Below are 144,179 nucleotides of genomic sequence, written 5' to 3'. Positions count from 1 at the left end.
TTTGATTGAAAGTATAGTACTGTAAATGCACTTTTTGACAAAACCTGCATCGGAACACTCTCCCCGATTCTGCATGGAACTGCCAAACGTTTGATATTCTCAAAAAGTATATAAGAGAATTACTCGTAAATATTTAAGGTTTTTTACCGGTTTTTCACATTACTTATAATCTAATTAGTGTCACTTGTCAAAAGAAAATGGTTAGTAATTATTCAAAGATACATAGTCAGGGTTGCCACCACGGACGGTTACAAGAGTGCTACACATGCCCAAATTTGCGTGCTACACAGCAATTTTTGGTGCTACAGTCAAAAGATGCGCAAAATCAGCATGAGCTCCCACAGGTTCCTATAATTTTAAGACAAGACTACCGATGACGATAATTTTAGCTGACGCACTTGACAATAGAGTTACCCTCTTTCAGGACTTGTAAGCTTCCCATATTTGAAATGGAGTAAAAAAAAGTTTGTTATTTTTCAGAGTTTAAAGTGAGTTATTTCATTATTTTCAGATAAAAGTATTCTAAATTTAAAACTCTTTTCTCACTTCTAAATTTAGTTTATTCTAAACTCAAAACTCTTTTCATCGTTCTTTAATAAAAGTATTCTAAATTCAAAGCTCTTTTTTTACGGTTTTGGTAACCATTGGTAAGAGTTACTCCTTTTTTACAGCCCAATACTACTAACCGCTGGATTCTTGCTATTTTAATTAGCTTTCGACTCAAGTCTTTTTCAATAATTAAATTAGAAATCGTGTATTTGCTCAACTGTCAAACTAAAGCAAGTGGCAAGTAGATTTAAAATACTTCTCTATTGAGTGATTTTTAACAGTCATATTCAGGTATTTGCCAATTATTTGTTAATTTAAATAATAACTATTTTATCTGGCTCATATTTAAAGATGGCGAAACTGATAGTTGTAAAGTAGTATATTGAATAAATTAACGTTAGTTATAATATAATTAACGCTAATTGACAGGAAAAAGGTAAAAAATAAATTACAACTGGATCCGTATACGTAGTCATAATCGTTATAGCCTCCAGTTGTTTACAAGAATAAACAATTATTGACAATGGCATTTTAGCTGACTCCTGACATCAGAGTTACCATCCACCAGGCTTGTCAGCTTTTCAAAAATTACATTAAGTAAAATATTTAGAAAAGCATATAGCATGTACATTATTGCTAGATTTATATAACAATTTTTGTACAAAAATTTTCTAAAATTAAAACAATGTACAAACAAAGTAATAACTTAAAGATATATTTTAAAAAGTCTATGAAATAACCTTATTGTTCATAAAATGTTTATCACATTATAATATGTAACAATCTAGCCTCAAAGGGATTTTAAACATATAAATACATGTAATAGACATTTAAAAATAAAAATTGAAGAGTCTCAACATGCACACAGCCGCTACCTGACCATCTCAATTACTATACAGAAACCGGTTCTCTTTGTATTACTCATTCTTTTTAAGTATAATCCTCTGTACCAGATATTTTGAAGAAACTGAATTAAAAGCATAAAATTAATATTACCCTTCTTCGTCGTCTTTAGTTTGATTTTCCAGTCATTTTTTCTAAATATATTCTCCTCTACAAGGGAAGGAAAAACTCTATTAAACTAGAAATGAATCAAAAAAAAATGTTGAACATTGTTGCCCCAGCCATTATTTAAGTAAATTTGGATTAGGAGTTCCTCCATGGTCCCGCACATGTAATTTCAAACAACCTGGAAACACAGTAGAAATGTTACATTCAGGTATTGGCGAAATGTTGTTTTTTCTAGGGGATGGCAATCCATCCTAAGGTGCTGCGAAATATTAAAATTTTATCTTTTAACGATGAACATCTAATAGTTTAAAACAGTTCCATAGGATAATCTTCGATTGGTCGTAAGTAAGAACACACAAAATCGGATGCAACATGTAATTATTTGTGAACTGCGGGGTGGACGATTCTTAATGGGTGTGGAAAAAAGGGTTTTTACTTTTGCCTCTCCATAATACTAATTCACCATTCTTGATTGTTTTCCTTTCAGCAAAATTAGACTTCTATACTTTTGTGTTATGTGTATCTATAAAGCTTCTGTTTTATATGGGTAGTCTGCATGGTTTCGGGCCCTCTTCTTTTGCACAGCGTCAATTACTAATCAAACAGTGCCTAAAGGTTCATCTGCAGGACATTCTGACTCTTTATTAAATTAACTTTTATTTCAGCTGAAATTAAGAAGTAAAATTGAAACTTAAAACGAACACAAGCTATTCTATACATGAGGGGGGCTTCCACTCCATCAACCCCTTTACTCGTCACACTAAAGTTTTATAGTGCTTCAAAAAAAGCTTCTTGCTCCAGTTGAACGGCCTCTGTTTTTAATTTTTCGTTCTTAAATAATTGGGACGAAAAGTCAAACATCAAATCAAAATTTTGAGACAGCCATTTTGATCAACGGTGTTGATAGTTCCGGAAATTATGTCTTTGGGTATGGCAACCCCCGTCCCCCATCCATCAGGACAAGGGTTTTAAGTTATGCTTTAGGGGCATATAAGATTTTCTATAGAAAATTTTGTCGTAGAAACTTCAAAAAGGGCTAATTCAATTGGAAATTAAGAGGACTAGTGCCTTTGTTATCAGTCGAAGGTGTTCGGAGGACAAATGCCTCCCCCCCCACCATGCCTATCATTTCCTAAAACACTTCTAATCAGGATTTTGAGATAGCCATTTTGTTCAATGTAGTTGAAAGTTCCAGAAACTATGTATTTGAGCATGACAAATTCCCCCATCCCTCGGGGCAAGGGTTGTAAGCTATGCCCTAGGAGAATATAAGGTTTTTGTAGAAAGCGTGGTCATATAAAGTTCGGAGGGGGCTCATTGGTAATATTAAGCTCTAGTGCCCTTTTTAAGATTCAAAGTGATTGGAGGACAGCTATACCCCCCCCTCCCACATACATACGTCATATTGTTCCAAAATGCATCTAATAGTAGCCCTCCAGCCCCCAGGGCAAGGGTTGTAAGTTATGCTCTGAAGGAGTATATAGTTTTTATAGAAAGCATGGCCATAGTTCGGAGGGTCCTCATTGGTAATCAAAAGCTCTAGTGCTCATTTTAAGAGTCAAAGTGAACGGACGGCAGCTCCCCCCCCCTCAGACACACGTCGTATTATCGCGAAATACATCTAATATAAAATTTAAAATAGCCATTTTATTAAAACTGTCTAAATATCATATAACAAGGCTCTTGAGGGTTAAAAAAAAACCAAAGCCTTGGGAGCAAGAGTTTTAAGCTATGCCCCGGGGGAATTTAAGGTTTTTATGTAAGGGATGGTTGTATTAACTTTAAAGGAGGCTCAATTGGTTGAAAATTGGAAGTTCCAGTGCCCTTTTAAGAGTCAAACGTGATGGAGAGCAGCAAGCCCCCCTCCAAATACCCCCCAACAAGTGTTGTCATTATAGGGATGTCCCCCCTAATTTAAGTATTTTTGAGGTCTCTTAGGGGCGAACTTTTTTACTTAGGGATATGGGGATTTTTAGGGATTTATATAATTCTTCTGGAGTTTTTAAGGAATTTCTATGTTTATTTCTAAATCTAGTGATTTTCAACAATATAGCGCATAGATTTAATATTCAATCGAATGAATCATAAGAAAGCTAACTAAAAATAAAAAAAAGTGAAAATAGCTGTCCATTACACCTCCCAATACGTGCCAAATTAACATTTATGCAAATATACCGCCTTTGAAACTTCTGATTTCTCACTATATCAGATATAGATCTCAGAGCGTTATAATTAAGAGGATAAGCGAACCTAGTGAATCGAAATTTGGAAATATGTTCTATGCTTCTTATTTCTCAACTACTTATTTGCTCAGGTCAATTTTTTTCTTCATATTTAAGGTTTTTTACTCTCTATAATCGGTTAGTTCCAAATTAGATTTTCTTCTGTTAAAACCTTTGAAAGTAAACTGGATATGAATACATCCTCTACATCTGCTAGCAGATCAGAAATAGAGCTATTAAAAAAAAAAAAAAAATGCAGGTATAAATTAAATACAATTTTCGGAACGAAAAAAAGAAATTATTGAAAAAGAAAATACGACTTAGTGCTTTTCACAATAGGATTCGTAATATAACTAGACAGGTTAAACGGATTATTGCTTGATGACTGAACTCGGTCGGGAGTAAGGGGGTGGGGTATCTCTTTTGGGAATTTCTTAGTGGTTTTAGTTTTTACTCTTAATATCTAATCAATACCCCAATAATTATCCAAATTCTCTTGTTTGTAATTGAAATGCGTAATAAGCGCGAATAACTTCCTATTCTATAGAGGTTTCAAGCTCTTATACGCACAAAATGTTGCATATACATTTTGTGCCAGAAGAAATATCATGGATGTTTGTTTCTTTCCAGGGATGATCGCATCGAGCCAATCAAACAGTTCGTGGTAACGAACTGTAGTAAGGAGTGACCCGGCTCAATAGTAAATGAAACTCTAAAAAACGGAATTTTGATGCTAAAAGATACATCAAAGAATCGAATTTTCAAGCTGAATCTAAATATATAGGTTTCAATTAATTTAGTCTTTGTCATCAAAAGTTACGAGCCTGAAAAAATTTGCCTTATTTTGGAAAATAGGGGGAAACATCCCTTAAAAGTCATAGAATCTTAACAAAATCACATCATCGTATTTGGGGTATCAGAGAACCCTACAGCGAAAATTTCAAGCTCCTATCCAAAAAAATGTGGAATTTCGTATTTTTGCCAGAAGACAAATCACGGGTGCGTGTTTATTTGTTTGTTGTTTTTTTTCCCTGGGGTCATCGTATTGACCAAGTGGTCCTAGAGTGTCGCAAGAGGGCTCATTCTTAGGGAAATGAAAAGTTTTATTGCCCTTTTTAAGTGATCAAAAAAATTGGAGGGCACCTAGGCCCCCTCCCACGCTCATTTTTTTCCAAAAGTCAACGGATTAAAATTTTGAGAAAGGCATTTTGTTTCGCATAGTCGAAAACTATAATAACTATGTCTTTGGAAATGACTTACTCCCCCACAATCCCTGGGGGAGGGGCCGCAAGTTACAAACTTTGACCAGTGTTTACATATAGGAATGGCTATTGGGAAGTGTACAGACGTTTTCAGGGGGATTTTTTTTGGTTTGGGGGGTGGGTTTGCTGGGAGGGGGCTATGTGGGAGGATCTTTCCTTGGAGGAATATGTCATGGGGGAAGAAAAGTTCAATGAAAAGGGCGCAGGATTTTCTAGCATTACTATAAAAAAAACAATGAAAAAATAAACATGAAAACGTTTTTTCAATTGAAAGTAAGGAATAGCATTGAAATTTAAAACGAACAGAGGTTATTACGCATATGAGGGGTTCTAAAAATACTTTAGCATAAAGAGCGAGGTATTTAAGAGGAGATTAATACCTCGCTCTTTATGCTAAAGTATTTTTAGTAATTTCAACTATTTATTCTACGGCCTTTTTGATTCAGGGGTCATTCTTAAAGAATTGGGACAAAACTTACGATTTAGTGTAAAGAGTGAGGTATTAACGAGGGTACAAACTCCCTCGTACACATAATAAAAATATAAGAATATAAAAGTTTGTTAAGTAAGTTAATTCTTAAGTTACGCATATTTTTTACTAATAAAAACATTCGTTAAAAATTAAAAGTACTAGTAGCTTTTTTAAGTAACCGAAAAATTAGAGGGGAGCTAGGCCTCCTTCCCCACCCCTTATTTCTCAAAATCGTCTCATCAAAACTAAGAGAAAGCCATTTAGCCAAAAAAAAAATTAATATACAAATTTCATTTCAATAATTTATGTGCGGAGAGCCAAAATCAAACATGCATTAATTCAAAAATTTTCAGAAATTAAATAAAATAAACTAGTTTTTTTAACTGAAAGTAAGGAGCGACATTAAAAATTAAAACGAACAGAAATTACTCCTTATATAAAATGGGTTGTCCCCTCCGCAATCCCTCGCTCTTTACGCTAAAGTTTGACTCTTTGCCACAATTCTACTTTTAAAAAAAATTAAAAGCTTTAGCGTAAAGAGCGAGGCGTTGAGGAGGGGACAACCCATTGTATAAACGGAGTAATTTCTGTTCGTTTTAAGTTTTAATGTCGCTCCTTACTTTCAGTTAAAAAAACTAGTTTTTTTTATTTAATTCTTATTAAACGGCCATTCGGTTTCAGGAGTCACTCTTAAAAAATTTGTATAAAAAGTCAAAACTTACGATTAATTAAAAATATACGTGTGCTAAAATATACGTATACTATATACTAAGCTATATACGTGCACTTTATACTAAACTATACTAAAGCATACGTAACATCTTCTGTCCATTTTAAGTTTTGATGTTGCTCCTTAATTTCAGTAAAAAAAAAACTTTTTTTTAAAATTTAATTTCTAATCGTTCTCAAATAATACCAGGAAATCCGGATCTGTCTTCTCCATGAAGAATTCCTTCCCCCATGGAAAAATTACACCGTGGAAAGAACTTTTCACGTAAAAATACCTGCCCCAGTGAAATTCTTCCAAGACAATTCCATTCTAGCTGAAAATTCCACCCAGAAACTTTCTTGCGGACGATCTTAGGTGAGAGATGTTTCTTGCGCACTTTCATTGAAAAAGACTAATTTCTAATAATTTTTAAAGTCATGCCGGTAATCCTCTCCGTGAAAAGTTTCCCAACAAAAAGCCAGCAAAAGAGTATTTTCCCGTTTTTTTTGTTTTTTTTTTTTGGGGGGGGGGGGTAAAAAAGATATTTTTAAAAACAAATCAAGAATGTAAAATTTATATCTACTCCCTTATGATCTATGGGTATATTTCTGGTCTACGCTGTTATTCGAAAAGTAAAGAATAGGATTAAACCCCAAAATGAGCAGCATTTATTCCATAGAAGAGGTAAATTGCCCTTCCTTATCCATACCTCCACCTCAAGGTCAAAGATACTTACAGTGTGCTCATTAGATCAGAAATTGAAATTTCTAGTCCATTTTTTAAGTTCAAAGGGATTGGAGACCAACCAGCTGCGTGGGGTTAATTAAATAAAAAAAACAAGTTTTTTTAACTGAAAGTAAGGAGCGACATTAAAACTTAAAACGCACAGAAATTACTTCGTATATGAAAGAGGCTGCTTCCTCATCAACGCCCCGCTCTTTACGCTAAAGTTTGACTCTTTCTCTCAATTCTTCTTTTTAAAACAGTAAAAAACTTTAGCGTAAAGAGCGGGGCGTTGATGAGGAAGCAGCCTCTTTCATATACGAAGTAATTTCTGTGCGTTTTAAGTTTTAATGTCGCTCCTTACTTTCAGTTAAAAAAACTTGTTTTTTTTATTTAATTTCTGAACGTTATTGAATCAAATGCATGTTTTGATTTTGGCTCTCCGCAGAGGAATAATCAAAACGAAATTTGCATATTTTTTTTTTTTTTTGGCTCAATGGCTTTCTCATAATTTTGATCGAATGATTTTGAGAAAAAAAGAGCGGGGGACGAAGCCTAGTTGCCCCCCGATTTTTTGGTTAATTAAAAAGGCAACTAGAACTTTTAATTTTTTACGAATCTTTTTATTGGTAAAAGATTTACGTAACTTATAAATTAGCTTACGTAAAGAACTTTTGTATTCTCATGTTTTTATTACATATGAGGGGATTCGCCCCATCGTCAGTACCTCGCTCTTTACACTAAAGCTTAAATTTTATCCCAATTCATTAAGAATGACCCCCTGAATCACAAAAGCCGTAGAATAAGTAGTTGAAATTACTGAAAATACTTTAGCGTAAAGAGCGAGGTATTAGAAGGAGGTGAGCCCCTCATAAGGGTAATAATTTCTGTTTGTTTTAAGTTTTATTGCTGTTCCTTACTTCCAGCTGAAAAAGCTTTTTCACTTTAATTTTTAATTGTTTTTTTTTTTAAATAATGCTAGTAAATCCTGCTCTCCCTTCATGGAAATTTTCTTCTCCCATTACAAATTCTCGAAGGAAAGTTCCCCCAGCATATCCCCCTCTTCTCAACCCCTCCCCCAAACCAAAAAAATCCTCCTGAAAACGCCTGTATACTTCCCAATAACCATTACTATATGTAAGCACAGGTCAAAGTTTGTAACTTGTTGCCCCTCCCACGGGGACTGTGGGGGAGTAAGTAGTCCCCAAAAACATAGTTATAAGGTTTTTCGACTACGCTGAATAAAATGAGTATCTCAGAATTTTGATCCGTTGACTTTGGGAAAATAATTAGCGTGGGAGGGGGCCTAGGTGCCCTCCAATTTTTTTGGTCACTTAAAAAGGGCACTAGAACTTTTCATTTCCGTTAGAATGAGCCCTCTTGCAACATTCTAGGACAACTGGGTCGATACGATCACCCCTGGGAAAAAAAAAAAAACAAAAAAAAAACAAATAAACACGCATCCGTGATCTGCCTTCTGGCAAAAATGCAAAATTCCACATTTTTGTAGATAGGAGCTCGAAACTTCTACAGCAGGGTTCTCCGATACGCTGAATCTGATGGTGTGATTTTCGTTAAGATTCTATGACTTTTAGGGGGCGTTTCCCCCTATTTTCTAAAATAACGCAAATTTTCTCAGGCTCGTAACTTTTGATGGGTAAGACTAAACTTGATGAAACTTATATATTTAAAACCAGCATTAAAATGCGATTCTTTTGATGTAGCTATTGGTATCAAAATTCCATTTTTTAGAGTTTTGGTTACTATTGAGCCGGGTCGCTCCTTACTACAGTTCGTTACCACGAACTGTTTGATATTTTCCGGGGGGGGGGGGGTTGTTTCCATTTTTTTTTCTGGGGAAGTGTATTTTCCGTAGGGAGTTATTTTTCGCGGGGTGTTTCTTCCAGGGGGGGGGGTAAACGTTGGCCACCAGTAAAGGACAAGGAAAGATAAAAAAAAACGCTAATATCTTTAGATACGTCAAACGATGCATGCTCAATGCCGATAAAAAGGAGAAAAGAACAGAAACATCAAACAATACGGAAAAACGGAATTGCAACTAATCAGGTGAAGAAGAGACAGGGAAAATCAGAACTGCTCGTCTATAAAACTAAAAGTAATTAAAATCTAACCTGCATTAAGCTGGACTTTTATTACCAGGATGGGGTTGGAGTAGCTTAAATACATTTGGTTTTCTTTTTTTGTGCGGGAGAAAGAGGGGGTCAGTTATTCTTGGAATTCGATTTTATTCTTTTGTTGTACAAATATAAATGAATAAATAAATCTTAAAATGAGTTCAGCTAACATTGAATAGGCAAATCAAGCTTAAAACAAACAAAAATATTTTACTATCGTAGAATAAATGAAACCCAAAACGAACAGCAACTAAATTAACAATCATAGCCAACAAACGTACAACATATACTAACATAAATGAATAAATAAACCTTAAAACGAGTAAAGTTTTAATTAAACATGCGAATCAAGATTGAAACGAACAAAAATCAATTCAAAGAAGAGTACGGGTACTGCTTCCTTCTCTAACTGTAAAAGTCTAAAACCTACTGCAACATTGGTGCTTTAGTGAAGATGGCGCTTTATTACAAACATTTTCTTACGTACTTATTACAAGATTGAAAATAAAAAATAAAATAAAAGTAAAATCAAATTTTGAACTGAATGGCTTTTCAGCAATTGACATCGTTATATATCAAATATTTAGCTTAACCTTATTTCTTCCCAAGATGGTTCACGACAAATTTAGTTTCACTAAAGAATTTAGCTACTGTCTCCTTTCCTAACTTTAAAAATCTAAAGCCTATCGCGTCCTTTGCGCTTTACTGAAAGCGAATTATCTTACAAATATTCTCTTTTCCAGTTATTACAGCATTGAAATGAAAATACATATTACATTATTCAAATTTTACTTATTCAATTTCATTTATTATAAAAAAAATTTTACTATTCAATTTTATTTGTTCAATTAGAATTAAACCTTTTGCCTCCTTATAGTATATTAAACGCTAAATGCATATTAAAGGCGTTCAATACAGTGTGGCAGTGAAATGTTTCTCCTTGTACTATAAAAATATAACATACAGATGCCCACTGGTACAGAAATTTTAGCCCACTGCACCACAGCACGTGTGGGCAGTTTTAGCGGATAACAAGCTGAACGTAATCGATAAAATCAGGTTCCAATCCAGGTTTTTAATATGTTGAAAAAATGTGTTCTGACTATAACTGAATTATGCAAAATCTTCATGGCATACAAATTTTCTAAAAGATAGTGGAAGTTCAGTCTTTTCACTTTTTTGTAGAGGTTCGTGTGTTATTAAATCTCAACTTGCAAAACTGGAAAATAATGATACGCGAAGGCTAGGTTTAGAGGTTTGATTATTATTATTGATATTTTTTTTCAAAACTCGTTAATTTTGATTTTTGATTTCCAAAGCCAGGAGGTATTCTTATTTACATTTGGATATCCTGTGCAATTGGTTGCAGACAAAAAAAAAACAACTGATTTTTGTGTTTTGTCTAACTTCTTGCCTAAAATTAAAGTGTCAAAGCGAGTTTACTAAAAACTTTAAATAGAATAATAGTTGGTAAATACTTTGAAATTTGTCCATTTGTATATTTGGTATGGACATAATCAGCTTTTTTGGTGGAAGTGCGCTTAGAAAGTGGTAAAGAATCTCACTGAAAGAGATATTGTGAGGAAAATTCTGAGTCTTTAGAAAATTCTTTTGCCACATACTTACCGGTAGGTTGAAGGAATGAATAAATAAGATTGTGCGCTATCCAAATTTTGCACCCTGATTCTTTTCAATTCTAGGCTGTTACAGAATATAATTACTGCTCCCCTAAACTTTGATTTACCAGTCACATTAATTACCTTTCTTTCCCTGTGTTGTTGAATGTGCAGTTTTCGGCTTATGGGTAATGTCTGAAATTTCCAGTGGTTTGATAAGGCTGAAATAGGTTGTGTGTATGGAAAACCTACATCGTTTACCGGAGAATCAAATGCCGTATCACCTATGAAGAGCGAAATAAATTAGATCGTGAAACTAAGCTAAACTCTTCTATACTTATATTATTCTGATAACTTATTGTTCTATTGTTCTATTTGGATATGTTATTATTGTTCTAGATGGATATGTTAGCAAAATAAATACTTTTGGAGGTTTTTGAGGGTCTAGAAACAGGTTTGAGCAGTAATATCAAGAAGATTAAGTTAAAAATGCAGGTGAATAAGTGGTGTTGAGTAAAGAGAAGATCGATCAAATGAACAGATTCACCTACCTAGATAGTTTAATACTAGATACTTATAATTAGTATGATACTAGACACTATAATTAGTATGATACTAGATATTATTAATTAGTAATACTGTTTGTGGATGTAGACGTAGTGAAAACATCCAAAAATAGAAAATTAAAGACCCTTGGCGGTTTTTCACACTTGGAAAATGTTTTAAAGAATAGGAGGAAAAGTTTGCAAACTATGATCAGAATATTGGAGGCTACAAGGCTGATAGTTGCCTAGTTTGTTCCCTAGTATATGCCCTTTGGAAGATAGAAGAGTATTTATTAGATGTTTTCCTGAGGATTTGTCTTGCAATTTTCTGAGGTACCCATCTGACTTACCGTATTTCAAATAGATAACTGTGCAAATAATGTGGTTCTATTGCGGTTTCTAGGGCTTTAATGAAAGGAGGGTAGACGTATAGGAAATGAGAACGAGGAATTTCACATTATCAAACATCGTCCTTTTCGTTAAATCATCTAGGGTAAAAGTAAAGCAGGGATTTAAAGCAAATAAAGTAAAGCAGGGATTTGAAGAAAAGCAAAGCAGGGATTTAAAGCAAATTGAAACTGCTTGGGAAGGTGTAAAAAGGGAAGCTATGAATACGTTGGAATGGAGGAGGAATGTGCACAGTTATTCTGTCCTCAGGCAACTTCGTGCTGTAGTGAGTTATAAATGGTAGAAATACCGGTAGTACTAGAATTATGTTATTCAAGAGAATAATTAGTCAGATTGGCTGTGATACTTGAAAGTACGACATATGCCACTTTTGTAACTTTTTGTGAGAGCCAAAAGACAGAAAAAACTTTGTCGGCTGTAGTTGTTCTGAAGGATGAGACCAATGGAAATAAATAAAAAATATTCTAGACCAACTTTTTATCCTATTTTCAGTGGTATATATTATATTCAACCATTCCGAGCGAATTCAAAATTATTCCATTTTATGCCGTATGTCTCCTTTTTCCTTGACAAAAAAAGGACACAAATGCCATGTCCCAATTAGCGCTTCATAGGATAATCTTCTTCTGTCATTATGAATAACAACAAAACCTGATAAAAAGAGACATATGTCGCTTAGAGGCTTATGTCTCTTTTTATCTTCGTTCTAGTACAAGATTGGACAATTATGACAGCACTGTTCAATTCCTCTTGCTTAGTTTTCAACACATACATAAAACACAAAACATTCTAGGCCTAGTACCACTAAAGCTTTTTACAAAGAAATTTGAGTGAAAATGATTATTCTCTCACGGGAAATCATAATTTTTGGCCTGATATAATTCAGCAATAATCACCAAAAAAATGTATTTAGTAAAGCAAATCACTATAGAAAACGATCGAAATTGTCATGACTATGGGAAAATCAACTTGGCAGAAGCAAAAATAAACTCATCAAACATTGCGTGCTAACGAACTACACCTAAGGAGTGCAATAAAAGACCAAAACTTTGAGAAAGACCAAAACTCTAAGATAAAATGCTTGACAGAAGTATGTCCATCAAATAGATGGAACTTATTATGATATTTTGAAGAAGGTAAAATTTACTCAATTTAAAGTCATCCACCAAGAGAAGCAACGGGTTTAAAAAAAAGTCATAATCTTTGAAAATGAAGAAAAACCCTCCTAAGTGCAAGGCATCTTTATGATTAACACACAATCTAATTCAAGTTGTCAAAGAAGCCTAATGCAGGGGTATCTACAAAACTTAAAATACTATCCAGAAGAGGATAGAAACAATCCTTCTATACAGAAGAGGGGAAAGGGTTTATGATTGTAAATATTGATTTATTCAGTCATTTTCATTTTTTTCTCATACCTTCTGTTTCTCTAGGAGCGAGTGTTTGCTACCTCAGATTTAACTGACCCTTGGATCAAACAGCTTATACTGAGAAATCAGTAAGAGAAGTAAGGTCTTATTAAAAGAAAATTTCGGGACAAGAAGCTTTTCTAAGAAAAACGAACGCCATATTAAACTTCAGATCAGAAGAAGTATAAATCTATAATAATTCAAGCTCAGGACGACCATAAATTACTACTAAAGAAAAAATTAAATCCAAATAGAACAGAAACCAACAGCAGAAAGACTGTAAACAGAACAACATTTCACACATGCATCCCAACCTATTACTGCCTAGTCTCACGCAGAACAAAATTGCCATGATACCTAAATTATTTTTTGTCAATAGGAAGGACACTAGTTGGAACGTTCCAGCCAGGATTTTGACACGGTTATTAACTAAGATCATTATGATATTAAATAAAAAAAAAGTTTTTTAACTGAAGGTAAGGAGTGACACTGAAACTTAAAACGAACAGAAATTAATCCGTATATGAAAGGGGCTGTTCCCTCCTCAACGCCCCACTCTTTACACTAAAGTTTCACTCTTTCTCTTAACTCTACTTTTTAAACCAGAAAAAATAACTTTAGCGTAAAGAGCGGGGCGTTGACGAGGGAACAGACCCTTTTATATACGGATTAATTTCTGTTCATTTTAAGTTTTAATGTCGCTCCTTACTTTCAGTTAAAAAAACTTGTTTTTATTTATCTAATTTCTGGACTTTTTTTGAATTAATACATATTTTGATTTTGGCTCTCCGCACATGAATAATTAAAACAAAATTTGCATACTATTTTTTTTGGCTAATTGTTTTGATTAAATGCTCATAGTTTTGATCGGAAGATTTTGAGAAAGAAGGAGAGGGGGAGGAAGCCCAGTTGCCCTCCAATTTTTTGGTTACTTAAAAAGGCAGCTAGAACTTTTAACTTTTTACGGGCGTTTTTATGAGTAAAAAATATACACAACTTACAAATCAGCTTACGTAATAAACTTCTATATTCGGATGTTTTTATTACATATATGAGGGGGTTCACCCTCTCGTCAATTCCTCGCTCTTTACACTAAAGCTTAAATTTTGCCCCAGTTCCTTAAGAATGACTCCTGAATCACAAAGGCCGTAGAATAAATAGTTAAAATTACTAAAAATACTATAGAGTAAAGACCAGGTATTAGGAGGAGGTGAACTCTGTATGCGTAATAATTTCTGTTCGTTTCAAGTTCTAATGCTGCTCCTTACTTTCAGTTGAAAAAAACTTTGTCATATTTATTTTTTCATTGTTTTTTTTTAATAGTACTAGAAAATCCTTCGCTTCCTTCATGGAAATTCTCTTCCCCCATGAAAAAGTCCCCCATTGAAAGATCCCCACCCACATATCCCCCTCCTCTCAACTCCTCCTCCCCCAACCAAAAAAATCCCTCTGAAAACGTCTGTACATTTCCCAGTAACCATTACTTTATGTAAACACCGGTCAAAGTATATAGCTTGCAGCCCTTCCCGCGGGGCTAGGGTTTAGTGGTAGTCGTGCTTAGGCTCCAAGCTTTTCTTTGCACACGCAGCGTTCTTTATAGAATATGATTCTATGAGACCGACCAAGTATGGCTTATGAATTCAGTGCAGAAATTGAAAGTTAAAAAATATGAATGAGGTAGGTAGGTATGCGTTTATTTCATCAAATAAAAATTACTAAAATTGCACTTACAATCAATAATATACTGCTCAATTTAGGGACCTAAAATGTCCCTGTTCAGCAGCAAACTACAACAAATAAATGATAACTATTCATTCAAAATCAAAGAAAAAAAAAAAAAAAAAAAAAAAAAAAAAAAAAAAAAAAAAAAAAAAAAAAAAGACGAAACACTATACAATCTCTAAACAGCCATCTCTCATCATAAAAAAAAGAAAAAAAAAGGATAAAAATCCCTTATACAATATAATTTATAATTTATTCAAAAAATAATTTTTTATTCTTACTTTAAATAACATAAGATTTTCAGAACACCTAACACTCTCTGGAATTGAGTTCCAAATAACAACACCTACATGTTTAATCATAAACCCAGATCGCGTTGTATGCCTGATTTCACTAGTCAGCTGATCAGAGCTCCTAGTAGAATAATCGTGGTAATTTGAATTATATCGATAAAAACTTCTAAAATATTGAGGAGACAATCCATTTAAAACCTGGTATACAAAAATTGAAATCTGTTGAGATTTGATAAAATCAATATTCAAGATATCTAAATCTCTAAAACTATCTCTAGTACTACCACACTCAAGATACTCACCCAAACTTCTAATTGCCTTATTCTGCATAATCTGGACCCTTTTTACATGACTAGAAAAATTGCTTGCATACAATGAACAACCATACACTAAATAAGGATGGACAATTGAATAATAAATTGCTTTCAGGACATGTAGAGGAAAAAAATCATGAAATCTTCTTAAAATACCAACTCCGCGAGCCAATTTTGAAGATAAAACTTTGCAATGATGAATCCAACTAAAATTTACATCAAAATAAAATCCTAGATATCTACATTGAAAAACCTGACTGATGGAAACACCTTGTAAAAGAATACTATGACAGTTATTTACAACTTAACCAATACGACTAAATATCATATAATTAGTCTTCTCAGTATTCACTGCAAGAAAACTATGCTTTGTGAACTGAGATAAATTCTCCAAAGCTACATTAGTTATCTCTATAAGATCTTCGACAGATTCCCCAATCACTGTAAGCGCTGTGTCATCTGCGAATGATGTAACTACGGCACCAGGAATGTAAAAACGCATTGTATCCACGTATTTAAGAAACAGTAAAGACCCTAATACCGAACCTTGGGGCACTCCACAATTCACATTGAAGGGTTTCCCTAACACATCATCTATCATAACTTTGATGGACCTACCATGCAAGTAAGACCTAAACCAATTCAAACACTTCTCACGGACTCCCAAACAAGCTAGCCTACTTAATAAAAGATTAAAATCAACGGTATCAAATGCTTTTTTAAAATCTATGAACACAGTAAGAGGGATAAGATTCCTTTCTAGGGCACTATTAACGCACTCCATTAGATGGTATGCCGCATGAACAGTTGAATGTTTAGTTCTGAAACCGAACTGTGACTCACATAATATTCCGAGCTTGTCTAAATATTCATACAGCTGTCGATGTACTATTTTCTCGTATATCTTTGAGAATAGTGGTAACAAGCTTATAGGTCGATAGTTCGTCATATCTTGCTTATTGCCTGATTTGAACAGTGGTAGGACCTTTGCTTGCTTAAGCGCTTCAGGGAATTGGCCGACTTCAAGTGACAGGTTAACGAGGTAGAGAAGACATGGTAGTAGATACACTGAAACTACTTTGAATGCTTTCAGATTCAAACCGTCAATACCAGCAGCATTTGACTTTAAATTCTTCACAATTTTTGTTAATTCTTCAATTGACGCTTTTTCAAATTGAAATTTATGATGCTCACCTCGATTATCTTCAAAGAGCGTGTCACTTTTCGCTGGGTCTCCGTGAGAAGTGTCTTCCCTGATTCTACTTCCAATACCAGAGAAGAATTTACCAAACTCGTCAGCAATCTGCTGCTTATCAGTTAATGTAACACCCTCGACAGTGATAGCATTTATGAGGCCATAATGTTTACCTGTGCCTTTAATCACGCCGTTAATGGTCTGCCAAGTGCCCCGCATATCACCTTTTTGTTCATTAAATTTTTCGATGTAATATTTTTTTTTTTTTGAACGTCTTAACTTATTCACTAAATTTCGTTGACGAATATATTCATTTTTACTTTCTTCAGATGAGTCATTTAAACTTTTAAAGAAGCAAGCGTTACGAGCATTTATAGCTTCAACAACTTCATCATCAATCCAGGGTTTTCGGGGGATATCTCGTTCTTTTTTCCTAGTAAGTTTCAAGGGACAAGCAGACTCAAATATCGGAGTAATTATCCCAAGAAAGTTGTCAAGGGCACGTGAGGGATACGGTTCTTCATACACTTTCTCCCACGATATTACACTTATTTGTTCACGGAACTCATGTAAATTTGCCGGCCGAAGATCTCTTATAAGTTTACGCCTAGACTTTTCGCAAGTCGGGATCCGTTGCTTTATCGTACATGAAACAGGAAGATGATCAGATTCCGGATGGATCATGATATCACAGTAAGAATCAGGTACTAAATTTGAAGGAAGAAGAACATTATCAATAAGAGTAGCAGAATGTTCAGTTATTCTAGAAGGAAGGCTATTCATAGGAAAGTAACCAAGCGATAACATCAAGTTAAAAAACTCAAAATTATAGCTATTCAAACATAACAAATCAAAATTAAAATCACCCATTATTATGCATTCATTTTTTACAGACAGAAGTTTACATAAATAATCATCAAATAAAACAAGGAACTCAACCGAGGGAGTGCTAGGTGGTTTATAAACCAAACAAATCACTATCTTTTTATTCTCAACAAATACAATTTCCACAGAAAAAATTTCCACCTTCCCTTCAATCCAAAGGCATAAGTCATCCCTTTCTTCAAATTTTATTCCATTTTTCAACAAAAAAGACAAACCTCCTTGTCTCATCCGATTTCTAACCTTCGAAATCATTTGGTAACCTGGAAAAATGTAAGACGAGAGACAGCTGTCCATAGATAAAAACGTTTCACAAATACCTAATACATCAATACTACTATTCATAGCAGACAAAAAATTTTCAATGTCCTCAGACGATGACGTAACATGACAATTCCATTCAGACACACGAAAACTCTTATTTTCTTTCCGTATTGGAAATTCAAATGATACATACTGACTTTTTCTTACTGGCTCAGGGCATTTTACAACACTATCTTGAGCAATTTTACACTCTAAAATTTCATTAACATCTAAAGCATTATTTTCTAATTCATCCAACCGATCCTTCTGGTGTAACGGCAAAACTAATTATCAAGAAATAAGAACAATATAAACTGTACTGATTCCTATTGGAAAAAAAAAAAAAAAAAAAAAAAAAAAAAAAAAAAATCTAAGCGACATCTTGCAACGACCATAGGCGACGGGGGAAAGCATCACTCGCAAGGCGTATATAAATTCGGCCTTGATCACACCACACTTGTTTATTACCGTATTTTTCACGTGCTAGGTTCAGAATATCACGTCTCTGCTTTGTTAAATTTTCTGATACAAATACACCAGTGCGCACTAGTTTCGACTTAAGCTTAAAAACTTTTTGGGCAATTTCTTTCGACCTGAATTTGACCAGAACCGGAGCTATGGCATCTTGACGAGTTGTAGAACTGTTTATTTTAAATCTTCTTACTTCCACAATATCACCATCAGACACTTCAGATATTTCCATTTTATTGCGAATCACACCCCCGATTACAGACTTTAAGTCACTACTTGGAGGCTGTTTGATACCATTGAAAAGAAGACTATCTAGCCTTAAGTCCTGATCATACATATCTAATTTCTGCTCTGCATTCTTAACTCTCTCCTCAAGAAATATTATTTGATTTCTTAGGAATTTCAGCTCGTTACTGAGGGCTAAGAATTTCGGTTCAAACTCAACAATCAAAGCTGAATAAACTTCACAAACGATAGTTGAACTCTGAGCTTTTATAGCATGCAAAGTGTCACTGGATAGAGACTGCCTACCAGCAGCAGTGGCCACTAGTTTTTCATCCAGCTTTTCGTCTATTTTTTTAGCAAGATTTTCCATCACACTTTGGATTTCCTGTTCTGTCGCGGAAATACGAGTAATAATAGCCGACGATCCCGCTATAGTTTGTTGCCACAGAATTGGAATTTGGGTTTTTAGCTTCTCTTTGCAAAGTTCTATATAAATGTTCGGTTGATGAATAAAATCATCAAATGCTCCCTTTACACCCTTGCTAGTAGATTTCATAGCTTCAGCCTTATTTGCTTCAAACTGCATAAGCTGTGACTCGAGAACAAACTGGGTGTCACGGGACCCGTAGCAAAAAACCAGATACTTAAAGACTTTTGACTTTGAGTTCGTAGTCTTTGGATTCAAAACCTCAATAATACGAACTGGCCAATCGGGGAATCCTCGAAACTTTGCTAGAGCCAGATCATGAATACTAAATTTAGCCATTATCTGTAGCTCAAATTTATCAAAAGTAGTTTACAGACCTGCTAATTGATTTCTTCACCGTACTCTTAAAAAATATCCAAATATCTAAGCATCCAAAATACTCGTGCCAAAAATCACACGTCACTAATTATCAGGCAATCGTTGCGCAATGAAATAACTATCCAAAAAGTTGAAAACTGGCCAAACAATAAAACTAGTTTAGATCTATATAGGTCAAAGACTGGATATAGGCTCAAGACTCAGCTTTTTTGTACAGATTTTTGCCTAAATTGAGACTATATATGTTTATGACAAGCTAAGTCCTTAAAGTCCTTAACGAATTCAAAATCAGGGGTCATCTTTCAGCTAAAGGTGTGTCTGTGTTAAAACAAACTAAAGTTGGGTGGTACAATGCATTTCATTTATCCATTCATGGATTGTAGCATAAAAGTCTAAAATAGAGCTTTTTTGAACTTTTTATTGTAGTATCCTAGTTTTTGTCACCAAACTATGTTTTCATAATTTAAGCGTACACATTTTATCCTTAAAAATATATTTTTTAATTACTATTTCCTGACTAAAAATGTATACATTTTAATCGACGATAAAATATTCTTTATATTTTCTATAATTTCTTCCCAAAAATTAGCCATAACAAGAAGTGAATAATAACAAAAAACAGATACCAGAGTCGGAAAGGATTAAGTTAAATCAAAATGTGCCCGATCACTTGCACGGCACCTATATTCCCCAGGATTTAACTTGAAGGCCTTGCCCTGAGGGCTATGGGGTTGTCATCCTCAAATAAATAATTTCTGGTCCTTTCAATTACGCTGAACAAAATGGCTATATAAAAATTTTGTTGGGTATGTTTGGGGAAATGGCGGGCGAAGAAAGGGAGTTAATTATCCCCAATCATTTTCGACTATTAAATAGGGCACTGGCCATTTCAATTACTAATTGAAAGAGCTGTTTTTAAAGTTTCCACGACAACAACTGACCATCTCAAAATTTGTATCAGAAGAATTTTGGTAAACTACGTGTTGTAGTTGGGGGTATCCAACCTCCGTTAACCCTTAATCTTAAAGTGTACGTTGTGTCCCAAGGGCCCAGCGTACAACTCTTGCCCTGACGGCTGTAGAAGGGTGCCATCTTTAAAAATAAATAATTTTTGGACCTTTCAATTACGTTGAACAAAATTTCACAATTTTTATTGGATGTGTTTGGGGAAATAGTGGGCGTGAGAGGAGAGTTAGTTGCCCGCCAATAACTTTCAACAATTAAAAAGGGAAGAGGCTTTTTCAATATTCAATCGAATGAGCTGTTTTCGAAGTTTCTACGACAACAAATGGTCGTCTCAAAATAAAAATCAGATGCATTTCGGGAAAGTACGAGGTCTGAAAGGGATACCCACCCTCCAGTCACTCTGAATCTTAAAAAGAGCACTGAAACTTCTGATTACAATTCCAATGTGCCCCCTCCAAAAGTTAAACGATTACTCCTTCTATATATACCTAATTCCATGGCGAAAATTAGAGCCCTTGCCCTGAGGGCTGTGGGGAGGGGTCTTCATCCTAAAAGACATAATTTCCAAACCTTTCAAATACGTTGAACAAAAGTTTATTGATTAGTTGCCCTCCAATCAATTTTGACTATTAAAAACGGCACTGGCTCTTTTAATTTCCAATCGAATGATATGTTTTCGTAGTTTCTCCGGCAACAAATAGCCATCTCAAAATTTTTATCTAAGGTATTTCCGGAAAAAGCGAGGCGTCTGTGGATGGGGTGGGTGCCAACTTTTTGATCACTTTGAATTCTAAAAAGGGCACTATAACTTCTGATTACCAATCCAATGAACCCCCTCCAAAGTGTTCCCCCTTTTTATACATATCTTACATGCCCTCGGGGCATAACTTACAACCCTTGCCGTCATGTCTCTGGGGGGAGGATTTACATCCTCAAAGACATAACCAGACCTCTCAATTTTGTTGAACAAAATGGCTAACTAAAAATTTGGATTGGATGGGTTCGAAGAAATGGTAGGCCTTGGAGGGGAATTAGTTGTCCTACAATTACTTTTGACTATTAAAAAGGGCACTAGCCCTTTTTTCCAAAAGAATGACTTCTTTTGAAGTTTCTAAGACAACTAATGGCCACCTCAAAATTTGTCTCAGATAAATTTCTGGAAAACATAAGGTGTGGGGACGGGATGTCCACCCTCTGATCACTATGAATCTTAAATAGGGCCCTACAAGTTTTGATTACCGATCCAGTGATCACACTCCGAAGTTTATACGATCACCCTATCTATATATACTTAATATGCCTCCAGGGCATAAGTTACAACCCTTGCCCTGAGGGCTGTAGGGGGTTGCCATCCTCAAAGACACTATTGTCGGCCCTTTAAACTGCGTTGAAAAAAATGTTTATTGCAAAATTTTGATTGGATGTGTTTGTGGAAATTTTGGACATGGGAGGGGGGGGGTAGTCGCCTTTCAACTTCTTTTGAATATTAAAAGAGCACTACTAGTCCTTTCAATTTCCAATCAGATGAACTCTTTTCGAAGTTTCTACGACAACAAATGACCATCTCAGAATTTCAATTGGATACTTTTCTCATTTTTTTTTGGGGGGGGTATCCACCCTCTGATCACTCTGATTCTGAAAAGCATCTTATTTTTAATCTAATGAGACCATTCCAAAGTTTCTACAGCTACCCTTTCTATACAAACTTTATATATCCCCAGGGCAAAACTTACAATCCTTGCTCTGAGGGCTGGGTGGATTCATCCTCTAAGATATAATTTCCGGACCTTTTAACTACGCTGAACAAAATGGCTATCTAAAATTTTGATTGGATGAGTTTGGGGAAATGGTGGGAGTAGGAGGGGCATTAGTTGCCCTCTAATCACTTCCAATTATTAAAAGGGGCACTATCCACTTCAATTTTCAATCTAATAAGCCCTTTTAGAAGTTTCTATGACAAAAAATTGCCATCTCAAAATTTGTATAGTTTGTCACCTCAAAAATTTGTATTGTGTATCACTCAGAATATTAACGAAGAAAATAGAACTTTTGATTACGGATACAATAATCCACCTTTGAGGTTTATATAATCACCCTTTCTGAATAAAGTTCAAATACCCACAGGGCACAACTTACAACCCTTTCCCTGAAGGCTGGGGGGATGTCTTCCTCAAAGACATAATTTTTGTATCTTTAAACATAATGAACAGAATGGCTATCTCAAAATTTTGATTGAATGGTTTGGGAAATGGTGGGTGTGGGAGGGGGTTAGTTGCCCTCCAATCACTTCTGACTATTAAAAAGGGTATTAGCCCTTTCAATTTCCAATCGAATGTGCCTTTTTTGAATTTTTTACGACAGCTCTTTCTATACGAAGTGCCCTGGTTCCTCCTAAAAAATACATTGTGCCCACATCGCTCGAATACGACATCTGATTATCAATCCAAGGAACTTCCTCCGAAGTTTATACGATCACCCTTTCTATATAAACCTTATATACCCCCCCGGTCATAACTTACTACCGTTGTCCTGAGGGCTGGGCGGTGTCATCCTCAAAGACATAATTTCCGAACCTTTCAACTACGTTGAACAAAATTGCTATCTCAAAATTTTGATTGGATGTATTTGGGAAAATGGTGGGCGTGGGAGTGGTGTTAGTTGCCCTCCAATCACATTCAACTTTCAAAACGGCGCTAGCCCTTTCAAATTCTAATCGAACGATTCCTTTTCGTAGTTTCTAGTATAACAAATGGCCATCTCAAAATTTCTATTAAATGCATTTGGGAAAAATGCAAGGGGGGAGGGTATCCAGCTTCCAATCACTCTGAATCTCAAGAAAGGCACTAAGCCTTCCGATTAACAATCCAATCAGCCCTTTCCGAAGTTTATACGATCATTCTTTCTATATAAACTTTATATGCCCACAGGCCACAACCTTCAACCCTTGTCCCGAGGGCTCTAGGGGGTTTGGCATCCTCAAAGACATAATTTCGGGATTTTTTAATTACGTTGAACAAAAGTTTGATTGAATGTATTTTGGGAAATGGTGGGTGTGGGAGGGGGTTAGTTGTCCTCCAATCACTTTCACCTATTAAAAAGGGCACTAGTCCTTTAGATTTCCAATCGAATGAGCCCTTTTTGAATTTTTAATGACAACGCCTTCGATAGGAAGTGCATGTAAGAAAAAAAATAAAATAATGGTACTTTGTGCTCACATCACTCTTTGACAACTTGGATACACTTACACTCTTTTTTATTTATTTAAATTGTTAGAAATTAGTAGTAACAGTAGAATCCCCAAAAGTTTCAACTTAATACTCCCAGTTGTTTTCGATCTATTGCCCAGGTGTCTTATTGGCAACCATTTAACAAAGTGGCTGTTGATTGATTTTTAGACCAACATTTAGTTTAAAAATATAATGGGCCAATTGCCTATACTCATGTTAATTTTTAGCCGTACTAATGTTAATTTTTGCCCTACTAGTGTTAATTTTTGCTCGTTTTGAGTTGACTCAGTTATTTATTATATGATTGAAATATAGAAAATACGTTTAAAATGTTGTAAGTGTAATAAAAATTATTAAGACTTTAAGGAATATATGTCAATATATGTAAATTAAGCTGTCAATCCACAGCCATTTTTTTTTTACAGTAAAGTGCAAGTTATGTTCTGGTCTTGAAAAGGTATGGGAGTTGTTAAAGACGTAGTTTACACACCTTTAACTACACCGAACAAAATGGCTATCTCAAAACTTTGATTAGACGTGTTTTGGGAATTGATGGTCGTGGGGGGGGGGCTTGTTGCCCTTCAATCACTTTTGAATAATGAAAAAGTTACTAGCTCTTTTAATTTCCAATCGAACCAACCATTTTTCGAAGTTTCTAAGACAGAAAATAACACTCTCAAAATTTCTATCAGATGCATTACGGAAAATACGATGTGGTGAGGGGGTATCCATCTTTCGATAATTCTAAGTTTAAAAAAAAATGTTTTCCTCATAGAAAAGAGTGAACCTCAAAGATTGGAGGGTTGCCATCATCAAAGACATAGTTTCTGGACATTTCATTTGCGTTGAACAAAATGACTATCTCAAAATTTTTATTGGATGTGATTTGGGAAATGGTGGGCGTGGGAGTGGGTTAGTTACCCTCAATTCAGTTTCAACTATCACTACCGATTACGCTGAATCTTTAAAAGCGCACTAGAACTTCCGATTACCAATCCAACAGGCCCCTCAAAAGGTTGTACGATCACTTTTTTCATATATACCTTACATGCCCCCAGAGCATAACTTAGAGCCCTTGCCCTAAGGGCTGTGGGGGGTTGCCATCCTCAAAGACATAATTTCCAGATCTTTCAGTTCTATTGAACAAAATAGCTATATCAAAATATTTATTGGCTGTGTTTGAGGAAATAGTGGGCGTGGGAGGGTGGTTAGTCTCCGTTGAATCATTTTTAACTATTAAAAAGGGCACTGGTTCTTTCAATTTCCAATCAAATGAACAGTTTTCAAAGTCTCTTCGATAACAAATGGCCATCTCAAAATTTTCATCACATGCATTTTGGGAAAGTACGAGGTTAGGGGGTGGGTATCCACCCTTTGATCACTTAGAATCTCTAAAAGGGCACTAGAACTTCTTGTTACCAATCCAATGAGCTCCCTCCGGAGTTTATACGATTACCCTTTCTATTAAGGGTTGTAAGCTTAACTTACAACCCTTGCCCTGATGGCTTTGAGGGGGGGGGGGGTGTTATTGTCAAAGACATAATATTCGGAACTTTTTATTATCTTGAACAAAATTGCTATCTAAAAATTTGGACTGGATGAGTTTCGGGAAATGGTGAGCGTGGGTGGGGGGGGGGGTTAGTTTCCATCCAATTACTTTTGACTATTAAATAGGGCACTAACCCATTCAATTTCCAACTGAATGAACTCTTTTTGAAGTTTTAAAGTTATTAAATGGCCATCTTAAAATTTCTATCAGATGCATTTCGGGAAAATATGAGGTGTGAGGGGTTGTCCACAGAAGGATCTATCTGAATCTTAAAAGGATACTAGAACTTTCGATTAACAATACAATGGTACCCCTCCGAAGCTTATGCGATCAGTTTTTCTATATAAATCATATATGTCCCCAAGGGATATCTGAGAACCATTGCCTTGAGGGCTGTAGGGGCGATGTCATCCCCAAAGACATAATTTACGCTGTACAAAATGGCTATCTCAAAATTTTGACTGGATATGCTTGAGGAAATGGCGGGCATGGGAGGGGGTTAATTGCCCTGCAATCACTTTCGACTGTTAAAGAGAACTACACCTTTCAATTTCCAATACAAATAAGCTGTTTACGAAGTTTTTACGACAACAATAATGTCCATATCAGAATTTCTGCTAGATATAATTCGGGAAAATACGAGGTGTAGGGGGTCTCCACCCACTGATCACTCTGAATCTTAAAAAGGGCACTAGAACATTTGATGTCCAACCCAATCAGGCCTTTCCGAGGTTTCTACGACCATCCTTTCTATACAAACTTTATATGCCTCTAGAGTATAGCTTACAACCGTTGCCCTGAGGGCTGTGAGGAGCTTTCATCCTTCAAGACATAATTTTCGGACCTTTTGACTACGATGAAGAAAATTGCTTTCTCAATTATTTTTGGATTCGCTTTGGGAAATGGAGAGAATAAGAGGGGGATTAGTTGCCCTCTAATCACTTTCGACTATTGAAAAGGGGCACTAGCCACTCCAATTCCCAATCTAACAAACCCTTAATCAATATTACTAGTAATTTAAAAAATTTTTGGAACTCCGCTGAAATGTAACTCAAAGACGAAAGTTATGGTTAATAATTAGAGAATTGTTGTAAACAAAGGTAAACATAATCGTAAGGCCTTGTGCGAATTATTTTATGTTTTTTTGTGATAATTGGGTTCTATATCTCTTTGGGTTTTATTCTTTGTTAAATAAGAAATATATTTCTTAAAGAACAAAGAATCAGATAGATCAATATTTAATCTCAAGGAGAAAGTGAGAAGTATTCTTTTTGGAAAGATGAATGCTCACTTAGATCGCATTCTGATGATGACAAAGATAAAGATTATACTGAAAGAGGACAAATAGGCCAATCTAAATGCCAAGAGACAGCGTGACGTCGATAAACTCAGCGACCGAGACACTCGTGCGAAATAATTCTCTCGGGGACTGAAAAATTTTTTCACTCTCTTTGAAAAAAGAAGTTGGGCCGATGATCAGCAAAAGGTAAGGCCAGATGAAAAATACACACAAAGATGCAGCCAGAGATGTGCTTGGTTACAAAAAGAAGCCAGATGAAAACTGGATCTCGCAAGAAACCTGGCAACTATTTGATGATTGCAATTTATCAACGTTCTTGTTTTTTTGTTTTGGTGAGTTGTATTTTGGGTGAAGCAACTGACTTTGGAGTAACAGTCGAACACAATCTTGTGTCTGACCTTGACTTTGCTTGTGACATGCCGCTTCTAGAACTCGAAAACCAGTGGCTCCAACAGCTCTCTGGCAGTGTGATCAATAAAGTAGAGCGAGTTAGACTGAAAATTAACATCAAACAACCAGATCCATGGCAACTTCCAGCTCCCCGCTTGAACTGATATGAAAAAAACGAAAATTGATAAAGCCCATGAAATAAATTGAAAGATAAGCTGAATACAAAGATGAAGTGTAAAAATAGACTAAGAGAAGTATAGGTGTGGTGAACACTGCCTTCAAAAGACTAAAACCAGCCTGGAGATAAAAAACAGCTCTCTTCCCTTAAAACTGTGACTTCTCAACTGAGTTGTAGCTACTGCACACACATGCAGAAGTGATTTACGCTTCATTTACTACTAATGTAGAAGCAATAAGGGGAAATATATAATAGATAGGTTCACTGGTTATAATAGAAATATTCAATTTAAAAAGAAAAATCAATCACAAGGAAAAGAAATGATGTAGGTTAAATAAAAATCAATCACAAAGCTGTTCTAGAATTCAGTCCATATTTTGATCGCCTTTGCTCATGTTTTATCCCGTAGTCTTGATGTGGAGCAATTCTCATTGAGCAATCTGGAAAAACGTCTTCTTCTTCTGCCTAAAAATAGAATATAAAAAATAGAAGGTTATATCTGAGGGTAAAACCTGATATTTCGTGGTTTTTGTCACAAAAACTGATGATCAGGCTAATTAGCAAAAAATAGTTATTTTTGCAATTAATAGACATTTAGTTTTAAATTTTTCAATAGAGATCCAATTCACTTGGTAAAAAAATCCTCAATATAATAGAATATTACTGTTGACGTGGAAATAGATCTATAAGGCTTTTTAGTATTGCTATACGACACTGTGTAAGCACCAATTACATATTATTTGTACATTGCTTTTGAATTAATTATACATATATCTACCGTGACCACTGCAATACCACTGCCAAAATAAAGAGCGAAGCAGGCCTTATTATTGTATTACTGTTTTTTCTAAGACAAACAACTTCGTATGTAAGGAATTGTTGTAGTAACATAGCAGGGGCCCTTTCAGCCTTTGCCCCTGCATTATTCCTATTATTAAAACTTTTTCCGAAAGACAAGTTTTTCATAGAAAAGTAAAGAGATCCATTAAGCCAAGAACGAGCAACAATAATATCAAATTATCTTCCAAGCGTAAAACTACATCAAACCACTATCAATAAATAAATGAAACTCAAAACAAACAGAAATTACAATAAATAGCCGAGTCAAACTTTAAGCGAGGAAAAATTAACATGAGTAGGAATGATAAACCCTATGCCTTCTCAAGACCAGAACACAATTTGCGCTTTACTGAAAAAACAAAGAAACAAATGACCGTGGATTCTTATTTAAATTGACATATGTTGACATTTCTTCGTTAAGGTTTTGATAATTTTTCAGTTATGACAGAAAAAAAATCCTCAAAGACATAATTTGTCATCCTCAAAGACATAATTTCCGGATCTTTTAACTACGTTCAACAAAATACCTACCTCAAAATTTTGATTGGATGCTTTTGAGGAAATGGTGGGCGTGGAAGAGAGGTTAGTTGCTCTCCAGTCGCTTTCGACTATTAAAAAGAGCACTAGCTCTTTCAGTTTACAATCAAATGAGCTCTTTTTGGAGTTTCTACAACAACAAATAGCCATCTCAAAATTTCTATCAGATGTACTTCTGGAGAATACGAGGTGGGGGGGGGGGGTTCCACCCTGTGACCACTCTGAATCTTAAAATGTGCAGTACAACATCAGATTTCTAACCAAATGAGCCCATTCCAGAGTTTTTACGATCACCATTCCCATGTATATATATATATATATATATCATGAAAAGAGAAATCACCAATGCAACAGCACAAACGCATAAAAAAAAAAAAAAAAAAAAAAAAAAAAAAAAAAAAAAAAAAAAAAAAGAAAAAAAGACAGAATATATATATATATATATATATATATATATATATATATATATATATATATATATATATATATATATATATATATATATATATATATATATATATATATATATATATATATATATATATGCATAATATATATATATATATATATATATATATATATATATATATATATATATATATATATATATATATATATATATATATATATATATATATTTCTTAATTGCCCAAGGTATAACTTATAACTCTTGCCTTGGGGGATTTGGGGGGGGGAGTTAGAATCGTCATCCTAAAAGACATAATTTCCGGAACTTTCAGCTACGTTGAACAAAATGGCTATCTCAAAATAATGTTTTGATGTGTTTGGGGAAATGGTGAGCGTGGGAGGGAGTTAGATGCCCTGAAATCACCTTATAGTTTTAAGAACAAATTTTGCCTCCTTCAACTTCTATAGTATGGTGAATCATTGCATTTGAATTTTACATTTTAATCACATCTATCCAAAGAATACCAAAACTGTTTTTTGAAGCTCTTAGTTTTTCTTTTTTTTAATTCATCTCTGCCTTAAATCTTTACTTTTATTTGTCAATCTAAATAAGAAAAAGGTTCCAATATTTGACGATTCACAAAATTCCACGTAAAAATACCAAACATAGTTGGTACTTTAGTCATTTGTAATATTGTTTTATCACCAAGTGTAACTCTAGGGCTGCTTCGGTCAGACATACAAGATACTACTAGCTAATTTACTCTCATATTATCCAGCTGAAACAATGTTTATGTGGATGATGTTATAGATTATATGATGACAATAAAATAAAACATACTGCTGCAGAATATACACATTTTTGTAATCGATTTGACCAACGCAGTTTGTTTTGGAAAAATTTGCTTGCAATTAAGGAGCTCAAGCTAGAAATGGTTTGATTTAGTCATTTGTTTCCTTTGGGAATGCTTGGGAGCATGGATTTTTCTTTCAAGAAATCCCCCCACGGGAAATACCCCCTGCGGAAATTTCCCCGTGAAAAACTCCCTGTAGGAAATTATCCCTCGCAGAAAATTTCCCCACGGATAATTTCCACACCCAAACTGAATAGTCAAAGAGAAAGTACAAAAAAGGTACCTCAACATGTTGATCAGATGTTCGAAGGGGTAAAAAAAGGATCAGATTTTCAACAGTTCTAGGACAGGGTTTTGTTGGTTTCCAATCACTGTCGACTAGAGAAAAAAGGATAAGAGCTCTCATTTTCCTATCGAATGGGCTTCCCCCGAAGTCTACTTTCATAATAACAGTGTAAACAAGAAATATTTCTAGAAATCAAGAGGGATTATATATCAATTTCTACCTTCACCGTCCCCAACACTTCCTTAGAGCCAATTCTGTATTTATATGAAGGCTTAATGAGAGTTAGGGTGTTTTGGGATTAAAACGTATCCTTTGTGGCACCTACCTTCTTCCCTAACTACACAGCAATCTGAGAACCCTACAGTAGAGGCTTAAAGCTCTCATCTTCAAACGTTTAGTTTTTTTTCTTCTTTTTTTTTTATAAGAAAAAAAGATCGCAGATGTTTGATCCCTCTCTAAGTACAAAAAAGGATCAGATAAAAAAAAATGGTTTTAGAAAAGGGGTTGCTTTGTCGTCAATCACTTGTGACTTAAAAAAAAGGACTAGAGCTCTTGATTCCCAATTGAATGAGCATTCTCCGAAGTTTCTACCACCATGGGTTTATAACGAAAAAGGGACAGCCTCTCTCCTATAAAGAATAAATTCTGCTCCTTTTGGGATTTAATATTACTCTTTACTTTCATGATAACAGCGTAAACTAGAAATATTTCCGGAAATCAAGACGAACTATAAATAAATTTTATATCCCCCCCCTCAGCCCCTTCCTTAGAACTAATTCTGTGTTATCTGAAGGATATCTGAAAATTAGGATGTTTTGGCAGTAACATTTACCCTTTGAGGCATCTGCCTATTATTCTAATTTAACGAACCTTGTGTTTCAGTTGTTGTTCGTAAAGGGTGTCGATACAAAGTCATGCTTTACCATAAAGAGCGAACTATATAAGAGGGGGCTTCCCCCACATCCCACCACTGAAAGTCCTCCCATAGAAAATTCACCTTCCCGAAAAATGTCTGTTTACTTCCCAATAACAAATGCTATGCGTAAGTAATAGGTAATAGGCTTTTCTTTTTTTAATTATACAACAATAACAAAGTTTTCAGTTAAATAAGAAAACTAAGTTTTCTTTTCAACCGAAAGTAAGGAACAGAACTAAAACTGCAAACAAACAAAAATTATTCTGCATATGAAAGGGGTTGTTTTCTCTTCGAAGCCTCACTCTTTAGACTATAGTTTGACTCTTTTTCACAACTCTACTTTTTAAAACAATGAAAACCTTAGCGTAAAGAGCAAGGCGTTGAGAAGGAACGGCCCCTTTTTCATACGTTTCAAGAACAAATTTTGCCTCCTTCAACTTCTATATTATGGTGAATCATTGCATTTGAATTTTACATTTTAATCACATCTATCCAAACAATACCAATACAGTTCTTTGAAGCTCTTAGTTTTTCTTTTTTTTATTTATCTCTGCCTTAAATCTTTACTTTTATTGGTCAATTTAAATAAGAAAAAGGTTCCAAGATTTGACGATTCACAAAATTCCACTTAAAAATACCAAACATAGTTGGTACTTTTGTCATTTGTAATATTGTTTTTACAATATTACACACACGGTTTTTATACACATTGTTGTTGTGTAATATTGTTTTTATACACACAGTTCAGTGTGTTAACTCGCATCTAGCATTCATTCAATGCAGTCGCATTTCGCTAGCTCTGATAATTAGTGACGTGTGATTTTTGGCACGAGTATTTTGGATGCTTGGATATTTGGATATTTTTTAACAGTACGGTGAAGAAATCAATTAGCAGGTCTGTAAACTACTTTTGATAAATTTGAGCTACAGATAATGGCTAAATTTAGCATTCATGATCTGGCTCTAGCAAAGTTTCGAGGATTCCCCGACTGGCCAGTTCGTATTATTGAGGTTTTGGATCCAAAGACTGCGAACTCAAAGTCAAAAGTCTTTAAGTATCTGGTTTTTTGCTACGGGTCACATGGCACCCAGTTTGTTCTCGAGTCACAGCTTATGCAGTTTGAAGCAAATAAGGCTGAAACTATGAAATCTACCAGCAAGGGTGTGAAGGGAGCATTTGATGATTTTATTCATCAACCGAACATTTATATAGACCTTTGCAAAGAGAAGCTAAAAACTCAAATTCCAATTCCTGGGCAACTAACTATAGCGGGATCGTCGGCTATTATTTCGCGCATCGAGTGTGATCAAGTGTGATGGAAAATCTTGCTAAAAAAAATAGACGAAAAGCTGGATGAAAAACTAGTGTCCACTGCTGCTGGTAGGCAGTCTCTATCCAGTGACACTTTGCATGCCATAAAAGCTCAGAGTTCAACTATCGTTAGCGAGGTTTATTCAGCATTGATTGTTGAGTTTGAACCGAAATTCCTAGCCTTCAGTAACGAGCTGAAATTTCTAAGAAATCAAATAATATTTCTTGAGGAGAGAGTTAAGAATGCAGAGTAGAAGCTAGATGTGTATGATCAGGACTTAAGGCTAGATAGTCTTCTTTTCAACGGTATCAAACAGCCCCCAAGTAGTGACTTAAAAAGTCTGTAATCGGGGGTGTGATTCGCAATAAAATGGTAATATCTGAAGTGTCTGATGGTGATATTGTGGAAGTGAGAAGATTTAAAATAAACAGTTCTACAACTCGTCAAGATGCCATAGCTCCGGTCCTAGTAAAAATTCAGGTCGAAAGAAATTGCCCAAAAAGTTTTTAAGCTTAAGTCGAAACTAGTGCGCACTGGTATATTTGTATCAGAAAATTTAACAAAGCAGAGACGTGACATTCTGAACCTAGCACGTGAAAAATACGGCAATAAACAAGTGTGGTCTGATCAAGGTCGAATTTATATACGCCTTGCGAGTGATGCTTTCCCCCGTCGCCTATGGTCGTTGCAAGATGTCGCTTAGATTGTTTTTGTTTTTTTGTTTTTTTCCAAAAGGAATCAGTACAGTTTATATTGTTCTTATCCCTTGATAATTAGTTTTGCCGTTACACTAGAAGGATCGGTTGGATGAATTAGAAAATAATGCTTTAGATGTTAATGAAATTCTAGAGTGTAAAATTGCTCAAGATAGTGTTGTAAAATGCCCTGAGCCAGTAAGAAAAAGTCAGTATGTATCATTTGAATTTCCAATACGGAAAGAAAATTAGAGTTTTCGTGTGTCTGAATGGAATTGCCATGTTACGTCATCGTCTGAGGATATTGAAAATATTTTGTCTGCTATGAATAGTAGTATTGATGTATTAGGTATTTGTGAAACGTTTTTATCTATGGATAGCTGTCTCTCGTCTTACATTTTTCCAGGTTACCAAGTGATTTCGAAGGTTAGAAATCGGATGAGACAAGGAGGTTTGTCTTTTTTGTTGAAAAATGGAATAAAATTTGAAGAAAGGGATGATTTATGCCTTTGGATTGAAGGAAAGGTGGAAGTTTTTTCTGTGGAAATTGTATTTGTTGAGAAAAAAAAGATAGTAATTTGTTTGGTTTATAAACCACCTAGCACTCCCTCGGTTGAGTTCCTTGATTTATTTGATGATTATTTATGTAAACTTCTGTCTGTAAAAAATGAATGCATAATCATGGGTGATTTTAATTTGATTTGTTTTGTTTGAATTGCTATAATTTTGAGTTTTTTAACTTGATGTTATCGCATGGTTATTTTCCAATGAATCGCCTTCCTTCTAGAATAACTGAACATTCTGCTACTCTTATTGATAATGTGTTTCTCCCTTCAAATTTAGTTCCTGATTCTTATTGTGATATCATGATCCATCCGGGATCTGATCATATTCCTGTTTCATGTACGATAAAGCAACGGAGCCCGACTTACGAAAAGTCTAGGCGTAAACTTATAAGAGATCTTCGGCCGGCAAATTTACATGAGTTCCGTGAAAAAATAAGTGTAATATTGTGGGAGAAAGTGTATGAAGAACCGTATCCCTCACGTGCCCTTGACAACTTTCTTGGGATAATTACTCCGATATTTGAGTCTGCTTGTCCCTTGAAACTTACTAGGAAAAAAGAACGAGATATCCCCCGAAAACCCTGGATTGATGATGAAGTTGTTGAAGCTATAAATGCTCGTAACACTTGCTTCTTTAAAAGTTTAAATGACTCATCTGAAGAAAGTAAAAATGAATATATTCGTCAACGAAATTTAGTAAATAAGTTAAGACGTTCTAAAAAAAAAAAAATATTACATCGAAAAATTTAATGAACAAAAAGGTGATATGCGGAACACTTGGCAGACCATTAACGGCGTGATTAAAGGCACAGGTAAACATTATGGCCTCATAAATGCTGTCACTGTCGAGGGTGTTACAGTGACTGATAAGCAGCAGATTGCTGACAAGTTTGGTAAATTCTTCTCTGGTATTGGAAGTAGAATCAGAGAAGACACTTCTCACGGAGACCCAGCGAAAAGTGACACGCTCTTTGAAGATAATTGAGGTGAACATCATAAATTTCAATTTGAAAAAGCGTCAATTGAAGAATTAACAAGTCAAATGCTGCTGGTATTGACGGTTTGAATCTGAAAGCATTCAAAGTAGTTTCAGTGTATCTACTACCATGTCTTCTCTACCTCGTTAACCTGTCACTTGAAGTCGGCCAATTCCCTGAAGCGCTTAAGCAAGCAAAGGTCCTACCACTGTTCAAATCAGGCAATAGGCAATATATGACGAACTATCGACCTATAAGCTTGTTACCACTATTCTCAAAGATATACGAGAAAATAGTACATCGACAGCTGTATTAATATTTAGACAAGCTCGGAATATTAATTGAGTCACAGTTCGGTTTCAGAACTAAACATTCAACTGTTCATGTGGCATACCATTAATAGTGCCCATAGAAAGGAATCTTATCCCTCTTACTGTGTTCATAGATTTTAAAAAAGCATTTGATACCGTTGATTTTAATCTTTTATTAAGTAGGCTAGCTTGTTTGGGAGTCCGTGAGAAGTGTTTGGATTGGTTTAGGTCTTACTTGCATGGTAGGTCCATCAAAGTTATGATAGATGATGTGGTAGGGAAACCCTTCAATGCGAATTGTGGAGTGCCCCAAGGGTCGGTATTAAGACCTTTACTGTTTCTTATATACGTGGATACATTGCGTTTTTACCTTCCTGGTGCCGTAGTTACATCATTCGCAGATGACACAGCGCTTACAGTGATTGGGGAATCTGTCGAAGATCTTATAGAGATAACTAATGTAGCTTTGGAGAATTTATCTCAGTTCACAAAGCATAGTTTTCTTGCAGTGAATACTGAGAAGACTAATTATATGATATTTAGTCGTATTGGTAAAGTTGTAAATAATTGTCATAGTATCCTTTTATAAGGTGTTTCCATTAGTCAAGTTTTTCAATGTAGATATCTAGGATTTTATTTTGATGTAAATTTTTGTTGGATTCATCATTGCAAAGTTTTATCTTCAAAATTTGGCTCACGGAGTTGGTATTTTAAGAAGATTTCATAATTTTTTTCCTCTACATGTCCTGAAAGCAATTTATTATTCAATTGTCCATCCTTATTTAGTGTATGGGTGTTCATTGTATGCAAGCAATTTTTCTAGTCATGTAAAAAGGGTCCAGATTATGCAGAATAAGGCAATTAGAAGTTTGGGTGAGTATCTTGCGTGTGGTAGTACTAGAGATTGTTTTAGAGATTTAGATATTTTGAATATTGATTTTATTAAATCTCAGCAGATTTTAATTTTTGTATACCAGGTTTTAAATGGATTGTCTCCTCAATATTTTAGAAGTTTTTATCGATATAATTCAAATTATCACGATTATTCTACTAGGAGCTCTGATCAGCTGACTAGTGAAATTAGGCATACAATGCGATCTGGGTTTATGATTAAACATGTAGGTGTTGTTATTTGGAACTCAATTCCAGAGAGTGTTAGGTGTTCTGAAAACCTTATGTTATTTAAAGTAAGAATAAAAAATTATTTTTTGAATAAATTATAAATTATATTGGTTAAAATTTTATCCTTTTTTTTGTTCTTTTTTTATGATGAGAGATGGCTGTTTAGAGATTGTATAGTGTTTCGTCGAATGTTTTTTTTTTGGCGTATTTCTTTGATTTTGAATGAATAGTTATCATTTATTTGTTGTAGTTTTGCTGCTGAACAGGGACATTTTAGGTCCCTAAATTGAGCAGCATATTATTGATTCTAAGTGCAATTTTAGTAATTTTTATTTAATGAAATAAACGCATACCTACCTACCTACCTACCTACCTACTCTTTGTCACAACTCTACTTTTTAAAACAATGAAAACCTTAGCGTAAAGAGCAAGGCGTTGAGAAGGGACAGCCCCTTTTGCATACGGGATAATTTCTGCTCGTTTTAAGTTTTAATGTTGCTCCTTACTTTCAGTAAAAAAACTCGTTTTTTTATTAAATTTACGAACGTTTTTCGACTAATACAGTTTCAAACTCGGCTCACCTTACATGAAAATTAAAGCAAGAACGGGTAGCCTCTCCTCATCAACTTGTTCTTTACGTTAAAGCTGTTAGCACTTTTAAAAAAGGTTTCCTACTCTAACTAAATGGGTGTCGTGTTTCGGTAAACGCTCTTGAAAATTTATTCCATACATCTTCTACCTTTTCAAATTTCAAACTCTCTAGTTTAGTATTCAACTGTTCCGGAACAGTATTCAACTATTTCTGAAAACCCTCTTCCGATCTTCTAGGACCATTATTTCAATACGATCCTCCATGGGAAAAACAAGAGCAAAAAAACAAATAAACACGCATCATTAATCTGTCATCTGCAAAAATAACAAAATTCCATATTTTTACAGATGGGAGCTTGAAACTTCTTTAGTAGGGTTCTCTGATACAATGAATCTGATCATGTGATTTTCATCAAGATTCTTTGAATTTTAGGGGGTATTCCCCCCTATTTCAGAAATCAGGTAAATATTGTCAGGCCCTTAACTTTCGATGGGTAACACTAAACCTCAAGAATCTTATCTATTTCAATCAAAGCAATAATATGATTTTTTGGATGCATCTATTGATATTAAAAATCAGTTTTTTAGAGTTTTGATTACTATTTTAATCTTTAAGTTGAAAGTACTTAGTTTTCTAAATTTTAATTTAGGATTGTTAATAAGACCATGCCGGAAAATCTGGCTCCCTCAAGGTGGCTTCAGGCAACATTCCCCATCCCCACTTTGCACCCACCGACACTCTTTCATAATTAATGATTGGAAATAAGAAAAAGCTTATTATCAAACAGTTCGTGGTAACGAACTGTAGTAAGGAGCGACCCGGCTCAATAGTAACCAAAACTCTAAAAAATGGAATTTTGATACCAATAGCTACATCAAAAGAATTGCATTTTAATGCTGGTTTTAAATATATAAGTTTCATCAAGTTTAGTCTTACCCATCAAAAGTTACGAGCCTGAGAAAATTTGCGGTATTTTTGAAAATAGGGGGAAACACCCCCTAAAAGTCATAGAATCTTAACGAAAATCACACCATCAGATTCAGCGTATCAGAGAACCCTACTGTAGAAGTTTCGAGCTCCTATCTACAAAAATGTGGAATTTTGCATTTTTTGCCAGAAGGCAGATCACGGATGCGTGTTTATTTTTTATTATTTTTTTTTCCCCAGGGGTGATCGTATCGACCCAGTTGTCCTAGAATGTTACATAAGGACTCATTCTAACGGAAATGAAAAGTTCTAGTGCCCTTTTTAAGTGACCAAAAAATTGGAGGGCACCTAGGCCCCCTCCCACGCTAATTAGTTTCCCAAAGTCAACGGATCAAAATTCTGAGATAGCCATTTTATTCAGCGTAGTCGAAAAACCTTATAACTATGTCTTTGGGGACGACTTACTCCCCCACAGTCCCCGTGGGAGGGGCAACAAGTTACAAACTTTGACCTGTGCTTACATATAGTAATGGTTATTGGGAAGTATACAGGCGTTCTCAGGAGGATTTTTTTGGTTGGGGGAGGGGTTGAGAAGAGGGGGATATGCTGGGGGAACTTTCCATCGAGAATTTGTCATGGGAGAAGAAAATTTCTAAAGTTTCTTACGTAAGTTAATTCTTAAGTTACACATATTTTTTACTAATAAAAACGTTCGTTAAAAATTAAAAGTTCTAGTAGCCTTTTTAAGTAACCGAAAAATTGGAGGGCAGCTAGGCCTCCTTCCCCACCCCTTATTTCTCAAAATCGTCTGATCAAAACTAAGAGAAAGCCATTTAGCAAAAAAAAAATTAATATACAAATTTCATTTCAATAATTTATGTGCGGAGAGCCAAAATCAAAAATATATGTAGTCAATTTAATAAATAAAAAATTATTAAGATTTCAACGAATGAATATGAGCATATGTATATTAAACTAACAATGCACATTCATTTTTTTTCAGTAGATTGCAAATTATGTTCTTGCCTTGAGAATTCATAGGGGCTGTGAGCCCTATTTATGTTAATTTCTTTTCATTTTGGTTTCGAATAAGTTATTTGTTGTAGATTCTGTCCGTTTTGAGTATGGTTTATTTGTTGATTCTGATTTATGGTAGTTTTACGCTTGTAGATTTTTTAATTTTGGCTCATTTTAGGTTTAATGGAGCTCTTCACTTTCCTTGAAAAACATGTTTTGTTAAAAAAAAATTAAAATTAATTTTCAGTAATAAAACTGAAATATATTGGGAGAAAAACATTTTCTTTTGATCTTTTTTTTATTGAAGAAACAATATGACCGATGCTTATTTAAGCAAATAGTACAAATAGTACTATTTAAGCTAATAGTACAAATAGTACAGCAAATCTTAGTACACGAATTTACAAAAAAAAGAAAAGGAAAAAAAATATGGTGCCGTCTTCAAGAAAAAAGTTATGCATGCACACATATACACGGTTGCTCGTTTAAAGACATATGTGCGTAAGTGTGTGTCTATGTGTTTTAATTAGGTGGTTTTTCCCTTGGGGCTAGAAAGAGGAAGGTATTTGGTTGTTATTTTTTTTTTTTGGGGGGGGGGGGGTAATTGAGAGGTAAGATTTTGTCTGAGAGTAGAAGCACTGATCATGTTGCCTGTATTCCCAAAATGTAAACACTGTGGTTGGCGGTGTGGCGTCCAGGAATAGACATTCAAATATTTGAGATATATGTTTTTATTCGTTGATAAACCCACTGAACTTGAAACTTAAAAACTTAAACTAATGATACATCGCCCAAACTGTCTGAAAGTGGAAATTTCTGTTTCTGATTAAATTGAACGGTGTTCGCCTGGTAAAGCCTTCGAAAGGGCGGTCTCTCAAGATGTTCTGTCTACCTGCTAGGAAATTGCAGAAACAAAACTCGGGGAATAATTATCAACTGAGCAATTTGGTCCCTTTGGGAGTTATCTGTGTACGCATTCACTATGATTAAAAAGTTCGCCGACCAAGTAAAAATTGGAGTGTCTTTATCAGTGATGGTTTTTAGGAAGTCATATTCTATTGGAATTTTACAATCTTTACTATAATCTCTGTCTCTGCTTTTCTGTTTAATTTGTCTGATTTTGGCAGTTATTCAAAATCGAGTTCTACCTGAAATGTTTCTATGATTATTGTTTTCATAATATGGCATCTTAGTAATATATCATTGCGTCTACTATTTTACAATATTTATATTATCATTACGCACTATGAAAGTAAAAGAACTAGTCAATAATCAACCCATTAGCGTTGACTTGAGTGGCATCAATTCCTAAAAGTTTAGAGGGGGGAGGGTCATAAAATATAATTCGCCATTTCTAGAGGGGTAAAGTTATCGTTTTTTTATTTTTTCAATGAAAATACAAAAAAAAAAAAATTTTCAATGAAAACACACCAAGTATTTTCAAAATCTAGGGGGTAAGAGCGAAAAATTCAGGCCCCCTACTTTAATTGTCGCTACTAATTGAATTGATAACAATCATTTCGTAGCTCATTCCTATGGAAGAGCTTGTTTAAGAAGCTTGAGAGGGATTTTAGGAGGGTTATAGAGGGCTTATTTGATTTTAAGATGATCGTTCGAGTACCCTCTTACAAGGTAAAATATAATTTACAAACAAGTGGCACCTTCCTGTGCCCTTTTTTCTTAACATACCCTCACAACCCGATCAAAACTTTTAAGTGTCGGTTAAAAACTTCCCGATGTGTTTTCTCTTGGGTAATTAATTTATTCGCATTAATTGATCTTTATGGTTAAAATTACGTATTTTCTCAAAATAAATGCTTAAGCTCCATAATTTTAAGTTTGTTTTTCAGTGTATTTCGGAAGATAGAAAATTAAGACTCCCCGATCCCCCAACCAAGATTTTTTCCCCATCTAGAATTCGAAAAATACCTTTTTTGGTATTTTAGTGAAGATAAGTGAAAAAAATTACCCCCTTAGATTATGAGAAATGTATTTTTCCCCAGCCCTAATTTCGGTGAATTCAATGAACTGTGTTCTGCATGTTCAATACGTTCCATCTTTCAGGGGGCCTTTCAAGTTAGGAGGTTCTTAATAAAATAAAATAATGCGATGAATATAATATGAATTAATTGAAATAACCATCAATAATACAATGAAACTGTAGCATTTCCTCTGATAAGCCAGAACTCCTTGGCTAAAATTTATTCCAATAGACTATTAAGCTAGAGAATAATTGGTTTTTATAAAAAACAATTTTCTGGCAAAAGTAAAGGGCGGAGTTGAAAATTGAGACGAACGAAAATTACTCCTTCGGAGTTTATGCAACATACATCTGAAAAACTGTTTTGAACAGACTCGTAATATTTTCCTGTAATTTTTAGAATTCTGGAAACTAGAACATTATTGAAACTATGCAGGCGTGAGTTTTTTAGAGAATTTTTTCATTTCATGGTCGGTAAAATACGATTGAGAGCCTTATGAATAAGTATTTTACTTTCTGTAGGCCACATAAAGATTTTCATCCTCCTATTTCTGTTTTGTTGCGCTTCACGTTGTCAGAACAGCGGTAGTTATCAGTATAAATCTAAAGAATGCATTAATATATAAAGTATTAATATAAATTAATATAAATATAATTAATGTAATAATATACAATATATAAAATATAAAATGCAATATAAATAAAATATAATAAAAAATAAAAATCTATATATAAAAAATAAAAGTCTAAATAATAAAAAGTAAAATATGATATGAATATGAAAATAATAAAATATAATTAGTATAAATTATTAATATAAAGAAATATAAAGAAATTAATGTAAAGAAATGCTACAAATCAGTGTAGTTGAAACAGTTTTTTAAATATATTTTGCACAAAACGCTAAGCCATAATTGTAAATTGATTATAATAATTGTATTTTGACAAAATTTGAATATTCAATTTTCAATGAACATTGAACATTCAATGGTCTGTTGAATAAGTCCTTAACAATAGAGTCACAGCAGAATTTTGGGTGGATAGAAAAAAGGGGTGTTATCATGGTTGCAGTGATTAAGAACGTACCGCAGCCAAAAAAAAAAAAAAACATTTTAGAAGTTTGAAAACAAAGTGGCTTGGAAAACAAAAAATGGCCATCTATAGCTGATCCTGGAATAGTAACTATTATCTCGACTAGTTTTCATAGAAAAAGTTTGTTGTGAAAACAAATTTGCGGGAATATCTAAAAAAAAAGACTGAAACCTCTCAAACGCATCTTCGGATCGACATCAAAAATGTATCTTTGGAATTGCCACCGACAAAAATCTCATACAGGAAACTTACAGTCCCCTGGCTAGGACAACAAGGAAAAATACTTTTTTTACCTGGCAAGCACGAATGTTTACTTTTTTTCTTACTTTCATCACTGCTGAAGAAGGACAACGTAGAGGGCTGTTTAAGGGTTTGATTGAAAGTATAGTACTGTAAATGCACTTTTTGACAAAAACTGCATCGGAACACTCTCCCCGATTCTGCATGGAACTGCCAAACGTTTGATATTCTCAAAAAGTATATAAGAGAATTACTCGTAAATATTTAAGGTTTTTTACCGGTTTTTCACATTACTTATAATCTAATTAGTGTCACTTGTCAAAAGAAAATGGTTAGTAATTATTCAAAGATACATAGTCAGGGTTGCCACCACGGACGGTTACAAGAGTGCTACACATGCCCAAATTTGCGTGCTACACAGCAATTTTTGGTGCTACAGTCAAAAGATGCGCAAAATCAGCATGAGCTCCCACAGGTTCCTATAATTTTAAGACAAGACTACTGATGACGATAATTTTAGCTGACGCACTTGACAATAGAGTTACCCTCTTTCAGGACTTGTAAGCTTCCCATATTTGAAATGGAGTAAAAAAAGTTTGTTATGTTTCAGAGTTTAAAGTGAGTTATTTCATTATTTTCAGATAAAAGTATTCTAAATTTAAAACTCTTTTCTCACTTCTAAATTTAGTTTATTCTAAACTCAAAACTCTTTTCATCGTTCTTTAATAAAAGTATTCTAAATTCAAAGCTCTTTTTTTACGGTTTTGGTAACCATTGGTAAGAGTTACTCCTTTTTTACAGCCCAATACTACTAACCGCTGGATTCTTGCTATTTTAATTAGCTTTCGACTCAAGTCTTTTTCAATAATTAAATTAGAAATCGTGTATTTGCTCAACTGTCAAACTAAAGCAAGTGGCAAGTAGATTTAAAATACTTCTCTATTGAGTGATTTTTAACAGTCATATTCAGGTATTTGCCAATTATTTGTTAATTTAAACAATAACTATTTTTATCTGGCTCATATATTAAGATGGCGAAACTGATAGTTGTAAAGTAGTATATTGAATAAATTAGCACATGTTAGTTACAATGTAATTAACGCTAATTGACAGGAAGAAGGTAAAAAATTAATTACGACTGGATCCGTATACGTAGTCATAATCGTTATAGTCTCCAGTTGTTTACAAGACAAAACACTTATTGACAATGGCATTTTAGCTGACTCCTGACATCAGAGTTACCATCCACCAGGCTTGTCAGCTTTTCAAAAATTACATTAAGAAGAATAATTATAGGAAAATATATTATATACATTATTGCTAGATTTATATTACAATTTTTGTACAAAAATCTTCTAAATTTAAAACAATGTACGAACAAAGTAATAACTTAAAGATATATTTTAAAAAGTCTATGAAATACCCTTATTATTCATAAAATGTTTATCACATTATAATATGTAACAATCCAGCCTCAAAAGGATTTTAAACATGTAATAGACATTTAAAAATAAAAATTGAAGAGTCTCAACATGCACACAGCCGCTACCTGACCATCTCAATTACTATACAGAAACCGGTTCTCTTTGTATTACTCATTCTTTTTAAGTATAATCCTCTGTACCAGATATTTTGAAGAAACTGAATTAAAAGCATAAAATTAATATTACCCTTCTTCGTCGTCTTTAGTTTGATTTTCCAGTCATTTTTTCTAAATATATTCTCCTCTACAAGGGAAGGAAAAACTCTATTAAACTAGAAATGAATCAAAAAAAAATGTTGAACATTGTTGCCCCAGCCATTATTTAAGTAAATTTGGCTCTTTGACTCTTTGCCACAATTCTACTTTTTAAAACAATTAAAAGCTTTAGCGTAAAGAGCGAGGCGTTAAGGAGGGGACAACCCATTTTATATACGGAGTAATTTCTGTTCGTTTTAAGTTTTAATGTCGCTCCTTACTTTCAGTTAAAAAACTAGTTTTTTTTTATTTAATTCTTATTAAACGGCCATTCGGTTTCAGGAGTCACTCTTAAAAAATTTGTATAAAAAGTCAAAACTTACGATTAATTAAAATATACGTGTGCTAAAATATACGTATACTATATACTAAGCTATATACGTGCACTTTATACTAAACTATACTAAAGCATACGTAACATCTTCTGTCCATTTTAAGTTTTGATGTTGCTCCTTAATTTCAGTAAAAAAACCTTTTTTTTTAAATTTAATTTCTAATCATTCTCAAATAATACCAGGAAATCCGGATCTGTCTTCTCCATGAAGAATTCCTTCCCCCATGGAAAAATTACACCGTGGAAAGAACTTTTCACGTAAAAATACCTGCCCCAGTGAAATTCTTCCAAGACAATTCCATTCTAGCTGAAAATTCCACCCAGAAACTTTCTTGCGGACGATCTTAGGTGAGAGATGTTTCTTGCGCACTTTCATTTGAAAAAGACTAATTTCTAATAATTTTTAAAGTCATGCCGGTAATCCTCTCCGTGAAAAGTTTCCCAACAAAAAGCCAGCAAAAGAGTATTTTCCTGTATTTTTTTTTTTTGGGGGGGGGGGTAAAAAAGATATTTTTAAAAACAAATCAAGAATGTAAATTTATATCTACTCCCTTATGATCTATGGGTATATTTCTGGTCTACGCTGTTATTCGAAAAGTAAAGAATAGGATTAAACCCCAAAATGAGCAGCATTTATTCATAGAAGAGGTAAATTGCCCTTCCTTATCCATACCTCCACCTCAAGGTCAAAGATACTTACAGTGTGCTCATTAGATCAGAAATTGAAATTTCTAGTCCATTTTTTAAGTTCAAAGGGATTGGAGACCAACCAGCTGCGTGGGGTTAATATTTTCCGGGGGGGGGGGGGTTGTTTCCATGTTTTTTTTTCTGGGGAAGTGTATTTTCCGTAGGGAGTTATTTTTCGCGGGATGTTTCTTCCAGGGGGGGGGGGGGTAAACGTTGGCCACCAGTAAAGGACAAGGAAAGATAAAAAAAAACCGCTAATATCTTTAGATACGTCAAACGATGCATGGTCAATGCCGATAAAAAGGAGAAAAGAACAGAAACATCAAACAATACGGAAAAAGGGAATTGCAACTAATCAGGTGAAGAAGAGACAGGGAAAATCAGAACTGCTCGTCTATAAAACTAAAAGTAATTAAAATCTAACCTGCATTAAGCTGGACTTTTATTACCAGGATGGGGTTGGAGTAGCTTAAATACATTTGGTTTTCTTTTTTTGTGCGGGAGAAAGAGGGGGTCAGTTATTCTTGGAATTCGATTTTATTCTTTTGTTGTACAAATATAAATGAATAGATAAATCTCAAAATGAGTTCAGCTAACATTGAATAGGCAAATCAAGCTTAAAACAAACAAAAATATTTTACTATCGTAGAATAAATGAAACCCAAAACGAACAGCAACTAAATTAACAATCATAGCCAACAAATGTACAACATATACTAACATAAATGAATAAATAAACCTTAAAACGAGTAAAGTTTTAATTAAACATGCGAATCAAGATTGAAACGAACAAAAATCAATTCAAAGAAGAGTACGGGTACTGCTTCCTTCTCTAACTGTAAAAGTCTAAAACCTACTGCAACATTGGTGCTTTAGTGAAGATGGCGCTTTATTACAAACATTTTCTTACGTACTTATTACAAGATTGAAAATAAAAAATAAAATAAAAGTAAAATCAAATTTTGAACTGAATTGCTTTTCAGCAATTGACATCGTTATATATCAAATATTTAGCTTAACCTTATTTCTTCCCAAGATGGTTCACGACAAATTTAGTTTCACTAAAGAATTTAGCTACTGTCTCCTTTCCTAACTTTAAAAATCTAAAGCCTATCGCGTCCTTTGCGCTTTACTGAAAGCGAATTATATTACAAATATTCTCTTTTCCAGTTATTACAGCATTGAAATGAATATACATATTACATTATTCAAATTTTACTTATTCAATTTCATTTATTATAAAAAGAATTTTACTATTCAATTTTATTTGTTCAATTAGAATTAAACCTTTTGCCTCCTTATAGTATATTAAACGCTAAATGCATATTAAAGGCGTTCAATACATTGTGGCAGTGAAATGTTTCTCCTTGTACTATAAAAATATAACATACAGATGCCCACTGGTACAGAAATTTTAGCCCACTGCACCACAGCGCGTGTGGGCAGTTTTAGCGGATAACAAGCTGAACGTAATCGATAAAATCAGGTTCCAATCCAGGTTTTTAATATGTTGAAAAAATATGTTCTGACTATAACTGAATTATGCAAAATCTTCATGGCATACAAATTTTCTAAAAGATAGTGGAAGTTCAGTCTTTTCACTTTTTTGTAGAGGTTCGTGTGTTATTAAATCTCAACTTGCAAAACTGGAAAATAATGATACGCGAAGGCTAGGTTTAGAGGTTTGATTATTATTATTGATATTTTTTTTCAAAACTCGTTAATTTTGATTTTTGATTTCCAAAGCCAGGAGGTATTCTTATTTACATTTGGATATCCTGTGCAATTGGTTGCAGACAAAAAAAAAAACAACCGATTTTTGTGTTTTGTCTAACTTCTTGCCTAAAATTAAAGTGTCAAAGCGAGTTTACTAAAAACTTTAAATAGAATAATAGTTGGTAAATACTTTGAAATTTGTCCATTTGTATATTTGGTATGGACATAATCAGCTTTTTTGGTGGAAGGGCGCTTAGAAAGTGGTAAAGAATCTCACTGAAAGAGATATTGCGAGGAAAATTCTGAGTCTTTAGAAAATTCTTTTGCCACATACTTACCGGTAGGTTTAAGGAATGAATAAATAAGATTGTGCGCTATCCAAATTTTGCACCCTGATTCTTTTCAATTCTAGGCTGTTACAGAATATAATTACTGCTCCCCTAAACTTTGATTTACCAGTCACATTAATTACCTTTCTTTCCCTGTGTTGTTGAATCTGCGGTTTTCGGCTTATGGGTAATGTCTGAAATTTCCAGTGGTTTGATAAGGCTGACATAGGTTGTGTGTATGGAAAACCTACATCGTTTACCGGAGAATCAAATGCCGTATCACCTATGAAGAGCGAAATAAATTAGATCGTGAAACTAAGCTAAACTCTTCTATACTTATATTATTCTGATAACTTATTGTTCTATTGTTCTATATGGATATGTTATTATTGTTCTAGATGGATATGTTAGCAAAATAAATACTTTTGGAGGTTTTTGAGGGTCTAGAAACAGGTTTGAGCAGTAATATCAAGAAGATTAAGTTAAAAATGCAGGTGAATAAGTGGTGTTGAGTAAAGAGAAGATCGATCAAATGAACAGATTCACCTACCTAGATAGTTTAATACTAGATACTTATAATTAGTATGATACTAGACACTATAATTAGTATGATACTAGATATTATTAATTAGTAATACTGTTTGTGGATGTAGATGTAGTGAAAACATCCAAAAATAGAAAATTAAAGACCCTTGGCGGTTTTTCACACTTGGAAAATGTTTTAAAGAATAGGAGGAAAAGTTTGCAAACTATGATCAGAATATTGGAGGCTACAAGGCTGATAGTTGCCTAGTTTGTTCCCTAGTATATGCCCTTTGGAAGATAGAAGAGTATTTATTAGATGTTTTCCTGAGGATTTGTCTTGCAATTTTCTGAGGTACCCATCTGACTTACCGTATTTCAAATAGATAACTGTGCAAATAATGTGGTTCTATTGCGGTTTCTAGGGCTTTAATGAAAGGAGGGTAGACGTATAGGAAATGAGAACGAGGAATTTCACATTATCAAACATCGTCCTTTTCGTTAAATCATCTAGGGTAAAAGTAAAGCAGGGATTTAAAGCAAATAAAGTAAAGCAGGGATTTGAAGAAAAGCAAAGCAGGGATTTAAAGCAAATTGAAACTGCTTGGGAAGGTGTAAAAAGGGAAGCTATGAATACGTTGGAATGGAGGAGGAATGTGCACAGTTATTCTGTCCTCAGGCAACTTCGTGCTGTAAAGAGTTATAAATGGTAGAAATACCGGTAGTACTAGAATTATGTTATTCAAGAGAATAATTAGTCAGATTGGCTGTGATACTTGAAAGTACGACATATGCCACTTTTGTAACTTTTTGTGAGAGCCAAAAGACAGAAAAAAATTTGTCGGCTGTAGTTGCTCTGAAGGATGAGACCAATGGAAATAAATAAATATATTCTAGACGAACTTTTTATCCTATTTTCAGTGGTATATATTATATTCAACCATTCCGAGCGAATTCAAAATTATTCCATTTTATGCCGTATGTCTCCTTTTTCCTTGACAAAAAAGGACACAAATGCCATGTCCCAATAAGCGCTTCATAGGATAATCTTCTTCTGTCATTATGAATAACAACAAAACCTGATAAAAAGAGACATATGTCGCTTAGAGGCTTATGTCTCTTTTTATCTTCGTTCTAGTACAAGATTGGACAATTATGACAGCACTGTTCAATTCCTCTTGCTTAGTTTTCAACATACATAAAACACAAAACATTCTAGGCCTAGTACCACTAAAGCTTTTTACAAAGAAATTTGAGTGAAAATGATTATTCTCTCACGGGAAATCATAATTTTTGGCCTGATATAATTCAGCAATAATCACCAAAAAAAATGTATTTAGAAAAGCAAATCACTATAGAAAACGATCGAAATTGTCATGACTATGGGAAAATCAACTTGGCAGAAGCAAAAATAAACTCATCAAACATTGCGTGCTAACGAACTACAACTAAGGAGTGAAATAATAGACCAAAATCCTGAAATAAAAGGCTTGACAGAAGTATTTCCAAAAAATTGATGGAACTTATTATGATAATTAGAAAAAGGTTTGAAAAGATTTGCCCAATTTAAAGTCATCCACCAAGAGAAGCAACGGGTTTGAAAAAACGCATAATCTTTGAAAATGAAGAAAAACCCTCCTAAGTGCAAGGATCTTTATGATGAACACACAGTCTAATTCAATTCGTCAAAGGAGCCTAATGCAGGTTTTTTTACAAAGCTTAAAATACTATCCAGAAGATGATAGAAACAACCCTTCTATACAGAAGAGGGGAAAGGGCTTATGATTGTAAATACTGATTTATTCGGTCATTTTCATTTTCTTTCTCATACCTTCTGTTTCTCTAGGAGCGAGTGTTTGCTACCTCAGATTTAACTGACAATGGGCCAAACAGCTTGTCATGAGAAAGCAGTAAGAGATTAAGACTCAAGACGACCAAAAATTACAATTAAAGAAAAAATTAAATCCAAATAGAACAGAAATCATCAGCAGAAAGATTTCACATATGCATCCCAACCTACTACCTATTGATATTATGTATCAGTTGCCATGATACCTAAATTATTTTTTGTCAGTAGAAAGGACACTAGTTGGAACGTTCCAGCCAGGATTTTGACACGGTTATTAACTAAGATCCTTGTGAAATTAAATGAAAAAACAAGTTTTTTAACTGAAAGTAAGGAGCGACACTAAAACTTAAAACGAACAGAAATTAATCCGTATACGAAAGGGGCTGTTCCCTCCTCAACGCCCCACTCTTTACACTAAAGATTGACTCTTTCTCTCAACTCTAATTTTTAAAACAGAAAAAATAATTTTAGCGTAAAGAGCGGGGCGTTGACGAGGGAACAGCCCCTTTCATATACGGATTAGTTTCTGTTCGTTTTAAGTTTTAATGTCGCTCCTTACTTTCAGTTAAAAAAATTTGTTTTTTCTAATTTCTGGACGTTCTTGGATTAATACATATTTTGATTTTGGCTCTCCGCACATGAATAATTAAAACAAAATTTGCATATTAATTTTTTTTTGGCTAAATGTTTTGATTAAATGGTCATAGTTGTTAATATGTTGTTTTGGTTAAATGTTCATAGTTTTGATCAGACGATTTTGAGAAAAAAGGAGTGGGGGAGGAAGCCCAGTTGCCCTCAAATTTTTTTGTTACTTAAAAAGGCAACTAGAACTTTAAATTTTTTACGAACGTTTTTATGAGTAAAAATATACGCAACTTACAAATTAGCTTACGTAACGAACTTCTGTATTCGTATATTTTTATTACGTATATGAAGGGGTTCACCCCCTCGTCAATACCTCCATCTTTACACTAAAGCTTAAATTTTGCCCCAATTTCTTAAGAATGACCCCTGAATCACAAAAACCGTAGAATAAATAGTTAAAATTCCTAAAAACACTTTAGCGTAAAGAGGGAGGTATTAGGAGGAGGTGAACTCTGTATGCGTAATAATTTCTGTTCGTTTCAAGTTCTAATGCTGCTCCTTACCTTCAGTTGAAAAAACTTTTTCCTATCTATTTTTTCATTGTTTTTTTTTTAAATAATGCTAGAAAATCATTCGCTTCCTTCATGGAAATTCTCTTCCCCGTGAAAAATTCCTCGTTGGAAAAATGCCCCCACGTATCCCCCTCCCCTCAACCCTTCCTCCCCCAGCAAAAAAAACCCTGAAAACGTCTGTACATTTCCCAATAACCATTACTTTATGTAAACACCGGTCAAAGAAGGAAATAGCTTGCAGCCCCTCCCACGAGGACTGCGGGGGAATAAGTCGTCCCCAAAGACATAGTTATTAAGTTCTTCGACTATGTTCAATAAAATGGCTATCTCAGAATTTTGATTCGGCAGCCTTGGGAAAGAATGAGCGTGGGAGGGGGCCTAGGTGACCTCCAATTTTTTGGTCACTTAAAAAGGGCACTAGAACTTTTAATTTCCGTTAGAATGAGCCCATTTGCAGCATTCTATGACTATTGGGTCGATACGATCACCCCTGAGAAAAAAAAACAACAACAAACAAACAAGCAAACACGCATTTGCCAGATAGGGACTTGGAACTTCTATAGTAGGGTTTTCTGATACGCTGAATGTGATAGTGTGGTTTCGTTAATATTGCATGACTTTTAGGGGTTGTTTCCCCCTATTTTCCTAAATAAAGCAAATTTTCTCAGGCTCGTAGCTTTTGATGAATAAGACTAAACTTGGCGAAACTTATACAATCAAAATCAGTATTAAAATATGATTCTTTTAATGCAACTATTGGTATCAAAATTCCGTTTTTTAGAGTTTAGGTTACTATTGAGTCGGGTCACTCCTTACTACAGTTTGTTACTACGAGCTGCTTGACTTAGTGTAACCGTACTATTTGCTGCGTAATATTACACCAAAAAGATTAATTGTAGAGATAACAGGGCACCTGCAGATATTATTTCTAGCTTGTTTTATACTCCATCTAAGATTGAAGACAAATTTTACACTAGAAGCTAATAACTCTCATTATTTAGTTCACACCCTAATACCGTCATATTCACAAAGTCTTAGCGATAAAAACCAATCGCACTTCCTTCTGGGTATAAATTCGTAGCAGTTCTCTCTACAAAGGCCAAGAGAACTATATATTTAATATATATAGAAAATAAAACAAACATTTAATATGAAAAATTAAATAACCATTTAAATAAGAATTTATTCCCCATCCCCCTGTGGACGTCCATTTATTGAAATTCTGAAAAACTTTAAACTGCTTCTTTTTTTATGAAGTAATGAATGAACTCAGATGAGCGTAAGGTGTTACTGATTGCCGGCGGAGAAGCAACTATCAAACTGAAGGGACTATTCATTAACAACCGAAAATCGAACTGTAATTTTTTACATTGCATTTTGAAATATCTCTTTCTTGTTTATAAAATTTAATCACATCAAACAGTTAGTGGTAACGAACTGTAGTAAGGAGCGACCCGGCTCAATAGTAAACGAAACTCTAAAAAACAGAATTTTGATACAGAAAGATACATCAAAAGAATTGGATTTTTATGCTGATTTTAAATATATAAGTTTCATCAAATTTAGTCTTTGTCATCAAAAGTTACGAGCCTGAGAAAATTTGCCTTATTTTGGAAAATAGGGGGAAACACCCCCTAAAAGTCATAATCTAGTCATAGTCAGAATCTTACCAAAAATTTCACCATCGGATTCAGCGTATCAGAGAACGCTACTGTAAAAGTTTCAAGCTCTTATCTACAAAAATGTGGAACTTCGTATTTTTTGCCAGAACACCGATCTCGGGTGCGTGTTTATTTGTTTTTTGTTTTTTCCCCCAGGGGTCATCGTATCGACCACATGGTCCTAGAATGTCGCAAGAGGGCTCATTCTAACGGAAGTGAAAATTCTAGTGCCCTTTTTAAGTGACCGAAAAATTCGAGGGCACCTAGGCCCCCTCCCACGCTCATTTTTTCCCAAAGTCAACGCATCAAAATTTTGAGTTAGCCATTTTGTTCAACATAGTTGAAAACCATAATAACTATGTCTTTGGTATGACTTACTCCCCACAGTCCCTGGGGGGAGGGGCTGCAAGTTACAAACTTTGACCAGTGTTTACATACAATAATGGTTATTCGGAAGTGTACAGACGTTTTTCAGGGGGAATATTTTGTTTTGTGGAAGGGGGGGGGGCTACGTAGGAGGATAGTTTTATTATTTCATCATGAATACAAATCTAATGTCAATATTGATGTGGAAAGTTATCTGTTAACATTGTTAAAGTAAAAGTGAAGTTTTTTTATTTCGAAAGATTTGATTTGGAAAGAGCTGTTTTGCTCAGCTTGAGAGTGTGTTATTTAGACAGCTTAGAATAGTGTATTACTTAGAATATATTTATTATTAATAGACCTACCTAGTCCCTTAGACTTATTTTGAGTATTTGAAAAACTTCTACTGCCGTTGCTGGGGTCAAATGATGACGAAGAATCAAAAGAAACGTATGTATTTTGAATGGGTGTGCCGGTAAGAAGGTCTTGGGACATAAATTTGTTATTTTGTAGGCTTCGTCTCTCAGCTTTACTGCTTTCAAAGGCGATTGGTGGAGTTATCATTCCTGAAACAGCGCCAATGTTTATACTAGACGAGCCAGAGATGCCAAGCACCGACCTGCAAGGAAAAAGATACATTTAATAAGATATAAACTTATCCGTAGTATTTTTTCCTTGTCCTAACACTCAGTGTTAGGACAAAACAAGTTTACTCTTAAACAGTTTAAAAGTCAATCTGCTATCAGGTAGATTAATTTTATCCCTTCCAGTAAAAGCTTTTAAACGCTTGTATTTTAATTAATCTATCTAGTTAAAACAAATTGTTCAGATACCTTATTTTCAATGAGCTGCCCGGATCTTCCCGCACTTGATTTTGCCAAAATTGTAAAAAAAAGTGGCTTTTTTAATCTGAGGATCCATAAATAATTAACATAATATTTTTTACAAATCGTATAAGAAACTTCTTCTGCAAATAGGGTGTTGAAGCATATATGTGATTTTATTGTGTCAATTACTAACAGATCGTACTGTTAAAGGCATTCTATAACTAATTTTGATTTTCAAAAAGTGAAGGCGCTAAATAGACCCTTTTTCTCTAAGCATTACTATGCAAAATTTATGCTTCAATTTAAAAATTCAAGTTTCAGTAAAACTCTCCACGTAATTAGGGTAATCCTGGGTAATCCTAAGAAAAATGAAGAAAACAACAACAGGTTTTCTCAAATGAATGTAACTTTAAAACTTCATTCATTCAAATGAATGGACTTTAAAACTTTTAATATAAACAAGGGTCTCTTCTGTCTAAACATTCGTTATGCTAAAGTTTGACTTTTTTTTCCCAGTAATTTAAGTTCTACGACATTTAACGTATCCCAATAAATGTGGATCTGATTACTATTGAGACAGCATTGGCTGTTTAACCGTTTAAAGAACAATTGAGTGCCATAGAGTATTATGAATTTTAAAACTGCGAGGATTTGAAAGTCTAACTTAATTGTTATACCTCAATAGTTCTAACCTTGGTTGCACCGATTCTGCAACTGCAATTACTCAATAAAATAGAACAGCAGGGATTTTCACTGCTGTGGGATTTCTTTTTATTTTTAACAGGAGAATCTGAGTTTTGTATTTAATTTTGTTTTAGCCTTTACCTCAGATTATAAGACAAAATCCTAGATAAGAAAAAAAAAGTAGAAAAACACAACAAATAATAAAACAAATCAAAGAAACGATAAAAAACAAACAGAAAGAAACAAAAAACACACACAGATGCGACATTCCTTATTTCTCAAATTGTGGCTTGGAGCTTTTTTGGGTATAAAATGGTATTATTACGGTATCTAAGGTATTTATGGTATAATTGTAAGGTGGGTAAACTTTATATTAACAGATTTAATATGTTTTTGTTAGTAGCTATAAACATCAGAGTCTATCTGCATGAATTTTATTTTTCAGGGTTTTCAGGTATATTAATAGGATTCAACTTTTGATTACACCTCAAAACTACAAATTTGTTGAAGCTTAATGATTTTATTAACAATTTATTTAACGATTTTATTTATTGCTAAATTAATTAATAAAAATATTCTTAATAGCTGTGGTAGGATTCATTTCTGGTTACACTAATAAGAATACAAATTAAAAACAAAGTATGATAATAAGATTAACAGCCTATGCCTTATAGTAAAGATGCATGAGACTTACCCTTCCCATGTTGGATTTGCACCGGAGAATCTTTTATTTTCTTCATATCGATCACACGTCGAAACTAAAATAATACAAATTGTGTAATATTTATTGTACTGTACCAAATCATATTTCTAATTATTTATATGTTACACAGAGAGACATAAAACTTTTCGATGTAATAACTTTTTTCGGTAATTGGTTTTACCCTGGCTTAATTTGAGTCCACTTCACTTCTCCAAAGGAAGATTTTACTATTTAACCCTTGTAGCTGATAATAAAAAAAGGAAATATTTTTTTAAAAATGTTTGGCTTCTTAGATATGGACCAGTCATGTTTTATCGTGGACCCCTTTATTGCAGACACATTTTTATTTATTTATCATAAGTATTACCCGTTTTTCGGTGGCCTTTAAATTAATTTACTAACTATTGGTCTTAATTTTATTGAAAAAATTCTAAATTAAATAATCCTCCATGTCTGTGATTTTGTGGTTACCGATTCAAAGGGTGAAGATTTATTTTCGTATTGGTCGAGGATTTTGGCTTATGAAATTATTTTATCATTAATGTATCATTGCGTATTGTTGATAACGCTTTTTCTTCAGTTTTTATCTTCAGTTCTTTGGATTTTTTCGACGTACAAGCTCTCTTTCAAAAAACAAGCCTTAAATGGCTATCAGGTGTTGTACTGAAAGTCCCCATCTTTGAAAACAAAACTGGAAAAATTGATGAATATCAAAGAAATGTAGAAGAAATAACAAAGAATATCGTATAAAAATCACTCCCATTTAGTATTTTTCAATCACAGAATTTGTTTTCTATCGATTGAACTATTTAAACAAAAATCAAACAAAGACTGTTCGTTTCTATTGTTTCTATAAATCGAAAGGACTCGGGAGAAATGTTTTAGCAGAAATACATAGATGACTGCGTTACAAAAGATTTCAGTTCCATGTTCAGTGATAAAAAAAAGTGTTAAATGGCTACTTTGACTGTTATTTGTTTTTAACAACCAACCTCAGCGTAGCAGTTTTTTAAAGTCAACGTACCCGGTGTGTCAGATCAGCTACAGACCGTTATAGGCTTACCAGCTACGTTTAAAAATAGCCAATATTTCTGAAGTAATTTCTTAAGGACTGGAAGATCTTCAACGAAAGAAAATAAATGAAAAATAACCACAATTAAAAAATTCAAATAAAACATTATTCGTAATGTAGAAAACAGGTTCCCACAACTTTAAAAGTTACTGGTTATTTCTTTGTTACTTCTTTTTGTATCAGAAATTAAAACTTTTGATAACCACAAAATCACTCCTTAGTTCCCTCCTTAGGGGGGAACAATAATTTTCACAGACCCTATCCATCACATAACCTCTTTTTCAATTAGATATATCAGGTTTTTGACACATGTCTCAAATAGCAACCGTGTAGTTTGAAAAAATGCAGGCCTTTCAGAACTGCAATTAACGTTTTGAAATTGATGAAAAAAAGTAAAGGGAAATAATACAGCAATGGACTTTACACTCCCTACTGGTGGTGTTGAACTTCATTTCTTGGGCTTTCAGCCAGGAAGTGCGATGGAGGGCCGGGGGCCAACCATCCTGTGCTTTCGCACACCCTTCCTGTTTACCTTCCCTAGATTTCTCCCGATACCCATTAAGAGCTAGGTTGACTTTGGCTTCAGCTTCCAGAGTCACGCCACTAATCCTTGTCCCAAACTAAATAATTGGGTACACTAATATTCAAACCCTCGCCCTCTCGGACAAGGGATCCGAAGTCCAGAACGCCAATCCACTCGGCTAGGACAGCTTTCTGATTGTCTTTGATTGAATTAAAAAAAAACAAAAACTGAGGGCTTGCAAAGAAGGAAAATTAGAAGTACCAAAATTCCAAAAGAACCACATACAGCTTTTTATTAAAAGAGCAGAAAAGAAGGTCATTCTAGTCCATTTTAAAAACCTGTAGAGGTCCTTTTGTCAGTTTTCTTACTTAACCACTAACGAAAATGAAAAAATATTCTACAATGTCAGTAAGAGGAAAGAGTATTAGTATGCTCCTGCAAGACCGCAAAAGTATGTTTAATTGTTTATTTGAAAGTTCTCAGCCCTTTCAACATGTTTTGTAAATTCTTCTTTGTAAGGTCAATGTAAAGTGTCTTGTGGTATAAAAATGGTTCTTTTCGGTACAGCAAAAAGCACCATTTTTGAGTTGAAAAGCTTGAAAGTCAAAAAAGCACCATTATAGTTTGTATGGGCAGATACCTGAAATTGCTATGCTTAAGAAACAAAGGCAATAAATTCTGCAATGAACTCCGTCTTTATCATTAAATTTTCTACTCGCAAACAGAACCACAAGGCAAATTCAACAGCGAGATGTTCTACAGGATGATGCAGTCCACCTTATCTCGCTGTAAATGCGATTTAAGGGAATTTATGGTAAGGTAATAAATCCAAAGCAATTATTTATTTCCGTTTTGCAAATATGTTGTTATAACGCTAAAAATCAATCCACATAGTGCCAAAAAGCAAAGTTTTGGCACCATTTCTAGAGTAGAAAAGAAGGAGAGCATAGAAATGGAGCTATTTTTATATCCATGGTTGACAATCCTTAGCCGACCGTTTATAACTCCCTATTTATCTTTTCAAGTCCCCTTATTAATTGAAGACACAAAGGACATTCAGAAAAATGGCAAATTAAATGTCGACCTCGTTAATAAATTCTACTTATGCTAGAGTTCAAAGGTAAATATTTAGAATTAAAAAAAAGTTGTGTTTTAACAACTTGGGTTCCCATTCGCCTACCCCATAAAAGCATGCATAAATTAGTGACTGATAATGTGTAAAACTTAAAAAAATGAAATAAAATTAGTACCTTTTCGGAAATCCGACCTAGCTAGAGCTTTTTCCAGTACTATAGTTGAAAAGTATAATTTACAGATTTCACGTCCAGCGAAAGGCTATTGAGAATTTTGTAAATAAGTGCTTTATTTTCTGCAAGCTACTTGAAATTTTTTCTGCTCCAAATCCTATTTTTTGTGTTGTATTTGTATTTTAATAAAGCCATAGTTTTGTAAAATCCTACAAATAGAGGAAAGTTTGATGATGCTTTTATTTAAATAGGCTTGCAAAAACTGGAAAGCAATAAATAAGTTCGTCTCGAATTTCTTCTTTACTTCTACCAGTAAATTGTTTTTATTTTTTATTTTTTATTTTTGCCTCAAAGACCTAGGGAGAATAGTGACAAATAAGTACGTTATATATTGCTTTCCTTCACCTTCAACCAAAAGGTGAGATATCTTCCAGACACATACAGCAGTCATGACCAAGATCAGAAAAAAAAAGGCATGAGCCGGCTCCAATTATTAGTGGTAATTTCCCTACAATATGGTAATTTTCCCATAGAAACAGAGAGAATAGTAGCAAAAAAAGAGCGTTACAGTATTGCTTTCCTCCACCTTCAACTAACTGGCGAGAGTTCTTCCAGACACATACAACAGTCATGACGAAGATCATTAAAAACAGGTCAAAGCGAGCTCCAATTATTAGTGGTAATTTCACTACAATATGGTATTTTTCTCATAGAAACAGATAGAATAGTAACAAAAGAAAACGCCACAGTATTGCTTTCCTACACCTCCAGCCCAAGGACAAGATTGCTTCTGGACACATACAATAGTCATTACGAAGATCAGTAAAAACAGGCCAGATTTGGTTTCACTTTTTTGCGGTGATTTCCCTACAATGTGGTAATTTTCCCATAGAAAAAGAGCGAATAGCAGCAGAAAAAGATACGTTACAGTATTGCTTGCCTCCACCTTCAACCAACGGGCGAGAATGCCTATTTAATTTCCCCTTAGAAACAGAGAGAATATTAATAAAACAAACGCTTATGTATTGCTTTCCTCCACCTTTAACCAACGGGAGAGAGCGCTTCCAAATACATACAACAGTCATGATGAAGATCAGTAAAAACAGGCCAGAGCCGGCTCCAGTTATTATTGGTAAATTCCCCATAATGTGGTAATTTTCCCACAGACACAGTGAGAATAGTAAAAAAAAGTTACAGTATTGCTTTCCTCCACCTTCAACCAACGGGCGAGAGTGCTTCCAGACATATACAACAGTCATGACGAAGATCAATAAAACAGGCCAGAGTTGGCTTCAATTATTAGTGGTAATGTCCCTACAATGTGGAAATTTTTTCATAGAAACAGAGAGAATAGTAACAAGAAAAAAGTTACAGTATTGCTTTCCTCCACCTTCAGTCAACGGGCGAGAGTGCTTCCAGACACACACAACAGTCATGATGAAGATCAGTAAAAACAGGCCAGAGCCGGCTCCAATTATTAGTGGTAATTTTCCTTCGTTAACATCAACGAGGTCATCATTTTTATCAATTTGAATTGGTGATTCTTCTGCCTGTAATATATCCAATAAATAAATCAAAATGTTTTATTGATCAAGTAAAGAAACTCTGTCCTTCTATTCAATTATTAAACGTGTAACCTATGGTAAAAAGTAATTTTCAAAGCACCTAGGACATCACACAATTCTGGGAAACTAATGCTGCCATAAAATGTTTTTGGAATATCAAGAAAAGAGGCATAAGTTTCCTGTGTGATTCTTTAACTGGCCTTTCAAGCTAAAATCTTAAATTCCAATAAGCCAGAAAAGATCTGTTTACTACAGTATTTCAAGAAAAAAAAATATCCTAAATCTAGTTGGTTCTTTTTTTATGACGTAAAATAGTATGTATATCATTTGATGTATGGTACATTTGCCAGAAAGAGAAAAACTCCTACGCAGACAATGATCATAATTTACATATTCCTACCATCTAAAATCATTTAGTTGCATCTATATATATTGTGGGTAAGCATTTTGTTCATGTAGATAAGATATTTTTGCTCAATCACATAAGATGTTGCAATATTTTTTTAGTTCCTCTTCGGACATTACTTAGAGGCTTCCTGTTTTTTCTGCTTCCCCTCCAAATCTTGCTTTGATGTTTCATTTTACTAACCTAATACTATCTAAAATTACAAGTCTATAAAGTCGTCTTTATTATTTTTACGTGTGCTTACATCACCATCTATATTCCGTGGTCTTAAGGTGCAGCAGTTTTTGAGAGCAGTTGAGGTGGACTAACAGTGTTCTGCATGTGCCTCAGGCACCAGGTAAAAGCGCTGAGGGAGGCTGATTCAAGTGCCGCACTAACCCAAAATGTTTTTCTTACGGAACTGAACAGATTATTACGGTATATTTAGGGATGCTTCAGAGATTATGCAAGATATTTCTTCATAACTTGTTCACAAAGAAGACTTCAGATATTTTATAATAACTGTAGGACTCTAAAACTAGCGTTTCGCTAAGAAAATAAAAATACCCCTTCCCTCATCCAGTAAATGATAATGAAATAAATTAGATGTTCGATTAGGACAGAAAAGACAACAGAAAAAAAAACAGCAACAAATTTACAAAGCTCTTAGTAAGTCTTCACTGTCCATGATATCAATTAAAAAACAATTTTTTTTATTTCAACAGAAAGTAAGGGGTGACATTAAAACTTAAAACGAACAGAAATTATTCTGTATATGAAAGGGGTTTTCCCATACCCAACACCCACTCTTTACGCTAAAGTTTGACTCTTCCTCACAGCTCTATTTTTCAAAACAATAAAAAACTTTAGTATAAAGAGCTGGGCGTTGAGGAGGGGATAACTCCTTTCAAATTCGGGATAATTTCTGTTTGTTTTGAGTTTTAATGTCGCTCCTTACTTTCCGTTTAAAAAAACCTGTTTTTATTTAATTTAAATTTTTTTAAATATGTATGTTTTGATTTTGGCTCACCGCACATGAATAATTAAAAAAATTTTTGTATATTATTTTTTTGGCTAAATGTTTTTCAGACAGTTTTAATGGAACGACTTGATAAAAAGGGGTGGGGGAGGAAGCCTAGTTGCCCTCTTATTTTTAGCTACTTTAAAAGGCAACTAGAACTTTTTATTTTTTTACGAACGTTTTTATTAGTAATAAATACACGTAAGTTACGAATTAACTTACGTAACGAACTTCTATTTTTTCTATTACGGATATGAGGGGGTTCACCCCTTCGGCAATACCTCGTTCTTTACACTAAAGCTTAAATTTTGTCCCTATTCTTTAAGAATGACCCCTTAATCACAAAGCGTAATACTTTAGTGTAACGAGCAAGGTATTGAGGAGGAGACGAACCCCTTATATACGTAATAATCTCTGTTCATTTTAAAGTTTAATGCTACTGCTTACTTCCAGTTGAAAAAAACTTTTATTCTTTATTTTCTTTTTTTTTTTAAATAATGGTAGAAAATCCTGTGAACCCTTCATGGAACTAATAATCCCTAATGATAAATTCATCCATGGGAAGATACTCCCACGTAACCCATACCCCCGAACCCCCCCCCCCAATGCAAAAAAGTCCCCCTGAAATCGTCTCCAAACTTCCCAATTACCATTAAAATATGTAAACAATGGTCAAAGTTTGTAACTTGCAGCCCCTCCCCTGGGGACATTGGGGGATAAAATCATCCCCAAAGACATAGTTATTAGGTTTTCTCAACTATGTTGAACAAAATGGCTATCTCAAAATTCTGATCCGGTGACTTTGGGAAAAAATTTGGCTTGGGCAAAGGGTGATGTGCCCTTTATTTTTTTGGTCCCTTTAAAAGGGCACTAGAACTTATATTTTTTTTAGAATGAGCATTATCACGACATTCCAGGACCAATGGGTCAATTCAATCCCCCTGGGGGAAAAACAAATAAACACACATCAGTGATCTGTCTTCTGGCAAAAAATTCTTCTATACACCAAATCTGATGGTGTAATTTTCGTTAAGATTCTATGACTTTTAGAGGGTGTTACTCCCTGTTTTCTAAAATAAGGCAAATTTTCTAATGCTCGTAACTTTTTATGGGTATGACTAAACTTGATGAAACTTATATATTTAAAATCAGCATTTAAATGTCATGATTTTGATGTGACTATTGGTATCAAAATTCCGTTTTTTAGTGTTTCGGTTACTGTTTAGCCGGGTCACTCCTTACTACAGTTCGTTACCACGAACTGTTTGACGACTGTAAAAGTAATTTTGGTAAGTTAAAAGCATTTGGTGTTCTTGAAGCATTGCAAGGCCAGTACATGGAAATAATGGAACCCCTTAGAAACTTGGTGAGTGCATTATTTTTAGCCCTTAGTCCTGCAAAAGGATATGCAGCCCCTTCAAAAAACAAGAAAACATAGATGTCAATCAATTCCCTTTTCAACACCTTTTTCTTCTTGTTCCACTTTCTATGGCTTTTTTAAATTTTATTGTGAGCAAACGAAAGAAAGTAAATAGCTAAAAAGGGAAAATCTATGGACTCTCTCAGTTAGCTATGGCTAAGTTTTGCAAAGATGTTACATTTTCTTAGTAAAAATAAGCAGCCTAGGATCTGGCTTTTGGCAAATATATACTCAAGTAAAGTGAACAGAGAAATAGTTTTATCTTGTTAGAACTACGAATACAACATATTTACTTTTTGTTGCATTTATTTTCTAAGCAGTGTCACATATCAACCGCTATTTATTTCTCATTTGGGATCTTGGTTCAAGACCACAATGTTGTCTCAAGTATAGCTGCACCTTTGATCAATAGCTTATGCCGTGTGATTTATGGAACACAGATTAATTACAAATTAAAGAAATATACCATTTGATTCATAACAGCATATTTATGGGATCAAACAGATAATCTGGACGAAATTGGTATCCCAAATTTTATCAGACAACTTGGGGGGGAGAGGTTCAGGAGGGAGGTGGGCTACCTGTCCAGTAATCTTTTTGTTAGCTTAAAAAGGACACTAGAGCAGTTAATTTCCGTTTGAATAAGCCGCATGCCGATTTTCTAAGACCATTGGCTCGACACTATTCCCACTATATACGTAATTACGTATTTACGTAATTACGTAATTGACATCCCCTTTTTTCAGAGACTATGATAGGTCATATCATCGTTAAAAACATATTTATTGGGCTTTTGAACTACTTTTATTAAATTTTTATAACCTTAAACAGTTAAGTTGTGACAAAGAGTCAAACTTTAGCGTAAAGAGTGAGGTGTTGTTCCTTTTAATTTTTAATGTCGCTCCTTACAGTTGCACAAATTGTTTTTTTATTTAATACAATAGAAAAATAAAAGTGAAAAGTTCAGTTTTTCCACTGTAATATTTATTGTTGGAGTCAAAGAGACTTTAAATTAAGATAGTGGCCTTACTTGTGGAATATACGGGTAATCTGAAAGGCTCATTCCATGGTTCTTTCTGTCGTAAAAGTATTAAAAAAAACTTTTTTGCATTCGTTTTTGAAAACTAAATCCTATATTCTTGATGAGGAGCAATATAGCTTCTCCTAATCATTCAAATGCAGAGGTTGTTCAAAGGTAAACAAAAAGTACTACAAAGGAAAATCTATTTTATTTCTTCCTCTTAGTGAGTTCTGAATTTCTGCTTCCTAATTTCGTGCGGAACTTCTTACATGCTTGAAAAAAAAAATTCTCAAGAAATTCTCACAAATTCTCACTTTTTCTCTTCTAAGAAAAAGGGGGATACAGCACGAGTATTTCTTATTCAAAGAATTAAGGTTTACTCTTTTTTGTCCTCTTCTACTTGTGAAAGATGATTCAAGTCAAATTTAATCAGGACTGCAAACAAACAGGAAAGTTAATCAAAAGAGCTTTCTCAACAAGTTTGTATTCAAACATAATTCAAAAGCAAGAATTGAGAGTTACAATAGTAGTTTTTCTTGTGACTGGACACATTATTTTACTTAATATCTTCTGAAAACCTTTTGTTGAAGGAAGTTGCGAAATTGTTAACAATTTAATCGATTTTTTTACTGCAAACATACAGGAAGGTTAATCAAGAGAGTTTTCTCAACTGGTTTGTATTTAAACATAATTGAAAAGCAAGAACTGAGAGTGACAAAGAGAGTTTTTCTGGTGACTGGACACATTATTTTGCTTAATATCTTCTGAAAACTGTTTCTTGAAGGAAGATAGGAGCTTGTTCGCAATTTCATTGATTTTACCCTTTGTGTCGTATATTATTTTTTAACCTTTTTTTTAAAGGAAAGTTGATCAAAAATAATTTCTCAGCAACTTTGTATTAGACAATAAATAAGAAGCAAGAATTAAAAGTAACCAAGAGAGTTTTCTGGTGAATGGACACATTATTTTACTTGATATCTTTTCTGAAAACCTTTTTTTGAAGGAATATGGGAACTTGTTAAAAGTTTAATAGATTTTAGCCTTTACATCTTGTCTAATAGTTTTTTGTTTTTTTAAAAGGAAAGATAATCAAAAGAGTTTTCTCAACAATTCGTATTTAAACGGAATTCAAAAGCAGGAACTATGAATAACCAAGGGGGTTTTTCTAATGACTGAACACATTGTTTGTGTTAATATCTTCTGAAAACCGTTTGTTAAGAATAAGTCACGATTTAATTGATTTTCATCCTTTGTGTGCTGCCTGTCGTTTTTCAAACAGTTCGTGGTAACAAACTGTAGCAAGGAACGAACCGGCTCAATTGTAACCGAAACTCTATAACGGAATTTTGATACCACTAGTTGCATCAAAAGAATTGCATTTTATGCTGATTTTAAATATGTAAGTTTCATCAAGTTTTGTCATACCCATCAAAAGTTACAAGGCTGGGAAAATTTGCCTTATTTTAGAAAATAGGGGGAATCACCCCCTAAAAGTCATAGAATCTTAACAAAAATCACATCATCAAATTCAGCATATTAGAGAACCATACTGCAGAAGTTCCAAGCTCCTATCTACAATAATGTGGAATTTAGATATTTTGCCAGATCACGGATGCATGTTAAATTTTTTTTCCAGGGATGATCGTATTGACTCAGTGATCCTAGAATGTCGTGAGAGGGCTTATTTTAATGCAAATTAAAAGTTCTAGTGCCCTTTTTAAGTTACCAAAATATTGGAGGGCACCTGGGCCCCCTTCCACGCGCATTCCCCCCTCCAAAGTCATCCGATCATAATTTTGAGATAGCCATTCTGTCTAGTTTAGTCAAAACCTTATAATTATGATTTTGGGGACAAACTTAATCCCCCATAGTCTCCAGGGGAGGGGCTGCAAGTTACAAATTGAAGGGGCCGCAGGATTCTCTAGCATTATTTTGAAAAAACAATGAGAAAATAAATGTTTTTTTTTCAACTGGAAGTAATGAGCAGCATTAAAACTTAAAACGAACACAAAATATAACGCATATAAGGGGACTTATCTCCTCCAAAATACCCCTCTTTTTACGCTAAAGTATTTTTAGTAATTTCAACTATTTATTCTACGGCCTTTGTGATTCAGGGGTCATTCTTGAATATTTGGGATAAAATTCAAGCTTTAATGTAAAAAGCGAGGTATTGACGAGGGGACAAACCCCCTCATATACTTAATAAAAATACACAAATATAGAAGTTTGTTACGTAAGTTAATTCATAAGGTACGTATGTTTATTACTCACAAAAATGTTCGTAGACAAATAAACAGATCTAGTTGCATTTTTAAGTCACCAAAATTTGGAGGGCAACTAGGCCTACTCCCCACCCCTTTTAATTATCAAAATCGTCTGATGAAAACAAGAGAAAGCCATTTAGCAAAAAAAAATTAATATGCAAATTTTGTTTTTGATTATTAAGATGCGGCGAGCCAAAATCAAAACATGTATTAATGCAAAAACGTTCAAAATTAAATAAAAAGCAATTTTTCTTACCTGCAAGTAAGGAGCGACATTAAAACTTAAAACGAACAGAAATTATTCCATATATGAAATGGGTTGTCCCCTCCTCAACACCTCGCTCTCTACGATAAAGCTTTTATTGTTTGAAAAAGTAGGGCTGTAACAAAGAGTCAAACTTTAGCGTAAAGAGCGAGGCTTTGAGGAGGGGAAAACCCCCTTTAAACACAGAATAAATAAATAAAACAAGTTTTTTTGGACGAAATCAGAACTTAAAACCAACAGAAGTTATTCCGTATATTAAAGGGATTCTCCCCTTCGCAACGCCTCGCTCTTTACACTAAAGATTGACCCTTTGTCACAACTCTACTTTTTAAATAATGAGAAAACTTTAGCATAAAGAGCGAGGCGTTGAGAAGGGGACAACCCCTTTCATGCGCGGAATAAATGAAAAAAAACAAGTTTTTTCAACTGTCACAAACTAGAATCAATATAAATCAGCCATTGAAACGACATTGTCTTGACCCATTCTCAATCAAATTTTACATGTACTCAGATTTAACTTTCACTAATTTGAGCCAATCAGATTTCTTATTGAAATTTCTGGATGGCCGAGTAACTCTTATAAAAAATTCTGATTGGCTCAAATTAACACTAGTTAAAACTTAGAATTTGTAAAATTTCATTGTAAATTTGTCTTTATCTGGAAGGAGGGAAATATAGATCAATATCTTGAAACTGCCAAGCGTGAAAAGTTTGACTCTTTCTCATAACTCTACTTTCTAGAACAATAAAAAACTTTAGCGAAGCGTCGAGGAGGGGAGAACCCCTTTCATATCCGTAATTATTTCTGTACGATTTAAGTTTTTGCGTCGCTCCTTACTTTCAGTTGAAAAAACTTGTTTTTTTTATTTAATTTCTGAAGGTTTTTGAATTAACGCATGTTTTCATTTTGGCTCACCGTACATGAATAATTAAAACAAAATTTACAGATTATTTTTTTTTGGCTAAATGGCTTTTTCACAGTCTTGATCGGGCAATTAAACTACATCAGCAACACCTAAATATATTCATGTATATGATTGATTTGTTGCAAAACCACGTGAATCAGCTTAAGCTCAAACTAGACGACGTAGAATAGGAAGGAGTGTTGATTCCCTGTTGATTAATGGTGTAAATAGTGACGAAGACCACACTGCCTTTCCATATCAAACTTAAACAACTTGGAATCCACAGGGAATTTTTTTAAGACAGTGGAATTCAGTTCAGTGGATATTTCGGCCCTATGCCCAAGGGCTGTCTTCAGTACAACACCAGAAAAAGAATATATATATATATATATATATATATATATATATATATATATATATATATATATATATATATATATATATATATATATATATATATATATATATATATATATATATATATATATATATATATATATATATATGTGTGTGTGTGTGTGTATTTATATATAAGAACTTCCATCAACATGTGAAGATTCAAACTAAAAATGTTTCTAATAAACTTTTTAAAACAGCCTTAGTATCCTTACTTCAACGAAGTTCAACCAGGACAGATTAATAAAATGATGTGAGACGATAAATTCATTCAAACCAAACAGAACAACGATTTAATACAAGTTTTAAAAGCTTGTATTTATCTAATATCTAATAACTCCTAATAATATCTAATAGTTCTAATAACTCCTTTGACTCTGCTCTAATCTGGCATTGTATTTAATAATCCCTCCCAAACAATTCTTTTTGAAAAATCTTCTCTCATTAGTAATGATTTGGGGATAAATATGTGGTTGGGGGATCAATCAAAATTAGTCTCAAAATAAATAATAATATTTATTTAAATAGGGACTTGGAAGAGTATTCACTAAATTCTGTTCACTAATAGAAGAGTGCAAGTCTTACAAAATAAAGCTACTAGAACAATCGGTAGGTATATCCAGGATTTACATGACACCAGTGCTTGTTTTAGGTCCCAGTGCTTGAAGTTTCTTAATATAAGTCATATAAGAGAATACCAAGCTGCAGTAATTGTGTTTCAGTGCATGAATTGTGCTTCTAAGAGGTTTTACCAGATTAATAGTGACCTGCATAATTATGGAATTAGGCAAACTGATAATATAATTGTTGATTTGCTTTGTGGTGAGAGGTCTTTATTTTAAATTAAACACAAAGGCCCATCTGTATGGAATGAACAACCATCGAGTATTAGGGCGGCGGAACATGTACCTCAGTTTAAAAACAATTTAAAAGATTATTTTCGAAGGAAAATGTTGAATATTATTAGGGCTGGCTGGTTGGGTAAGGGTGGAATATGAGCTGAAGAGATAAGGGTGGGATGGAAAGGGTGGGTAGATGCTAAGGTGGAGTTGGGAGGGCAGGGTTGGGATAGGCGGAGTTAAGTATTGAAGAGTGATGGAAAATGGATTTGTTATTATTACTTTTATTTTATATATTTTTTTTATCTTTTATAAGTTTTGATTCATTTATTTCTCTATTTTTCATATATATATATATATATATATATATATATATATATATATATATATATATATATATATATATATATATATATATATATATATATATATATATATATATATATATATATATATATGTTTATTCTATATATATATATATATATATATATATATATATATATATATTTTTATTATTTATATTATTATATATATATATATATATATATATATATATATTATTTATATATATATATATATATATATATATATATATATATATATATATATATATATATATATATATATATATATATATATATATATATATATATATATATATATATATATATATATATATATATATATATATATATATATATATATATATATATATATATATATATATATATATATATATATAGGGGTAGTTTGTTTATTCTCTGTTTATTTATTATATAGCTTTAATAAAATAATTGAGGTTTTATTGAATAATTAAGTTAATAGGTAAGTAGTTACGTTCTCGCAACCGCAAACCCTCGTAGGTTTTCTCCAGCGAGAAAGTGTTATTTAATTTATCTATTTGCTGGTGAATATGGAAAAATAAGCTTATGAACTTAAAGAATTTTGCGACAAGGACTTAATGTATCCAGAAACGGCGAAGGGGAATTGCTACTAAAGCATTTCATTATTTTAAAGCAATCTAGCGGAATAACTTTCATCATCGAAGGATGTGTTAACAGTCTGTATAACAAACTTAGCAGTGACACCAGTGACATCAAAGCAAATACATGACTTCATTATATATTAAATAATTTTTTTTAAATGAAAGTAAGGAGCGACAATAACGCTTAAAACGAACAGATATTACTCCATATATGAAAGGGAATTTTCCTCCTCAACGCCTCGCTCTTTACGCTAAAGTTTGACTCTTTCTCTTAACTCTACTTCTTAAAACAGTAAAAACTTTAGCTTAAAGAGCGGGGCGTTGAGGAAGAAAAGCCCCTTTCATATACGGAGTAATTTCTGTTCGTCTTAAGTTTTAATGTCGCTCTTTACTTTCATTAAAAAAACTTGTTTTTTTTAATTTAATTTCTGGGCGTTTTTTAATTAATGCATGTTTTGATCTTGGCTTTCCGCAAATAAATAATTATAACGAAATTTGCATATTAATTTTTTTTGGCTAAATGGCTTTCTCATAGTTTTAATCGGAAGATTTTGAGAAAAAAGGAGAGAGGGAGGAAGCCTAGTTGCCCTCCAATTTTTTGATTACTTAAAAAGGCAACTAGAGGTTTTAATTTTTTTACGAACATTTTCATTAGTAAAAAATATACGTAATTCACGAATTAAATTACGTAACGAACTCCCATATTCTATGTTTTTATTGCGTATATGAGGGGGTTTGTCCCCTCGTCGATACCTCGCTCTTTACACTAAAGCTTAAATTCTGTCCCAATTCCTTAAGAATGACCCTTGAATAACAAAGGCCGTAGAAAAAATAGTTATTAATTATTAATTATTAATTATTAAAATACTTTAGCGTGAAGAGCGAGGTATTACGAGGAGGTAAACCCCTCATATGCGCAATAATTTCTGCTCGTTTTAAGTTTTAATGCTACTCCTCACTTTCAGTAGAAAAAACTTTTCATATTTAATTTTTCGTTTTTTTTTAAATAATGCTAAAAAATCCTGCGCCCCCTTCATTGAAAGTCTCTTGTCCCATGAAAGGTTTTTCCATGGAAAGATCCTCCCACTTAACCCCCCACCCCAACTCTCCCCCCAAGCCAATAAAATCTCCCTGAAAACGTCCGTACACTTCCCAGACACAGGTCAAAGTTTGTAACTTGCAACCCCTCCCACGGAGACTGCGGGGGATTAAGTCGTCCCCAAAGACATATTTATTAGTTTTTCGACTATGGTGAACAAAATGGCTATATCAGAATTTTGATCCAGTGACTTTGGGGAAAAAAAGAGCGTGGGAGGGGGCCTAGGTGCCCTCCAATTTTTTCGGTCATTGAAAAGGGCACTAGAACTTTTAATTTCCGTTAGAATGAGCCCTCTCGCAACATTCTAGGACCACTGGGTCGATACGATCACCCCTGGGAAAAATTAACAACAAAATTTGTCTTCAGACAGAAACAAAAAGACAAAGACAAAGACAAAAAGATTTGTCTTCTGGCAAAAAAAAAAATGCAAAATTCCACTTTTTTGTAGATAGGAGCTTGCAACTTCTACAATAAGGTTCTCTGATACGCTGAATCTGATGGTGTAATTTTCGTTAAGATTGTATGACTTTTTGGGGGTGTTTTCCTCTATTTTCTAAAATGAGGCAAATTTACTCAGGCTCGTGACTTTTGATAGGTAAAACTAATCTTGATAAAGGTTATATATTTAATATCAGCATTAAAATGCGATTTGGGGGTGTTTTCCCCTATTTTCTAAAATGAGGAAAATTTCCTCAGGCTCGTAACTTTTGATAGGTAAGACTAATCTTGATGAAAGTTATATATTTAATATCAGCATTAAAATGCGATTTTTTTATGTAAACATTGGTATCAAAATTCCATTTTTAGAGTTTCGGTTACTATTGAGCCGGGTCGCTCCTTACTACAGTTCGTTACCACGAACTGTTTGATATAAAGGTTAACAGTAGTCAGATATAAAAACAATATTAGCTGATACAGGGAAATTTCTTGTTTTTTTCTCCCTGCTTCATATATTTTATTTCAGAGGTTTCAGTTTGCCTGTTAGTCGTTTTTACTTCTTTAGGGGCTCAGGGGTTCTGTTATTTGTCTTATTTTCTGACTTCTGCCCTGATTTAGGCAGTTTTGTTGTAAAGTCACTTAATTATGATTTCTTACTGGCTTTTTTCATTATATTGGAGATGCAGCAGTTGAGTATTTAATCTGAAACGTCTAGAGCAGGGGATGCTGCTTCACCTATAAGTAGTGACAGCATAATGAGCCTAACCGTCCAGTACCCTCTTCGAACCCCAGTTCCGTCAATTTTCAAAAACTTCTTCAATAAGCAGGTGTAACTAATTTTCTTCAAGAACCAGGTGTTAATTACGCAATAGGCAGGGGCTTCTAGAACAAACACGTGTTAATTACTTTAAAACCTAAGGGTGCTGGGTAAAACCTTCAGGAGCTCACCAAATCAAGATGCAAATATATTATATCCTTTTTCTTACAGTCAATTACTTAAAAACCTAAAGACTTAAGGGAAAAACCTTCAGGGCCCACTAGTGAGGAACCTTGAAACTCCAGATCCTGGCGACAATTTCTGACGGTGGCTCCTACCAAGCAATTCAACTGGGTTTCTAGCAACAATCCCCAACGGGGCCCTAGCACCGATTCCGCCGGGGCCCTTGCAAGTTATTCCACCCAAAGGTGCTTTTCATGCAATGGGGTTTGTTTACATTTGGTTGTTACGTAATAGGACTGGCTTAGGTCCGATAGTTAAGCGGGGAATCCTCTATTGTAACTGAAAGGGCACAAGTGTTACGTAACAACGGTGTATATGGGAGATGTCACAAATCTATTGTGACTCGATTGATTTATTGAGAATAGCTAATCTTACGTGACTTGGTAGATTTTTGTGGGAATAACATAACGGCAGTGCACACGGGGGATATTACATAATGACGATGAACACATGGGCAGTTACTGAGCACATGGGTAGTTAATTAATACTTAAATTTTTTTTTCAGAGATACATTTTTCTTCAGGATTTCATTTTCTTTCAAAGGGTTTTTTCTTTGGGATTTCATTTTATTTCAAGGTGTTTTTTTCTGTCAAGCCGTTTATTCAGACATCCTTTATAATCTAAGTATTTTATTTCCGCATTAGGACTCTAAAGGGATTTCCCCTGAATGAAATGGCGCATAAGACAAGCGGACTATTAAAAGCCTTTCTAACAATATTATTGGAGGAATACTTTCTACGTGATAACCTGTTCCACGCAAAGGGAATTCCTTGGTAGCTTTCTAGAACCATTAAAGGATTAGCATGTTTCCGATCCTTTCCAAAACTATTGATCCCCGTACTATTGATTTTCGTACTATTAAATGCACCTGCCTGTTGCAGTGTTAGCAATTTATAAAAGTGACCTAGACAAGTTAAGTTAACAATTGAATCAGTGAGATGTTCATTAGCACTGGCTTTAGATATTACATTGATTAAATGATTACGTATTGAAGATTCGTACTGGAACAAGAAATCTAAACTATAAGGGCTTTTGTACATACAAATTTTATTAGTAAAAAAGCATTATAAAATAATAAATTAACAGAAAAAAGAGTTAAAACTAAAAAAAAAGCAAAATGCGAAAAAAGCTGATAAAGGATAAAATATAAACAAAAGGAACCATGAATCACTGAAAGGCAAGACATCCACTTCGTGATGGTTTTTTTTTATTAGATGTATATTTGAGCAATATTAGAGGTATTTCGGAGAGCTCTTAATGAAAATGTATCATTTCTACTACTTCATTAGACACTCATACAAGAAAAAGAGATACATTTTGGTATTCGGTTATTTCTGAAAGGTTTTACTGACAAGGCCACGTTTCTTTGAGCCAAGACTATACATATTTCACGCCACCGTGACAATATCTGGCTGGCCCAGCCCCTGGCAACCAATTCCAAAGGGAAGTGTTGCTATTAGAGGTAAATTTAATCCATATTAAGAGTTATATCTGAGAGGTCTTAATGAAAATGTAGCGTTTCTTTGAGCCAAGACTATGAATTTTCACGTTACCTAGAAATTACGTGGCTGCCCCATCCTCCAGCAACCAATCCCAGAGGGGAATCTTGCTATTAGAGATTATTTAAACATTATTTGTGGTTATTTCTGGGGAGACTTAAAGAAAATGCCACGTTTCTTTGAATCAAGACTATGCATTTTCACACCACCGTAGCAACATATGGCTGGCCCAGCCCCTAGTAATCGATTCCAGGGGGGAGGGTGGTTATTAAAAATAAAAGTAAACCTTAATAAGTGTTATTTCTGAGAGCTCTCGATGAAAATATCTCATTTCTTTGACTCTCTGTTAAATTTTAGTCCATCCCACCGCCAAAATATTCTTTTAACACCTCTCACCTTAACTTAAGCTGTAGAACATGTTAGTTTTAGCAGTTTCAGTCACCGTATCACACTATGAACTGAAGACAGCACCCTCTGATACCCTTAATCCTTCCAAAGTTATTTGTTTCAGATATTTTCATGACAAAAATATGATTTAAATCCAACTCTTCGTGTTTTGCAAGCCAACCTCAATGTGACACACCCTCTCAATTCACGTTACAATGCCTCACTCTGAATGGCCCTCTGGCATCCCCCCATCATTCTTAGGGTATGTTCCAGCCATGTTTTTGTTAAATAACATGGATCCAATAGATAGGTTCATGTTTTCCATGCCACCCACAAAGTCGTAAACCGATTCACACCACCTCTGCCAGACCGAAGACCAAGAATGGCACTCTAGAGCCTTGGACCCCGGTCACACCGTTTCTATAAGCAATTCTGCTCGTTTCCACCCCAGTTTAACTGATTCAACTTCCAATCATGTCCGCTCTAATCACAACTGCAAATGTATCTCGGGTTCTGCCAGTTCAGGTTTCTCCACTTCTGTTTCCAATTCCAAAGGTCTGATTCTACCAATTCTGCTCCAAATTCTGCCAATACCATGATTTTGTATGCGGCTCTCTCCGTGGTAATCTATGGCTGGTCTTCGACGATAGAGACTTTATTATGCACTTTTGATCAGTATCAGTTTTACGTTGGTAGGATAAACATTCTTATCTTACTTTGAAAATGAAATATTCAAAAAAAAATTGTCCACATGATAAAGCTATCGTTGCATTAAATGCCAAAAATGAGAAATAGTTGGACCATGAGACAAGTCTTAATGGGGATCTTATTGTAAATTTATGTGTTTGCTGTCATGATAGCGATGCATTGAATCCCATTGAAGAACCAAAAAATTCAACATTACTGATTGTGGATTTGCGAAAGTAACATTTCCAAAGATGATAATACTTAAAGTGAATGCAAGTCTAAAAATTTTAGTTGCTGACGAGGGTAAACTTCTTGCTAATATATCTTGTAACACGTTACCCGTTGATATATCTTATCATCATCTTTCTGATATTTGCATTCAAAAGAATACAAGATGAAGACAAGCATACCATTGTAACAGTATCACAAGATATATCTTATTCATGTGCCGAAAATGTGACCTGTGTAAAAATAATGTCGTAATAGACTCTTAAACCGCAAGTAAAATAAAAAGAGCAATGGCAGACATTATCAGCAAGATGAATTGGTGAAAACGAACCCCAGGCAAACGTTACTAGTACCATCATGGAAAAGCTGAAGAAGAACTATTTCGAGAAAGTGTGTGTTTATGATCAAGTTATCGTGGCATTGAATGCTCGAAAAGAGAAATATTTAAACTTGAAAAAAGCATCAATCCGGATCTTATTGGAAATTCAAAGCTTGCATTTTCATGACAGTGAGGCGTTAAACTCCTTTGGAATACCAAAAAATCAAACATTACTGATAATGGAAGTGCAAGAAGTGCAGAAAATGCAAGTCTAAAAATTTTATTTTATGACGAAGGCCAACTTATTGTTGCTGTCACTGGTAACACATTAGCCGTTGGTAGATCCTCTCACCATCTTTCAGGCACTACCATTCAAAAGAAGACAAAAAGGAGACAAGCCTACTACAGCACTAACTCCATAATGTATATCGTATCCAGGTGCCAAATCTCCAACCTCTGTAAAATTAATTTCTTATAGACGATTACACCGGAAGTAGAATAAGAAGTGCATTGACAGGCAATATTACCAAGGACAATAAAGATGAATCGATGAAAAAGAAATCATCGGCAAATGTTACTATTACCATTATGGGTGTACCATCAGATACAAACCTTGAACCCGATAATATCACTGAGGAAATGTATGGCAAGATTGTTAAAAGTTATGCATGACCTCAAAATAGAATATGTGACATCTCAAGGGAAAAAAACAATGATGTATTTTACTAGATTTAAAGGAATAATTTCAAAAAATAATTTTTATGATGACATTCCACATACCATTATTTCGATAAAAATGCTTCATTACATTACTTTGTTATGTTCGCTTTATTCTTAGAGTATGCTAACAACTCTAAGAAAAGAAAATTCAGAGACAAAGGCACCACTTTTGTGCTCATAAAGTGTCTACAAGACTCTGAGATAGGTTAGCCAGTTTTCTTTTTCTACCAAAGTCAGAGAAAGATGACCTAGATTTTTTCCAAAACCGAAACACACAAAGATAAAGACCCACACATACACATACACATATACACACGCACATAAACACACATATGCACACACAAACAAATAAATACACAGGAACACACACAAACACACACCCACGCACAAACACACACATACAAACACAAACACACACACAGAAACTGGTCACATGCTATAACGTCACTCAATTTTTAGCCCAAAAGGGCTCTTGGGTAATCTTTAATCAATAGTCAAGGTTAGATTCAATTAAGCCTTCGCCGCTTTTTCAGTCTTTTTTTATAGATCGAGAAGAAGTTTAGGTCCTCGGATATCTGATGCATGTTTTTATAAGGTATCTTCTCAGGCACCCACTGAGCGAAGTACCGAAATTCATTTTTGGGTTCGACTTGATTGCATGTATTTCTCACAACTGAAGTCTTTTAAGTTGAATAATGAAATGTGTTTATCACATTTTGCTATTAAGAGCTTATCCGTTGGGAAGTTTTTCTTAACTTAAACAGCTGAAACACACAAAAAATGCATACTTCTCGATCCTATTCGGCTTTTTCTGTTTCGTAATCACTTTCATTGCATGGCCTTATTACTTTATCATAAAAGCCGTTTCGGTTTATAAAATCTAATGTTCCACACCATTATTTTTATTATACTTAAACATATTGTATTTAAGATTCAATTTATTATTGAACACTTCACGATATTCTTCCTCAAAGAATAGGAATGATCATTCAAAAATGACACCACAAGAGGAATGTTTAATGCAATATATTCTTGAGTGAATTACAACGATCATTATGATAACTGTTGGAAAAAATCAATGTTGACACACTGACTTTATTTTAAATACAAAAGGTGCCAATCGTAAGATCTGTCATGTGACGTGTCGTTGGCCTTCAAAACTTGTTTTTTCAGAATTAAAAAAGCCCCCCCCCCCAGAACAAAAAAAGTCACGGGAGATTACGTCATCTTGACATGAGTATATTGGACCATGATTAATTCTATTTTTTTACAACTAGGAGCTTGAAAGATCTATAAAACCACATGTCATTGACCTTCAACACATGTTTAAATGGATTATAAAGGTCCCTCGGAACCAAAACAAATCCCAAATGTTTACATTATCATTACTTGTAAATACTGGAACATTTAAAATAACCCCGGATGCCTGCAGATAACATTCAGCTTCCTCTGGTATTTTCTTAGAGCCAGAAACACAAGATTGTGAATTACAACCCAACTCTTGTTATGTATGCCACTGTAGTTATAGATGGCAGCATGACTGGGTAGGTAAGGTTACATTAAGTTAACTGCTTTAAGTTCAGTTCGTTTAATTTAGGTTAGCGTGGCCTGCCACGCTAACCTAACCTCAACAAACCTAACTTAAAAGTAGTTAAAATAATGTAACTTAACCTATCTAGTTATAGAACTATTAACAACCTCGCAATACATTATATCAGTGATATTATTGGGTTCATGAACGGCATCTGGTGTTAAACCCATGAGGGTACTATTAACTTTCACTGGTGTTTTTTTCTCAATTCATTTTTATGTTCCTTCTTCATATTGCCTGTCAATGTCCTCTGTATTTCACTCCCGGTTTCATCGTGTATTACAATATTTTTTTTTTACATAGGTTGCAGTTTACGCACCCGGAGGAGATATGGATTATTAGGTTGGTGCTGCGGTAGGCTTGTCTTCTTCTTTCACCGGTTAACTATTTTTAATCAATTCATCTTTATTGCCCTTATTGATATTCCCTATCAATGCCCTTCTTACTTTGTTTAATTTTTCATCGTTCATTAAGAAATCCTTTTTACATAGGTTGCCATTTTTGGTGCCTGGATAAGATATGCATTATGAAGTTGGTGCTGTAATAGGCTTGTCTTCTTTTTATCTTCTTTTTGAATGGTAATGCCTTAAAAATGGTGAAAGGATCTATCAACGGGTAATTTATTACTAGCAACAGCAAGAGGTTAGCCTTCAACATCAACTAAAACTTTAGACTTGCTTTTCTTTTGAACACTATCTCTCTGAAAAATATTACTGCCACATATCCACAACCAGTAACGTTAAATTTTCTTGTTATTCCAAAGGAATTGAACACTTCACTGTCATGAAAACATAAGCATACACTTCCAATACGATCCGCATTAATGCTTGTTTCATACTTCAGATATTTCTCTTTTTGAGTATTTCATGCTACGATAACACGTACTTTCTTGAAATATTACATCCTCCCCTTTTCTACGATGATATTAGTAACGTTTGCGTGGGCTTTGTACTTTTTTTGTTTTATTTGCGGTTTCACTGTCTATTACGATATTATTTTTATATAGGTCGCAGTTTCGGTGCCTCGATGAGATATTGCTTATGATATTGTGATAACAGTATCCTTGTCTTCTTTTTGTATTCTTTTCATTGCTAATACCAGAAAAATGGCGATAGGATCTATCAGTGGTTCACGGGTTAACATACATTTTATCAAGAAGTTTACCCTCGTCATCAATTAAAAGTTTTAAGCTTGTATTCTCTTTGAGCACTATCATCTATGGAGATCCTTCTCTCGCGCATTCACCATTAGTATTGTTGAATTTTTTCCGGTATTTCAAAGGAATTTAACACCTCACTGTCATGACAACTCACAAATACATTTTCAATAAGATCCCCATTAATGCTTGTTTCATAGTTCAAATTTTTCTCATTGTCAGCATTCAACGTAACGATTGCTTTATCATATGCATAAATTTTCTTGGAATATTTCATCTTCACCCTTTAAAATAAGATGTGAATGTTTATCCTTCCCATTTGAAACTGATGCTGGTCGAAGACATACAATTAAGTAAATATTGTCGATGATCAGCCGTAGATTACCATGCAGGCAGCTGCATACAAATCTTGGAATAGGTATAACTTGGAGCATAGCTTGGACAGAAGTGGGGAATCAGAAATAGCGCAACCAAAGGCAGATTTGGAGTTGGGATCGGAGCGGATATAATAGGAACTTGAATCAGTTTAACCGGGGTGGAGGCAAGCAGAATCGGATTCGGAAACATTGTAACGAGAGGTCAGAAGCCCTGGGAGCAGAATTGTTTATCACTGTATTAATGAGGGGGTGCCAGAGGACCGCTCATAGTATGGCGAGGGGGTGTTAATTGATATGGTGCATCACGTTTGACTTGGCTTATACAAGCTTCACCCAATGGATTTAATGAATGATTTTTAACAAAAAAGTGTCTGGAAAATGCCAAAGAAAATATATGAGGAATGATCAGGGGCACCAGAGGGCCACTAATAGTTTGATAAGGTGGTATGAATTGACTTGGTGTATGACGAATGGCTGGGCTGTAAAAAATGAGGATGATAGAGGGTGACAGAGGACCAGTCATAGTATGGCAAGGTGATGTGAATTGAAATAGTGTATCACGATGAGGTTGGCCTGCAAAAACACAAAATATTGGATTTAAATCATATTTCTCTCATGAAAATATCTAACACGCCTTTGGAAAGATGAAGAATGCCAAAGGGTGCCATATACCATCCATTGTGTGACACGGTGACGTTAATTGCTCCGAATTACTCGTTCTTCAGCTTTAAGTTAAGGTGGGAAGTTTTATAAGAACTTTTTGGCGATGGGAGGGACTGAAATTTAACACCCAGTCAAAAACGAGGTATTTTCATTAAGATCTCTCAGAAATAACTAAACATTATATCTCTAAACACTATATCACTATATCTCTAAACATTAATATAGTTTAAATTTATCTTTAATAACAACCCTATCCACTAGGATCACTTGCTAGGGTGGGCTAGCCACACATTGTAACGGTGGCGTCACTATGCACAGTTTTGGCTCAGAAAAATATAGTATTTCCTTAAAACCTTTCAGAAATAATTCTTAATTTGATTTAAACTTTACTCCTCCGGAATTGCCGGAGGAGTAATGCCCCTACCCTCTGGAATTGCTTGCTAGAGAGTGGGTCAGCCACATATTGTCACGGTTGCGTAAATATGCATAGTCTTGGCTCAAAGAAACATGGAATTTCATTAACACCTTCTAGGAACAGATCATATTTCTTTTAAATTTATCTCTAATAACACGCTACCACTCTTTGATTGGTTGCTAGAGGGTGGGCCAGTCACTTATTGTGACGTTGGCGTGAATATACATAGCCTCGGCTAAAAAAGTGGCATTTTCATTAAGGCCTTTCTAAAATAACCTTAATATGGATTAAATACATTTCTGATAACAACCCACCCCTCTGGGACTGGTTGCTAGGGGTTGGGCCAGTCACATATTTTCACGGTCGTGTAAAATATGCATAGTCTTGGCTCAAAGAAATGTGGCATTTTCATTAAAACCTCTCAGAAATAGCGGTATAAGAAAATGTATATCTTTTTTTGCAGGTGCCTCTTATAGAGGAATAGAAACGACGCATTTTCATTGAGACCTCACAGAAATACCACATAATATGGCTTAAATTTATTCCTAATAACAGCCCTCCAGCCCCTGGAATTGGTTGCTATGTCCACCAGCCTTTCTCTAATTCATGGTTCTTTTTACTTATATTTTTAACCTTTTTCCATGTATTTTTTTCGTTTGTTGAGTTTTAGCTCCTTTTTCTGTGATTTAATGATTTTATTACGTTTTTTATTAATAAAATTTTTTAAGTACAAAAACCAAGGACGAATCTTCAATACATAATTATTTCCGCAATGAAATATCTAAAGCAAATGCTTTATCACATATCACTGATTCAATAGTTAACTCAACCTCTCTAGGTCACTTTTGAGAATTAACATTGCTGTAACAGGCATGTGCATCTAACGAGAAAAATTCAATGGTATTAGCATGATCTTGCACTCTAATATGGAAAAAGTTAAAAACATTTTAATCCTTCTAGAAAGCGGGCAGGTAATTCCCCTGGGTGGAATAGGTTGTTACGTATTAAATATTCCTCGAATAATATAGTTAGAAAGGCTTTCATGGTCCACTTCTCTAATGCTCCATTCAATTTGCGGGGAACCCCTTTCGAGTCCTAATGTGAACCAAAATCCGTTTGATTATTAAGGATCCATGAAAAAATGGCTTGAGAGAAAAAACGCCATGAAAGAAAACAAAATCCCGAAGAAAAAACGAAGAAAGAAAATAAAATCCTCAAGAAAAAGGAAATCCTGAAAAAATATTTTTAAGTATTATCTGACTACCCATGTTTTCATCCTTATTATGTAAAATCCCCGGTTGCACTGCCGTTAAGGTATTCTCAATAAATGTACCAAGTCACGCAGGATTACGTATCCCTAATAAATCTATCACTTCACGCTTGATTGCGTCACATCCACAGGACCTCAATGGAAGTACCCCCGTGTAATTTGGTTGCTATAGTCCCTACACAGTTAGGTTTTATATGTAATTAACTCATGCTTTGCTTGAAAAATCCTCCCTATTACGTAATTAAGACCTGCAACTTCCTTTTATGAAACTTCCTTTTTTATTTAAAAAATTCCTTTTATGTAATTAACTCCTGTATATTGAAGAAAATTAATAACACCAGCTTCTTGGAGAAGCTTATAAAAAAGTTGTTTAAAAAAAAGAAGTTGTCAGGGACTGGGATTCCAAGGGAGTACAGGGCGGCTAAACTAATTATTCTGTTACTACTTTTAGGTGAAACAGCATCCCCTGCTCTATATGTTTCAGATTAAGTTGAAGATTTGATTGGAGGTGTTAACGAAAATGATGGGCATGGAGGAGGCGTTCTGCTTGCCCTCAAGTCACTTTGACTCTTATTCTGTCGACAAATTCTGTCCTTCACTATTGACACCCAAAAAGAACTAGAACTTCCAATTTTCAACCAAATGAAACTCTTCTAAAGTTAAACAACCATCCCTTCCATAACAACCTCAAATGTCCTGCGAAATAGCTTAAAAACCTCGCCTCCAGGTCCTGTCGGTTTGTATCAACCCCAAAAGCCTTGCTTTATGATCTTTAGATTATTTTGAATAAACGACTGTCTACTTTTTTCGATGCATTTTAAGAAAATACAACGCGTTTGGGGGGGGGGGAGATAGCTGCCCTCAGATCACTTTGACTCTTAAAAGGGGCACTAGAAATTCCGATTACCAATCCAATGAGTCCCCTCCGAAGCACATGTTACCACGCGCTCCATAAGAACCTTATATGCCCCCGGAGAATAACTTACAACCCTTGTCCTGAAAGCTGTTGGGCCGGGAATGTCTTCCTCAAAGATATAATTTCCGGACCCTTCGACACAATAAAAAATTTACTATAACCAAATTTTTAATGGATGTATATGGGGAAATAATGAGACTGGGGGGGGGGCTCAAATCACTTTTGATTCTTAACCTCCAATTTCAAATCAAATGAGCCCCATCTGAACTATATACGACCACCTATAAATAAAAATCTTGTAAGTCCCTAGGACATGAATTACAACCCTATCCCCAGGTCACTGGGGGAGGTGGGTAAACCACAGAGGCATTGTTATATGTTTTTGGCCTGTTTTGAGCAAAATCACCAGCTCACAACTTTAATCAGATTCATTTGGTGAAGATGATTAGTGGGAGAGGGGGCAAGCTAGCTGCCCTCCACCACTTATGTTTCTTAAAAGGGAACTCGAATTTCCAATTTTCAACCAAATGAGCCTCCTCTAAAGATAAAAACAACCATCCTTTCCATAAAAACCTGAAATACCCCGGGACATATTTTATAACCCTTTCCACCAGAATCTGGGGGTTTGTTTAAACTCCAAAAGCCTCGTTATATAATATTAAGACTATTTTATATAAAATGGCTATATCAAAATTTCTATTAGAAGCATTTCGGGACAATACGACGTGTATGGTGGGAGGGGGTAGCTGTCCTCCGATCACTTTGAATCTTAAAAGGGCACTAGAGCTTCTAATTACCAATACAATGAGACCCCTCTAAAGTTTATATGACCAAGCTTTCTGTAAAAACCTTAAATGCCGCCAGGGTATAACTTACATTCCATGTCCTGAGGGCTGGGGGGATTTGTCATCCTAAAAGATATAATTTACGGACCTTCCAATGAGTTGAACAAAGTCACAATCTCAAAATTGTATTGGTAGTGTTTGGGAAAATGATGGGTGTGTGGGGGGGGCTTTTGCCCTCCAATCACTTTCTACTAATAAAAAGGACACTATTCATATCAATTGCCAATCGAATGAACCATCCTTTTTGAAGTTTCTACCACAATACTTTCTGTAAGAACCTTATATGCACCAAGGGCATAACTTACAACTATTGTCCTGAGGGCTGTCATCTTCAAAGACATAGTTTCCAGACTTTTCAACTACTTTGATTGAAAGTGTTTGGAGAAATCATGGGTGAGGGGCTGGGGTATTCGCCCTCCGATTACTTTTGACTGTCAAAAGGGGTACTAGCCCTCTCAGATTCCATCCAAATCAGCCCTCTTTGAAGTTTCAACAACAACGCTTTCTATAGAAACGTAATATTCCCCCAGGGCATAACTTACAATCTTCACCCTGAGGGCTTTGGGGGAAGAACGCTTATCTCCTCAAAGACATAATTTATGGAGCTTCCAACTACGTCGGACAAAATAGCTATTTCAAAATTTTGATTGGATGTGTTTGGGGAAAGAGGGGGGTTAATTGCCCTCCAATTACTTTCGACTTGTAAAATCGGCACTAGACTTTCAATTTTCAGTCGGATGCACCCTTTTTGAAAGTTCTATGACAACTCCTTTGATACAAAGTGCCCTGCTGTAAGACCAAAAAAAAAAATCTAATTCATTGTGCCAACATTGTTCTTTACCTAGGCATCGTTATTGCGATGCCTATGACATATGATGCCTTTTCAACAGATTCAATAAACTTTACAATGCCTCAGACCTAAAACGTCAGGGTTCTTCAAACTGACATTTCTGAGGTATGGTTTATGTGTTTTCATCGGTTTTGTTCAATTAAATTTAATTTTGTTCAGTTTTTCTTCTCTATATTAAAAAAAAAAATTGTCTACAAAGTCTTGAGGCAACTTCTTTTTTCCTAATAAAAGTTGAGTGTTAGTATATTTTTTCACTTAATTTTAAGAAAATTTGCTTTGTGTTTACTCACTTTTAATACGTGTTCCTTTTTTAAATCAAATTTTAATATAGCTTGTCTTTGTTCACGGAGTTCTGATGCATACAATTTTTCGCTAGCTGAATTTTAGTATAACTTATTTTTCTTCACTCAATTTTAGTACAATCTGTGCTTGCTCAATGAGTTTCAACATAGGTTATGTTGATGATTCTTTGTGTTCATTTGCTATTGTTTTTTTTTCTTTTTTTTGTTAATACAATAAGTCTTTTTATTTGTAATTTTTCACTAATTTTTTACTAATTTTTTTCACTAGCAATTTTTTTGAAGCTCATTTTCATTTACCAGGTTTTAGCATAATATAGGCCTACTTTGTTTTTATAAATTTGAATATACCGTTAGCTTTTAACAAAATTTTAATTAACTTCTGTTTGTTTGCTAAGCTAGACATTTCGCAGTTAGGTTCTAAGCCGGCTTAAGTGTTCGTATAGACCCGAAAGGATGTGTTAGTTCCCGCTATCCACTGGCTCTTGGACCATTACTTTTCCCGAGGCCAAAACAATCAAAGATTTAAAGAATATAAAAATTGCATATTTTGGAATGTTACAACGTTGAAAAAACAACTGTCATAATGACATCTTGACTGACGAATTCTGAAACTTATAACAGTACTTATTAAGAATTTCAGGAACTCATATCTCAGGGCTTGAAAAACATGAAATTAGGAGGTACAGAATTTATTTACTCAAACTGGAAGGATAGGGTACATAAACAGGGAGTAGGGCTCAAACAGTAAATTGTACGCAGCGTCTGGGTCTTTCCCACTGTCTAGGGATATAATGAGAGAAATGTTGAGATGGTTAAGAAACGTTCTGTGGTTAAAGGATGATAGATTGCCCAGGATCATCCTTGTCGGGTAACTGTCTAGGGCCTAGGGCAAAACGAAAGGCAGATTGCCCACGAATGGGGTGAGAAGCTGTTATATGGAAAGATTTAGGAGAAATGGTAACTTATCAAAGAGGGTATAAAGAGAGAGGCTTTTGAATAGATCGGGATTGAGGAGGAACGTGTGCGGCTGTGTTGGCTTCAGGCGGCTCGGTGCCGCAGTGAGTGGTTAGTTGCAGTAACAATAGTTTCTTGTAGTTTCAATAGTAGTTGTTTTGACCCAATAAGCTTTGGTGCTACTTTTTTTACTCACAAAATTTTAATATCATTTGCTTTTGTTCATGAGTTTGATGCAATCAGTACTCTTACCTTTATTTTTCTGATGAGATTGATGATGCACAAAATGAACAAACGACCCAAAATATGAGTATCTATTGCCGAAAATACATACCGATGGCTCTACTCGAAGTGAAAACTCTGTTGATCTGAAGAATTTATTTTTATAGGAGGAATTTGTACCTTTTTAGTTATGGTCGTATGATATAGCCTGCAGACCTATATACCACCTTTTCAAAAATAAGTTTACTACCCTAATCAAAGATTTTATATCAGTGAACTGTTAAGTTAGGACAATTCAGGCCAATAGCAACCAAAACACTACAAGAAAAATGTTGATGATAATTAATGGACCAAAAGAGTTGAATGCTTATTCTGATTCAAAATACATATAATTTATTTAGTTTAATATTACCATCAAATGCAACAAACTTAAAAAAAATTGCTTAGATTTTAGAAAAATGGATAAAAAAAACACCTAAAAGTTAAGTAATGCTAATAAAAATCACACTTTTAGATGTTTCACTTTTTTTCACCATTTGACTTTTGGTTTTAAGTCTTAAACTTGATTAAATAAAAAAAATAAGTTTTTTTAAACTGAAAGTAAGGTGCGACATTAAAACTTAAAACGAACAGAAATTACTCTGTATATGAAAGTGGCTTTTCCTCCTCAACGCCCCGCTCTTTACGCTAAATTTGGAATCTTTATCTTAACTTTACTTTTTAAAACAGTAAAAAAAAAAAAAAAATTAGCGTAAAGATCTGTCTTCTGGCAAAAAATGCGAAATTCAACATTTTTGTAGATAGCAGCTTGAAACTTCCACAATAAAGTTCTCTGATACGCTGAATCTGATGGTGTGATTTTCGTTAAGATTGTATGAATTTTAGGGGGAGGGGTTTCCCCCAATTTCTAAAATGAGGCAAATTTTCTCAGGCTCGTAACTATCGATGAGTAATACTAATCTTGATGAAACTTATACATTTAAAATCAACATTCAAGTACGATTCTTTTGATGTAACTATTGGTATCAAAATTCCGTTTTTTAGAGTTTCGGTTACTATTGAGCTGGGTCACATCTTACTACAGTTCGTTACCACGAACTGTTTGATTGCTTGAATACAGAACCAGTTGCATTGGATCGAGCGTTATTTTCAATGCACTATAAAACTTAGGTGTAAAGAGCCAGGGGTTGATGAGGAGACAGTTGCCCTCATATTAGGAATTATTTATGTTTGTTTTGATCTTTAATGTCGGTTCCTATTTTCAGAAAAAACTATTTTTTAAAGTTAATTTTAGACAAAGATTGAATGTAGAATAATATTTAAATTGGCTCGCAAAACCATAACACCATCTAATTTCTTAAGTGCCAAACTTGGACTCTTTCTTCTAGATTGATATTCTTATTCTTCTAGTCATATAAACACGATTCCCATTGTTTCTACATTTTTTTTGATGACAATAAAATGCAAAATAACACAGAAAAACCAAAATAGTAAGTATCTATTATAAGAGGACTTACCGGTAGTTCCACTTCGAGTGCAATCTCTGTTGATTTGTTGTAAACATAAATATAATATTTTCCACTAGTTAGTTCTGATAAATTTTTTAAAAGCTCACTTTTGATCAAATCAACATCCGCTCGAAATTGAATTTTAGTTGAATTAACTGGCAAGAACGAGTCTATTAGGGACATGATGAATATGAATTCCAATCTTCTGCAAGAGTTTTAAAAAAGGTGAATTTTTCAAGTAAACCTATAGTAAACGATAGAAGAAGATGATTTGTTAATAAAATAAATGTGATTTCCCTATCACTTTGGCTGATGAGGTGGTTAAGAGGTATATTTTTATTACACAAACTAAAAAACAGAACAAAAAAACACAAACACCAAAAAATAGAAAAGAGCGGGGTCCTCAGGACATAGTCAAAATGGCTAAGTAAGGTAAGCCTAGCCCAGATGTTTTGAAGTTGTGGATACGAGGGCCACTCTTGGAGTAAATAATAGAACCAGGCAACTGAATTCCAGTGTTTTACGGCTACTCCCCCCTTTCCCTAGCTCCGCTACTAAAGTAGTAAGTTATAAGCTACCATCAAGAAGGCAGCTAACGCTACTAGCAAAGTGAGAATGGGTATTGGCCATAATCACTAGCTAACAGCCGTAGCCCAGATATTCTGAAGTTGTTAATACGAAGGCCACTCTTTGAGTAAATAATAGAATGAGGCAACTTAATTAGGCAACTGTATTTTATTATTACTCCCCCTTTCACTAGCTTTGCTGCTTGCGTAATAAATTTTAACCTACCATTAAGAAGGCAGCTAGCGCTACAAGCAAAGTGAGAATGGCTATTGGCTATAATTATTAGCTAGCAGCTGTAGCGTAAAAATATAGGGAAAAACTTGGATTTGGCACTATTCCCAGTAATTACTACCAAGTCTTGACATAAATTTGAACTAACTTTCTCTATCAGACTGGGCACTTGGGTCGGAGTAAGAGCATACTTACCTGGTTGTAACCAAGGTTACAATTTGTAACCTGGTTAAGAATCTTTTTAAATGTATAGATGATAGAAATTAGTTTTCAAACAGTTCGTGTTAACGCACTGTAAGTAAGGAGCGACCCGGTTCAATAGTAACCGAAACGCTAGAAAACGAACTTTTGATACCAACAGATATTTTAAAAGAATCGGCGTTATACTTTCAAAATCTTACCCTTCGGAGGTTACGAGCATGAGACAATTTGCCTGATTTTTGAAAGAGGGGGGGGGAGCCCCTAAAAGTCATTGAAAATCACGTCATCAGATTCAGCGTATCTGATAATCCTACTATAGAAATTTCAAGTGTCTATCTGAAAAAAAGTAAATTTTGAATTTTCTGCTAGGAGAAAGATCATAGATACGTATTTATTTGTTTGTTTTTTGTTCGATTTTTTCCCAAGGGGAGATCGTATTGACCCAATGATTCAAGAATATCATAAGAGCGCTCATTCGAACGAAAATTAAAAGTTGTAGTACCATTTTTAAGTGATCAAAACTCTGAGGGCAATTTGGCCCCCTCTCATGCCCCTTTTTCCTCAAAATCGTTCAATCAAAATTTTGATTCAATTCGTTCAATCGTCAATCAAAATAAAAAATAGGGAAGTATGCATAAATTTTTCGTACGGGGGATTTTCTGCTAGTGGGACTTTCCTCGGTGATAATTTTCCATAAGGAGGAAAGTTTTCAGGGGTGAATTTTCCTGGAGAAATTTTACACTGGGGCAATTTGTTAGAATTACTATACGAAATTCTTCTTATGCCTTGCTTTCTCTTTTCCGTCTCATTTTTACGCGTGGAGATATTGAGGATAATTTTCCGGGGTAAATTTTCACCAGGGTTGAATTGTCTAGAGAATAAATTCTTGGGGAAGAGGGAATTTTCCGTGGAGGAGTAGCCATATTTCCAGACACTATTTAAAAAACTAGTAAAAATTAAATAAAAAAAGCTTTTTGACCAAAAGTAAGAAGCAGCATTAAAACTTGAAACGAACAGAAATTATTTTTCTATATGAGGAGTTTACATCCCCACAACACCTCACTCTTTACACTGAAGTCTGAATTCTGTCCCAGTCTGTGAAAAAGGACTCCTGAAACGCTATGTTCGCTTAATTAGAACAATAAGAAGCTTCCTCAAAATAGTACTAAAAACCTTTAGCGTAAAGAGCTAAGTGTTGTGGAGGAGTAACCCCCTCAGATTGGTAATTATTTTTGATCGCTTTAAGTTTTAAGGCCACTTCTTACTTTCAGTTGCAAAACCTTTTTTTTTATTATTTAATCTCTCCATAGATAAAGTCAAAGAAAAGATTAGCGCTTTCTATTATTGCCAAAGAACAGCTAAAATAAAGCCGGGAGTTCAATACTTGTAAATATAAACCAAATCGTAATTCTTATAACATCTACAACCCTGGCTAGGAAATACAGTAAAATGATTGACAGTATTACATAAGTAAGAACTTACCATATTGTCTTAAAAGTCAAAGAGTAAGATGTATTGAAATTTAGCAAAACCACTCTTACATCCTGTGTTCCAAACCAAGATATTTGGCAAACCAAAGTATCTTAGCGAGCTTTTTTGGAAGTTGAAATCCCTGCGATCCTTATGTTGTAATACGAAGCTCTTAATTTCCCTTTGGCTTTCATATTTTCACGACTTCCACATAAAACAATACTTAAAGAAAGCTCGAGATGTCCCCCTTCCCTAAAAGAACGAGGACTGTTGAACTTGCTGAAGAAAACTAGTTATCCTCTTCAAAAGACTGATCCAAAATTGATTTTGACACCCAAACCCCACAGACAACGGACATTGACAGCTGTTTAAAGATTAAATATTGTATTTTCTAATATATAACACCTTTTTGATCTGAGGGAAATAAGTTTCAGTTCAGTTCAGTTTATTAACATCAAAATAAATGGACAACAATAACTCTCTACCCCTACAAGGCTCCATGGCCCGTTATATAGGGATTAAAACAAAAACAAATTCCACATAAAGAGTCTCTTCTTAAAAAAACAAGAAATCCAATTAAATAATTATGTGTTATTTTTACTTACCACTTCGTCCTCGAAATTCAAATCCAAGTCCACACCATATCCCACCAACACAATATCATAACAATTAAAATTAAATGAATAATTATTTAATTAAAAATAATTATTTAATTAAATTAATAATTGTTACGTGGTATGATACAGTGTATTGAAAGGGGATTTCGAAATTTAAAAACTAGTTTTCTTAAGATTTATAGAGCTTTTGATCTAGGGTAGCCTAATGAAAATTCATAAGTACTTTATTGGAAGCCCTCAACTCTTTAATCGAACAATTTTATTGTACTTTTGAAAATACTTGAGGTTTTGAAAATATTGATTTTCTTAACATCCGTAACACCTTTTTATCTCAGATAATAAGAATTTCCAATTTTTTTTTATCAGAAATTGTCAAGTTCTTCTTAGAACGATTTCATTACTACTAGAACCATCTTTCTCTGGATGACCCAACACCTTCTGGCTACCATGACGAATGAAAATTGTCTCTTCTAAAGGATCAAAAATAATTAGATTTTAAAAATTATTTGAGAAAAAGGCGGATTCCTGGAAATAAATTTTTAACTGTTGCTTTAATCGGGGGAAGGTGAAAAATTCCGCTGACTTTTCAAATCTTTAGTGTAATTGTGAAGTAATTTTAATTTTAATTTTAAATGCTCTTTAATCAACTAGGGCTTATTATTGTAGGAAAGTTTTTGGCAAACTTAATAGTTTGCTTAGTTGAAGATATAGGGCTCCCTATAGTTGGTCCCAATAGTTAAAGATAGTGCTTCCTTTTCTTCTACTTATCCTTCTATGTTATGATGTTAACTTATCCTTCTATGTTATTATCCTTCTATGTTCTATGTTACTTATCCTTCTATGTTATTCTACAGTTATGATGAAACTGTGTTTCTGTGTATTTTTACATCATATGCTATCTTTGGGTTATTAAATTAAAAATTAAAATTAACAAAAAAATTATGCTTATGAGGGGGGCTCTCCTTCCGAATCCTTCGTGATTTATGCTAAACTCATAAATTTCTTTGAAAATGCTGAAGTATAACAGTAAAACAGTTCGTAATAAACGAACTATAGTAAGGAACGACCCGGCTCAATAGTAACCAAAACTCTAAAAAATTTGAATTTTAATTTCAATAGTTACATCAAAAGAAATGTGCTTTAATGCTGATCTTAAATATATAAGTTTCATCAATTTTAGTTATACACACCAAAACTTACGAGCCTGAGAAAATTTTGATTAACAAGCTTTTAACTTTTATCTGATATTAAATAAAAAAAAACAAGTTTTTTTTTAACTGAAAGTAAGGAGCGATATTAAAACTTAAACGAACAGAAATTACTCTGTATATGAAAGGGATCGTTCCATCCTCAACATCCCACTCTTTACGCTAAAGTTTTACTCTTTCTCTCAACTCTACTTTTTAAAACAGTAAAAAACTTTAGCGTAAAGAGCGGGGCGTTAAGGGGGGGGACAATCCCTTTCATATACGGAGTAATTTCTGTTCGTTTTAAGTTTTAATATCGCTCCTTACTTTCAGTTAAAAAAACTTGTTTTTTTTAAATTTAATTTTGGAACGTTTTTGAATTAATGCATGTTTTGATTTTGGCTTTCCACAAAAGAATAATTAAAACGAAATTTGCATATTGATTTATTTTTATGGCTAAATGGCTTCCTCATAGTTTTGATCGGACGATTTTGAGAAAATAGGAGGGGGGATTAGGTCTAGTTGCCCTCAAATTTTTTGGTTATTTAAAAGGCAACTAGAACTGTTAATTTTTTACGAACGTTTTTATTAGTGAAATTATACATAACTTACGAATTAACTTACGTAACAAAATTCTATTCCCCTCGGGGAATAGATACGCTGAACCTGATGGTGTGATTTTCTTTAAGATTCTATGACTTTTAAGGGGCGTTTCCCCCTATTTTCTAAAATAAGGCAAATTTTCTCAGGCTTGTAACTTTTGATTGGTAAGTCTAAACTTAATGAAACTTATATATATAAAATTAGCATTAAAATGCGATTCTTTTGATCTAGATGTTGTTATAAAAATTCCGTTTTTTTTGGAGTTTCAGTTACTATTGAGCCGGATCGCTCCTTAATACAGTTCGTTACCACGAACTGTTTGATAGTGATAAAAGTGATGAATTAGTCTTATTCAAAAAGACGGTATTTCAGATCGAGATGAAGTCTTAAGGAACTGCAGTATTTTGTCAGATTAAAAAGTCGTGCCTCTATTAAAGTAAGCGATTAATACGCTTACTGTGGTGTATCGGATGAACAGGTCAGCTCTATTTTTAAATCAAACAGTTTGTGGTAACAAACTGCAAGTAAAAAAAGACTCGACCCAGTAGTATCCGAAACTCTAAAAAAAAAGATTTTGATAACAGTAGATACAGCAAGAGAATTGGCCTTTTATGCTGATTACTCCGTATATGATAGGGGCTTTTCCTCCTCGACACCCCGCTCTTTATGCTAAAATTTTGTTGTTTTAAAAAGTAGAGTTGCGAGAAAGAATCAAACTTTAGCGCAAGGAGCGGGGTGTCGAGGAGGAAACGCCCCTTTCATATACAGAGTAATTTCTGTTCGTTTTAAGTTTTAATGTTGCTCCTTACTTTCATTTCAAAAAACTTGTTTTTTTATTTAGTTTCTGAAAGCTTTTGAATTAATGCATGTCTGATTTTGGCTCTCCGTACATAAATTATTCAAATGAAATTTGCATATTAATTCTTTTTTTTGGCTAAATGGCTTTCTCTTAGTTTTGATCAGACGATTTTGAGAAATAAGGAGTGGGGAAGGAGGCCTAGTTTCCCTCCAATTTTTCGGTTACTTAAAAAGGCAACTAGATCTTTTAATTTTTAACGAACGTTTTTATTAGTAAAAAATATACGTAACTTAAGAATTAACTTACGTAACAAACTTTTCTATTATTATAATTTGATTATATATATGAGGGGGTTGGTCCCCTCGTTAATACCTCGCTCTTCACACTAAATCTTGTTTTGTTCCAATTCTTTAAGAATGACCCCTGAATCAGAAAGGCCGTAGAATAAATAGTTGTAATTACTTAAAATGTTTTTAGCATAAAGAGCGAAGTATTTATCTCCTCCTAAATACCTCGCTCTTTATGCTAAAGTATTTTTAGAACCCCTCGTATGCGTAATAATCTCTGTTCGTTTTAATGCTTCTCCTTACTTTCAATTGAAAAAAACTTTTTCATGTTTATATTTTCATTGTTTTTTTTTATAGTAATGCTAGAAAATCCTGCGCCCTTTTCATTGAATTTCTCTTCCCCCATGAAATATTCTTCCAAGAAAAGATCCTCCTATATAGCCCCCTCCCCTGAACTCCACACCCAAACCAAAAAAATCCCCCTGATAACGTTGGTACACTTCCCAGTAACCGTTACTGTATGTAAACATTGGTCAAAGTTTGTAACTTGCAGCCCCTCCCCCAGGGACTGTGGGGAGTAAGTCATCCCCAAAGACATAGTAATTATGGTTTTCGACTATGCGGAACAAAATAGCTATCTCAGAATTTTGATCCATTGACTTGGAAAAAAATGAGCGTGGGAGGGGGCCTAGGTACCCTCCAATTTTTTTGGTCACTTAAAAAGGCCACTAGAACTTTTCATTTCCGTTAGAATGAGCCCTCTTGCAACACTCTAGGAAAACTTGGTCGATACGATGATCCCTGGGGAAAAAAAAACAACAAATAAACAAACAAAGAAATGAACACGCACCCGTGATTTGTCTTATGGCAAAAAATACGAAATTCCACATTTTTCTAGATTGGACCTTGAAATTATTTCTAGAGGGTTATGTGATACGCTGAATGCGATGGTGTGATTTTCGTTAAGATCCTATGACTTTTAGGGGGACCCCCTATTTTCCAAAATAAGGCAAATTTTCTTCGGCTCGTAACTTTTGATGCCAAAGACTAAATTCGATGAAACTTATATATTTAAAATCAGCATAAAAATCCAATTCTTTTGATATATCTTTTAGCAGATACCGTTTTTTAGAGTTTCGTTTACTATTGAGCCGGGTCGCTTACTTCAAACAGTTCGTTACCACGAACTGTTTGAAATGTTAATACCGTTGCCCATTTCGATTTAAAAAAAAAAATAATAAAAAATATTCTTACTTTTCCATAATTAAGCTAGTCACTATTGAAGACAAATAGGGCACTGATCTAGGGCAGTAGTGATTTTTCCTACTTAGATTCTGCTTCTGCTCGACACTAATAGTTTTTTCCTATTTAAAAAAGGCGTTGCCCTTTCTGTCGGCATTTTACGCCACATTTCACTTTTACTTTAAGAAAGGGAATATCTCCAGGGAAATAAAACAAGCTTTAAGGTAATGAACACTGTGGTTATGATTGAGTCGTTTATTGATTACGGAGACATTTTTATTGGTTACAGGGAAGAAGCTTTTAGTTCACATTCTAGTACTACTGCTACTACTACTACTACTACTACTACTACTACTACTACTACTACTACTACTACTACTACTACTACTACTACTACTACTACTACTACTACTACTACTACTACTACTACTACTACTACTACTACTACTACTACTACTACTACTACTACTACTACTACTACTACTACTACTACTACTACTACTACTACTACTACTACTACTACTACTACTACTACTACTACTACTACTACTACTACTACTACTACTACTACTACTACTACTACTACTACTACTACTACTACTACTACTACTACTACTACTACTACTACTACTACTACTACTACTACTACTACTACTACTACTACTACTACTACTACTACTACTACTACTACTACTACTACTACTACTACTACTACTACTACTACTACTACTACTACTACTACTACTACTACTACTACTACTACTACTACTACTACTACTACTACTACTACTACTACTACTACTACTACTACTACTACTACTACTACTACTACTACTACTACTACTACTACTACTACTACTACTACTACTACTACTACTACTACTACTACTACTACTACTACTACTACTACTACTACTACTACTACTACTACTACTACTACTACTACTACTACTACTACTACTACTACTACTACTACTACTACTACTACTACTACTACTACTACTACTACTACTACTACTACTACTACTACTACTACTACTACTACTACTACTACTACTACTACTACTACTACTACTACTACTACTACTACTACTACTACTACTACTACTACTACTACTACTACTACTACTACTACTACTACTACTACTACTACTACTACTACTACTACTACTACTACTACTACTACTACTACTACTACTACTACTACTACTACTACTACTACTACTACTACTACTACTACTACTACTACTACTACTACTACTACTACTACTACTACTACTACTACTACTACTACTACTACTACTACTACTACTACTACTACTACTACTACTACTACTACTACTACTACTACTACTACTACTACTACTACTACTACTACTACTACTACTACTACTACTACTACTACTACTACTACTACTACTACTACTACTACTACTACTACTACTACTACTACTACTACTACTACTACTACTACTACTACTACTACTACTACTACTACTACTACTACTACTACTACTACTACTACTACTACTACTACTACTACTACTACTACTACTACTACTACTACTACTACTACTACTACTACTACTACTACTACTACTACTACTACTACTACTACTACTACTACTACTACTACTACTACTACTACTACTACTACTACTACTACTACTACTACTACTACTACTACTACTACTACTACTACTACTACTACTACTACTACTACTACTACTACTACTACTACTACTACTACTACTACTACTACTACTACTACTACTACTACTACTACTACTACTATACTACTACTACTACTACTACTACTACTACTACTACTACTACTACTACTACTACTACTACTACTACTACTACTACTACTACTACTACTACTACTACTACTACTACTACTACTACTACTACTACTACTACTACTACTACTACTACTACTCTACTACTACTACTACTACTACTACTACTACTACTACTACTACTACTACTACTACTACTACTACTACTACTACTACTACTACTACTACTACTACTACTACTACTACTACTACTACTACTACTACTACTACTACTACTACTACTACTACTACTACTACTACTACTACTACTACTACTACTACTACTACTACTACTACTACTACTACTACTACTACTACTACTACTACTACTACTACTACTACTACTACTACTACTACTACTACTACTACTACTACTACTACTACTACTACTACTACTACTACTACTACTACTACTACTACTACTACTACTACTACTACTACTACTACTACTACTACTACTACTACTACTACTACTACTACTACTACTACTACTACTACTACTACTACTACTACTACTACTACTACTACTACTACTACTACTACTACTACTACTACTACTACTACTACTACTACTACTACTACTACTACTACTACTACTACTACTACTACTACTACTACTACTACTACTACTACTACTACTACTACTACTACTACTACTACTACTACTACTACTACTACTACTACTACTACTACTACTACTACTACTACTACTACTACTACTACTACTACTACTACTACTACTACTACTTCTATCCACTACTAATACTAACAACTCACTGCAGAACCAAGCTGCAATAGACCAAGACAGATACACACACTTCTCCGTCCCCATCCATTAAAAACCTCCCTTATTACGCCGTTCCAAGAAGTGCCATTAAATCTTTCCTTACGAGATATTTCCACCGCATTCGGGAACAACCCACTTTTCTTTTGGCCTTTGTTGTTCTATCCGATGCTGACAATTAATAATTATTAAATATCGTTTTCTAGTTTTCAATAGAACACTAACTCTAGGTCAAATGGGTCAACTTTCATCGGGGCAAATAAAGACCCTTAATATATATAATCTACAGGTTTTATGCCTCATTTTAATTCTCATTATTCAAAAATAAAGTCTTATGATTGTATTGGTTTGATATATTTTTTTTTCTTGTTTAGTCTACGTTTTGCTATCTGTACTATTTGCTATCCATATTTCTATGGAAGCTTCGAAATCTTCTATTTTTTTCTTTGTGAAAGATACAAAAATATTTAAGTTTTAAGAAGAGGTAATATAAGCCAATCAAATACTTAATAGTTACAAGAAGCAATCAGATAAGCTCTGACTGTATTCTCTCGATTTTAGAATCTAAAGCCATTTTTTTCCTTTCTAGTCCCTATTATAGGCAGCAACAGAAATTTGTAATGAAGGAAAATATCATATTTCATAGCAATTCAAGGGCACCAGCAGATAATTTTCCAGGGGGGGGGGGCAGACACCAAAATAGATGTGGTGGTTGAGTGACACCAAATATATTTCAAGATTTTTTTATTATTACTATTTAAGAATTAACGACGCTTCTTGACTACTATGGTCCCTGCGTCGGCCCTGCAGTGCATTCCTGCAGCGTGATTCGATCTCTGGGTCCCGTATCAAGATTTTTTTTTCGCAAGAATAGGTTTATTTTTAAATACTTTTAGGAAAAAAACTCTCAAATATAAAGAGCAATTAAATTGCACGCATTATGAGACAAAACCCAGTAAATTTTGAACGACAAGGGTTCCTGGGAAAGGGATAAATTTATTTAATCAATAATATTTTAATTATTATGCATTTAATCTTAAAAGAAAATCAAACTCAAACCATAATTATAGAAAGATGTAAAATGTACTTCTTTCATGAAAGGATAATTCTACCCCTCGACCTTAAATCCAAAATTACGCCCCCTGAAAATAGTGAAAGAAAAGTAAAATTTAAGCTTAACTATCCAGCTATCAAATTAACCCTCTTTCTTGTTATTTTCCTATTCAACTAAATAAAATGAACTGGTTCAGAAAAAATTTCATCACAAGAGAACCTTATCAAATAGTTTATGATAAAAAACTGGAAATAAAAAGCGACTTGGGTCAATATTCACCAAAACGAAAAATGGAATTCTCATAATATTTGCTACACCGGCACTATTGGTTTTTTATGCTGATCCTAATTTTTTTCAGTTTATTGTTACGCACCCAACACCAAAAATCTGAGATATTTGCCTGATTTTTGAAAAAAAGGGAACACCCCCAAAAAATCAAGCGATCTTAGGGTTAATCCTTTTATTAGATGTATCATATCAGAGAACCCTACCGCAGAGGTTTCAATCTCCAATCTTCAATAAAAGGAATTTGTTTTTTTTTTCAGTAGAAACATCGTCGATGCACATTTATTTGTTCTGTTTTTTTCCCCAGAGGTGATTATATCAAACCGAAGGCCTAACATCCTTAGGTGGGAGCTTATTCAAAAGTAAATTTAAAGCTCTTTTTGAAGCGACCATATAGATTGGGCCAGGAGAAAGTCTTGTTTTCTGCCATTTTAGGGCACCAAACTACAAATTTACCCCAAAAAGAACGAATTTGAAGTCAATTTAAAATTCTGAAAAGCTAATTATTTTAAAAGTATCAATAATATAGTTTGAGTCTCCCAGTTGCAACAGATGTATGCCACTGGATTCAACCACTGGTGGCAGTACTGGATTCAACCTAGTTGATTCTCCTTATTTGTTATGAAATTAGGCTATTGGTTACTAATAATTACATATCAGCTAATTGCGTATCAGCTATAATGGGGGGGAGTCATTGCTTAGGTGTGGTAGGGTAGATTCTTAAGAAAGAACATTTTGAAGGGCAAACTGCTAGCTCGTCATGAGACATCAGATAAAAGTTGAAAGAGGTAGGGGGGAGTAGAAATTAACTAAAATGTTCCGCTATGCAAAAACATTTTTACATTCTCATATCTACCACCACAGAAGTGGAATAGGCTAGGCAGGCCATCATCAGCACCAACAAGAAATTTCTTTGGGATGGCAAATATTGCTAGGAACTTTTTTCAGCAATTTTGAATGGTAATATTTTTCTTCTTCTAATTATATGAAATACTTCAATGTACTTTAAAAAATGAACGTAATGTATTTGTCGATAAGAAAATACTATTGTAGAGGTAAGATGGCTTCAGTTATGTAGAAGATCAAAAGTCTCACAGAATTTCCATCCATACAAACAAAAATACTCCTTTTCATACAACCGAAATGCTTCAGTAGTAATATTAACAAGGAGTTTTTTTTTTTACCAAAATTACTATTCATCGCCATTTTTTTAAATATATTAAAATTTTATCCAAAACTTAAATTACAAATTTAAACGTAGGGTGATACTAATCAACGCACAATTATCGATTTACACATTTTGAAAGCAATTAACCAGGGATTTTAGGGACCGGTACCTCAAATTATATCTTGGTTAGGCCTGGGTATGATTTGGAAAACGATCAGAAATTAACTAGAAATAGGAGCTTTTCTGCAGAAAGCAAGGAACAAATTTTAAACCTATTTGAACAGATTATTTTTTTATATGAAGGGGGTGGTCTCTATCTTAGCTCCTTACTCTTTACTGTGAAGTTTGGCTTTTGTCCAAATTTATTTAGAAAATTTTCAATTTGATAAAAAAAGATTTTTCAATCCACTAATAAAGTTTTTTTTTTTAATGAGCAAGACGTTGAGAAGGGGGCAGTCCCCCTTATATATAGAGTAATTTTAATTTGTTTTAAGTTTTAAACTTGCTTCTTACTTTGGTTGAAAAAGCTTTCTATTGTTTAATTACATTTCATGGAACTGTAAAGTTTTTATGACTACATTACTTTTGGTAAAAAAAGAAACGACCAATATTTCAATGATCTTTGTTTGAATTTTGTCGGGTAATCAAGCAGTTCACTGTAACAAACTGTAAGTAAAGAGCGACACGGCTCAATAGTAACCGAAACTAAAAAAACGGAATTTTGATGCTAGTATACACCCCAAAAGAATGGGCTTAATATGCTAATACAAGTTTTATTTAGATTAGTATTAACTTTTAAAAGCTTAGAACCTGACAAAAATTGTCTGATTGTCAAAATGAGGGGAAAAAACCACTAGAAGTCATAGAATTTTAATGAAAATCACAGCATCAGATTCAGCGTATCAAAGAACCCTTCTTGAAAGATTTCAAGCTGTGGAATATGCAAAAATGTGGAATCTTATTATTTTTGCCAGAAGAAAGATCACGGATGCGTGTTTATTTGTTGTTTTGTTTGTTTTTTCTCAGGGGTGATCGTATAGACCCAATGGGTCTGGAACGTCAGGAGAGGGCTCATTCTGAGGGAAATAGAAAGTTCTAGTGCTATTTTTGAGTGACCAAGAAAATTGGAGGGTAACTAGGATCTCTCCCAAGTCACGGTTTTCCCATAGTCACCCAATCAAAAGTTTCAGATTGCTATTTTGTTCAGCGTAGCTGAAAGACCCAATAACTAGATATTTGGAGACAAAATGACCCCCTACTGGGGAGAGGTTTTAAGTTGTTTACATATCGTATTTGCTATTGGGAAGTATGCATATATTTTTCAGGTGGAGAGGAGAGGATGAATTTTCTACTGGGAAGATTTTGCGAAGGGGAATTTTCCAGGAAGAGGGAAGTTTCTAGGAGGTGAACTTTACAGGAGAAATTTTACACTGTGTGAAATTGCCAGAATCCCTTTATGGAGTTTTTTTTTTATATGTCTTACTTTCTCTTTAGCAATTCGATTTTACACGTGGAGAAGTTAATGGTAATTGTCGGGGATAGAATTTTTCCCAGGATTGAATTTTCCAGAGGATATTTCAGTGGGGAGTGGGATCTTTCCTTGCAGTTGGAGCCAAATATCATGTTGACATTTAAAAACGGTCAAAAATTGAATAAAAACACAAGTTTTTTCAACTGAAAGTAAGGAGTAACATTAAAACTTAAAACGAACAGAAATTATTACGTGTGTGAGGGGGTTGCTTCCGTCCTCAACAGCTCGCTTATTACGCTAAAGTTTAAATTCTGTCCCAATTCCTTAAAAAACGACTGCTAAAACACAAGAGTCGTTTAACTAGAATAATAAGTAAGTTTTTTCAATTGCCAAAAGCTGTAGCGTGAAAAGCGAGGTGTTCAGGAGGGAGAAGCCCCATCATATACTTAATAGTTTCTGTTCGTTTTAGGTATTAATCTTGCTCCTTACTTTCTATTGAAAAAACTTGTTTTTTTATTTAATGAAGCTTGGAGACAAACGTTTTTCCAAAGGCAACGTATAAAGTATGTCAATTAAAGTAAAAGTACAAACAAATTAAAAAGAAAGTAATTACAAAAAATACACAAAACAATAGCCTACTTACAAAAACTAAGATATAAACTCCCTGCACTTAGTTATGTTCAGCAATGCCGAAGCGTTGGATGGATATTTTTTAACAATATAAACAGTTTTGGCTATCAAACACGAAAATATTTAATGTCTTTAGACTCAGTGTTTGTAAAAAGTAATACATTATCAAAGTAGTTTGTCCAAGGTCAAACATTAAAACTATAATTTAGAAAATTAAAGAAAACAATTTTAATTCAAAATTTTAATTTAATTCGGATACAAAAAATTATATATTTGACACCTTTTTACTTCATAACCGTAGAAAATTAGATCTTTTTCAAAGTGACAACTAGTTAAATACAATCACTCCTGGAAAAATGACAATAAAACACAAAAAACGTATCACGAGGGGGTAAATACAGAAATTCTAATCATTCCGTTCAGGGGATGCATTTCTGATTATAATGGCTTCAATTATCAGCTTATGGATACTCTTGCAGTGCAAGCAAAAGATGACAGCATATTTTTTACCAAAATTATCCCTTATTAAAATGTTTTCCTTGTGTTTTCTTTAATTATACGAAATTTCTTGTGTGGGAATAACTGCACTAATTACAAAAATAATACAAATATTGAGAATCACCATAAGAAATCGACTCTTTGCTTTAATGTTGTCAATGGTTAGGCTCTTATACTTTCGTTATTAACAAGGATCGTTAATTACTTAAAATTCATTACTATAAAGAATTTGATTGTTTTTGTTAGTCTGACCAAAGCATATAGAAAAAATATTGCTGAAAACTGGAAAGGAGTCACTCAGTCACAAAATAAGACTTATATTTTCTGTATTAAGGGTCAAAATCTACTGGTAGGTTAACCAACAATTGGGCAACACACATTTTGTCTGTAGTTTTCCCCTATTTTTCTCTGTTTTCTTCAATTTCATTATTATTACTTTATAGTCCCGAGTTTCCAGAGGGGGGGGCATTCCCCTGCCCCTTTGCGGGTGCCCATGTTGCAATTAAAGCAAGGATGAGGAAAATGGATGTTCAAGTAAGAAAAAAATGGGTATTTATGAAAACCAAGATTCTTCAAATGATGATCAGAGTGAAAAAAAAAAATATCTAGTGAGAAGTATTGCCATTTAAACCTTATTAAATAAAAAAAAACCAGTTTTTTCAACTGAAAGTAAGGAGCGACATTAAAACTTAAAAGATAAAATTAACAGAAATTACTTCGTATATGAAAGGGGCTGCTTCCTCATCAACGCCCCGCTCTTTACGCTATAGTTTGACTCTTTCTCTCAACTCTTCTTTTTAAAACAGTAAAAACTCGTTACCACGAACTGTTTGATACAGAAATGGTAACTAATTACTGTTATGAATTTTCATACCAAAAGTTTGTCGAATATCTTAAAGGTCCAATAGCTATGTCTTTGGGGCTAATATGGTCTCCCACATCACCTGCAGATGGGTTGTAACTTACGAAATTTATCTATTTTGTACGTTTAGTATTTTCATTCTGATTTATACGGGGCGTTTTGGAGGAGAAAATTTTCTGCTTTGAGAGATTTTTCACGGTGAGAATTTTGCTTGAGGAGGGAATTGCTTGGGGTGAGCTTTCTAGGGGAAATTTCATACTGGGGGAATTCCCCATATTTCATATATAAAATTCGTTTTATTTGTCTTAATTTTTCTTTACTGAATAAATTCAATATATGGAACGGTTTCGGGAGAAATTTTCAGCAGGGTTGGAACCACCTAGAAGGTTTTCCAGTGGGGGAGGGGAGATATTCCGCGAGAGAAAATCTCCGTGGGAGAAAATTTCTGCAGGAGTAAATTTCCACTCGAGGCGGTGAAACTTTCGGGGAAAGTTTTCCACGGAGGGTGGATTTCCGACATGATTTGAAGAGTTATAAGAAATTAAATCTTTTTCCAAGTGGATATTTTCAGGAGGAAAAGTCATCAAAAATTTTCCTGGGGGATTTTCAGCAAGGATAGAATTATCTGGGCAGATTGTAGCTTTTTGGTGGGGAGAAGGTTATATTTCCTTCTCCCCACCAAAAAGGGATTTTTTTAGGTGAAAGGGACTCTATTTTGACAAACTCTCTGTGGGACGTGGGAGTTTTCCAAGGAGGGAAGCTAGATTTCCCGGTGTTATTTGAAAACAATTAGAAATTAAGTAAAAAAACAAACAAATTTTTTAAAAACTGAAACTAAGGAGCAACATTAAAACTTAAAAGGAACCAAAACTATTCAGTAAATGAGATGAGTTAACCCCTCGTTAATACCTTGCTCTTTATGCTTAAGTTTGACTTTGTGTCGTGATTCTTTAATAATAACTTCTGAAACACAAAGATCATTTAATTAGAATAAGAAGCTTTTAAGACAAAATACTTTTACTTTAAAGAGCGACGTCTTGAGGTGTGGGCTACTCCCCTCATGTAGGGAACAATTTCTGCTTGTTTATTTAATAGCCTGCTGCAAAAGACAGTGAGGAATGGCTTACCGCTGTCCCTAAAGAGCCATGGAACCTTCTTGTAGAAAAATATGATAGATCAGCTGAATTAAGAGAGAAAAAAACCGTGCTATGACGTCCGGGACAAACGACAAAAGCCAGGATGAAATTGGAAATTATATTGTTACCGCGTACGGGAAAGATGACGATCTTACAATTTGAGAAGAAGGTACGCGATACTGAAAATTTCTGACGACTCCTAAAGAGCATAACTATGCTTCAGAAGTGAAAATCCCTATGCTTAACTCAGATGACTCCTTTTATCCCGGCACTTTAAAAGTAAAAACTTTGGAAAAATCTTGGAAACTAGAAACAATGGTGAAAGTACTTGAAAGATGCAGACAGGGCATCATAGGGCTCTCAGAAACCCACCTACTTGGCTCACGAGAACAGTAGTCCGATGATACCACATTATAATAATCCGGCAGATGCGTTGGAGCGCACAGACATGGTGTTTGGTTTCTTTTGACACGTAAAGCTAAATCTGCACTCATAGTCACAAAACCACTCTCAGATCGTCTCATGATGATTCAGCTACGACCGAAAGTAGAAAATTTTTCCCTCATCAAAGTGTACACCCTGGACTCCTCAGAACCAGATGAAGAAGTTGAGGTTTTTTTTATCAAGAACTTCAGGTTCTAGCTGACGAAATTCCAAAGAAATATCCTCTAATAGTAATGCGGGACTTTTAATGCTATGAATGGGGAAACAAAACACAGTCAGACCATGGTGTATCTACATGCTTTTATCACTTGTACTATTCTTAAGTGCAACGTAACACTAAAAACGGCACTTTTGGTGCCACTTCTTAAGTGGAAATGCTTGGAAGCATATAAAGGTACCACTGTAGCGGTCCAAAACCCTTAACTAGATATTTACTAGAACCTCGCTCGTACACTCCCTCTCGCAGCCCTCTTGGTAAGTCTCATTAGTCAGTTGGGTGTATTCACTACGAACGTTTTAAAAGGGTCATCCGACGCTGGGGCTCGAAAAATGTTTTAAAATATCGAATGTTCTTAAGAGAAAGAAATTCATACAAGAACAAATAATTGAATGTCAAAATTCCAGATGACTGTCCCTTGACGTACCCCCTCCCCTCCTCCTATTCTTAAAAGTTGAGGTTTGCAAAATATATTTTGGCCAAAACCAAAAACAATATATTAGTTTTGGTACAGTAAAAGTAAACCAATTAAGGCTACTTTTAAAGTTTACGAATAAAGCATTTTTTTTAGTAATCTAAAATGTAGTTCATACAATTTGCGACTGTTTATTACTCACTATTGGGAACTTATCATTAGGGAAGAAAATTTCCATGAAAGGGTCGCAGGATTTTCTAGCATTATTTAAAAAAAACGACGAGAAAATAAATAAAAAAAAAGTTTTTTTTGGTGGATGTAAGGAGCAGCATTAGAACCTAAAACAAACATACATTATTACGTATATAAGGGGGGTTTTTCTCCTCCACAATGCCTCACTCTTTACACTAAAGTATTTTTCTGTAATTTCAACTATTTATTCAACGACCTTTGTGATTCAGGGGTCATTCTTAAAGAATTGGGGCCATATTGAAGCTTTAGTGCAAAGAGCGAGGTATTGATGAGGGGAAGAATCCCCTCATATACGTAATACGCTAGTAAGTATTTTTACGCTACAGTATTTTTTGTAATTTCAACTATTTATTCTACGGCCTTTGTGATTCAGGAGTCATTCTTAAAGAATCGGGGCCAAACTGAATCTTTAGCGCAAAGATCGAGGCATTGAAGAGGGAGAGAACCCCCTCATATACGTAATAAAAATATACAAATATAGAATTTCGTTACGTAAGTTAATTCGTAAGTTACGCATATTTATTACTAATAAAAACGTTCGTAAAAAAAACTAAAAGTTCTATTAGCCTTTTTAAGTAACCAAAAATACGAGTGCAACTAGGCCTCCTCCCCCAGTCCTTTTTTTTATTAAATTCTTTGTTGATCAAAACTTTTTATCGATCAAAGCTATGAGAAAGCCATTAGCCAAAAAATTAATGTGCAGATTTTTTTTTAATCATTCATGTGTGGTGAGCCAACAAGTAAAACAAAATAAAAAATACAGGTTTTTTATCTTCAAGTAAAGAGCGACATTAAAGTTTAAAACGAATAGAAATTATTCCGTATATGAAAGGGGTTGTACCCTCCTCAACGCCTTGCTCTCTAAGCTAAAGTTTTCATTGTTTTAAAAAGTAGAGTTGTGAGAAAGAGTCAAACTTTAGCGTAAAGAACGAGGTGTTGAGGAGGGGACAACCCTTTCATGTACGGAATAATGTCTGTTCGTCTTAAATTTTAATGTCACTCCTTACTTGCAATTAAAACTTGTTTTTTTATTTAATTGAAGTCAGCCTTGGAGATTCTCGGTCATAAATCTAAAACTGAAAAAGTTTGGATCACAGATGAAATCTTTAAAATCAGTGAGCAAAAACAGTAGAGCTGCAACAAACAGGACCGTGAAAGTGATTATATGTTCAAGATGAACCAACGAACAATACAAAACAAGTTACGAGCAGCCCTTAGAAATTACATACGAGGGAAATACTAGTTTTGAAAAAATGACTTCAAATTAGGAAATAGTTACGTAATTTACAAACTAATCTAAGAACTCGTCACAAAATCATCAGCCACTACCACTAGTATTTTGGAAAAACATGGTAGTACACTTGACGTTACTGAAGCCACTAAGAAAATATGACAAAAACTGTTCTGGAGGAAAATTCAATCTGTTTCTTACGTGCAAACCTAATGTAATATCGAGATTTTCCGAACTGGAGCCTGATCCCAATCCTCCACCATTATTAAGTAATGTGAAAGATGCCATTTGAAGCCTATATTATAAGAAGGCTCCAAGGCCTGACGGTATACCTGCCGAACTACTTACAGTTGGCTGTAGAATGCTAGAGAACATACTTTGTAAAGTTGCTGTAGTCGCTTGAACAGCAGTCCATTTTCCAAAAGCACGGGCAAAAATGGTGATCGTACCGCTCCATGAAAAATGTCCAAAAAACAACTGCGAAAAGTATCAACCCATTAGCCTCACCAGCCACCCAGCTAAAATTCTACCAAGGATTCGCCTAAACTTAATCAAAGCTGTTACAGGCCCCATCATCAGTCATCATCTGGACACTTTCTGCCCCGGACGATCTACCACGGATCATATTTGTCTTGTGAGACAACTTGGGGAAAAGTATATTGAGTTTGGCAAAGAATTTCTTCAAATAAGTTTTGATTTCAAGCTAGCCTTTCTCTTGTATGGCAAAACGGGCTATGAAATATTCTGGCATACTATGGTGTTTCCGAAAACCTAATCAATATTATCCAAAATATATAAGATAAGTACCACAACTACATTCAGACCCTGGAAGGGCATACATAAGATTTTGCAACGATTTCAGATGTGCTTTATGATTACATACTTTCTCCCCCAACTATTCAAGCTATTCTTGCACACTATCCTATTCCTACTGGAAAATAAAATAGGTCTAGACATTAACAAAATCCCCACGGGCAACCTAGCTTATGCTGACAACCTCGATATGCTTTCTTATTCTGTACCGAGATTACAGGCTCAAGCTTCTGAACTAGAATCCGGAACAAATAGTTCCAGAATGACCGTTAATCCGAAGAAGAAGAAAGTCAAGCGTACAGCAACAGACCGCAGCCCATCTCCCATTCATTCATAGTAAGCGGTGTAGTAGTTGAATCGGTCACCCAATGTATACCTAGGAAGCCTTTTTAAATCGGACAATAGTTGGAGTGGTCACATAAAAAAAGACTTGCATTGGGAAGTACTATCTTCAGGAGGCTGTTTCCCCTCATCAAGAATAAACATCTATCTATACAACTAAAGCTACGACTTTTCGACTGCTTAATCGTTCCTGTGGCCCTATACGCCTGTGAGGAGTAGACTCTGAAACTAGAGCCCGAACGAAAAATTTTAGCATTCGAATGGAAATGCATTCGCCGTATAGCCTGTATAACATACCTCGATAGAGTCTCTAACCAAGAACTTTGGAAAGAGCTCAAATGGAAAACAGCAATACTCCAGATTTCTTGACTACGTTCATCGGACGGAGAAGGTGTGACTACTAAAAGCTATTTTCGAAGGTAGAGTGCACCACAGTCACCGCCTCGGCAAACCAAGGAAGAGCTGGTGAGACATCTTCAGAAACGACCTTTTACAAATTTTAAATCAAGCCAGATGGCCAAATTTTTTACAGAAAATTGATCCGTCAACGTGTACAGAAAATAGTGCCGACACGACCTACGAGGACGCCCAGGACTTAAGTAAGCAAGTAAGTAAATCCCCCTACCAACCAACTTAGAAAAAGTATAAAAAAAATTAATTCTGGGATAAAAACTACTAAATAGACGAAAATTTAACTAAAAATTATTCAGAATCGCAACTGCTATTGTATATTTACCTGAGCAGGAAAGGTTATTTACGCAAAAATATTTTCTGAAATTAGAAAAAAATTGGTATACCAATGTCTATTTTGTCATTCCTTTTGTTTCTCCAGAACTAACAATGTGCTTCAAAATCCTATAGAACTGTTTGAGAACTCTTTTCAAAGCTAGTCCTAGAATCAATATGAATAGCATAAAATTCTCTTTGAGGCACCATAGTAAAGTCGCATATGGTTCCAAAAGTGGGACTGTTTGTATCGTGTATCTTTGATATCTTCTTGACCGAAAATTCTCAATTAGTTAAATGTTCACTTCAATTTTACCTGAAAGTTTTATCTTAATACCCAAAGATGCTCCAATGATATTGAATACATACCAACTTGTTTATTTGCTTCGACTTCGCTGCTTCTGACATGTTACAGGTGTAATCTCTTGACAACTTGAATTCAAACAATGTATTTTGATTTAGTTCTATATACTCCCTAAGCCTCCCCTGTTATTTTCAGACTAAAATCGTAAGCCATTCTTGAGATACTGCAGGCTCATCCCTATGGTAACCTAGAAAATTCTTGTGGCTTTGTCTAACTTTAACATTTTTCTCGGCTTTCTCTGAAAGTTATAGGTTAAAACCTTTAGTTGTTCTTGATGTATTGCCGCTATGCCATTTTGAGATACTTGTCCAACTTAGTGACTTTTTAATTAATTCACTATTCAACTCCTCATTTCCCAAAATTTTGACATAATACTCTTAGCATTTCCTTATGTATTACAAGTGGGTATCGTGGGTTTCATCATTCTTTGAAAATTATAATTTATTACCCTTAGAAGTTCCTGAGACACTGTAGAAGGAACCCTTTTGCAAATACTTTTAATTTTTATTAGTTCAACGTTCCCTGAAAGCATGAACTTGATATCTTAGCTGTTCCTGAGATATTGCTGAGGCGGCCTTTTGAATACTTGGGGGGATACATTGTGTTCTGGTATATCTCAGAATGCCGTAAGTGTTTCAGAATAATATTATTATCTGTTTCTGATATATTTTAGATGTGCACTTTTGACTATATGGATCCAAGTAGTGCCTCTTGACTTAGAAAAGCATTCCTCATTCCCCAAGTATTCCTTGAAAGTTTCAACTAATACTAATCACTAACAACTCTCCACAGCACCAATCTGCCTGAGCTACGCATGCTCCTCTATCATCTTAATATATTCGAAGCCTCCCTGTTTACACCCTCCCAGGATGTTCGCATATTCTTTCAATCTTTCTTTATGACATCCTCCTACCCCAACCACGAAGGACCTGCTTTCCGTTTACCCTAGACGGTCGTTTGAAAATACAGTCTTCGACAATCTGTCATCCTTAATCCGCAGAATGTACCCTCACCATCTGAACCTTTCTCTCGCTGTAGCCCTGGAAACCAATGTTAAAACACACTTTTCGTACGGCCAACTGTTTGAAATACGGTCAGTCAGCCGGGTACCCAGAACAATAGATAGGCGATTTCTCTGGAAAACATCTGTCAAATCTTTTTCCGCTTCTCGGTGCACCCATACATCATAGCCGTATTTGACCCCTGCCATCATTTTAGCTTCCAATGTTCTAATCTGGGTTTCTAGACTTATCTTCCTATTCTTACAAACTTTTTCTTTAACTGTGAAAAACACCCTGAGGCTTGTCTATTCTACTTTTAACATCTTTACTGCTCGCACCGTCTTTACTAATAATTAAATAAAAAAAAGTTTTTTTTTTAAATGAAAGTAAGGAGCAACATTAAAATTTAAAACGAACAGAAATTATTCCGTATATGAAAGGGTAGAAAAAAACTTACTTTCAGTAGAAAAAACTTTTCAAATTTAATTTTTTCATTGTTTTTTCAAATAATGGTAGAAAATCCTGCGCCCGGCCCCCTTCATTGAAATTCTTTTTCCTCATGAGAAGTTTCTCCATGGAAATATCCTCCCACGTAATCCCCCCTCAAATCTCCCCCTAAACCAAAAAATCCAGTGGAAGGGACTTGCAGCCCCTCCCACGGGGACTGCGGGGGAGTAAGTCTTCCCTAAAGACATAGTTAATAGGTTTTTCGATTATGGTGAATAAAATGGCTATCTCAGAATTTTGATTCAGTGACTTTTGGGAAAAAATGAGCGTGGGAGGAGGCCTAGATGCCCTCAAATTTTTTTGTCACTTTAAAAGGGCACTAGAACTATTAATTTCTGTTAGAATGAGCCCTTGCGTGACATTCTAGGACCATTCAGTCAACACGATCACCCCTGGAAAATGAACAACAAAAAAAAACCAAATAAACACGCATCCGTCCCCTTCATTGAAATTATCTTCCCCCATGAGAAGTTTCTCCATGGAAATATCCTCCCACGTAAACCCCCCCCTTAACTCTCCCCCCTAAACAAAAAAAATCCCCCTGAAAACGTCTGTACACTTCCCAGTAACCATTACTATATTTAAACACAGGTCAAAGTTTGTAACTCGCATCCAGGGGTGGATCCAGGGGGGCGAGGGCTCCCCCCCTAGACGGGTTGTAATTTTATTTACTGCACTTACGCATGTTCTAACTACTGTAACTAGACTATAAAACCTTTTTACATTACGTTCATTCCACAGCTTTTCCACTATCAAGCTAGCCTTGAGTATTTTTTTTTTTGTCACCTCATAGCATAGCAACAGTTCACCCGGTAAATTTTAGCTAGTTCTTGCCTCCCTGTTCGATGTAAACATTGGAAGTGGGTGGGGTTGCGCAACACAACCGGACCTGAAGTGTCAAAACAAACATTTAAGTAAGTAAGTAAGTAAAATATTTATTACCCGTATTTTTCACATGGAACAAAACGGAGTACAATGAAAAAACAAATAAACGAAAAGAAAAAAAAGAAGAAAAACGGAGAGAAATTTAAGACACAACATGAAAAAATACATAATCAAGAACTGTAGAAATTTCGTTCCAGTGTATAATGAAATTTGAATGTGCATGTGTCACGAGGATTTTTCGTCGTTTAAACGATATTGATGTCGGGAAAACGCGAACAAAAGACGCTTGACAGCTTTGTCATTTCAAAGTCTCGCAGAATAGATAGTGTAACTGTAACTGCAAGTAGCTCTTCAATTAGTTCTGTTGGAAGTGACGAACACGGGCAAATTTCTAACACTTGGCAATCTTCTGTTAACCCCGTTAGCGTTCGGAGTGATCATCCAACAATACCCCCGCCCCCTACCCTGTTTCCGGAAAACGATTTTAGAATCCACATCGGTACAATACATGCCATTGACGACCGAATAAAGTGTGAGAGGAGAGGCCAAATTCTGGAGAGGCCATGGAAACTCCCGATTGGATGCCAAATGCCGTATTCTGTTCATTTAATATGGGGGAAAGACGAAAAAAGGTACTTGAACGATTCTCATTTCCAGAGTTTCCACTGGCTTGTATATTCTGCTGCCCAGAAAGGCCTTTTTTGCAAATACTGCCCTCTTTTTGTAACTGGGGCTAGCGGGGGTTCAAACAGACAGGTTCCCCTACAAAAGCTGGTCACAAAGCCTGTCACAAAATTTGCTAAGTTACTGGGAAAAGATGGAGACCTGAAAGTACATGATACTTCCCAGTACCATCATGACGCAGTAGAGGCTGGAAAGTCGTTTCTAAGAGCCTACCATTCTCCGCACGAATCTGTAAATAATCGCGTCAACGAACAGCAAATGAAGCAAGTAACAGAAAACCGAGAGAGGCTTAAGCCGATTCTGGAATCAATCATATTTCTAGGAAGGCAGAATATTCCACTGAGGGGCCATCGGGAAGATGGTAGCTTAAACTTGGATGACATGCCGCTTTCCGATGAAGGACACTTCCGAGAACTAATACGTTATCGTGCTGAAAGTGGCGACAGTAAATTTAAGGAACAACTGAAAACATCAGGAAAAAATGCTACCTACATCAGCAAAACAACTCAAAACCAGTTGATTGACTGTTGTGCGAAAGAAGTTATAGGTGTCATTCTAGAAAGAGTTAAGTCAGCAAGGTATTACAGTATCATTTTTGATGAGACAACAGATGTATCACATTCAGCGCAACTTAGTTTAGCTCTCTGCTATGCCTTCGATAACCATATACGCGAGGATTTCATAGGTTCTGTTGACATTCATCATGCCACCTTTGAACCTTCCACTGTAGACAAAGAGCCAAAGAGCCGACTGTCAACAGAAAAGTGATTGGCCAGCTAGTTCTAAGCCTTTTAGAAGAAATGGGTTTGAATTTACTCGACTGTGTTGGAATCGGTACTGATGGGTTTGCAATGATGGTATCAAATAACTGTGGTGCTGTAGTTGAAATTCAGAAACAAAAGCAAGAAATGCGTCTCGTTGTCCCTGCTTTAACCACGCCCTGAACCATTCTTTGTCAAGATGCCCAGCTGTTTCGAGCATCAGAAATGCCATAGGCATTATAAAAGAAGTTTTTGCATTTTTTAGTGCATCCGCGAAGAGAAATTACGTCTTGAATAAGGTTCTAAACGCTCAGCTCACGGGAATCAGCGAGACGAGGTGGATCGAGTGACACGAGTCACTTATGCAGTTTGTGTCCGAACTTCCAAAAATCATACAGTGTTTGGAACACATTGGTAACTGGAGGGAATCAGTGAGCGCTCCGAAGGCAAAGATGCTTGTCACAGCGTTACATAGTGCGGAATTCGTGGTTTCCCTTTAGTGTCTACACCGTATTTGCGCTCTGACCTTGCCTCTTAGTCGGCTATTCCAGAAGAAGACTTTGGACTTGGGTGCTGCCGGTGGCCACGTTTCCGATCTTTTGGATATTCTAGCAAAGCGACGGGAAACGTGTGACGAAGAGTTCGCATTAGTATTCGAGGAAGTAAAAGAATTGTCAGATAAAATCCAATTGGCTGTTGAAGTTCCAAGGATTACACAAAGACAGGTTTATCGAAATAATCCTCCTCATGCTACGTCTGAAGAATATTATCGACGTGTTGTTTTTATACCTATGCTCGACTCAGTCATAAGTGACTTAAAGAGCCGATTCTCAAGAGAGACACGCTGAACTCTTTCCGGTTAACCGTACTGCTGCTATCATATATTGTGAATTGTACTGATGATTTGCTGCAATCTTCCGTCAAAGAGATCTCTAGCATGTGCGGTCAACTTCTTGGCTTAACCCTGCCGTCTACCAGGGCAACACTTATTTTGGCAGAGGTGCATGTGTGGAGAAGTAGATGGCTTCGAGTTAAGAGAGAAGGAGGTATTTTTCCTTGTTCAGTTGAAGAAACTGCCAAGGAATGTGACAGAGACCTATATCCTTATGTCAGCTCACTTCTTGATATTTTTATATCTCTTCCGGTGAGTGTAGTATCTGCCGACCGTAGCTTCTCAACTTTACGCAAACTGAAAACCTGGCTCAGAGCACAGATGGGGCAAACTAGACTGAGTGGTTTGGCCCTCCTTTATATGCACCGCAACATCGATATCAGCATTGACAGAGTAATCGACAGGTTTGCGAACAGTGGAGCCAGGAAGCTTGAATTTTGCTTGTAAACAGTTGTCAGTAGATCAAGTACAGTTTTTGTAATCATTATTGTAATATATGAAAACCACATTTGTGTTAAACAAGAGACCGCCAGGGAAACTTAAAACGTGAAAACTAAAGTCAGCCTTGTGGCCGACAAAAAGGACACTACCCCCACTCTTTTCGGTAAGAATCACCCCCTCCCCTAGAACGAAAGGCTGGATCCTCCCCTGCTAACAGCCCCTCCCACGGGGACTGCGGGGGAGTAAGTCGTCCCTAAAGACATAGTTATCAGGTTTTTCGACTATGGTGAATAAAATGGCTATCTCAGAATTTTGATCTGAGCGTGGGGGGGCCTAGCTGTCCTCCAATTTTTTTGGTCACTTAAAAAGGGCACTAGAACTTTTAATTTCCGTTAGAATGAGCCCTCTTGCGACATTCTAGGACCACTCAGTCGATACGATCACCCCTGGGGAAAAAAAGAAAATAAACACGCATCCGTGATCAGTCTTCTCGCAAAAAAAAAGAGAAAAAAAATGCAAAATTCCACATTTTTGTAGATAGAAGCTTGAAACTTCTACAACAAGGTTCTCTGATACGCTGAATCTAATGGTGTGATTTTCGTTAAGATCGTATGACTTTTAGGGGGTTTCCCCCTATTTTCTAAAATGAGGCAAATTTTCTCAGGCTTTTAACTTTTGATGGGTTTAACTGATCTTGATGAAATTTAGTTTTTTGGAGTTTCGGTTACTATTGAGCCGGGTCGCTCCGTACTACAGTTCGTTACCACGAACTATTTGATAAATACGCTCTTTTGACAATATGATTTTCTTTATTTAGTTCAAAATCCCCATCAATATTCCCTGTAAGATTCAAATTAATACCCTGAATTATTCTTGGCATTTAAAGGTGGACATTTGGAAAAATCTGGATAAAAACCGATATCTAAATATAAAACAAATATTTGGATATAAAACGGGATATTTCAATATCCTGTTCAAGAGTCCCTGAATTATTTTTTCTTTGTACTACAACCTTTTTTTTGTGCTACAATTTGTTGTAGGCCTACTACAACTACTTCTACTACTACTACTACCACTCCTACCACTACTAATACTCCTCCTCCTGCTACTACTGCTACTACTACTACTACTACTACTACTACTACTACTACTACTACTGCTACTACTACTACAACTACTACTACTACTACTACTACTACTACTACTACTACTACTACTACTACTACTACTACTACTACTACTGCTAGTACTATAACTACTACTACTATTGACACTTTGAAAAATCAGGATAAAAACAGTCTCAACATCCCATTCAAGAGTGTTAACTAAAAGGTGTTAACCTTTACCTGTTCTTAAGATATTACAGAGATTCCCTTTTTACCAACTTAATGTACAGGGTTTTATTTGGGTCGATGCACACAGCATTTTAATTTAATATACTTTGTGGTCTCAACGATATTGCAGACATGCCATTTTGAAAATACAGATGCCTATAGTGTCTTTTGATTTTGTTCAACACCCCCCTCAACATGTCCTGAAAGCTACAACGTGAGTTTATTAGCCGTTTGCTGATATTTCAAAATGGATGTTACATCCCGTGCATTACGAATTTGTCTTCTCAGCCGGGCTCTGGACATTTTGTAACTTATTTATTATTAAAAAGAACCTGAACCCGAACCACTTTTACAACTTAGGTATGTACAGTTTCTCCTTATTTAGTCCAACATACCCTGACAGATTTAACTTAATATGCAGCGATGGATTTAGATTTTTTCTTGAAGGAGGAACACAAATAGATTTTACTATCCCAACTGTAAATATTGCAATTTTTTTTTAGAGGGGAAGCTGAATGTATTTACTAAGAAAAATAATGGCACTTATTTTTTACATACATGTCGTTTTTCATAAGAGCAGATTTAAAAACAAGATTGAACATGAGAAAAGAAAGAAAGAAATGTGATGAATAGAAGTTCTTCTATACATTGTGAATTAAGATTTCTTTTTGTACTGTTCTCCTTGGTTTTGTAGGGCAATATCTGTAACTAATGTGCATGTGTGAGGGGGGGGGTATGCATTGTGATGTGGCGAATATTATGTTTGGAAGGAAAGCAAATTGGGATATGAAATGACACTATTCTTTTGTTGCTATAGTTCGGAAGAGCCGTGACCCAGCGGTGGTAGAATTTCCCTCAAAAATGAGGAGCCAAAAGATAACTACAAAACACTCAAACAAATCAAACAAAGCAAAAACTCAAAGAAAAAGCACATTCTATAATTTAGTAGAATTCATCAAATCAAAATCTCGAGCTTTTTTCCCATTTTGGTAAAAATAAAATAAAATTTAAATAAAAATAAAATTTTCAGATTTATGGTAAAAATTAACACTTTGTTTCTTAGCTATTTCCAAAACAAATTGGAGAATTAACAAGACTTAGTCCAGTCAGGCTAGGCAAAATAATTTAAGGAAGTCAGCTATAAACTCGAATAAACATTTATTGTTTATTATACAAACAACAAGGAAAATCACTTGTTTGCTTCGGTAGCACTGATTTGTCTCCCGTTTTTTTTTTCTTTTTTTTCAGCAGGTCTAGCGGGATACCAGAACATCATAGAGAGATTTTTAATGGCTCATCCAAAAGCTATGTTTCATATCTACGTTCTTTTTAAAAATTCCCACCATCTGCAAGTGTCATATGACATTAAAATTACATTTTTTGTGACATTTCTAATGGGGTGGGCTACCAAAACATCGTAGACAAATTTTTTATAGCCCATATAAGGGACATTGCTCATATCTACGTTTTGCCTGTAATATTGACCCTCTGCAAGTGCCAAACACCACTAAAAATGGCTATAATGGTGCCATGCTCCATTTGGAAAAGCAGGGGCTAGTTGGCATCCAGAACTTCTTAGAGAGATGTTTGGTCGCTCACTTGGAAGCTACTGCTCATATCTACATACTTTTATCAGTTGTACTATTCGTAAGTGCAACGTAGCACTAAAAACGGCACTTTTGGTGCCACTCCTTAAGTGGAAATGCTTGGAAGCATATAAAGGTACCACTGTAGTGGTCCAAAACCCTTAACTAGATATTTACTAGAACCTCACTCGTACACTCCCTCTCGCAGCCCTCTTGGTAAGTCTCATTAGTCAGTTGGGTGTATTCACTACGAACGTTTTAAGAGGGTCAGCCGACGCTGAGGCTCGAAAAATGTTTTAAAATATCGAATGTTCTTAAGAGAAATAAATTCAGAGAAGAACAAATAATTGAATGTCAAAATTCCAGATGACTATCCCTTGACGTACCCCCTCCCCTCCTCCTATTCTTAAAAGTTGAGGTTTGCAAAATATAGCTTGGCCAAAACCAAAAACAATATATGAGTTTTGGTACAGTAAAAGTAAACCAATTAAGGCTACTTTTAAAGTATACAAATAAAGCATTTTTTTGAGTAATCTAAAATGTAGTTCATACAATTTACGACTATTTATTACTCAACTTTGGTATAATAGCTGGTGAGAGCAAAATGTTACCTGATAAATTAATCCAATATTTCTGTATGCTGTTCAGTGACTTTGCGGTTATTAAAAAAGTATGTATTTTTATGCTTATGTTCTAAAGGTAATTTTAATTGTATTCTGAAAGTTACTGATATCACAGCTGGTGTAAGATTATGAAAAGCTTTACAGATTAGTTTGTTGTTGTCAGGCCACGTACTTACTTTTAACTAATAAATCAACATTCTTGTTTCTTATACTTTGTTTCTGTAAAGCGCTAGTTATCTACAATCATAGAAACACAAGGGAATATGATTATGTGGCTTATTTGTACTAGCTTTATTGATATATGTTAGATAGACTATGAAACAATAATTTTTTTTCTATTAAGTTTCAACTTCGCTCTTTACTTCCCTCAAAAAATATTATCTTTGAAAATCAATTCTGTCATTAGGCACGTCTAATACGATCTATTTTGTGAATAGATGGTTCGCCAAAGCCCACCAAATCAGACTAACTAGAGGAGGAAATGTGATATTTTTTGCTATTTTTGGCAAAAGCTAAAGTTTAATTCTTCAACTCTTTCGTCTAAGTTGGACATTGATATTTTTAAAGGTTTATTCGGTATATTTTTACTTGTTAAAACCTTTCATTTGTTTTTACTTGTTAAAAAGTAAAAAATAAAATAAAATCAAGGAAACAAAGTGTTTACCTCACTCTTTATGGAACATGTCTCTGAAAAAACTCTTCAAAAAATCTATTTCGTATAATTTGCAGAGCTCTGAAAAACTAGTGCTTTACTGAAAACACAAAACTGACACAGCGAGGCAGGATTAAGAGCTGATTAAGAGCTTAAGCAGCCTGTAGAAAACTAAAGACTAATATGAAAGGTTTCAAAAGTCTTTTGCAAGCCATAGAATAGATATGTTTGAATATTGAATTTTTATTCTTTAGGATATTCAACAAAGCTCAATTTGTAGTGGAGCAGTACTTTTTCAAACTTCGACAAACACAAGGAAATGAAACGAGTCATTTTATTGGAAAAACTTTTAATGATGCCTGTAATGAATTATAATGCAATAATTTTTTCGATTTAAGTTTCAACTATGTTCTTTCCTTTCATTAGAATCAATTTGCATTTTTTTTAATTAATAAGTAAAGAACAACATTGAAACTTAAGGCAAACATAATCTTTGTTTTTGAATTACTTGAAAAGGAAAAAAAATTAACAAAGCTTCATATTCAACGAACTCTCCATAAAAAATTTCTTTTGAATAAAGAATCTTCCAAAATTTATTGTTCCCATTTGTTAGGGTTTCGGTCAAGAGATCATAGAATTTGAAAGAAAGAAATTCTAAAAGCAGTCTGTGTGAACTGAGTTGAAAATTATTCCTTAGTACTAAAAGAAAGACTTGAAAGGGGGGAAATGAAAGAAAAGAATGAATTATTCTTAGGAAAAGAAGTCAGAATATTCCAGATTGACAGAATGAATATTATTTAAAAAAAAGTAATATGCATCATTATGAGACTTCAATGATTAAAAAATATGTAAAAGCATTTTTTTGTGTTATTTCTCCAGAGCGGCTTTAAGAAATTATTCTCAACTGAATAATAAATTGATTTCATTACATGTAAGAAGCGCAAATTAAGTACTTTAGTAGTTTTACGGACAATAGGCTTATTAGATACTAAATTAAAAAAACTTATTGTTTTTAAAAACTTATTTCCTACCAACTGAAGGAGAAAAGTTGAAACATAAGAGGAAGAAAATTTTTTGTTTTACTTATTATGTAAAATATGTCTTTAAAACTTTCTCAAATAAACTGATTTGTGATATTTCACTTTACTGAAAACGCAAAACGGATCCTAAGAAAACTATTTTCAGACACTTCCTGGTAACGAACTCAATAGTAACCCGGCTCAATAGTAACCGAAAGCCTAAAAATGGAATTTTGATACCAATAGTTACATAAAAAAGAATTGCATCTTATTGCTGATTTTAAATATACAAGTTTCATAAAGTTTAGTCTTTCCCATCAAAAGTTACGAGCCTGAGAAAATTTGCCTTATTTTAGAAAACAAGGGGAAACACCCCTTAAAAGTCATTGAATCATAAGGAAAGTTACACCATCGTATTCAGCATATCAGAGAACCCACACTAGAAGTTTCAAGCTCCTCTCTACAAAACTGTGGAATTTTGTATTTTTTGCCAGAAGCCCGATCACGGGTACGCGTTTATTTGTTTTTTGTTTTGTTTTTTCTTTTTCCCAGGGATGATCGTATCAACCTAGTGGTCCTAGAATCTTGCAAGAGGGCACATTCTGACGGAAATTAAAATTTCTAGTGCCCTTTTTGGTACTACTTGGCACTTTTTGGGAGGCACCTAGGCCCCTTCCCACGCTCATTTTTTCCCCAAGTTACCGGATCAAAATTCTGAGATAACCATTTTATTCACCATAGTCGAAAAACTAATAGCTATGTCTTTGGGGCGACTTACTCCCCCGAGGTCCCCGTGGGAGGAGCTGCAAGTTACAAACTTTGACCGATCTTCAAACAGTTCGTGGTGACGAACTGTAGTAAGGAGCAACCCGGCTCAATAGTAAACAAAACTCTAAAAAACGGAATTTTGATGCTAAAAGATACATCAAAAGAATCAAATTGTCATGCTGATTTTAAATATATAAGTTTCATAAAATTTAGTCTTTGTCATCAAAACTTAAGAGCCTGAGAAAATTTGCCTTATTTTGGAAAATAGGGGAAAACACCCCCTAAAGGTCATAGAATCTTAGTGAAAATCACACCATCGCATTCAACGTATCAGATAATCCTGTTGCTATCTATAAAAATGTGGGATATCACATTTTTTGCCAGATGACAGATCACAGGTGCGTGTTTATTTGTTTTTTGTTGTTATTTTTCCCCAGGGATTATCATATCGACCAAGGGTTCCTAGAATGTCGCAAGAGGGCTCATTTTAACGGAAATGAGAAGTTCTAGTGCCCTTTTAAAGTGAACAAAAAATTAGAGGGCATCTACACCCCCTCCCACGCTTTTTTCCCAAAGTCAACGGATCAAAATTTTGAGATAGCCATTTTGTTCCACATGGTCGAAAACCAAAATAACTATGTCTTTGGGGATGACTTACTACCCCACAGTCCCTGGGGGAGGGGCTGCAAGTTACAAATTTTAACCAGTGTTTACATACATTAATGCTTATTGGGAAGTGTACAGACGTTTTCAGTTTTTTTTTTATTTTGGGGTGGGGTTGAGAGGAGGGGCTATGTGGGAGGATCTTTCCTTGGAGGAATATGTCATGAAGGAAGAGAAATTCAATAAAAAGGGCGCGGAATTTTCTAGCATTACTATAAAAAAAACAATGAAAAAATAAACAGGAAAAAGTTTTTTCAATTGAAAGTAAGGAGTAGCATTAAAACTTAAAACGAACAGAGATTATTACGAATATAAGGGTTCTAAAAATACTTTAGCATAAAGAGCGAGGTATTTAGGAGGAGATAAATACCTTGCTCTTTATGCTAAAGTATTTTTAGTGATTTCAACTATTTATTTTACGGCCTTTCTGATTCAGGGATCATTCTTAAAAAATTGGGACAAAACTTAAGATTGAATGTAAAGAGCGAGGTATTAACGAGGAGACAAACCCCCTCATATACATAATAAAAATATAAGAATATAAAAGTTTCTTACGTAAGTTAATTCTTAAGTTATGTATATTTTTTACTAATAAAAACATTCGTTAAAATTTAAAAGTTCTAGTTGCCTTTCTAAGTAAACAAAATATTGGAGGGCAGCTAGGCCTCCTTCCCCACCTCTTATTTCTCAAAATCGTCTGATCAAAACTAAGAGAAAGCCATTTAGCCAAAAAAGAATTAATATGCAAATTTCATTTTAATAATTTATGTGCAGAGAGCCAAAATCAAACATGCATTAATTCAAAAACGTTTAGAAATTAAATTAAAAAAAACTAGTTTTTCAACTGAAAGTAAGGAGCGACATTAAGACTTAAAACGAACAGAAATTACGCCGTATATGAAATGGGTTGTCCCCTCCGCAATACATCGCTCTTTACGCTAAAGTTTGACTGTTTGCCACAATTCGACTTTTTAAAACAATTAAAAACTTTAGGAGGAGGTGAATCCCTCATATCCATAATAATTTCAATTCGTTTTGTTTTAATGCTGCTCCTTACTTTCAGTTGAAAAAAGTTTTTCATATTGTTTGTTTTAAATAATGCTAGAAAATCCTGCACCTTCTTCAAAGAAATTCTCTTCTCCCATGACAATTATTTGACGGAAAGATCCTCCCACGTAGCACCCCCCTCAAACACCTCCCCAACCAAGAAAAAAATTCCCCTGAAAACGTCTGTACACCTTCCAATAACTATTACTATATGTAAACACTGGTCAAAGTTTGTAACTTGCAGCCCCTCCCCCGTGAACTGCGAGGGGGTAAGCCGTCCCCAAAGAACTACTTATTAGGTTTTTCGAATATGCTGAACAAAATGCCTGTCTTTTTTATGGATATGAAAACATAATTATTATGGATGAGGGATTCACCTCCTCCTAAATACCTGCTCTTTACGCTAAAGTATTTTTAGTAATTTCAACTATTTATTCTACGGCCTTTGTGATTCAGGAGTCATTCTTAAAGAATTCGGACAAAATTTAAGCTTTAGTGTAAAGAGCAAGGTATTAAAAAGGGGGGAAACCCCCTCATATACGTAATATAATTATACGAATATAGAAGTTCGTTACGTAAGTTGATTCGTAAGTTACGTATATTTTTTACTATTAAAAACGTTCGTAAGAAATTAAAACTTCTAGTTACATTTTTAAGTAACCAAAAGATTGAAGGGCAACTAGGCCTCCTCTGCCACGCCTTTTTTCTCAAAATTGTCCAATCAAACCTATGTGACAGCCATTTAGCCAAAACAATGAATACGCAAATTTCGTTTTAAGTATTCTTGCGCGGAGAGCCAAAATCAAAACAGGCATTAATACAAAAACGTTCAGAAATTAAATAAAAAAAGCAAGTTTTTTTTAACTGAAAGTAAGGAGCGACATTAAAACTTTAAACGAACAGAAGTTACTCCGTATATGAAAGGGGCTATTCCCTCCTCAACACCCCGCTCTTTACGCTAAAGTTTTTTACTCTTTTAAAAAGTAGATTTGGGAGAAATATTTAAACTTTAGTGTAAAGCCTGGGGCATTGAGGAGGGAACAGCCCCTTTCATATACGGAATAATTTCTGTTCGTTATTAAGTTTTAATGTCGCTCCTTACTTTCAGTTAAAAAAAAAACTTTTTTATTTAATTAATTCAGGAAAAACCAGCTATGTCTTTACTTTGAGGCGATATTCGTCTTTCCAAAGTTGGGCCATTCAAAAACAGCCATTTCTGGATGGAATTTGGAATTGGGGTGGAACTTTTGACTTAAATAACTCAAAAACAACTATTTAGGTAAAACTACAGAAAAATAGCTTTAAATTTAACGACATAAACATCAAACGTACAATCTGCAAATGAATGGGGGCTCCCATTCTGGCCCCATTGGAAATTTAATAAAATATCCTAATAAAACAGTTCGTGTTAACGAGTGAGTGACCAGCTCAACAGTAACCAAAACTTTAAAAACAGAATTTTTGTGCAAGTAGTTCCATCAAAAGAATCAGATTCTTATGCTGATTAAATAAAAAAAAAAAATATTTTTTTTAACTGAAAGTAAGGAGCAACAGTAAAACTTAAAACGAACAGAAATTACTCCGTATGTGAAATGGGTTGTCCCCTCCGCAATCCCTCGCTCTTTACGCTAAAGCTTTTAATTGTTTTAAAAGCAGAATTGCGGCAAAGAGTCAAACTTTAGCGTAAAGAGCGAGGGATTGCGGGGGGACAACCCATTTCATATACGGAGTAATTTCTGTTCGTTTTAAGTTTTAAATGTCACTCCTTACTTTCAGTTTAAAAAAAACTAGTTTTTTTTTATTTAATTTCTGAACGTTTTTGAATTAATGCATGTTGGATTTTGGCTCTCCGTACATAAATTATTAAAATGAAATTTGTATATTAATTCTTTTTTTGGCTAAATGGCTTTCTCTTAGTTTTGATCAGACAATTTTGAGAAATAAGGGGTGGGGAAGGAGGACTAGTTGCATTCCAATTATTCGGTTACTTAAAAAGGCAACTAGAACTTTTAATTTTTAACGAACGTTTTTATTAGTAAAAATATACGTAACTTAAGAATTAGTTTACGTAACAAACTTTTATATTCTTATATTTTTATTACGTATAGGAGAGGGTTTTGTACCTTCGTTAATACCTCGCTCGTTACAGTAAATCGTAAATTTTGTCCCAATTCTTTAAGAATGACCCCTGAATCCGAAAGGCCGTAGAATAAATAGTTGAAATTACTAAAAACACTCAAGCATAAAGAGTGAGGTATTTATCTCCTCCTAAATACCTCGCTCTTTATGCTAAAGTATTTTTAGAACCCCTCATATGCGTAATAATCTCTGTTCGTTTTAAGTTTCAGTGCTACTCCTTACTTTCAATTGAAAAAACTGATCATGTTTATTTTTTCATTGTTTTTTTATAGTAATGCTAGAAAATCTTTCGCCCTTTTCATTAAATTTTTCTTCCCCCATTACATATTCCTCCAAGGAAAGATCCTTCCACATAGCCCTCTCCCCTCAACCCCACCCCCCAAACGAAAAAAAATCCCCCTGAAACGTCTATACACTCCCCAATAACCATTACTATATGTAAACACTGGTCGAAGTTTGTAACTTGAAGCCCCTCCCCCAGGGATTGTGGGGGAGTAAGTCATTCCCCAAGACATAGTTATTATGGATTTCGACTACGCGAAACAAAATGGCTATCTCAAAATTTTGACTTTGGGAAAAAATGAGCGTGGGAGGGGGCCTAGATGCCCTCAAATTTTTTGGTCACTTAAAAAGGGAACTAAAACTTTTCATTTCCGTTAGAATAAGCCCTCTTGCAACATTCTAGGACCACCTGGTCGATACGCTAACTCCTGAAAAAAAAACAAAAAAACAAACAAACAAACAAATAAACACGCACCCGTGATTTGTCTTCTGGCAAAAAATACGAAATCCCACATTTTTGTAGGTAGGAACTTGAAATTTTTGCTTTAGGGTTCTCTGATACGCCAAATACGATTGTGTGATTTTCGTTAAGTTTATATTGCTTTTAGGGGGTGTTTCCCCCTATTTTCCAAAATAAGGCAAATTTTCTCAGACTCGTTACTTTTGATGACAAAGAATAAATTTGATGAAACTTATATATTTAGAATCAGCATAAAAATTCAATTCTTTTGATGTATTTTTAAACATAGAAATTCCTTTTTTTTGGAATTTCGTTTACTATTGAGCCGGGTCGCTCCTTACTACAATTCGTCACCACGAACTGTTTGATTTCAAATATATTTATCAAGTTTAGCCTTACCCATCAAAAGTTACAAGCCTGAGAAACTTTGCCCTATTTTCAAAAAAGAGCAAAATATCCCCTAAAAGTCATAGAATCTTAACGAAAATCACATATTCAGATTGAGCCTATCAGAAGACCCTACTATAGAGGTTGTAAGCTCCTATCTACAAAAATGTGGAATTTGAATTCTTTTTGCCAGTAGAAAAATCACGGACGTGTATTAATTTATTCGTTGTTTGTTGTTTTTTTCTTAAGGGTGATCGTATTGACCCAGTGGTCCTCAAATATCGTGAGAGGACTCATTCAAACGAAAATTAAAAGTCCTAGTGCCCTTTTTAAATGACCAAGAAATTGGAGGGAAGCTTGGCCCCCTCCCGCGCTTTTTTCCAAAGTGCCAGCGCAAAATTTTTAGACGGTCATTTGTTAAGTATACTCAAGAAATATAATATATATGTCTTTTAGGATGACCCAATCCCCCACAGTCCCCGGGGGAAAGGCTACAAGTAATGAGCTTTGCCCATTGTTTGCATATAGTATTGGTTATAAGGAAGTATACAGAAGTTTCTGGTTATGGTATGGGGGGTCAGGGAGGAAGGAATACGTGGGAGGGTTTATGTAGGAAGATTTTTTCATGGGAGAAGAGTACTTTTCCATGAAGGGGCGCTGGATTTCCCAGAATTGTTTAAAGAAGCGATAAGAAATTAAATAAAACGACAAGTTTTTTCAACTGAAAGTAAGGAGCAACGCAAAAACTTAAAATGAACAGAAATTATTACATATATGAGGTCGTCATTACCTCGTTCTTTACGCCAAAGTTTTTTAGTACTTTCAAAAGAACTATTTATTCTGATTAAACGACCTTTGTGATTTAGGGGTCATTCTTAAATATTGGAACAAAATTCAAACTTTAGCGTAGAGAACGATTTACTGACAAGGTGGAAAACCCTCTCATATACGTAATAATTTCTGTTCATTGCAAGTTTTAATGCTGCTCCTTACTTTCAGTTGAAACAAAATGTTTTTTGCTTTTTGTTATTCCTGACAAGGTCCAAGAAGTGGTCTTAGTTGGGGCCAGCCTGTCTTCATTCCTCCTGCTAAAATCTTGTGACATACGAGATTATATTTAGTTTGTTAACCCATTTTTATATATAATGGCTAGACAAAAATTTCATGTCCTGAATGCAGATTCAGAGTGTTTTCTAATTCAGTTAAATGTGGAGGTAGCAATTCTTCTTTTCACATAGGAGCTGCAAAGTGGGCTATTGGGCTGCAAGTGGGCTATTTGGACTGAAAGTTGGACGTGTCCAGACTGATCCTCTAAGGAGACCCATAGAATGCATGTAAACCCTTTAAAATAACATGTTTTATCTTCTACTTGCAATCCCGATCCCACTCTACGGATTCAAGAGCTAGGATGCTCAATATCAACAGGGAGATTAGACCAAATCTCCACTGACCCTGCTTTCCCAGGTTATAAATTAAACTACTCTAACTTCACCACAAAGTGGGGTTGTCCTCCACAGGAAGCGGTATTTCAGATACAGGGCAGCACTTCAATTCTTGTAGACCCTTTATTACCCTTAGCCACCTCAGTCACATCTCTCACCCCACTTCACGAGAAGTGTCAGCTCAGAGGGAGTTTTCCCTAATTTTTGCTGCATGTTATGCAACATGACAGACTGAAAGGGTCGACTTCCCTTTGTTAAGAACTGTGCTTCCCAAATCTAGTTAACCCTAGTCAAATTTGGAATTCTCAAACCAGAGACAGTTTTTGGCTTTTGGAATTAGAACACAAGCTTGAGAAATCATTGACCTATATTTCTGGAATTATTTCCACCACACTGCCCACAATGAACAATCTAGAAATCTCAAACCAGTTGAACATACCTAATGTGTCTGATAATCGACGTGACATCCTCCTCCCTTCCAACTCACCAAGAAGGATTCAAAGCATTGTAACGTCCCCTCAGCGGAAGTTAATAATTCAGCAGTAATTCATCCTGCCAAACAAAATTACACAGTCAAATTTCCTAAAGGGGATTAAAATACATTAAATCTATTTTAAGTAAGGTCATTTAAAAGGCTACCAAGCAGTCCTGTCAGAATCATAGGATTGACAAAATATCAATAGTTTATGAAGCAAAGGGACTCAAAACAAAATACGTTGCCACTAATGACAAAAAGTTTTTGAGCCCCGACCTTGCCAAAGTGACATTTCTTTAAGAGTTTGAAAAGAATCCCTAAGTAGTAATTGTAGATCTAGTCCTTGTGGTTTGTTGCATTTAAGTAAATTTTACCTATCATGAAAATGTGATAAGATCGAGAGCAATTTAATCATGTAGTAGCCTACAGTATTTTTACCGTTTTCGTTTTTTTCCAGTGGTCGTTGTTTTTGTTGTTCTAATGCTCATGGTAATTTCCCCCCGTTTTTTGTCTACCCCCAGCAAGAAAATCGCGCCAGTCTGTAAGATAAAAGATAAAAGCTGTAAGAATCACCTCTACCTCTTTACCCGTCCTTTTCTAGTCCATAATCTTCATGCAAAAGTCTTTTATCGAAGTTGTTCGAACACAGGTCTACAACTGAAAAACCCTTCCAATCGCAAAGTTTCCCTCTTATTTTTTATCAACTCCTGCCCTCTGCGCTTCGACAAGAGCTATCCTCCTCGTTTGGATATTATACCCGGTTTCCTAGAAACTCCAGTCCCGTCATTCTCTAAATTTGAAAACAAAAATAAATTTCCTTCTCACCATATATTATTCGCCCATACACAAATGGGTTATATACCCCGTATTTCCCACAAACTGTCTAACCTTCCTCTATAATCTTGCTTCCTAGAAGGACCCCCGTTCTCAACACTAAAAAGTTGGTTCTCCTCCCCCCTTTTCACGTTCCTTTTATTTTCATCTGGTTCCAACAATTGACAAAAAATTGTTGGTTTTATCAATCGTTTTACATTCCCGAACTTCTTTGTCCCCTTCTTTGTCCCGAACACCAGAAGTATTGATTTTTACGAATTGACTAAGGTAGAGGCCCACTCACAGATACACAAAATTAATATAATTGCCGTAATAAGGACCGATCTCATAGTCCTGACCTATTGAAAAGTAGAAACACTCCGAATTCGTAAAACTCAGTAAAAGAGAGGCGAAATTTTCTTATTTGTATGTAGTCATCTTTTCCCCAAATTAATTCATACCCCCCAAGTTCTTAGGATTATGATGAAATCGTTTGGGTATGACCCGACGTTTTACCACATTCTTTTAATTTGCTTGTGTTTTACTGTTTTAATTACTCCTCAAATCAAAACGCTGCACAAAGGCAACAATCCTACTAAAAATTAAATAAAAAAACAGGTTTTTTTAACTGAAAGTAAGGAGCGACATTAAAACTTAAAACGTACAGAAATTACTCTGTGTATGAAAGGGGCTGCTCCTCCCTCAACGTCCCGCTCTTTACGCTAAAGTTTCACTTTTTCTCTCAATTCTACTTTATTAAACAGTAAATAACTTTAGCTTAAAGAGCAGGACGTTGAGGGTGGAGTGGCTCCTTTCATACACGGAATAATTTCTGTACATTTTAAGTTTTAATGTCGCTCCTTACTTTAAGTTAAAAAAAACTTGTTTTTTTATTTAATTTCTGAACGTTTTTGAATTAATGCATGTTTTTGTTTTGGCTCTCCGCAAATTAATAATTAAAACGAAATTTGTGTATTAATTTTTTTTCCCAAATGGCTTTCTCTTAATTTTGATCAGACGATTTTGAGAAAAAGGGTAGGAGAGGAGGCCTAGTTGCCCACCAATTTTTCGGTTACTTAAAAAGGCAACTAGAATTGTATTAATGTTTTTTCGAACGTTTTTATTATTAAAAAATATGCATAACTTACAAATTAACTTACGTAACGAATTTCTATATTCGTATATGTTTATTATGTATATGAGGGGGTTTACCCCCTTGTTAATACCTCACTCTTTATACTAAAGCTTTAATTTTGTCGCAATTCTTTAAGATTGACCCCTGAATCACAAAGGCTGTAGAATAAATAGTTGAAATTACTAAAAATAATTTAGCATAAAGAGCGAGCTATTTAGGAAGAGATGAACTCCCATATGCGTAATAATCTCTGTTCGTTTTAAGTTTTAATGCTGGTCATTACTTTCAGTTGAAAAAAACTTTTTCATATTTATTTTTTCATTGTTTTTTTTTTAAAAATAATGCTAGAAAATCCTGCGCCCCCTTCATGGAATTTCTCTTCTCCCATGACAAATATCTCCAAGGGAAGATCCTCCTACGTAGCCCCTCCCCTCTACCCCCTCCCCCAACCGAAAATCATCCTGAAAAGGTCTGTACACTTCCAATTTGTTTCCCAGAAAAAAGGTTTAAAAGGTGCTCAAGTGACAAACCCTTTATTAATCAAACAATAAAAACACTAATTAGAACCAAATTGAAGCTGTTTAAGAATGGTAAACTCGATCAAGCCAATATATTAAGAAAATCAATTAAAAGAGAAATTCGTAAATTGGCACGATCATACTACAAAAATAAGATCGAAGAATTGTTCACTAATAAGCCAAAAAACTGGTATTCCGAGGTTAAAAAGCTATGTGGCAGGAGTCTTGACCAGCTTAATTTCAACTTACCAGAGCCCCCTGATGTTACTGCAAATAATCTAAATAAATTTCTCGCTTCCATTGTCCAGAGCCTTCCAGCATTGCCAATCCAATTATCAACAGGAGCCCCATCCCCCTTTTTCCCGACTGTTTCCCCGTCTGAGATTGAAAGAAGAATTGATAAACTAAGAAAGACAAGTGTTTGTCCTTTGGATATCCCGTTTCCCCTTATCAGAGCCTTCGGTGACTTCCTGTCTAAGCCCTTGTCTGTCCTGTTTAACGAAATTACTAAGTCTGGGGAAATTCCAACAATTTGGAAACAGGGTTTTATTACCCCTTTGAAAAAGAAAAATGGAAAGTCTGGCTTTGATGGTGTTCGGCCTATTACGCTTACTCCTATTTTTTCAAAATTGTATGAAGGATTCCTTGCAGATTTGCTAAAGGAAAAAATCCTACCTCTTACTGACCTGAAACAATTTGGAAACCTAAAATCAACTTCTACTTCCCACTACCTCGTTTCTCTTATTGACCACATCGGGAAAATCCTCGAAAAACCTAATTCCTGGCTAAACTTAATTTCTATTGACCTTCAGAAAGCCTTTGACCTTGTTAACCACAATATTTTAATTGAGAAACTAGAAAGCGAGTTTAATATCGATCCCTTACTGGTAAAATTGGTTGCCTCATTTTTAACAAATACATCACAGGTGGTTAAATACCAGAACCATCACTCAAATCCTCTCCCTATCTACAATGGCATACCCCAAGGAACTCTCCTAGGCCCCCTCCTTTTTTCAGTCATGGTTAACAGCCTTGCGAAGGAAGTTCCTGACCGTTGGAAATTTGTTGATGACCTAACGATTGTTGAAAGTTGCTTCAGAAATTTAATAAGCGACCCTATGAGTATTCTCAATGAAATTGGAAGTGAGGCTTTGGACCTAGATATGACCGTAAACCCCTCTAAGTCCATGATAATGCCGATTTGTTTCCTCAAATCCTCGCCCTGTTTTCTTAATCTTATCCCTCCTGAAATTTATGCATCCTCGGTTAAATTACTTGGAGTCACAATTTCGTCAAATTTAGAGTGGGATATCCACGTTAAAGATATCATCCATAAAGCTAATGCGTCTATCGCCCTCCTTAAGCTCCTAAATAAATATAGCGTCCCCCCTTCTCACTCCTTAAGGTTGTACACGTCGTTTGTCCGTCCGCATCTTGAATATGCTTGTCCAGTTTGGCACCCTGGCATCTCCCGTGAAGAATCAGACAAAATTGAGTCAATACAAAAAAGAGCCTTGCGAATAATTTTCAAAGAAGGCAAGGTGCCTTACTCTCTGCTCCTAAAAAAAGCTAGTTTGGAAACCCTTGAGCGAAGGAGGTCGTCGTTTTGCCTCCGTTTTTCAAAAAATGCAATAACGAACCCTCGGACGGCAAGTGTTTTCCCCAAACGTCACTCACCATCCAGATTACGACAGCCTCGAGCTGTTTCTGAGCCCATCCCAGTTTTGTCCCCCATTCGTTGCGTTACCTCCAGATATAAAAAAAACTTTGTCCCCTTCATCACAGAAAAAATAAATAAAATAGCCAACTAGTTTCGCCTCCCCCCGTTTTTTTTTTTTTTCTCTTTCATGTGAGGTGCTTTAGGTCGTTGTTCGTTTGATTCGTTTGTTCCCACCGATTGTTTATATGTTCTCTTTTAAACCTTTTCAACGCTAATTTTATCTCACTCTTTTAGTTTTGTTTTACAACTTACCTTTTCAACTTTCTGACATATTGCCGTTTAATTTTTTCTTTTTTTTGACAAATGAATGGCTTTGCCTTTCTGATTTAGTTGTTTTTGACATTGTTTAACCAGTTTTTTAGTTGTTGTGCTATTTTTATGATGTGTTTTTATTTTTATGGTTTTATGACTCTGGAATGCGAATTCCAGAATGCGTCCCTCGGGGCTTGTGATAGTTATTTTTTGAAATTAAATATCTTATCTTATCTAAGAACATTAATCCCTCACATAGTTGAAATTTTAAATTAATACCCCCCCCCCTTTTTTTTTCTCACTCCACTCTTATCTTATAGTTTGAGTGTTTATTTTGCAATTGCAAACTTTGTAATTCTTGCTAGCTACATTTTTGTTTAAATTTGTTTTCCCTGTTTTAACTTTACGAGTTTTTATCGTTTGACTTTTTATTGATTGCAATTTATGATGTTGTACTGACGCTGAAGTGCGAATTCGGCCCTTTTGGGCTTGTGATAGTCGCTTTGTTGAAATAAATATTATCTTATCTTATCTTATCTCAATTAATCATTACTGTATGTAAACGCTGGTCAAAGTTTGTAACTTGCAGTCCCTCCCCTGGGGACTGTGGGGGAATAATTGAGTCCCAAAAGACATAGTTATCATGTTTTTCGACTATGCTGAACAAAATAGCTCTCTCAAAATTTTGGTCCGTTGACTTTGAGAAAAAAAGAGCGTGGGAGGGGGCCTAGGTGCCCTTCTATTTTTTGGTCACATAAAAAGGGCACTAAAACTTTTAATTTCTGTTAGAATGAGCCTTCTCACAACATTCTAGGACAACTTGGTCGATACGATCACCCCTTGGAAAAAAACAAACAAACAAATAAACACGCACCCGTGATCGGTCTTCTGGCAAAAAATGCGAAATTCCACATTTTTGTAGAGAGAAGCTTGAAACTTCTACATTAAGGTTTTCTGATACGCTTAATGTGATGGTGTTATTTTCGTTAAGATCGTATAGCTTTTAGGGGATGTTTCCCTCTATTTTCCAAAACAAGGCAAATATTCTCAGGCTCTTAAGTTTTGACGAGTATGATTAAATTTGATGAAACTTATATATTTAAAATCAGCATAAAAATCTGATTCTTTTGATACATCTATTGGTATCAAAATTCCGTTTTTTAGAGTTTTGTTTACTATTGATTCGGGCCGCTCCTTACTACAGTTCGTTACCACGATCGGTTTGAAAAAGATAGCAGTGCCAAATTTGTCCCCGTAAATTAGAAAACGCCGGTGTATTTGTAGCAAGTCATTCTAAAGATCTAAAAGAAAATTGTTTCTGCAATTCCCTTAATTTAAAACAGATATAAAAATACCAACAACCAATGGAAATTTTTCCTTTGATTTGATTTGCACGAATAAACACACGTTCGATCACACACCATTCCCTTTAACCCCTCTTGGAGGAAACTACCATTTCATTAATTAATGGAAACCTCTGTCCATTTTAATCCAATATTTTCTGTTTCTGAATTCTCTTATTGGTCAATTTCCAATTATTGTTTTTCTGATGTCGGATTACAAATGAAAATTGGCTGTCTCTCATGGGGGACAACAGCATTAATGAAAGAGTTTCGAACTTTCCTAATCTGATTCAAACAAAATACATAGGCTTCCTCCCTGAGAAAAGGGTAGAAACATGTTCTAAAAACACACTGCACATCACAAATCAACTGAAAAAATCAATTAGAATTAAGGTTAATCTACTAAAGCATTGTAAAACGTTCGAAATTAACTCAGTGCGTAAACATATTATAAGAAAAATATAGAAAGCCGTTACTTTTTATTATATTATAACTCAAGGATTTGCTCTCTACTAAGCAAAAAGAAAAAAAAATGGTATAATAGAATAAATAATTGAGGGAAAACCCGAAGTAATTGAATTCCATCTCTAAGAAAAGCCCTTAGATACAGCCAACGGTTTTAACAAATTCCTTGGATCCACAATAAAAGGCCCCCCTCCCCTCACTTGTAGACACTCCTTATAATTTGAACCCTCTCATTTTCCCCTTTATTTTGCCGTTATACGTGGAGACAAAAATTAAGAACAGAAAAACCTGCATCACTTGTCCGCTTGATATTCCGATCTGAAAACCTTTACTGAAAACCTTTACTGAAAATCTTTCAGCACCTTTGTCCTTATTTTGTCATGAATTACCTCTACCGCTAAACTCGTAAATTGCTGGAAATCAGGCTGTCCCGTGGAAAAGAAAGGTAAAAAACAAGATTTCATGGTGTCCACCCCTTAACACTTACTCATGTTTTCTCTAGCTTATTCGGAAGCTTTTTAGCTGGGTTGCTGGAAGTTAAATTAATCCCAAGTGTTGACCAGAGGCAATTTGGAAACTTATGCTCTACACTCACCACCCACTATTTTTTTCACCCTCATGGACAGAATATGTAAAAAGTTTAAAAACTTAATAACGGGCTCAATATTATAGCATTAGAATTACAACAAGATTTTGGTTTAATTAATCACAAAATATTGGTTGAAAAACTGTTCAATGAATTTCAAATTGGCCCTCTTTTAACTAGAATAATTCCGTTTTTCCTTTCTAATAAAACAAAAGTTGTCAATTACGTTTACATGTATTCTTGTCCACTTTCAATTCTCAATGCTTTGCCCCAGGGAACCCTCTAAGGCCCAAAGTTATATCTTGCAATGATAAATAATCTTTATGTAGATTTCTCGGATAGAGGGAATTTTGTCTTAGCGACATTTTTAAATAATTTAAGAAGTGGCCCAGCGGATATCCTGGAGAAAATATTAGATGAAGCTGTTACTAATAATATGACATGCATCCCTTCAATGGCAGCCATTTTAACAAGTAATTTCCTCATTACTCTCCCTTCGTTTTTCTGACCAATTCCTTTTGAAGAATCATATAGTACTATGAAATTATAAGTTGTTACCGTGTCCAGCAACTTAAAAAGGGATTGTTGTCTAATGATATTTTAAAACGCATAAATATCGTGTTTTCCCTATTTAAACTTCTTAAGAAATAAAATGTCTGAAATTGCATTGATTGAGATTTTTCCTTTCGTTTGTATACCCAATCCTTCAGTACACCTGTTCTGTGTGGCATCCGAGTAACTCCAAAGAATTGTTCAAAAAAAGAGGCAGTCTAAAAGAGCTGCCTAAAAACTGTTTTCAATTATGTCCTTTATTTCTCCATTTATCGCAGAGCCAATCGGGTCACCCTCAAGCAAAGGATAAGAAAATTTCCCTTGTGTTTCACCAAAGTCACCCTCCATAGCCTCCGGGCATATTATCTTTTCCCTTCAATTTCCGCCCTTTGACCTCGCCTTTCTCGCTCTACTTCAACTAAAATCCGCCCTCATACCATTGTAAAATTGTCTACTAAAAGATGTGATTATAATTAGTTTCACCCGTTTTTTTTTACCTTGCAATTGTAGGCTATATGTTTATTTTGCACATTTTAAGATTTTTTTTTACTTATTTTTGACTAAATTATATTTTGTAGATTTTAGTCACAAGCCTAAATTGTGCTTGTGTTTTTAAATAGCTTATTCAATTTAAATTCTAATAGTTTTAAGTTTTGCTTATATTTTTTTATAGTGTTTTTCTGACATTCTATTTAATTTTATCCCGACTTATGTTTGCTAGTTTTTTTTTCTTTTTTTACGTGTGCTTTTTGACTCTAATGTGTAAATTCAGCCCACTTGGATTTGTGGTACCGGTTTTCGGGATTTTTTATTTTTTATTTTACCTAAATTGGGGAAAAAACTGCTGAATTATGGCTAAAAATTGGAAAATGCAGAGGAGGGGGCACTGCAAATTGAACATCTATGTGAAACATTGGCTACCATACTCCTGAATTTAGGCCCTAAAAGAAATTCAAATCAAGCTTAATTACATAAAAATACAGTAACCGAAACTAGTATAAAAGAATAAATGAAATCTAAAACAACTAGAATTTAAAATGGATAATCGTGCATAACTTCAAAGTTACAGATGCAATTATGGAATACTGAATGAAACCTAAGACTGCCAAAATTAAAAAACCACGATCAAACAGTTCGTGGTAACGAACTGTAGTAAGGAGCGACCCGGCTCAAAAGTAACCAAAACTCTAAAAAAATGGAATTTTGACACCAATAGCTACATCAAAAAAATCGCAGTTTAATGCTGATTTCGAATATATAACTTTCATCAAGATTAGTCCGACCTATCAAAAGTTTACGAGCCTAAGAAAATTTGCCTCATTTTAGAAAATAGGAGAAAACACCCCTAAAAGTCATACAATCTTAACGACAATCACACCATCAGATTCAGCGTATCAGAGAACCTTATTGTAGAAGTTTCAAGCTCCTATCTACAAAAATGTGGAATTTCGCATTTTTTGCCAGAAGACAAATCACGGATGCGTGTTTATTTGTTTTTTTGTTTTTTTTGTTTGTTTTTTTCCAGGGGTGATCGTATCGACCCACTCGTCCTAGAACGTACCGGTAGGGCTCATTCTAACGGAAATTACAAGTTCTAGTGCCCTTATTAAGTGACCAAAAAAATTGGAGGGCACCTAGGCCCCCTCCCACGCTCATTTTCCCCCAAAAGTCACCGGATCAAAATTCTGAGATAGCCATTTTATTCACCATAGTCGAGAAAGTCGAAAGTGATTCAAGTGATTCAATCGAAAGTGAGTCGAAGTGATTCAAGGGTCATTCTTAAGGAATTGGGACAGAATGTAAGCTTTAATGTAAAGAGCGAGGTATCGACGAGGGGTGAACTCCCTCATATACGTAATAAAAATATACGAATATAGAAGTTCGTTACGTAAGTTAATTTGTAAATTACGTATATTTTTTACTAATGAAAATGTTCGTAAAACAATTAAAAGTTCTAGTTTCCTTTTTAAGTAATCAAAAAATTAGAGGGCAGCTAGGCTTCCTCCCTATCTCCTTTTTTCTCAAAATCTTCCGATTAAAACTTTGAGAAAGCCATTTAGCCAAAAAGAAAATTAATATGCAAATTTGTTTTAATTATTTATGTGCGGAGAGCCAAAATCAAAACATGCATGAATTAAAAAACGTCCAGAAATTAAATAAAAAAAACAAGTTCTTTCAAATGAAAGTAAGGAGCGACATTAAAACTTAAAACGAGCAGAAATTACTCCGTATATGAAAGGGGCTTTTCTTCCTCAACGCCCCGCTCTTTACGCTAAAGTTTTTTCCTTTTTAAAAAAGTAGAGCTAAGAGAAAGAGTCAAACTTTAGCGTACAGAGGGAGGCGTTGAGGAAGAAAATCCCCTTTCATATACGGAGTAATTTCTGATCGTTTTAAGTTTTAATGTCGCTCCTTACTTTCATTTGAAAAAACTTGTTTTTTTTATTTAATATTTGGAAAGAGCCAACATCTAAATATTTACCGGCTATTTTGAATTTCTAAATCGCTATTTTTTTAAACTGGCTTTATTTGACATTATCTTTTAACTGTAAATGAGATATAGGCACAAAAGTCGTAAAATCCCAAGCTCCTGTTACGGGAGAACAGAGCGCTCTTGCAAGGGTACAAATTAGCACATTCAGAAAAAACATTAAAAGGCATGGAAATGTGTAGGGTGCCGGCTTTCTAGAAAGAGATATGCTAAGTAAAAAGAGAGGCGTGAGGAAAGGCAAAAGAGACAACGGGCCCAGCACATCATTACGCTCGTAACTATAGCCTGACACTACCTTGTTACGCTTACTACGCTCGCTATAGTCGGCAGCTTGTCCCATGTGTAAAGTTTTAACGCATGTGTAAATGGAATATTGAGTGAAACCTAAGACTACCAAAAATCAAAAGTATTGATCAATTCAAGCTGAAAACGAATAGGTATTACCACAAATAATAGTTGAGCTGCCATCCTCCTGATTCCAAAATAGCATTTGTACCACCAGAAAACTGCCAATGCTTCAAGAATTTTATTTACCTCAGGTCTATTCAGAAAATCAAGAAATCCAACTTTCAATGTTCTCTATTGCCGTGTATGTAGTTAGAAAGAAGCAAAAGCTTTATGGTTTTCATGTGTTTTATATGTTAAATTTGTTTTAATATGTTTTATGTACTTCACAAATTATATGTAAATACGACTGTAATAAAGCTTACTTCAGTCAAGTTGACGCAGTTGAGGGAGAACATTGAGACCTGATAGTGGTGCAACTAACTAAAACGAACTGTTTATTGGAATTAAGGCTACTCCCAATGGAAACTTCCTGTACCAGCCTTTCTAATTTTGAGCTATTATTGGAAAAACACTTTCCAGTTTAAATGTTTGGACAACGCCCAAGCTCGTTTTTATACCTGGTTTTAAAACTGAATAACGTAAGGAGCAACATTAATAATTAAAACGATCAGCAATTATTACACATAAGAGGGATTCGCCCCCTAGTCAATACCACGCTCTGTGCGCTAAGTTCGAATTTTGTTCAAAATCTTTCAAAATGACCCCTGAATCACAAAGGCGGTTTAATTAGAATAAATATCTCTTTTTAAAGGACTAAAAAACTTTAGCGTAAAGAGCGGGGTATTGACTAGGGGGCGAGCCCCCTCATATACGTAATAATTTATGTTCGTTTTAAATTTCAGTGTTGCTCTTTACTTTCAGTTGAAAAAACTTGTTTTTTTCCAGCACCCAATTCATAGAAATATCCCTCATCCATGAAAATTCCCTCCATGGAAAGTTCCCCCATGTAGTCCCTTATTCCCGACCCCTCCCCACCAAACACCTCCTCTACCAAAATATCCCCCCTGAGAACGTCTGTATACTTCCCAAACACCACTACTGTATTTAAACAATGAACAAAGTTCATAACTTGCAGCCCTTCCTCCGGGGACTGAGGGGCATTAAGTGATCCTCAAAGATATAGTTATTAGACTTTTCAACTATGCTGACCAGCATGGCTATTTCAAAATTTTGATCGAGTGACTCTGAGAAAAAATGAGCGTGGGAGGGAGGCTAGTTGTTCTCCTTTTTTGTCTTTAAAAAAGGCACTAGAACTTTTAATTTCCGCTCGACTGTGTTGTGGTTTTGTAGTAATTACTGCTACAAATAAAAATAATAACTCACCACAGCAACAAACCGCCTGAGGCCGACACAGCAAAGCATACTGCTCCAACCCAATTTATTCAAGGCCTCCCTCTTTACAACCTCCCAGGAAGTTTCCATTTCCTTTAAATCTTTATTTAGGACATCCTCCCAGCCCAGACGAGGACGAACCACTTTCCGGTTAGCCAAGACGGATGGCCAAAATGGACACTCTTCGGCAATCTGTCATCCTTCATCCGCAGAGCGTGGCCTAGCCATTTCAACCTTTCTTTCATTAAAGCCCTTGAAAGCGGGATTGAACCACACTTTTTGTACAGCCTACGGCTTGAAATACGGTCCGTCAGCCGGTACCAAGAACAATCCGTAGGCAATTTATCTGAAAAACATCTAGTAAATTTTCATCTGCTTTTCGGAGCGCCCATGATTCAGAGCCATATTTGACCACCGTCATCACTGTAGCTTCTAATATTCTAATCTTGGTTTACATACTTATCTTCCTATTCTTCAAAACCTTTTTTAACTATGAAAAAAAAACCTTTAGCAATGGCTATTCTATTTTCAACATCTTCACTGTGCCCACCGTCTTTACTAATAATACTGCCAAGGTAAGTGAAACTGCTCCCTGATCAATCATTTCTATACCCAACGTCACCTTTTTGTCTTCACTTATTCCTAGTTTTAAAGACTTAGTCTTCTTACCATTAATTTTTAAACCTATTCTAGCACACTGAACTCGCAAAACATCTAAAAATTCATTCATTTTGCTTACACTTTCATCCAATATGCCTAAATCATCAGCACAATCTAAGTCAAGGAGAGATTTCCCTCCCATTTGATTCCATGGTCTCCATTTGTCTTTCCTGTGCTCCTAAAAACAAAATCCATCAAAATGATCCATATATAGGGGGAGAGAACACAACCCTACTTCAATCCTGATTTATTATTAAATAAAAAAAAACAAGTTTTTTTAACTGAAAGTAAGGAGCGACATTAAAACTTAAAACGCACAGAAATTACTTCGTATATGAAAGAGGCTGCTTCCTCATCAACGCCCCGCTCTTTACGCTAAAGTTTGACTCTTTCTCTCAATTCTTCTTTTTAAAAGAGTAAAAAACTTTAGCGTAAAGAGCGGGGCGTTGATGAGGAAGCAGCCTCTTTCATATACGAAGTAATTTCTGTGCGTTTTAAGTTTTAATGTCGCTCCTTACTTTCAGTTAAAAAAACTTGTTTTTTTTATTTAATTTCTGAACATTTTTGAATCAATGCATGTTTTGATTTTGGCTCTCCGCAGAGGAATAATCAAAACGAAATTTGCATATTTTTTTTTTGGCTCAATGGCTTTCTCATAATTTTGATCGAATGATTTTGAGAAAAAAAGAGCGGGGGACGAAGCCTAGTTGCCCTCCGATTTTTTGGTTAATTAAAAAGGCAACTAGAACTTTAAATTTTTTACGAATCTTTTTAAAGGGTAAAAGATTTACGTAACTTGTAAATTAGCTTACGTAAAGAACTTTTGTATTCTCATGTTTTTATTACATATATGAGGGGATTCGCCCCATCGTCAGTACCTCGCTCTTTACACTAAAGCTTAAATTGTATCCAGATTCATTAAGAATGACCCCCTGAATCACAAAAGCCGTAGAATAAGTAGTTGAAATTACTGAAAATACTTTAGCGTAAACAGCGAGGTATTAGAAGGATGTGAGCCCCTCATATGGGTAATAATTTCTGTTTGTTTTAAGTTTTATTGCTGTTCCTTACTTCCAGCTGAAAAAGCTTTTTCACTTTTATTTTTTAATTGTTTTTTTTAAATAATGCTAGTAAATCCTGCTCTCCCTTCATGGAAATTTTCTTCTCCCATTACAAATTCTCGAAGGAAAGTTCCCCCAGCATATCCCCCTCTTCTCAACCCCTCCCCCAAACCAAAAAAATCCTCCTGAAAACGCCTGTATACTTCCCAATAACCATTACTATATGTAAGCACAGGTCAAAGTTTATAACTTGTTGCCCCTCCCACGGGGACTGTGGGGGAGTAAGTCGTCCCCAAAGACATAGTTATAAGGTTTTTCGACTACGTTGAATAAAATGGCTATCTCAGAATTTTGATCCGTTGACTTTGGGAAAATAATTAGCGTGGGAGAGGGCCCAGGTGCCCTCCAATTTTTTTGGTCACTTAAAAAGGGCACTAGAACTTTTCATTTCCGTTAGAATGAGCCCTCTTGCAACATTCTAGGACAACTGGGTCGATACGATCATCCCTGGGAAAAAAAAAAAAAAAAAAAAAAAACAAATAAACACGCATCCGTGATCTGCCTTTTGGCAAAAAATGCAAAATTCCACATTTTTGTAGATAGGAGCTCGAAACTTCTACAGTAGGGTTCTCTGATACGCTGAATCTGATGGTGTGATTTTCGTTAAGATTCTATGACTTTTAGGGGGCGTTTCTCCCTATTTTCTAAAATAACGTAAATTTTCTCAGGCTCGTAACTTTTGATGGGTAAGACTAAACTTGATGAAACTTATATATTTGAAACCAGCATTAAAATGCGATTCTTTTGATGTAGCTATTGGTATCAAAATTCCATTTTTTAGAGTTTTGGTTACTATTGAGCCGGGTCGCTCCTTACTACAGTTCGTTACCACGAACTGTTTGAAAAAAACCAGTCCCTAAGCTCATTTCCCATCTTAACCGCAGTAGTATTATTCTTGTACATACCACAAATCACTTTAATGTATTTGTTTGGTATACCATATAAGGTAAGACCTTTGCTAAATTTCTTCGATCAATAGAATCGAACGCTTACTCATAATATAGAAAATTGAGTACCAAAGCAGTTTTACAGCGAAGGAACTTATCAATTATCAACCTAAGAGTGAAAATTTGGTCGACACATCCACACGTTCTTCTCTTTTCCGACACGGCAAGTTCTTCTCTTAAAACTTTGTCTATTTCCAATATCCGAAAGCCTGCACCTTAGCACGGCAACTTTAATAAAAACATCAATCATATGGGAGTGGTTTTTTTTTTTTTTTACAATAAAATGTTTGATAGAGAGATGAGATACTTTTTTTCCTATGCGACTTAAATTCATTAGTAATAGAAGTTTCGGTACTTGTATGATATACCCCCTGCATCTCAAGTTGTTCATCTTTGTGTGTGTGTATGTGTGTGTGTGTGTGTGTGTGTGTGTGTGTGTGTGTGTGTGTGTGTGTGTGTGTGTGTGTGTGTGTGTGTGTGTGTGTGTGTGTGTGTGTGTGTGTGTGTGTGTGTGTGTGTGTGTGTGTGTGTGTGTGTGTGTGTGTGTGTGTGTGTGTGTGTGTAATAAAAGGCGGAAATTTTCTATTCTAATTTTCCTCCCATATTCACATTGGGTACAGTACACTAAAAAAGCACTTCGAAATATTCATAAGAAAAAAGAATCACGTCCTAAGGTCAGTGCAACCAATTAACGAAAGTAATGGGGTCAAGAGTTTTTTCGTTTTTTTAAATGAGGATTAAAAATCAATACTCAAAACCGAAGAGAAGGGGGAGTATCTTTAAAGAAAGGAACAAAATTTAGTTTCCTAAAATATGTGGACAATTTCCCCATATCCCCTATCCTTTTCCAAACTAGTTGTTCCGGCTAAAATTCACCCTTGGTGCGTTATTACCTTTGCATCGTTAATTGAAATATTTTTGCTACTTATTCATTTTATAAATTTTTTTTTTAGAATTAGCCTTTTTTTTCTGAATTTCCATCAGAAAAGGTGTATATACCATTGCAGCTTAAACTCATAAGTGCAAAAAAGACAGACCAAGCTTCTACAAGCGAGATAAAGAAGTTTTTACTTGTAATTTACTCACACAAGATTCTCAAACAATCCTGAGATGTCTCTAACTTCTCTGAAGACACTAAATCTAGAATCTTCACTAAATCTTCTCTAAATCTAGTCTCCAGGAGAAGTGATGCTGGTTCAACAATATCTTTACTGAGTGCGTACAAATGTATATGACAATTGGTATAAAACAGCATTAGAAAATCTGACAAGAACAAAATGATTGACTCCTTGCGTGGCTTGCAATATTTATACTTGAAGCTATCTAGGTATATACTAGAATCATGAAATTTCGTTAAAATAAGCATCAAGCTTCTCTAACGTCACCAGATATATTCGATTTATATCTTAAATTTTTAATTTAAATCAAGCAACGTTTTTTTTTAGGAATATGCAAGTGCTACCTGAGGGCTAAAGTCTACTCCCATCTTTTTTATTCTTGATGATATTTTTTTTTCGTAGGTTTTTTTATTTTGTCTTTAAATAATAAATTTTATTTTTAGCTTCTCGAAGCTTAATAATTTTGATCTTGAAAAAAAGTTAGAAATAAGCTTCTTGTTTTATTATGGTTACAGCAATAGCATACTATTTTCTATTTCCAGTATGAGTTATTTCTATTTTATGATTTTTTAATATTTTCTATTTCCAGTATACTATTTTCCAGTATGAGTGCAACCTAGTACGCAGCGAATTATTACAGACAGTAATCAATTTTTATAAAAGTGTTTTGACAAAGAAATTGTCTAATGAACAACAATTATTTAAGGCTGATTTAAGGATTGTAAGCCTTATTTTAAGTATTTCAGTATAAAAGTTTATTGCGAAAATGTATTTATGGGATTTCTAAAAAAAAAAGATAAAATCCCTTGAATATGGAGTTACATCGAAAAGAAAAGTCTACCATTAAATTCATAATATTCGACATCAAACAGTTCATGGTAGAGAACTATCAATAAGGAATAACCTACGTCAATAGTAACCTAAACTCTACAAAAATCAATGGTGATATGCATTAATACTTAAAATAATTAACTTTGATTCTGAATTCAAGTATCGAAAAATTACCTGGCTTTCATAAAAGAGGGAAACGCCCCAAAAAAGCAAAATAATCGTGATGAAAACCACACTATTCATTTCGACATATCAGTGAACTCTATTGTAAAAGTTTTGCAATAGGTCACGGTAAAGAACGGTCCCTTATGGGTTTTATCTCTTTTCTTTTTCCCCAGGGATGAACATGTCAAACCTATTATTCAAGAAAATCCAGAGACGGCTCATTTAAAAAGAAATTAAAAGCTATCGTGCCCTTTTGAAGCATCAAAAAAGATTGGCAAAATGATGTTTCCTGTCATTTTTGGTCACCAAACTACAAATTTGCCCCAAAGACGGTAAAGTGGCTAATATTTGAGGCAGAGGCGCCATTTGGGCCAAATCTTGGCGTGGACATGGGGCATTTGACAGAACTTGAGACTTTTATTATGAATGTAGCCTTCTTTCAAAGTTTACAATGATTAACAGCAAATAGCGTAATTACCCCAAGGGTCGTCATGTAATTACGCTCTTTGGCTAATAGGCGTGCAGTTAGTTCAAATCATTTGAACAGAATGGATTATGTTGGACATAATGGATAATTATGGCCGGAAAAGGGCCCTTTGTGGTGGAAGCTTGGGCCCCCTGGAAAATCTGGGTGGGCATTTGCCCCCCCCCCAAATGGTGTCTCTGATTTGAGGGTAAAGTGGATACAATTCAGAGGTAGATAATTAATTTAAAAGTATTTAAAGACTTATGTTAAGCTTCTTGTTTTCAGAAGAAGTAATACTGCAAAGCGGTGAAGCAAACAGTCCGTCATAACTGAAACCGTTCAATAGTAACCAAAACTCTAAACAACAGAGTTTCGATACCAATAAATATATAAAAAGAATCGGTTTATTACCTATTCCAAATATATAAATTACATAAAGCTTAGTGTTACCCATAAAAAGCAAAGAGCCTGAGAAAATTCGCTGGATTTTCGAAAAAGGGGGAAACACCCCCTAAAAGTCAGAAAAGCTTAATGAAAATCACACAATCAGATTCAAAGAACCCTACTGTAGAGATTTCAAGCTCTTATCGGCAAAAATTATACGGTAATAATAAAATGATACGGTAATAATAGACATTAAAATCCAAACGAGCTAGAGATGAGAAAGTACCAATACAAAGCAGGTAAAATGGGACTTGGACATTAGCAAGGAGTCCAGCTAGAGTATTAATATATAAAATATTATTAGCATTCGACGAGTCTCTTTTGTAATATCACTTCTTTGAAGTTGTGCCTACCAGATTAAGGCTAGCTTGATTGTCAAAAAGGGTAATTACTAGTGGTAAGTGGTCATAATGGGGTTCATCTTCATCCGCGCGCACTGTTGAACAAGATATGACAGTTTAGTAAATACAATGATCGATATGTTAGTGATATGATTAAAAAATGCCTAGATAAATGACAAGATATTATCATTATGATAAGGCCCATATATATTAGACAAAGCCCCACTATTATGAATGTAACAGCAATTAAGTTCTTTTTCCACGATTCGATAATTACTTGGGAGGAGATCTAAGATTAGGTCAGTAAACATATACTGTTTCTTTTCACTGTTTTTAATATTTGGTAAATGACGGCTTATACTTACTTACGACACGACTGCCTGTCCATGGATTATTCTTTAGGGTTGATAGTGTGTGGCTTTGCTGTTTGACTTATGTGATTGTATGAATGAGTAGGTTTAAGGCCTCATTCGAGTGCTGGTTTATATTAATCACTAATGTAGGAAACAATCTTCCTTTTCTCCTTCTGTCTTTCTTTTTCATTTTTCATATGGTGTAAGTATATGTCTGTGTTTGTGCTATTGCATTGGTGATTCCTTTTCAAACAGTTCGTGATAACGAACTGTGGTATGGAGCGACCCGGCTCAATAGTAACCAAAACTCTAAAAAATGGAATTTTGATATCAATAGAATCGAATTTTACATCAAAGAATCGAACATCAAAAGAATCGAATTTTAATGCTGATTTTAGATGTATAGGTTTCATCAAGTTTAGTCTAACCCATCAAAAGTTACGAGAGAAAATTTGCCTTATTTTCGAAAATAGGGGGAAAATATCTCCGAAAAAGTTATATAATCTTAACGAAAATGACACCATCAGATTCAGCGTATCCGAGAACCCTATTGTAGAAGTTTCAAGCTCCTATCTACAAAAATGTGGAATCTATTTTTTGCCAGAAGACAAATAACGGATGCGTGTTTATTTGTTTTTTTCCCAAGGGTGATCCTATCGACTAAGTAGTCCTAGAACATTGTCAGAGGGCTCATTCTAACGGAAATGAAAAGTTCTACTACAAGTTACAAACTTTGACCAGTGCTTGCATATAGTAATGGTAATTGGGAAGTGTACAGACGTTTTCAAGGGGATATTTTGGTTGGGGGGAAGAGCTGAGAAGAGGAGGATATGTTGGGAGAACTTTACATCAAGGAATATGTCATGGGGGAAGAAAATTTCCATGAAGGGAGCGCAGGGTTTTCTAGCATTATT

The 144,179-nt window shown here is 34.7% G+C and overlaps 1 protein-coding gene and 1 long non-coding RNA gene across 8 annotated transcripts in view; both read right to left on the bottom strand.

Annotated features, from left to right (window-relative positions):
• The window catches only part of LOC136040343 (uncharacterized), a 29,486-nt gene extending 18,488 nt beyond the window's left edge, over window positions 1-10,998 (bottom strand). The window contains exon 1 of the long non-coding RNA XR_010620690.1: window positions 10,844-10,998. This is a non-coding gene — a long non-coding RNA (uncharacterized LOC136040343). The remainder of the gene's footprint in view (window positions 1-10,843) is intronic.
• Window positions 10,999-27,116: 16,118 nt separating this feature from the next.
• On the bottom strand, window positions 27,117-140,727 carry LOC136040091 (uncharacterized). Of its 7 annotated transcripts, XM_065724175.1 has the most exons (8): window positions 135,850-135,935; window positions 125,232-125,344; window positions 85,492-85,687; window positions 58,340-58,517; window positions 54,117-54,180; window positions 52,277-52,530; window positions 46,503-46,642; window positions 27,117-27,346 (listed from the first exon to the last, which is right to left on the bottom strand). In XM_065724175.1, exons 3-8 carry the CDS (start codon window positions 85,663-85,665, stop codon window positions 27,227-27,229), a joined length of 930 nt encoding a protein of 309 aa, XP_065580247.1. In that variant the 5' UTR covers window positions 85,666-85,687; window positions 125,232-125,344; window positions 135,850-135,935; the 3' UTR covers window positions 27,117-27,226. The 7 variants fall into 7 exon arrangements, with proteins under 7 accessions (XP_065580247.1, XP_065580246.1, XP_065580244.1 ...); XM_065724174.1 differs by lacking the exons at window positions 125,232-125,344; window positions 135,850-135,935 and adding an exon at window positions 140,634-140,727; XM_065724172.1 differs by lacking the exon at window positions 125,232-125,344 and having other exon boundaries at window positions 135,850-136,048.
• Window positions 140,728-144,179: the final 3,452 nt, after the last annotated feature.

The sequence above is a fragment of the Artemia franciscana genome, chromosome 20 (assembly GCF_032884065.1).
Source record: "Artemia franciscana chromosome 20, ASM3288406v1, whole genome shotgun sequence".
NCBI classification, from domain to species: domain Eukaryota; kingdom Metazoa; phylum Arthropoda; class Branchiopoda; order Anostraca; family Artemiidae; genus Artemia; species Artemia franciscana.
Note: the sequence above shows the minus strand (reverse complement) of the source record. Positions and strands in the feature narration are given on the sequence as shown.

Coding starts and splice junctions, on each gene's coding strand:
- LOC136040091 (XM_065724170.1), bottom strand. Junction 58,518..85,491: donor CACTCGAAGTGGAACTACCG/GTAAGTCCTCTT, acceptor GATATATTACAG/GCAGAAGAATCACCAATTCA. Junction 54,181..58,339: donor AGGTGGAGGAAAGCAATACT/GTAACTTTTTTC, acceptor GTATTATTTTAG/TTTCGACGTGTGATCGATAT.